Here is a 107,492-nt window from a genome sequence, read left to right as displayed (position 1 = left end):
AGCAGAACCAACACTTCCCCCTCCCCTGGAGTAGGTGTCTGCCCGGTGAGCAGGCTTGTCAGTTCTGGCCCCCCCCAGAGTGTGGTCAGGCTTCTCTTAGACTTATAAAGTTCCACCCACAGGCACAAACAGGAAGTTGACCTGTATTGCACCAAAGGGTCCCTCCCTCCATGGCACCCAAGGCGGCCTGTGGGAGGGCAGACGGTGATGTCTACAGGTATCTGGGTCATATCTGCAGCCTGAGTACTTGGGCAGCAGGAGCCCTTTGAGTTGAGTCTCTTCTGAGACCCATCCCCAGTGAAGGGATGGAGGACCAAAGCTGCCCCCTTACAGCCAAGTGGGTTAGTGAATCTGAGGACAAGGCTGCAGATCCAGTTGGACTCTACTGGGCCAGGCTGTGCCTCAGCTCTCAGGAAGATTCCAGTTGGGCACAGGCTGAGTACTGGTTCTAGCCCAGGCAATTCGCCTCAATCCACTTTGGCGGGGTACAGAAACTGACTCCTAGGGACCATACATAGGACCCAGGGATTAACTGCTACTTTTTGGGCTCCAGGGGCTCCTGAAATACTTTGGGCTAATTTTCACGTGAGGGGTTTAAGACAGGTGTGTAATGGAATGTGTGTGTGTGTAGGGGTGGGGCTGGGGGATCATTAGCTTCCCCTCCCCCCTACCATTCTGGTTTGCTCTGTGGGCTAGGAGGGTGGGGTAAGACAGGCAAGTGTGTATCTATCCCCCTATCCCCAATTCATAGACCTCAGAAAAGTCTCCTATTGGAAATCCCTGAAAGATTTCCTGAGCACAGAAGACCAGAATGTGGAACCCACATCCTTATAGGTAGGATTGACCTGGTAGTGTGCATCTGGAAGGCATGGCTGACGTTCAGTGTTATAGACCCTGGATGAGGCCTAGACCAGCCAGCGGCTGGTAATGATTACTGCAGGATTAGGAGGGCTGGCTCCAGCCAGTCTGGGAGAGACCCCCAAGAAGGGAGGCCCTGGAGGAGGTCCCCCTTCCCTCCCCCCAGAGAACAGCTTTGTTCCAGGGTCTGTTTCAGGAAACAATTGTAGTCACAGTTCTCACACACAACAGACCAGAGACCCCAAACCATTCCGCAGGGTTCCAGACCTCCCTCTTAGGTTGACAGGGAATGCTTGATAAAGCAGCCTTGCTTCCAGGAAGCAGGACACCCCCCTCCCCCACCGCCCCACCTCAAATACTCTCCTTAACAAAAGGCTTCTCCCCAGCCTCCTTAGAACATCTTTCATTCTCACTACTCTTGCAGGCAAATCTAAAGGGAAACAGACTTTAGAATATCAGAGGAAGTGACATGGGAAAGTGTTATCATTTACCAATATTTCTGACATGGTCTCTTTCTGCATAAGTTATTTTTATTTTATGATCTCCTTCAGAGTTTCTTAAAAACAAGGAGTCCTGCAACCTCCAGAATCAGAAATGCCTGTGTGTCAGGAATGGGGGAAGAGTAGGGCCTAGGTTCTGCATTTTTAAACAAGAGACCGAGTTCTAACACACACTAACATAAGAGAAACCCGGAGAGGGTACAAGGAGAGGGAAATGGAAGTGGGTGGGGAGCAGATAAGAATATGCTGAGCCTGAATCCACAATGAGCGAGGCCCTGAGTGACTCATGTCACAGAGGGACAGCTGGTCAGGAAAGGTCTTAGGCATGGGGCCCAGTGACCCACACCTCTGCCAGGGATCACATGGAGATCCTCAGGGAAGACAGGGATAAAGAAGCACCATCCTATCTTCCCTAGGACATGAAGAGGTATAAGGGTGTGCATGCACGCAAATCCTGCTTTCTTGGGAGCACACAGCTCAGATGGAGTTGGGGAGGGGGCTTATCCACTCCCAATTCAAAAAGTGAGAGGTAAATTCAGTTCAAGGAAAATCCAGTTAAAGACTAGGGAGACACCTGGTGGTCAAATAAGAAAAAGCAGAGTAACAAAGGCAATGGAAAAAAATATATATATTTTTTTCTTTTTTTCAGTAAAACTGGAAAAGCCTCTACAAAAAGTCATGATTGCATCCACTCCAGCAGTCCGAAGCAGCATACCATGGAATGAGTGTCTAGGTGGCAGGCACTCTGGGCTCACAGTGCCCTTCCATGGCTCTCTTCCAGGCTTCCACCTTTGTAGCTAGCCCTGGTGTTATATACAAGGGTGAAGCACCTAGATCAGATGGTAGTAAGCACCACTTCAGGGGAGGCTTCAGAGTGGCGGGTAGAGGAGTTTGGTGTCCACCATGTCACCCCTTGGCTCTGAAAGCCTGGGCTGGAGTTTTGGCAAGAAGTTCCCCTATTCCCCTACAGGTTCAGGGAGCCTGACCCCCCTGCTTTGACCTCACCTTGCTCGTTCTCACCTCAGGGCCTCTGTATTTACTTTTCCCTCTGCCTGGATTCCTCTTTCTCCACATGTTCACATGGCTCAATCCTAGTTCTTTAAAGGTCCCAGCTCAAATGTCCTCTGCTCAGAGATACCTTTTCAAATCTTACTCTAAACTAGCCTGTAAGCACTATCACATTACTGTATTTTTCTCCTTTAGAGCATATATTCACTATTGAGAACTATGTTTTTTGTGTGTTTGCACACTGCTTGTCTCTTCTACCAGGTTACAGGTTCCATGGAAGCAGGGACCTCATCTGTCTTGTCAGTGCTGTATTCCCAGAATCTAGAACCAAGCCCAGCACATAGTAGGTTCTCAAATATTTGCTAAATTGAATTCTCTCGCAATGAAACCATTCCCTATGCTAGGCCCCTCAGACTGAGACAGGGGCCCATAGCTCCCAACTACAGGACAGAGGCAGCCCTAGCAGAGGACTGACAGCCTCTACCCCAGACTGTCCTGCTAGGCTTGTTTCAGTGTCCAGCTCTGCAGTGTCTTCACCTTGAAGGCTTGGAGAGGTCTGGCTGGTTGGGGTTGCGGGCCTGGTTGGAACAAGTCTCAGAGATCTGGGGCATAGCCCCCTTTTTGCCAGAAGAGGGCTTTTTGGCCACTAGTCCATTGTCATCCTTGATCTTCTTGAGCCGGGCCTTGCTCTTTGGTGGTATGGAGAAGGTGAGAGAACTCTTGTTGAATTCAAGTGGGAAGACACCTACATCTCCATCAAAGCGGTTCTTGGACACCTGCAGATACCGTTTCCCTGGCCCAGTTACCAGTTTCCTGTCCTGCAGGATCAGAACGTTGTCTGCTTCCTGGCTTGCCTGGGAGATAAGGGGCAGAAGGAAGAAGGAGCAAGAAGATATATCAGAGGAGCGTAAAGGAAGGCTGAGCGTGCAGGAATAGCAAGAATGTGGAAAGGAAAAGTACTTCCCCTGTCACCAAAGCTCTCCGAACTACTGACCAAAATGCTGGGGTCACTTGAGTATTTTAGTTCCCTGACAATCCTGTTGCTGTCCCAGATTGTGTACATGCTGTTCCCTCTGCTGCTAACACATCTGGCTCCTTGGATCGCCACCTCACTCAACCTGAGCTCCTTACATTTAGGTCCCAGTCTAAATGTCTCACTTCCCTGGAGAGAACATTCTTGATCCCCATAAATAAGAAAGGCACCAGCATCTTTCTACTTCTGTCATTCTTTCCCCCAGTTCCATGTCCGTTTCATCATGGCACATAGTTTACGTTCCTTGCCCTGCCTTCCTTGTGCCCAGCCCAGGCCTGGCACGTAGTAGGCATTCACTCAGTGTGCCATGGAAGCTCCAGGATGCTAGGCTGATCCTGCTGCCCAGAGGGCCCTCCCACTTACTTGCTTATTTCATACCTATTGTTAGCCAAAACCCAACCCAACCTTTGTTGACACCTCTTCTAAGAAGTCTCCCCAGATGTCCCAGGCTGACTCAGATGGCTTTTCTCCCCAAATACGTGTGCTGCCTATCATAGTTCTTAGTATTATCATGAAAGTGCAACTCACTCAGTCATGTCCGACTCTTTGCCACCCCATGGACTATACAGTCCATGGAATTCTCCAGGCCAGAATACTGGAGTAGGTAGCCTTTCCCTTCTCTAGGGCATCTGCCCAACCTAGGGATTGAGCCCAGGTCTCCCACGTTGCAGGCGGATTCTTTACCAGCAGAGCCACAAGGGAAGCCCCAAGTATTATCATATTGAGTTGTAATCACTGTCTCCTTTTTTTTGTGCTGTGCTACATGGCATGTGGGATCTTAGTTCCCTGACCAGGTCTCCAACCCTCGCTCCTTGCATTGGAAGCACAGTCTTCACCACTGCACTGTCAGAATACATAGCACATATATTCTTCATGTCATGACTCCAGAGGCAGCTGCCTCCTGCCTGTTCCAGATGGGTAGTCAAAATGATTTAAGGCTGAATGAGGGCTGTCCCTGGTCATACCTGCCCCCTCTACTCTCCATGGCTTGAGATCCTCTAAAGTCCACTTACTTTGGCTGAGCCAAAAATGGATGCTGTCTGTAGTTCTTTATCATCATCCTCTTTTCGGGGGTGAATGACCAGTGTTACATGGCAGCTACTGTCTGTTGCAAACTTCCGAAAGGCCCCGACAATGTAGTCTTGAGCTGCAATCCTGCCCAACAGAGCAAAGAGGTTATCAGACACACAAGGACAAGAATGAACACATACTCCTGATACGTTCACATCTTACCACAACATCACTCTACTTCCCTTTACCCAAGGACTCACACTTAAATCCCTGTCCACACTTACCACTGTCATACCGCACACCTCTATAAAGACAGAAATACATATAGAGAGGTATGTGCCTGCACATATGTCAGAAAACAAGCGTACAGTGTTTACCCAGAGGCCAGCTGCCTGAGAAGATGTGTGTTTAAGCGGGTTACAGCTAGACAAGAGGAGGATGTCACCTGTCTGTGGACAGCTGCTCATGACCCATCATGAACTGCAGATTGTCGATGACCACATGACAAATGTCGTAAACATAGACTGCATGTTGCATTGTGTCTATTACAGTCCTGGGAAGAGGAAGAGACAATGAATTCAAGAGTCAGTTACAAGTAATCTCTAGACCACGGCAGTCTGAAGACTCTGTTGGGAGTCTGTTCTCCTGCCCTCCTGTTCTTTGAAAGCCCCAGGCCTGGAAACCTCACCTGATGCTCTGTTGCCCATGAAAAGTCATGAAATAGAGGGGCAAGTCCTCAAAGCGGTCAGCCCACTCATCGTATTTGTCCAGTTGCTCTTCCAGTCGTCCCACAGCGAACTGTGTCAGCATGACACGGGCTAGTCTCACGTTGCTGATCTCAAAGCTACCCCACAGTGTGTTCACTCCTTGGGTACACAAATCCAGGGCATACTCACTGATGAATGTTGTCTTTCCACTGCCTGTTGGCCCTGCACAGGGGTTGAACACAGACCTGGGTGAGGAAGTAAAGCCCTAACCTTGAAACCAAGATCCACAAGAAGCTTCAAAGTTGGGAGGGGAAGGCTCCTCTTAAACATTTACTATGGCCCAAACCCACATGCTTTAGTCATCTAATCCTCTGCCCCCAAACCCACCCAAGCAGTAAGTTTCCAAAGGGTTACCTGTGAACACTGTCAGCTCGCCCTTCCGATGTCCCTTCAAAAGACGATTGAGGTCTGGGAAGCGGCTCCAGCGAACACCAGCTGCCTGCTCCACGTTTGACAGTTCTCCTAGCACCTCCTCCCGAAGCTGCCGGAAAGACACGATAGACTTGTGCCAGGCGGGCAGGGCAGTACGCAGAATACGAGAAAGATTTAAGCCTTGGTTCAGAGCCTCCAGGGGAGAGGGCTGCTTGTCCCCAGGCCGCACCAAGGAGCATCGTTTGGGGTTCAGTTTTCGGGCAAACAACTTGGCAGCTTCCCAGGACCGAAGGTCATTCCCCAGCCAGAGCACAACCCGTCGGAACTGTTCGAGGTAAGGAAGCAGGGCAGGGGGTAAGCAGGCTGTGCCTCGGGGTAGGGCTAGAGTGGGCAGCCCTGTGGACTGGTTCAAGGCCAGACTGTCCAGCTCACGACTTGTCAATACCACTTCAACATCTCGTCGACTGATCAGTGGTAACCCAAACAGATTGTGGTAGGCACCAGGCCGGGGAATGGTGGTCTCCATATACTGCACCCCATCGCCCTGGGTTTCGGCCCCTAGTAGCTTCAGGCCTCGCAATCCCAAACCTCCAGGGGAGAACCAAGGGAAGACAAGCCTGCGAGCAGGCCGCAGATAGCGCACGCTGAAACGCTTAAGTGTGTCATCTGTCACTTTGGTGAGGCCAAACATCATGCGAGCTAGCTGGGCTTCCTCCGACTCAGGCAGCTCCCAGAGAGGTATGGCTCGGTCCCAGATCCTCCGGACCTCCTCACTGTCCTCAGCTTCTGGGGCCTCACTGAGTAGGACCCCTTCTCTGGCCCCACCCCCTTGCCCCTCCACGCTGGCCTGAAAGTCTTCCCAGCTCCCCTCTGCTAGGGTGGTCATGCAGAGAAAGCGGCCAGTGGTCTTGTCAATGAAGAGGCTGAAGGAAGCTGCACCAGTCTGGTGCTTGAGCTTTGAGGCCCCCACAAAGGGACTCGGTGCCCGCAGGCAGCTGTGTCCATCCTGGAAGGGGATCCCACGGGCCCGCAAATACTGGCGGATTTCAGTTGTGGTTACAGGCAGCACTGGTGCCTCCAAGGCGGGAAGAGCCTCCTTCCTGTACCGTCTGCGAGGAGGGCCGGGGGCCAAGCTTCGGGGCAGGCCTCTCCGTCCCATCCACGCCCCACGCAGGGGCAGCAGGATGCGGAGGGGGTACCCGCTTCGGAGGAGGACCCACATTCCTACTCAAACGGAGGAAGTTACTGCTTGAAATGCCTTAGCCTGGTTCAGGTGCCTTCACTACTAGGTCATACCTTAGGGACCCTGCACGCAGCTCTCTTCTCCCTCTGAATCCTCTTCAGCCCCTCTACATTGCTACCTCACATCCACGCCAGAGGACGTTTTCACGTCCGCGTTCCTCTGGCCGGTCCCTCCACAGCTACCTCACCTTTGCCACCTTCCGCGCTTCCCCTTCCTGACGCGGTGTCTCTCGATCATCTCCTCGCCACTACCGCCCCTCCACTGCCCCTCTTCGTCGTCCTCATCTCTGCAGCCGTCTGTGTCCCTTCCGTGGTCCCTCGCCTCTGGGTCCCCTCCTAAAGGACCGCTCCACCGCTCCTCTCAAGGGGACTCCAGGCGACTACAGTGTCGCTCCGCCGCTCCCGCCGAGGAGCGCCCGTCGTGCCTCCGCCGGGTGGCTTCCTCGGCTCCACGGCTAGGAGCTCCGCCGCTCCTGACCCCAGCCCCCGGGTCACCACTCTCGTCTAACCCCTGTCGCCTGCAACATGGGTCACACGCGAGCCACTAGCCGTGACTTCGGAAGCAAAACTGCCGCCTTGCAAGTGTCCCCGGAAGCGGAAGCCTCTGGTTCGTCCCGCCTCCACTCCGCGAGACCCTGCTTGGCGACTGGAGAGCTGTGGCCATGACTGCCCGCGGGACCGCGAGCCGCTTCCTGACGAGTGTCCTGCACAACGGGCTGGGTCGCTACGTGCAGCAGCTGCAGCGGCTCAGCTTTAGCCTCAGCCGTGACGCGCCCTCGTCCCGCGGCGCCAGGTGAGCCGAGGAAGGGCGCGGGGATGCGACTCCAGCCGCTGTCGCCCCGGGTCAGGGGTCACCTTGCTCACCCATCTCGGGTCCCTCAGGGAGTTCGTGGAACGGGAGGTGACCGACTTCGCCCGCCGGAATCCCGGGGTCGTCATATATGTGAACCCGCGGCCGTGCTGTGTGCCGAGAGTAGTGGCCGAATACCGTGAGTGGTGCCGGGCGAGGGCTAGAGGGCGGCGTCGGAGGGGGGTTCGGCCCGTTTGCCTGCCGCTCGTCTGACCCCTGCTTCGCTTCTGTTATCCCCATCTCCCTTCGACCAGTTAATGGGGCTGTGCGCGAGGAGAGCCTCAATTGCAAGTCGGTCGAGGAGATCGCCACGCTGGTGCAGAAGCTGGCCGACCAGTCGGGTTTGGATGTGATCCGCATCCGCAAGCCCTTCCACACGGACAGTCCTAGCATCCAGGGTCAGTGGCACCCCTTCACCAACAAACCGACAGCACTGGGCGGGCTGCGCCCTCGAGAGGTCCAGAATCCTGCCCCGACCCAGCGGCCAGCACAATGAAGACCAACTCCATACCCACAGTTTGGACTTTTACTCCAGCAGAGGTGGTTCCTGCTCCTGGTTTGCTTCACGGGAGACAGATGAAGCCCACCAATGGGTACTTTTGCTTGGGATAAAGAAGAGCTGCCTGTCTCTTTTGATGTCCACCGTGAGGGGCAGGGACTGTGAGTCTCCTCATTCTTAGCCAGTTGACATCCTGAAACCTGAGAATCTTCAGAGATTTGACTTGGTCTTCATTTCTTAAATCCAAATCAATAATAGTGATCTCAAATCACAGTGAGGGCTTTCAAGGCTGGCTTCTGAGGAATTCCTTTTGGCCTGTTTCTGTAGCCAGTGACCAAGAGAGTCTGCTGTGAGCCTGGCATTGGGCTAGGCCCTTTATATCTATGTGAATGTTTGTGTGCAGATTAGAAAACTGAAGTTAATAAATTTGCCAAGGTCACACTTGAAGTCTGCTTCAAAATATGTGCATTTTAAAACTGTAACACCATTTTTTGACTATCCTAAAACCAGAAGCAAAATGAATAATAACTCTTCAGGATGGTGTAGTATCAAAGGCCATATGATTAATCTAGGCTTAACCCTTGGAAAGAGTGATTCTCAGACCATCTGATTAAAAGGCAGCATCTTCTAGACCTAGGGAGGGGAGGAGATGATGAGAAAAAGAGCCAGGAGGTAAAAACCTAGAAACTTTTGTATGAATTCTTGAATTATCATTAATTTTGTCATCCCCTTATCACCACGATCAGTAAATAGTGATCATTTTAAAAAGCCTGTGTGCCTGCTCAGGACTATCAGGATGGAAGCTGAGGATCCCAACTTCTGCAAAATTAAAAAAATAATTTATTTGTGGCTGTGTCGGGTCCTCATCGCTGCACACTGGCTTTCTCTAGTTGTGCACAGCCTTCTCGTTGCGGCGGCTTCTCTTGTTGTGAAGCACAGACTCCAGCGCACATGGGCTTCAGTAGTTGTGGTGAACAGCTCAGTAGTTGTATTCCTGGGCTCTAGAGCACAGGCTCAGTAGCTGTGACGCATGGGCTTAGATGCTTATGGGATCTTCCCGGACCATGTCTCTTGCATTGGCAGCCAAATTCTTTACCACTGGGCCACTAGGGAAGCCCTGAAAATGGTTTTATGGAAAGCAAAGCCCACCCTGAAGCATCTTTATCATAAGCTTAGAAGCCTGTCTCCTGGTGATCAGGGGAAGACCAGCCTAGACCAAGCAGACCACTCATAGTAGCTGTGGGGAAAAGGGTATTTATTAACCAACAGTAGGGGGAGGAGCTGAGCCCAGCCTCCCCACTCTGTCACATGCCTGTCCCGCCTACCTGCGTGGTGAGCGGTGGCATTTCTAAAGAAGTGTAGCCAGTTTACAATAAATACATTCATTGTGGGGTAGAGGAAGGAGAGGTTGGGTGAAGGGCAGTAAAAATCCGTGGGATTCCACGTTCTCAGCTACAAAAATAACAGTCATCCTCACCCGAGGGAAATGGGGGAGCTCAGTCAGGTTTTGATTGTCCCATGTGGGCCTGGAGACTTCAGAGGCCCCTGGACCCTGAAAGTGCCCCGGTGAGGTAGGACAGGGGTGGGAGCTAAGCATCCAGACTCCCAGCCTCTGCCCTTTGCATAGTTCCGAGAACGGGCATCAGTGCCAGGTGAGACATCAGATCTCTCCTCCTCCTGCTCTGATCTAGGGGCAGCAAATGCTTGGTCCCCAAAAGGGAGGCTGGCTCATTGAGTGCAGTGTTGGTCACCCGTCCTAAGGAAGTGTCTGCAAGGACAGCTAAATGGGAGACAGGTCTCCCTCTGAAATGTTCATGGACCAAATCCGACAGACACAGGTTCGATGCAGCAAGGGGAGGCTCAGAAGGTGCATGTGAATGGAAATGTAAGCACATGTGCGTGAGGAAGACCATGCCCGGAGCTGTCTCTGGCACTCCTGAGAGTGACCAGGGAGTAGGGAGGCTGACTCACAAGGGCTACACGTTAGGGGAGAAGAGGGAAGGATGCAGTAGTCTTACCTTCCCAGGCTGGCCTGTTGCCAAGCTCTTGTCAAAGAGGTCATCACATGGGGCTGGGACTACAGGAAGACTAGATAGGATGGGAGGTGGCAATTGAGAGGGTACCCAAAGTCCAGAAGAAGGGATGAAACGCAGGAATGCACCAGGAGGTGGGGGTGGGGCCCTGCAGCCCAGCTGATAGGCATTCTTCCATGTGTGCACGTGAATGCACGCAGGGCTCAGGTGGCTCTGGTGGCTGGCAGAGGTCTGGTTTGTTTTCAGGACCATCCAGCACAGAGGGCCAGGCAGAGGGTGGTGACCTTGAGGCCACCTGGACCTGCAGAGCCCTGCCTGGGAGAAAGAGGAAGGGTGTAAGCAGACAAATGGGGCAGGAAGATGGCATCCTCTCCTCCCAAGTGCTTAGGTTAAAAAGGAAGAGGAGTGGGGGCTAGGACTGCAGAGCCTGAGGGGCACCTACCTCTGAGGAGCACCGGTTGACCTGGGCTGCTCACAGATGGGTCTGTGGAGAGACTGAGAAGGGGGCTTTGGCTGGGCCTGATGCTGGCCAGCCCTACAGGGACATCACAATGTTGGGAGAAAGGCCTGGAGTTGCGGGGATGAGGGTAAGGTGTCCGTTGGGGAGGCAGCGGCCCAGCCTGGTACAGGCAGGCTGGTTTGGAAGAGCATTTGTCCTGGGAGGCTGGGCTCAGACAGAGCTCTCATCCAGGTGCTCTACGAGCTGTGTGTGCTTCCTCTTCTCCAGGATGCGGCTGAGCTCCTCGGTGAAGGAGCAGGGCCCCGCTGGCACTCCATTGTTGCTCTGCCTCAGGAGCACGTAGCTGTTGCCATTCATCCTGCGCAGCCGGCTGGGCAGCGTCACCAGCCCATTGGTCAGCTCAGTTGGTGGTGGTGGGGGGGGTGGCGGCGGCGGGGCTGGGGTTCCCTCTCCGGGGATGATCTGGAGGCAGCCACCCTCTAAGCCCCCAGCCCGTTCCCCATCATCACCGTCATCATCCTCTCCAGGACACTGGCCTGAGACTGTCTGCAGCTGCACAGCAGAGCCCCCTGCCCGGCCGGCCCGACCCAGTGAGTATTTTCGACGGTGCCCTCGTCCACCTCCCCGAAGACAGGCCACGTAGAAGAGGGAGGAAGCCAGGATGAGGCAGAGGCCACCAAGTGCAGCAATGGCTAACACGTAGAGCAGCCGCACATCCGGTGCCAGCTGTGCCCCAGGCATGGCAGGGGCTTGTGGAGCAGGGGCTGGAGTGGCTGGTCGCACCGTGAGGCTGTAGGAGGCCAGCAGGGTGCGGAGGCCGTTCTCTTCAGCATAGCAGCCGTAGTTGCCGCTGTGCTCAGGCTGCGTGTCTGTTACCAGCAGCCCATCCACACCCACGCGGTAGCCATCCTGCCCATCGCTCAGGCCCATGCTCCCGTTGAGCAGCCACAAGGCCCGGGCCAGGTTGGATGGCTGGTCACAGGGCAATAGGACATCATCACCCCGGAGCACAGAACGGGTCTTCAGTGGTGGTGGTGGCCCTGGAGGGAGCAAGGGACAGGAGAACGTGGTCAGTGCCTGCTTATCCTGGGACGCACTGGAGATGGCAAGCCAGGTGGTTCACTGTTAGATCCCCAGCACCACGCACAGAATCTAGAATTGCAGGACTAAGCCCTCTGTGCTCATGCTCCCACGCAAGGTTCAGTGGGCCCATCTCACTGGTTTCAGTTCCTGACATCTACCAGTGATTCCTCATCTCTGCCTCCAACAAAGAGTTTTCTACTGAGCGTAGACTTGACTTTCTTCTACGTGCCGTACATCTCTTGGACATGTCACAGGAACTGAGGCCAAAAGCTCCCTCTTAGACTACACTGGGTATTTTTCTTGAATTGTCATCACTGTGTATGGCACCACCAGCCATTTCCCAGAAACCTGAGTTTCCCTTGTCTCCTTCTCCCCTTCACCTTTGTATCTAACCCTCACTAAGATTCTGCTTCCAGAATCTTTCTCAGACCTGTTCACGTCTCTCCTTCCCCAGCTGCTGGCCCTCACCTAATCCATTCTTTATGCAGCAGTGGGGTGACCTTTTAAAAACACTAAGCTGATGATGCCATCCCCCTGCCTCAGCACAGTCTTGCCCATCTCTCCAGCCTCTTCTCTTGTTCAAACACCAAGCTTGCTCTTCCCTCTACTTGGGTGTCATCCCCTTCCTCATGCCCTGTATTAGCCAGGTTAACTTGGAGGAGAAAGCATAACAGTGAACAAAAGCTCAGATTCCAGTTAGCCTGCTTGGGGTTAGGCTCAAATTCTCAAAGAACTGATCGATTTTGGGTAGTTTACTTATTCTCTCTGTTACTCGGAGAGATTGCCCCTCATGGAGATGGTAATAATGGCACCTTTCTCATAGGAATGCTCTGAGAACAAACGAAATGCATGTGTTTGATCAGTGCTTGCCACATGGTAAATCCTCGGTACATATTAGCTATGATTATTATGATTATTGCTCTTGCTTCAGATATCAGCTCAGTCATCTGATCTTCCTTGGGGAAGAACCTATTATCTCTCAAATCCTTTAGTTGTAATTATTTCTTTTGTATCAAAAAAAGCCAAAGAAAAGAATTGTAATTTATTGTGGGATCATTTAATTGCCTGTGCACATACTTGGCTGTAAGCTCCAGAAATGAGGAAAAACTTCACATCTTGAACCTGTTTGCTTATTTATAACTTTTCGTTTTGCAACAAATGTTTGTTGAATACTTACTCTGTGCCGGGTCATTCTCAGTGAAAGCACAGACAGAGTCATTCAGATATATATATGCACATACGGATGGCATCAGATGGTAAAGATGACAGACTATGTTGCCAGACCCACACACGACCATGATGGCACTTACCTGTGTCCCTGTTGCCCTCGCAGCCTCGGTTTCCTCTCTCCATGTCCTGTATGAGTGCTGTCCTGGAGACAGAGGATTGGGATTCAAGAACAAGGGGAACTGGGCTGTAGTTTGCCCAGTGGAAGGGTCAGTAAAGCTGTTACTAACAACTGGACCCTACTCCCCGCAGCTGGCAGGCCCTCCTTCACCCCTTAGGCCCTGATCCCCGGGGCAAATGGGACCCTTGAGCGCCGCCCCCCCCCCCCCCCGACTCCCATGCCTCTCACCTGCTACTTTGGGACCTGTTGGCTATGGTGGTGGTCACCATGCAGGCATGGGTGCTGGGGTCCCAGCCACAGTAGGGGTCCCGGGCCAGGATGCAGTCATAGCAGGAGCGGTAGCGGGAGCAGCTGGACAGTGGTAGCTGGATGATGCCACTTGGGGCCCCCACGTAGAGGCTATGCTAGGAGTCAGAGAGAACAGCTGGTTGGCAGCACCTCACTCCCACTTACAGACACACACACACACACAGAGCCAGTGGCCAGCCTCCCACCTCCCTCTGTCTACTCTGGCAAGACCAGAATATTGAGGGTCATGAGTCAGGGGCTACCTGCATCGGAGAGATGACCAGGTTCTCCACAGACTGGGGCTCCTTTAACACCTGTGTCTCTTCAATAATGTGCATCCCAGAGCCCAGGACCACAGCCTTGTGGATCCAGCCATCAGCTGGTATGGGAATGGCAGAAGGTCAGACTCCAGTGGAATCTACTCTCAGCCCCCTGCAATAAATAGCCTAACGGGAACCGCTTGGAGTCCTGAGGTCAGGGACAAGGATTCAGCCAGTAGCAGTGGGTTCTCCCGAGATTGGAAACTCCAAACTAGTCATGGCAAGAATTATTGGATTTAGAAGCATTAGTGACCAGGGTCAAATGTCATTGTGGTTGGTGACAGGAGTCAGCAGTCACCAAGAGCTAGTGGTCCTTGGGGACCAGTAGTGATTGTTCACTGAAGAATCAACATCAGTGGTCACCAGGGTTTTGTGATCAGGGTCCTCCAGGGGACTGGACGTCAATAGGGATCAAGGACTCAGGCCAGCAGTCACCAAAGGGCTCAGGCCAGGGGTCAGAAGCACCTGTGCCCAGAAAGAGCAGGTCATAGGTGGGTCCGGCAGGTGTGCTGACAGGTGTCCCCGTGAGGTGTGTGTAGCGCACACTGCGCTTGAGCAGCAGGGGCCGTCCGCGTGTGGGCACCACAGGCCGAGCCATCAGTGGGTGTAACTTCACAAAGTCCAGAACCAGAGATGGCAAGTCCTGGGATGAGTTGTAGCCTCGGCTTCGCAGTGAATCTGTAATGCACTGTGGTGGGGGATAGGGTGGTGAATCTTAGAATTCTACCACTGGCCCACCCTCCCCACAAGGTTAGACCTCCTCCCCATCTTAGGGGTCCTGTCTAATCAGCACTGACCCCAGGCCTCAGCACTCACCGAGCCAGGCCGGGGCTCTGGCACCCCACCCTCGTAGCGGCCCCAGCGCCGGACACCATCCTGGTATTCCATGTAGGGGCCTGCGAAGACAGCCTGCACCTCGGCCAGGTCATAGCGGCATATGGCTGAGGCCTCGAGGGTCTTCCTAAGGATGGGATGGAGGGGAGGAGGCTGAGTCACACCGAAAGGAGCCTGCCTACCTGCCCAGCCTGGAGCCCCCCGTCGCCCTGACCAATGCCAGCTCCAAGTCCACAGGCCCTCTCCTGAGTGGCAGCAGACCCCTGGACGTGCCTGAAGTTCTCCGTCTGCAGCTGGCTTCCCCCCAGGGGGTCCTATCTCATCTCCCCTGACCTCTGCTCCAGTCCCTATGTTGTCCCCATCCCTCGCCTTCCCGCCATCCCTGAACTGACCACTGTGTGGTCAGCGTGAAGGCCGCATAGAAGTGTGTGTGTGCTGAGGTGTCAGCTTGCAGGCTGCAGACACTGCGCAGCGTCTCATACTGTGGGATGTGGCAGATGAGGCGTGCCTTCAAAAAGGAGGTCCACTTCTTCTGCAAGATCTTCTTCCCTCCCAGGTCTCCCTGGGGGGGCAGTGGGCAGGGGGTCAGTGGCCAGGGTCAGAGATTCAGCCTCTACACCCTTGCCCTGACCTCAGTCCTCCTCACCTTGCACACCCGGGCCACACGGGCCACGCGGTGACCGCTGCGGCTCTGAGCAAAGCTGCCTGCACCCTCCTCAGCAGCACGCTCCGTGAAGAAGTAGTAAACTTTGTCGTCGTCACCCACGGCACTGGCCTGGCTCTCCCGCACCAGGACGGAGAACACAAACTCAGCATCTGTGGGTCAGGTGGCTTCTGAGATAGTTTGGGGATCTCCACCCACTGCCCCCACCCTCACCGCACCGCCCTTATTCAACCACACCCAGGAAGAGACAGGCTCACCTGGGGATTTGGGGATGGGATGATGGTCAACTGCCCAAGGGAGTACGGATGCAGAAACAGTCCCCTGCCCCCCATCACCCTGGGCCTCATCCTCCTAACCATTGAGCCAGTGCATTGGTGCCTCCTCTGTCCTCAGGGAGTGTGGGTGCCGGCTCCGGCGGATGTCAGGGATGCTCCGGAATTCATACCGAGTGGCTGTGTAGAGGCCTCCATCTGAGGCATGAACATGCCCAGCGTGAGAGACACATCACACACAAGACACATAATACTACATGGGTGGCAAGTTCTAGCAATGAGATCCATGTCTCACAGCATGCCTGTGGTTGAGGGGCCTGTGTGGAGAGGAGAGCATGCTTACCAATGATGAGGCCAGTGAAGCCGCGGGCTGGGTCGTAAGGACACTTCTCTTTCCCCTCCTCGAAGCTGGTTGGCAAGGTGAAGGCCTCAGCATCCTGGGGGAGGAAGGGCCCAAAGTCAGTGATCCTGAGGACAACAGGGGTTGTCGCCGAAGGTCAGACGGGTCCAGAGTCAGGAAGCAGGGGCGGCAGTCAGGGCAGGGGCAAACACACTCACAATGGCTGCACAGAGAGGCTGGAAGGCGTGAGTCCCACATGTGTAGAGGTGGGTGGCATTGAGCCGCTGCAGGAATCGCACATGGTTGAAGCACTCGGTCTGTGGGATAGATGAGGGCTGTGAGCCCCGGGCCTCCTTAGAGACCGCTTCCATTAGGCCAGCTCTGTGGTCTGGCTCTTGCCCCCACCCACAGGACAAACGGTTCCTTCTAAGATCCTGGTGGGTATTCTCACTGCTCAGGACACAGACTGTTCCCAGGAACTTGCTGTCCTTTGGTCTCCCAGGGGCATGACTGCTCTTCCCTTCGCTAGCTCAGCTTACCTGACACACTTGGCTGGCTTCTCCTGCATCTTCTGTAGTCCCCTAGTCTGGGGGCTCCAAGGGCTCTCACCATCTGAAGATGCTTCTCTCTTGCATCTTCACAGCACCGTCCGCCAGTCATGGAGCTCCCACACCCACTTCAGGGTGCCATTACCAAACCTACCCCCCAGGTTCCAGCCATTGCTCCACCTGCTAGCCCACAGACATGTCGAACTCATGCTGTCAGAAACCAGGCTCATCCCCTCCTCCGTCCTGTGCATCTTCTCCCTTAAACCTGTTCTTCCAGTCTTTCCCACCTCACTTCATCCGTCCATCCTATTACTCAGTCCAGAAACCAGGCGTCATCTTTGCTGCTTCCCATTCCCTCACCCCCACATTCAGTCTCTCCGTGATTAAGTCTTTATCCTACACGTCCCATGACTTGGTCCACTTCCCCTCCACTGCCACCACCCTAGTCCACATTATCACCGTCATCTCTTCCCTGGGCAGCCACAGCGACCACCTGACAGCTCCCCCACCTCTCTGCCTGTCTTTACAAAAGCTGTTTATTGATTCAGTGAATGAGGAATACATGCACACGGTGTAAAATTCAAAAGGTACAAAGGGATATGTTGTAAACAGCCTCCTTTTTTATCCTGTTGCCTTCAAAGGAGACTGCTGTTACCATTGTCTGGATTTTCCTTTCAGAGAGATTCTACCAGTCAGCACCCTCTTGCAACCCACTTTCCAAGGCATATTTTAAAAATGTAAACCAGATCATGTCACTGCTGTATTTAAAACCCTCTGTGACTCACCAGAGTCCTGAACATAGGGCCCCACATGCTCCTGGCCCTACATGACAGAGCCCTGCCCCTTCCTCTGGCCTCATTCACCCTCCTGCAGCCAGTGGCCTTCTCTGCCTATCAAATGCCCTAAGCCGATGCCCTCTTGACTTCTTTGCCTTGTTAATGATTCCTCCTCCTGTCTGTTACCCAGGGTTTGAGTCCATGCAGGCCTCTATGTCTTTACCCCACTCTCACCAGGTGCAGACTTTGGCATCCAGCCCTCCTCTCCACCAGCTTGCTCAGGCCTGCCTCCTCTGACCCATATGATGCCCCCCACCTCCGCACTACCTTTCTTCCCTCCAGACTCACTCTATTTTAATTCATTTAGTGCCTGAGACCAGATAAGTATTCTTAAAATAGTGTTTCCCCAAGACGTTTCCATTAAAAAGGGGGGATCGGGGAGGGGGAGTTCTGTGGTCAAATGAATAGAAAACCACAGGTAAAAGCTACCTTTACTGGAGACACCTCAAAGCCTTAAGGGTATCGCTGTGCATTGTAGGATTGAGCATACAGCATTTTCCAAACTCATCTAACTATTAAACATCTCTCTTGAAAATTATTGCTTCTCAGAACATGCTTTGGGAAATGTTCTTCTAAAGTCAAAGAATGATCCGGGACCAGCAGTGTGTCAGCTTCATCTGGAAGCTCATTAGAATCGCAGAATCGCAGGCCTTTCCCCAGACCTTCTGAGTTAGCATCCGCATTTATAATACACCCAGGTGATTCGAGTGCATGTTAAAGTTTGAAAGTCTCTAAAATATCAAATGGTGAGGGTACTACTGTCAGAATAAAATCCAAACCCCCAGCTGGGTGTTAACAGCCCTCCATAAATTGGGCTCCATATGCTTCAGCAGCTCCATTTTCCACCCATGTTACACTTAGAGACATCCTTTGATGAAATCTTCTGGAGACGCCTTTAAGTGCCGCAGACCCACTAAGTCAGAATCCCCCAGCTTGTGGGCCTTGGGGTATTTTTAAAAAGCTCTCCAGGTTCTTCCCTGGCAGTCCAGTGGTTAAGACTTTGTCCTTCCACTGCAGGGGGTGCCAGTTCGATCCCTGATTGGGGAACTAAGATTCCGATATGCCACGCCACAAAAAAATAAAAACTGTGTAAAAAGCTCTCCAGATAAATCTGTTAGATAGCCAGATATAGGACCCCTGCAGACATTCTGTTCTTTAGCTAGAAAGGGCTGACACTTCACTAGAGAGTGTCAGTTTCTCAGTCATGTCCAGTGTCCAACTCTTTGCAACCCCATGGATTGTAGCCCACCAGGCTCCTCTGTCCATGGGATTCTCCAGGCAAGAGTACTGGAGTGGGTTGCCATGCCCTTCTCCAGGGGATCTTCCTGACCCAGGGATTGAACCCAGGTCTCCCGCATTAAGGATAGACACTTTACTGTCTGAGCCACCAAGGAACCCTGACACTTCACTAATACCTATGGAAAAGTGGGTATTTGAGCTATTCCTTGACCAAAGCCTCATTTTTCTCATTGAAAGTGGAGGATAACACCATTTCCTAGGATCATTTTAGAATGAAATTAGATAATAGCTAAGTCAGCACTTACTAGAGATTACCTATTGTTATCATGATTATTATTTGGGAGCCCAGAGGAGATTAAGATAATATCCAAAACCACACTAGTAGGTCACCAGATGTTTGCATTACAAGTATCGCTCCCAGGCCGGCCCCTCCAGTGGCACTCACAGTGTCTATTGTGGTTGCTGCAACTGACTGGCTGATCTGTTTCTCCATCTGTGTCCCCACCAACTGTGATAGCCCCCACTGAAGAGAAAAAGGAAAGGAGTTGGGAACAGGGCGGATCACATACCTGGTTGTTTTTCCCTTTTTGATGACATTTGCTTTGCATCTCTGGAGAGGCCTCCCAGCGAATCTGGAGGGGGTGGTAAAGGAAATAGGCTGATGCATAGAACCCAATGCCTTTGCCTCTCCCCATTACCTGTGGGACAAGGTGATAGGGCCCCAGGGTGAGGAAAGTGTCAGAAGGAGCATTGGATGTAAAGGAGACCTGGGCCAGGAAAGGCAGTGCTGTCTGACCAGGGGGTTAACAGAGGACTGACAGGGTTTCCAGGAAGTTGAGGTCCTACGATGCTGAATGAAGCTGGATACCCTCTGGGCGGTCTATGCTCCAGGGGCTGACCTCTTTGTGAGTCCCATCTCCTATGTCTTGCGCATTGAGAGAGAACAGGGCACCTCGGGCTCCCACCAGCAGCCTTGCGGAGGCCTCCTCCAGCAGCAGTGTTGAGTAGTTCTGGGCTTGGCCCTTGAAGTGCCGGGTCCCAGAGAGCTCTGGGGAGAGCAGGATCTGTGAGCCCAGCCCTGGGACTGCCTGCCTCCCCACCTCCAGCCCCCGGCTCCTGCTGCCTTTCGAGGTTGGGGCTGTCAAACCTTCGTAGGGGATGGTCATCCGTGGGGTGGCATCTAGTTCTCTGGATGGTCTCCGCAGTGAGGGTCCAGGGACTGCAGTTGCTGTGAGGAAGCTCAGGAGGAAGGGCCAGAGCCTCCCCCACATCTTCCTGGGGAGGCCCAGACCAACAAGACTCCCAAAGGGAGCCAGGGCCAGAGGTTGGGGGATGATGGGAAGAATAGTCACAGGGTATTAAGGTCCAGGGAGGTTGCTTAGAAGGTCAGAGGTCATGGGGCCAGGGAGGGTCCTGGAATCGGGAAGACATGGAATCACATGATTGTGCGGCCATGGAATCCCAGGTAAGAGGTCAAGAAGAGGGGTGGATTCCAGACTGCCTCTCGGCATCAGTTACAAATTCCATGGTGGGGTCACACAGGGGTTGTAGATCACTGGTGGGGTCACCCTGCCCCAAAAGCAGGGCTAGTTCTGGTTCACTGAGGTCTGTTTTCTGAAGAAAAGAAAAAACAAACAGAAAAAAGTCCTTTCTTTTGTGTGTAGATGGAAAGTAGATAGCATTCCCCTCTGAGTTCAGGTGGTATCAAAGCGAGGAGGCCCAGCATCTACAAAACTCCCACAAGAGGATGAACCCCGTCATTCTGTCCTCCTTGCTGTTCAGATGCAGGAAGCTGGGTGGAGCTTGCCCACTTTACAAGACCCTAGACTCCCTTCAACCCAAATCTCAGGTGACAGCCGTTCTGTAACCTAGTCAGAAGCTAAGCTAGGCCTCCATCTTGGTAGAGCCCAGGTTCTCAGGAAGAATGCCTTCTCCCAGCAGTGAGACCCAACTCGGGCAGCAGCTGCCCCTCCGCCTGCGGGGGTGCCTTATGCAGGAAGGCCTGGGCAGAGATGCTTAATGGGCCTTTGTTTATTTTGTCCTATTTTCCCTTTGTTTTTTCTTTTCCCTGGCCTGAAAGCTCCCTCTGGAATTTCTCTTTAATTAGATACTTCTCCTCCTCAGCATTCCTCTCCAAGGGGGTGCACATCTCTGCCCTGCCCATGCGAGTCTGTACTGTATCCTCTGGCTAAGCATCCACACATGCCCCTACCTGCAAACAGGAACTCACAGGCACCAAGGTGGGTATCTGCCCCCTCTTCCCTCCCCCACTCTCAGCAGTGCAGTTGTCATACCTGAACAGGAAGCTCGAGCGTGCAAGGTCACTTAACTGAGGCATGAGCAACAAGGAAAAGGTGAACGATAGGGTCCCTGAGACCTTGGCCACCTCCCTTGGTACATCTTGGAGACTGTTACCACACCTGGACCCTCCCTCATGGCAACCAGATGGGGATGGGATTGGGATAGGTGGTAGGTCTGATCTGACCCCTGAACTTCAGGTCTGATCTCTGAAGTTCCTTGGTTGGGCTAGGTGTGGAGAAAACCTGACTCACCCAATCTCATGAGACAAAGCCAGAAGCGCCACTGGCCTCTCCCTTTCCTTCCAGGTCAAATATTAACTAGGTGGCCTTGAAGAGAGGGCAGGGACTGGGAATTGGCCAGGGGGAAAACCGGAATTTGGAGGGTTTTTTCAAGAGGTAAAGGTCACTACTGTTCTGGAGCAGAGCCCAAAAATGGAGAATGGCGTATGAGTAGACTGAAGAGGCTCCCTGGACCACAGGAGGGGCATCGGATCCTGGTCTGGGGGCTGGGGCAGCAAGAGGCCCCAGGCAAACCGCCCAGGCCCCATCTCTCACTGTGGAGGCACACCTATTTACCTTTGGGGCCTCCTATTTGCTTAGTGCAGAAGTGGGGCAGGGGCGGGGGGAGCCCTAAGGCTAGGAGGGATCAGTCTCTAGGATTGGGCAAGAGGAATACACCCCAGGTCAGAGGAACCACTCAGAGCGTGGTGCCTGGCACACTGACAGAGGTTTAAATGAGTCACGTGTGTCCAGAGGAGGGAGATGTGCATGCACATAGATACACACACATACATATTCATAGGAGGGCTATGAGCACACATACACATGAAGAGTCAGCCACACACATTCACAGTGAGGTCTGCACACATATGTTTACCTAAAGGGCCTGCCACCTGTCTATACATATTTACATGTAAAGTTGTATTCACATGCCCATTCAATTAGCAAGGCACCCAGTCTCAGGGATTAACAAAGAGGGTTATACACCCAGACATGTCCCTATGGAAGACTGTACACCTATTCACAGGAGGGTCCTGCCCCTGTAGGGACACGCACACAATCCCACGGATACAGTGAGTCAGGCACCATCATGTCCACAAAAGGATCAACTACATTTATATGCACACAGTCCTCAAACACACAATTACATCTACACAGAGACAAGCATATGTACACATAGGGGTCCAGTTCTCACGGCAGGCTTGGAGGCTATCAGTATCCACTGAGGGTGAGATGTAGAGCAGAACCCTGCCTCCCTTCCCCAAAGTCCTAATTCTAAGCCCAGAATCCAAGTTTGTGTTTGTGAGTGTGTGTGTGTAAAGAGGAGGGAAGTTTCTGATCTCAGATGCTCAAATAGGATGCGTGCATGGGTCAAGGCCAGTCTTGCAAGGGATGGAGGGGCTACATAACCCAGGCAGGAGGAGGCCCCTTGATGTAGCAAAGTAAAGATGCAATGGAACAGGTAACTTAACCCACCTCTACTGCAGTTCTAGATATGGAATTTGGGCTGGGAGCACTCAGCCTGCATTTAACCTGTTGGGCAGGAGGGTGGGGCTAAATGGGGCGGGGGGACGTGCGGAGCTGCCATCCCCTTCCCCCAGTGACCACAAGGCTTCAAGGTCTCCAGTCCACATCCCGCACACTATCTCAGGTTCCAAAGCTTGCGATCCTCCCCCAGGGCCGGCCCCCTGAACTCTGACCACCTTCCCGCTATTAGATCTTGGGGTGGAGGGAACTGAGGAGGGTAGCCAACAGGATCAGTGTAGGATAGGCAGGCTGTCAACCTTCATCCCAGATGTCCACCCGCCTAGTGTAGGCGGTATCCCTCTCTGCCCAGTAGGATGATGGTCTCTCCTGGCCTGAGAGCCCCTCCCCCGCTACCCTCGCCTTCCTTCATCCTGGACAGTTTGCGGTTCTCTCCTCTCCTCAGATCTAACCTCAGTCTCTCCTGCTGCAGCTCGAGGACGAGCTCTCCTTCGATCCCGCCAGACGCCAGGAGACGTGACCCAGATCCCGGGGAGCACTGTTCACCACGCGGGCCCCCGCCCCACTCCAGATCCCGACTCTGCGGTGGCAGGTCTGCGACCAGCGCCGCCCGAGGCCTGGCCCGCGCCCCTCTAGAGCTTTTATGCGGGACTAGGGGACTTGGCGGTGAGAAAGGCCTGGCCGAGCCTGGAAGGTTTAACAGACGTAGGGAAGGCCTGGCCTGGCCCCCGCCCCCCGGCGCAGGCCCTGCCGCTGCCCGCACTCCACGCCTGTCTCACCTTTGCTCGCAGATCCCCGGCCATGCAGACGGCGATGCGCGGCTCCGCGGCCCCACAGCACCAGCTGCGGGAGGAAGGGGCCGCGGCCGGAGGCGGGGCTGGTGGAGGCGGAGCCGGGGGTGGAGCAGGGGCCTGGAAGGCGGGGCCAGGGAGGCGGGGCCAGCAGGGAAGGGTGCGGGGAAAGGCGCTCTCTGCTTTCGCATCCCCACCCTATACTATAGGTCAAGGCTCACACAGTGCCCTCGGGCGTCTGGCGTGTCCCGCCCCCTAGGGCCGCGCCCCCTGGTGGTGGTTTCATCACCCTGTGCGCTTTGTAAGGACTTATCCCACCTTCCTACCCCTCAGACCTAGGACCCCTTGGGCTTGCTTTCTCCGGGGGATGTGCACACCTGTCCTCTGGCAACTCTCCGAAGACCCTCTGGCCAGTCCTCTAATGCGGAGCTCACTTTTTGCGCTCCTGCTACCTGCTTCTGCTCTCTGCCTAGGGCGGAGGGGCAGAGTAGGTGGACACCAAGTGCTGGGGCAGCTCTCAACCCAGATGAGGGTCTTGATTCCTAGCTCAAGTGTCTCCAGCCGCCTGCCCTTTCAGCTTGAGGTCTGAGGGGGTCAGTCTTGAAGGGATGAATAAAAATTTGACCGGAAGTGCATAAAAGACAAATGCTGTTTTTCTGATTAAAGAAGCCACAAACATTTGCACTTGTCCACTCAGACCAACTCTTAGATGTAACTGGGGTCTACCTCCTCAGGGACTGGGTCACTCAGACACCTGTGTTCCCTTCCAGTTCATGTTGAATATCTTTCTTACTCCAGATCTTACAGTGAGCTCCTCCTAGGCGAGCAAATATCCCTCCCTTTCTAGACTTGATCACCTTACCCAGAAGCAATCTAAGAAGCCTCCTAAGAATCAACTCTCCAGCTCCGTATTCAACTAGGGTAGTCCTCCCATGCACCCTGGCCCCGCAATTTCCCCTCAACTCGGGTCATGCTTCCTTCCCAACACCTATTAAATCTCCCTCTAGGGTTTAAAATCAGACCTGAGCTCTAGCCACAACCTGGTCTGATCCTCCCTCTCTCATTTGTGACAGTACTGATATGGTCTAAGAATAAGACCAAAATGATGAGAGCCACAGGGTCATAGGTAACTGAGCCTCACATGTGCCTAGGAATCTGAACTCTGGAGGAGCAGGGAGTAGGGGAACAGGCAGATGGGCACTGGCCTAACAGAGGGTCAACAAGATTGAAGTAGCTGTCATTATTTAACTGAAGGGACCCTGGAAAAGACATGTCATCCCTTTTCTCAGAATTCCCCAAAGCTCAGTTTGGCACTTCATCACATACAGTCTGTAGTTTGTGCGGCTGTGAGACTGCATGTCGCTAGACAGCAGGGCCCACGTCCCACTTCCACCACCCCCAGCACTCCGTAAATAGGATGTGTGTGTATGTGGAAGGGGAGGTAGCTGGGAAGAAATGTTTACATTCAAGTGTACACAGGGAATTCCCTGGCAGTCCAGTGGGTAGGACTTTGCACTTCTACTGCAGCGTGGCACAGATTCAATCCCCAGTTGGGGAATTAAGATTCTGTAAGCCTCGTGGTGCAGCCAAAAATTAAAGTGTACACAAACTTTTACAAAGAGTGTCCAACTGAATATTTTTCCTTGTAGTTTCATTCCACCCTGATGGATTATCAGGCCTATTTATTAGATGGGAAAACAGGCTCTAAGGCGTTAAGTGACTTGCCTTGAAATCAGGACTGGAAAAGCCTGAGAAGAGGGAAGCAGGGTGGAGAACTGTCTGAGCAAAGGTAGAGAAGAGAGAAGCAGTGTAAACCTAAAGAATTGTCTGAGCAAAGGCAGAAATATGCAAGCTTGTGCACAGATGAGTGTTGGGGGAGTGGGCAGAAGGGAAGGGGCATGAAAGAGAAAAGTGAGTTTCATTTGGTAAGATGGTTCCTAGTAGGAAAAAGAAGGGAAAAGTCAGCAAGTAATTCAGAAAAGAACACAGAAAAAAATCTTGAAAGAGCTGATGGATTGAGTAAGTGCAAGCTGGGAAGACCAGGAGACACATAGCTATGAAAAGTAAATCTGCAGTCCTTGTGGGAAAGTGAGCTGGGGATAGCGGAGGGAGGGCAGGAAGACTACCACCTTATGGTAAAGACAGCAGAGAAATTAAAGGGCAGGGGCCCAGGGGGCTAAGGGACATAGCTCCTCATGTTCACATAGAACTCAGTGCTGATTTAGGTACCTCAGGTGGTGGCAAGTAGGCCAACATGGTTTGGTGGTCAGTTCAGCATTTAACTCACCTACACTCTCCATGAGGCAAGCCTTTCTCCTCTAAGGTGCTCTGATGACTCAGAATCTTACACATTTTCAAATAAACAGAATGTATAAATCACAATGCTGAATTCTAGCAAGGAACTTGCTAAACTGTAGCTGGGCAGTTACTTCACTCTCTCTGATAATATAGATTCAGACCAAATCCATTTCTCTCTGCTGTCCTCCCACTTCAATCTCTGAACCTCCCAATCTCTGAACTTAATGTGTGACAGGAATTAATGGAACTTTCTATAGGAAGCCCTTTTGATTGATAGTACTCCTCTCTGCAAATCAAGTTGATAAAATATGAATGAGGGGATAGTGACAATGGGAGAGACAAGAAATCAAACCAAGAAATTAACCTCAACTTAGCCATGAATCTGAATCTGGGGACACAAGGTCATTCTTTGTGCGGATTCTTACCCTTTAAGTCACTACCCTGGCAGCTTCATAGCTTCCTTCATAGCTTCATAGGGTGGCTATGAGAGGACCCCACTTGAAAAGATTCTAGTGTAGTTCACACAGAACACAAATGTGGGTCTTGTTGTTGCTAGGTTATTCTCCCCAACTCGGCTGTAAATAAGTGGCAGAGGCCAGTGCTGGTTGTCCTCAGCCACCTATACACCAGTGTTTGGCTCCAGGATTTGCACAGACCAAGTTACTCACTGTAGCAGGGGTCCTGGGTGAAGGTATGAAAGCCTGAAACTTGAGCACAGGTTCCCTAAGACAACTCTGGCCTAGTCAAGTTGTCCTGCTTCTCTGTTCCCTGTGGCAGCACTTCTGTTCCTGTCTTGCCATCTCCACCTCTAGTTTGCCAGCACTCTCCCTTGAGGTGGCGTGACCTTTATTTTGTATGTGCATACAGCTCTGGCGCTTCTTCAGCAGACACTGTCACCAGTGTAACGATGTAGTCTCACTATTCCAGTGCCTCAGGAGCCTGTTTTGCCTGTTGCTTTTCCTTCCAGCCGGTCGTCCTGGGAGTCAAACCCGAAGCTGGGCCTTCTGGTTTGCCCTCTCTTGATTCCAGCCTGGCGAATGGTTAGCAAGGAAAAGGGAGTTATCAGGACATGTCCACATAGGATGGAAAATCATCACCCACCACCCCGTCCTCAGCTTTAGCATGCTGAGTTTAGGGGGAGGGGGAAAATCACAATTTTTTGCCAGCAGGGACAAAGCAGGACAGAGCAGCTTCTGGAGCTCCCTGTATCAGAATAGAGAACACATACACTGTAATTTTAAGAGATATGGTTTGCTCAGACGACAGTGAACCCCAAAATACTAAGATCAATTTTAATTATCTGAGAAAAGCCTCAGATTAAAACTAAATAATAACAGCTATCATTTATTGAAGTTCTTGCTTTATGCTAGACACTTGGCTAAGCACTTTTCACTCCACTAGCTTACTTAGCGCTCACTAATCCTGAGGTAGACACTAACAGATGAAGAAACTCAAGCTCAGAAAAGTAACTTGCCAAAGATCACATGGCTGATATTGTGAATCTGGGATCTGAGGTCAGGACTAAGGTCAAGGTCAAGTTCAAGGCGCTTATCTTGGGCAAGGCTGTGCTGCCTGCCTCCCAGTTAAGTACTTGAGGCAGTGTCTCTGTTTTTGCCTAGGCTGTGGCTCCCCACCCCAGCTGGAGAAAAGTGCTCACAGATGGTCAGTTCAGTTCAGTCGTATCCAACTCTTTGCGACCCCATGGACTGCGGCATACCAGGCTTCCCTGTCCATCACTAACTCCCAAAGCTTACTCAAACTCATGTCCAATGAGTTGGTGATGCTATCCAACAATCTCATCCTCTGTTGTCCCCTTCTCCTTTCACCTTCAATCTTTCCCAGCATCCGTGTCTTTTCCAATGAGTCAGTTCTTCGCATCAGGTGGCCAAAGTATTGGGAGTTTCAGCTTCAGCCTCAGTCTTTCCAATGAATATTCAGGACTGATTTTCTTTAGGATCAACTGGTTTGACAGGTGGTCCGTTTCCTCTTAATCAGCCCATCAGAAGAGAGAAGGAAATACTGGCATGGTTCTGGAACCCGAGGCCTCTGGCAATCATGCCTAGTCCTTCTGTGAGCTTGGGAGAACAGTTTCTCCTGTGAGGTCGGCTCAGCCCATGTCTCCCTTCGGCTGGCACGAAAAAAGTTAAAGTGAAAGTTGCTCAGTCGTGTCTGATTCTTTGCGACCCCATGGCCAGAATACTGGAGTGGGTAGCCTTTCCCTTCTCCAGGAGATCTTCCTAACCCAGGGATCAAACCTAGGTCTCCTGCACTGCAGGTGGATTCTTTACCAGCTGAGCCACAAGGGAAGCCCTCAGCTGGCATATCCAGAGCTATATATCTGCCTGGCAGGTTGGAGGTGGTCCTAAGTTCTGCCTCTACTCTGCATGGCTTCCCCTTTTTTTGCCCTGAGCTCCAGAAAAAGGAAGCCAGGCCAAAGGTATTCTTTTCCAGTCCTATTTGCCTAATAAAAGAAAATACCTTCACCTGGATTTCAGAAGGTAAGTTTCATGAGAGATCTTTGTGTTGTTCACCACTGAATCTTAAAAACAGTGCCTGACATGCAGTAGTAATACAGGTGTTGAATGCTTGTACTGAATGAGGTGATGTAAGAAAGAGGTGATCACATTTCCAATGGCAGAGTATACAGCAAATTATTAACTGGGTATGTAACAGTGAACTGTGTACAACTATGGGCTCAACATGGTTCCTTTCCAGAAAGAGGAAATATCAAACTAAAAAACTGACTGAAGAATCCAATCCAAGAGGAAAAAATAGGTTTAAAAACTAGGTGGGGCAAGGGAAGAAACTGGACGTCCCAGATACTTAACCATCCCCACTCCCAAACAAATATTACCAAACACGTGTTCAAACTGAGAAAAAGCCATTTTAATAGCAGACACATACATTCATAGGACTTTAAACAAGACGTAGTATAAAATCTGTTTAAAAAAAAAAAGGGAAGAAAAAGGAAATCTGCATTTACCTGTAAACTTCCTAAAAGCTGGTGGATTACCTGGCTCACAGGACTGCCCAGGGAAAACAAATGCACACATAATGAGGTGCACCGACACTGTTGATGAGTAAGAAATAGCCGCAGATCACACGCTACACGCCCAAGCCACCTGTACTCCAACGTGCCTTCTAAAGAGACAAGCCAGAATGGTCCTCCTCTAATTCTCCAACTCAGTCACTTGCTAATGGGTCACCTCTTCAATTTTTAATTTCAAAATTACTCTTGGTTTAAAGACTCCACACATTATTACTGGCCCATCCCCACCAACTATACTTATTTTGACAGAAATAAAAATGCAAATACTCCAACTGAGCCAGGATGACAACGCACCATTTTCTTCTACGTCCGGGGAGATTTTTGTGAAGTCAAAAGCAAGCTGTTACTTGTATTTAAAAACAAAAACAAAATGCCAACCTTCTAAAAGGTGACAAAGGCACCACTGCCATCAGGAGAGAAACAGAAAATGTACAAATATGACTTTACTGCTACATAGATGCATTTTGTGCATGGAAAGCCTCTTCACTTAACATGATATAACCAACAGAATTATACTTTAGGATAACAAGAAAAGCAGTTTAGATAAGGCAAACAGTTACACACAAAAGCATAAACACTTGCAAGTACCTTAATTTTCAGCTTGCAATAAGGGCAATAAGTTTGACATACAGATCCAGAAAATTAGACAAGGTGATTTTTGACACAGTAATATTGCCAAACACACCACCACTCAGTGCAAGCTTTGTTTGCCAAGTCCAAAAAGTGACCTGACATTCTCTGTGCAACAAACATATTCCCCCCCCACTACCATCCCATTCACAGGGCAACAGCAGCAGGAGGGAGACAAAGCATGGGGACTCAGAGGGTGAAGGATAATACTTGATTTCGGAGAAAAACCATGGGCTACTTGTGCTAAAGACTCACAAAAATTTCTGAGAGCCCCAATGAAAATACTGTTGGAATATGACCTGGAGACTAAGGATATCTACCAAGCCATAAATATAACGGTTCAAACTGATGTTTGGCCATTTATTTTAAAGGGACAGATGAACTTTTTTTCCAATGGAGAGAGACAATTAAAAATAGAGACTTTTCTTATTGGAACTCCTAAATAAAACGTATCAAAGTGGTTTTAAATTTGATGAGCAGTTATCTGCTGAAACTGCAATACAAAAGGGTCACTTTAAAAAAAAAACACCTGAATAACCCACTCGTTCCCCCTTTCAATGTACACGATTAGAAAATATTTACACACTGTAATTACAAGCAATATAAGCAGTATTTTATACTTTGAGATATTGTACACTTTACACAATGCAAAATGAGAAAAATATGAACACTTATAAAATTACACACAAATAATGTATATCTACAAAATATTAAATTACAGAGAGTGAAAGCCCCCACTGTTGGGCAGATAGATGCCAGAGTTTCAAGCTTCTGTCAATATAACTCTTTGTATCTATCTCATTAACCATAAGTGGCATTTTCTAACAATACCCTTGAGAGGTAGTATCAAGATAATAATATTCTTACCAGTAAACGCAACACAGAATAAAACTTTTGTTGGTCTGACTCTTGAAGCCTCATTCAGTCAGGGTTCTTAGGGACTAGATTAACTTAGTCTTCCCTATAAAATCTCTAACTGCTCAATGTTTGACATGGGCTCAAAAGTTACTATTTTAAATGAAAATTTAAGATAAAATGCTTTTTACTGCTAAGCCTCAATTAGAGGTAGAAAGCTATTTTTCAAAATTTATTTTCTCCTCTCTCAAACTATAAACATCAAGTCCAAATCCCTTCCCCTTCATCCTTCTCCCACAACTGGAGGCAACAGAGTGCTCAAGAGAGCAGTGTCATCCAAGTCAATATTGAAAGAAAGAAACACAAAGCTGGCATCATCTTTCAGGAAACCAACCCTCCTAAAGGGACACTCAGTCAACAAAAGAATTCTTCAGTTAGCTAGTAAGAGTCTATTACTACCGAAGGCTTCAAAAGGGCCCTGGGCTTAAGACTAGCATGTGCATTTCTCCTAACCCTCCACCATTGAAACCAAAGGATGGCTTTCCAGTGTTTAAGAATTTAGAGCAGCTGTGGTTTTCAAGTGCAACAAATTTAAAATACAAGCACGCACATACATACATACATACACACGCGTGCATAGCGTACCAAAGAATAAATGTTATTCAGGTCTCTGCTAAGGTTATATCCTCATGAAAGTAAAAGTTTTTGGAAACCTGTTCAGACCTTTAGCTTTTACAATACAGACTTCTGTAATATGGCTACGAAGGGCCAGAATTCTAAGATTTAGCCAAGATGCTAAGATTTAACCAGTATTAAAAAATATATAAACGCATGTAAAATAAATCCAAAACAAACAGCAGATGTATGTTTTGGAATAAAAACAAAGCCACTATTTTATAGCTTAAACTCTTCCCCTTAAGGGGATCTGACAAGGTACCAAACTTCTGTTTCTCAACTGTTTAAATGTATTTTAAAAACCCAACAGATTTATAATCTTGAATAGTGAAGAAAAATGCATGGATTAAAACACCCCAGTGGTTTTACAAGAGTAACAGAAAAGATTTATCCTTTCAATTATTAAACTCAGTTTTAAGCTTTCCCCTTTGAGTCATAAAATAACTAAAAAGGAAAATTAAATCAAACTGGAACTTGATCTTGGTTTCCAGGTCCAGCTTTTCAAGTTGGTCCAAGCCCTTTCTTACATACTTCCTGTGATTATCCAAGTGCTGCAAATATAATCCAAAAAAAAAAAAAAAGATAACAGGCTTACAATTTAACAAGAGTAAACAAGGGAAGGTTAGATATGCAACTGTCAGCTGCTTCTACCTCTCCCCTCTCAAGGAATTCTTCTCTTTTAAAAGGCCAGTTGCTGTAATTAATCAGATTATATTTCATATCTGCTTCAGAAATGGCAATTTCTTCATTACCAGCTTCATTATAGATACTCAAGTAGCACGTCTGCTGCACATGTTCTTAGCTTTCCATTGGATTCTGTAGTATTCCTTTAGGAAAGGCTCTTACTGAATTTCTCTTAGTTCATAATTTTTTTGCTGCAACTCCTGTTAAGAATCTGGTACCCAAAAGTCATGAAGTTGCCCCTAGAAAAGGAAAGGGAAGGAAAAAAACAGGATAAAGGAAAATCAGATTATGAATTAATCCATATAAAACCACTAATCACCAGACAATGGGCTTTGATAATGAAATTAATAAAATGTTGACATAGTACATTTCTCTGATAATTTATCGTAATCAGATTCAAGTTTCACATTTTATAGTCTAACAATTTAAACTAAGTATAAATTAGTACAAGATGTTTTCCTCAGCAACACACACAGGTGGAGGGATGTATTTAGAAAGATTAATGAAAACGTTAAGCTGATTAACAGTTTTGGTATTAAATTTTTTTGTTTTAATGCTACATCAGCAAAAAAGGCTGGCCTAAAAGAAGTCTATGGAGATTAGTAACTAAAACAAGAACAACAAAACATTAACATAATATTTCTCGAAGACTTCTGTGTTCCTGTTACTTTGATACAATCCATTTATTACTGTAGTTGGTCTGTAAATTAACAGGATGGTAAACTTAATAGCAAGTGTTTAAACAATGCCCTTCTTATGGAAAGTATCCTTAGATATAATACCAAAACCCTAAGTGACAAAAGAAAAAAAAAAACAAAACTGGACTTCATCATAATGAAAAACTTCTTTGAATAACATCATCAAAACAATGAAAGACAACACAGAGAATGGAAGAAAATATTGGCAAATTATGTACCTCATGGGGGAATTTATATTTAGAACATATGGAGAATTCTCACAGTTAAAAAATGGACAAAGGATTTGAATAGAGACTTCTTCAAAGAAAATGTATGAATGGCCAACAAACACATAAAAAGATGCTCAGCATCGGGGAAATGCAAATTAAAATCACAATGACATTCCTTGTCCCTATGTCTATATCTGAAAAACAGATAATAACAAATGTTGGCAAGAATGTGGAAAAACTGGAAACCTCAAATATTCTGGTGGGAATGTAAAACAGTGCAGCCACTTTACCTATACACAAATGTTCACGGAAGCAGTATTCACAACAGCCAGGAAGTGGAAACAATTCATAATAAGCAGATATATAAAAGTAAATATATAAATCTACTAAGTAGATATATAAAATATGATATATGCATATAGTGGAATATTATTTGGCAATACAAAGGATATACAACATGCCAAACATGCATTAACTTAACATTATGTTATGTAAAAGAAGCCAGTCATAAAAGACTACATCATATATGATTCCATTTGTATGAAATATAAAGAATAGGCAAACCTACTTAGACAGAAAGTGGATTAGTGGTAGCCTAGGGCTTGCAGGGAGTGGGGATGGGAGTGCAGGTGCTTGGGGAATGAGGAGTGACTGCTAATGGGTATGAGTGTCACTTTTTGGAGTGATAGATGTACTAAACTGTGGTGATGATTGAACTGTGCATATACTAAAAAAACACTGTATACTTTAATTGGGTGAAATGTATGACATGTGAATTTTATCTCAATAAAGATATTAAGAAATACTCCACATGAAATAAACACCATTGGATGCAATGTAACATTTTAAAATTGGGTCAACCACCTTTGAAAATAAATTAATGAATATAAGAACAAACAAAAATTTTAAAAACATACATAAAGGAGTATATTGGAATTTTCAGTTTATCTTAACGTATCTAGAAGTAAGTATTTGTCATGTCTTTTTAGAAGACTATGAAGAAATAACATCATCAAACCAGTCAATCCCAAAGGAAATCAATTCTGAATATTCACTGGAAGGACTGATGCTGAAGCTGAAGCTCCAATACTTTGGCCACTTGATGCAAAGAGCCAACTCATGGAAAAGAACCAGATGCTGGGCAAGATTGAAGGCAGGAGGAGAAGGGGACAACAGAGGATGAGATGGTTGGATGGCATCACCGACTAAATGGACATTAAGTTTGAGCAAACTCTGGGAAATGGTGATGGACACGGAAGCCTGGTGTGCTGCAGTCCATGGGGTTGCAAAGAGTCAGAAACGACTGACTGAACAACAACAAACTGAGAACAAATAAAACTGTTTAATAAAATGACACCTGAGTAGGCCGACAGTTCTGTATTATTTCCTGCCATTTTCCATGTATCCTGGCAACCAAGTCTTTTACCTTAAAAATACAAAGAAGGGGAAAAGAGATCAGATCAAAACAATTTAAGACTTGACACAAAAGACCTGATAATTGTGACAGACCCACCCCCAACAACTCAATGTAGTTTCTATCAAGAAAGAAGAAACTCCTCAACTTCTAGAGGGGTTTTCAAGTCACAGTGATTAACTAAGACCGTTCTTCATCATTATGTCTAAGATACTGAATGCTTAGGACTCCATTTTCACATTAGTTAACTAAAGATCATCCAAAAAAACATATTTTCTGCCTTTAAGACACCTATTTTCAACTCGCTGGCTTCTGAACACCCAACAGGAAAGCTGAAGAGTAGGCTTTCCACTCTTACAGGACCCAAGGCTTTGGTTGTTCCTTGCCTTTCAAGTTCTATTTGATTCAAGGTCACAAAAGAGGGTTGTTATTTGTTCCTTTTCAATTGAGTGTTAAGTCTCTCTAGGATTCTGCAAAGTATAGATGACTCGTAAACAATGTGGGGGGGGGTTAGCGGTGCCAAGTCCCTGCACCAGAGAAAACCCTACTGCTATCTCTGCCTCAAAAACAAAGAAAGTGATAAATAATGACTCACTCAAGAGCAGGAAGCTGAGATAGTTTGGAAAGAATCCGTGGCTGAAGGTAGACTGCACAAAGAATCCTCTTTACATATAGATGCCTGATGCATTCCTACATTTGGGGCTCTAGTAAGTCTTTGTATGAAACTCAAACTTTCCTACCACACTAGAGGATTCTCAATTAGTTCTTGGACATAACAGCCTGACAAAATATTTGTATATATTTATGTATGTCTATTTTGGGCTGTGCCATGCAGTATGTGGGATCTCAGTTTTCTGACAAGGGATTGACCTCGTGCCCCCTGAAGTGGAAGTGTGGAGTCTTAACCACTGGACTGCCAGGGAAGTCCCAGCAAAATATTTTAAAAGGGTCAGGAATTTTAGAGTTGCTTTAAGTTTATAAAGTAAACTGTAAGGTCTGCTTTTTTCTCCATTTGCAGTTTGGCAGATTCAGTTTCTCCAAAACAATCAGCACCTTTTCTACTAGAGGCTTGTGGAGAGGCATGCAATTCATTCACTTCAGCAGGACCGCCCCCGAAGCAATTTCCATAGATCTCCGTGTCACTCTCCACTCTAAGTAAGAGGAGCCCTGGCACCAGTCTACACCCAGCCTCTTGACTTTAAGAAACAAACAACTTGGGGGTGGTCCCCTGTAGCATGTCTGTCAGCAGTAGCCACCACCACCAAGTTCTACGGGCCAGTAACTAGTCGATGTTCAAAAGAATGTGTTTCTGAAACTGGTTTTCACTCTAAGCCAAAGAGCTATCTCCTACCTGCATTTGAAAATCCACAATCTAATACAATTTTGTTAGTTGCTCCTTTTGGTATTTAACTTACATCTATTAAACAAATACAGATACTAAATCTACATAGGCATTGTTGAAATGACTTTATAGCTAATTACAAACCTGAAATCTCACTTAAGACTATCTAAACAAATGGCAAGAAAGAATCACCCCTACACTGCAAAAGCTAAAGGATGATTAAGAATAAAAAAAAAAATCCTTAGAAGAAAATGTTTTAAAAATAGTGGTGTTTATGTTTCAGGAAAAATTGTCAAATTGTTTTATTAATACTAAAGTTGCTTTCCTAACTCCATATTCTTATATTCAGCTTTTCTTTTCAGCTTCTTGTCTTAAATGTTTTGCTTTGAGATTTTTCCCTTTCACTTTCAATCTAGCTAGAAGTACTTAGACGAACCTAATTTGTTATTAAACGAGAAAGTCTTATTTCTAATGCTATATGTTCTTAAAAAAGAGGCTTATAGGCTTCTCTTACTCAAATATTAACAAAGCCAAGGATAAACAAACAATGAAACTATTAGGAAAAAGGCATACTTACCTTGGTTCTATAAAACAGTCTTGCATCTTCCCTAATATCACACTTAACGTGCTTTTCCAAAGCCCCACAGAGGTGCACAAAATGTTTCTGTGTAAAACAAATACAAAGGATGAAAACAATTTTAAAGCATTACAAATGAGCAAAGAAGAGATTATGTAGCTAGAACTGACAATCATTTAAAAAAAAATCTACCTTAGCAATTTCTGATACTAACTGTCCAACACAGAAGCAGTCATATGAGTAAAATGTAGTGACTGCTGCAATAATCAGTTACAGCTTATTGCTAGCTTTTTGCATTAAGACACATTAATGAAAACTAGCCCCAGAGTTCAGACTATGATGTAGTGCCCAGAAATGTAAGTCCTTCTGTTAACACGATCTCTAATGAAATATTCAAGTAACAGCTGACCTATTTTCTCTATGAACAAAACAATGTTTACTAATAGTTCTTTGAAAAATTAAGTGGCCTAAGTTTTAGAAGTATACAGTTCCAAAGAGTCACACTCGTATACATACTAAGGTGAGAATGTAAATGGACATTTTTGAGGAGGGAAATATGATAATAATCATTTTACAATAATTAAAATTTGAAAACTTTATAAATTTTGATTCAGCATTTCTACTTCTAGGAATTTACCCTATAGAAATGCTTCCAAAGGTTCATGTTAGTATTGTGTGTAATCACAGAAACAGGAATGTTCATCAGTAAAGATTTTGGAATACTATAGTTTAATTACACAGAAGTGCTAAGTAATTTACAGTGGAGGAGAAAAGACAATTTGCAAATAATGTGAATAGCATGACAGCATTTTTAAAAAAGTAATTATGTTAGGATATCCATAAATTATGGAGAAATTTACAGGAGGGCACTGGATTATAAAGTCTTTCACTTTCTACCTTACATGGTTTTATAGTAATTGAGTTTTAACGTAATAATTGTTTTCTAATCAGAAAAAATAATTAAAAAATTTAAAGACCATATATAAGAACAGATAGATGACTGCATGCATGCTAAGCTGCTTCAGTTGCGTCCAACTCTTTGCGATCCTATGGACTGTAGCTTGCCAGGCTCGTCTGTTCATGGGATTCTCCAGGCAAGATACTGGAGTGGGTTGCTCTGCCCTCCTCCAGGGGATATTCCTGATCCTGGGATGGAACCCATGTCTCTTCTGTCTCCTGCATTGGCAGGCACGTTCTTTACCACTAGGGCCACTAGGGAAGCCCCACAGATGATTATATTAGGTTCCAATCAGGAGAGCAAACACAGTTCTATGCACAACAGTGTTTATAAAAACACAGGAAGCAGTCTTGTGTCCTTTTTGATCATGTCTAAGGAGATACAAAATTTTAAACAGGGGTTGGATTACCTAAAGTGTGAAACATGGGAGTATTAAACAAGAATTTTCCCCACAAATAAGGAACATGATAGTACTGGAAGAATAAACTAATTCAAAATGAAAATCTTAACATGAGGAGATAATTTAGGAATGTAGATCTCGAGTAGCCTGACTTACCATCAGTTTAATTTTGAAGGCAAACATTATTTTTAAAGAAAAAAGGAAATGGAGTGGGAGCAGAGATGGGAAGAATGGAGCTAAGAGCTAGCTCATTTAGTATTTGGTGATTTTGATATTAATGTATTACACTACTGCCAAGTTATCACGGTTAAGTTCCACTCCAATAAACAGAACAAACATCTCTAGACGAATAATTGTCAACAATATGGCTAGAATCCCTGGTTGAGGAACTAAGATTCTGCAAGTCGTATAGCAAGGCAAGAAAAAAAAAATGTTGAGTTTGGACTTCCCTGGTGGTCCAGCAGTTAAGAATCCGCCTGCCAATACTGGGGACGCAGGTTGGCCCAGGAACATTCCACATGCCATGGGGCAACTCAGCCTGTGAACCACAACTACTAAAGCCCACACATTCTATAGAGACTGTGTGCCCTAACTATGGAGCCTGCAAGTTGCAACTATGAAGCCCACATACCCTAGGGCCTGTGCCCCATAACAAGAGAAGTCACCGCAATGAGAAGCCCACACACTCCAATGAGAGAGTAGCTCCTGCTTGCTGCAACTGGAGAAAGCCTGCACAGCAATGAAGACTCAGTGCAGACAACAACAAAAGAAGGCTGCAAGGTTACCATCACTTCTCCCTTTCCAGTGTACAGTTATTTCGACAGTGAATCCAAAGTGAATTTGATAAGTTATTATATTTTCTCCTATATAAAAAATGATCATTATTCCATCAATAGTGACATTTATTAAAAATAAAAAGGATGAAAAAATACCTACCCGTTGTCCAGAAGAAAAGGAGTGAGAACAACTAACCTCACCGATTAAATGAAGAAGAATGTAGGTCAGGTAATATGCCTGGTAGAGAAATGAATAAAGTCAACACCCATGGATGAAATTAGCTAGAGTACATGTCATCCCAGTTTAAACAAACATTAGGGAAGTTGCCCAGGAAGGACTGGATTTGCTAAAGTTAACTGGACTGGTAAGTAAGCAAAAGTCAAGCATTTATCCCAGGTTTCTGATTTCTAATTCAAGTTCATTCCTTTTACCACCTCATGACTGCCCTAGTAAAGGGCTATGAAAAATACTCACAGTATTAAATTACCAACAATCCTTTTATTTCAATCTTCAAGTTAACTGAAGGATTTTTATGACAGCAATAAACAAAAATATCATTCACCATATAACTATGCTACAATGTATCTAGTCTCTAAATTCAGAAATGTCTATGGTTAGGAAGCTATCACAGGTTGTGCTCAAATGTACTCTTTTGAGATGATCTAGCCCTGGATACCTGCTTTTCAAGTTCCAAATGAAGACTATCATCAATAGTGCTGTTTGGTTGTTCAGCTCTTTTCTTCAAGACCATTTTCTTCAACAAATCTGAAGGCTTCATTTGCACAAGATAGCGATGTAAGACTGATATCTATCAAAGGAAAGAGGAGACAATGAAACATATTAGGCAATACACTTACTCTTTCTTAGGCATGTTTTCAGTGTCCTCTGTTCATTTTGTCTTTTCTAATTTAGTTTCTTAAAGTTCAGTGATATTCATTTATTCTTTACTTAAAAGTTCCCAACCAAGGGACTTCCTTGGCAGTCAGTGGTTAAAAACTACACACTACCAATGTAGGGGGCACAGGTTTGATCCCTAGTCAGGGAAGATTCTGCATGCCACGTGGTACAACCAAAAAAACCAAGTCTCCAACTGACCCACCAAGGTTTATGTGTCTTTTATATACTGTTAAACTTCATTGTAATAAAATGAGAGGGGGAAAAAGAGTCAACTGCTTAAAAGGGATCTTAATTTTTTTGGTTGTACTTTGAGGCTTGTAGGATCTTAGTTCCCCAATCAGGGATTGAACCCAGGCCCTGGCAGTGAAAGTGCCAAGTGCTAACCACTGAACCACCAGGAAATTCCCTAAAAGGGATATTAAATTTAAGATTTAGTACTTTTAATTGAAGATGAAAACTTAAGGAGGAGACCAAATTGCATTACCAAAGAGGTCAAAGGGAATACTTTTTATGAAAAATTATTCAAAAGTCAGCAAAGTTGAATCTTCATCCTTGTGAGTAGAAGTCACTGAATTTTGGAAAGAATTCTCTTTTGATGGCAGTAATATCACTGAAAGGACTGAGAGCTATTTCTAATTACCTTGGTGGCTCAGGTGTGGTCCCCCCATAAATCTAGAATCAAATCTACTTCAACTCTACTAATATAGAAACAGCTGTCCTCTTCAATCTCTCTGTCCCACAGCACCCTGAGCATACTTCTGTCACTGCTCTTGCTACACTGTACCACAATGGTTGCTTAACTGTTTCAACCACTACAGTTTGTTTTCAAGGCCAGAATCTTTATCTCCACTTTATTTATTTTTACTCTGTAGGACGTGACAGATTATCTTATACTGCACTGCAATTCAAACAAGAACACTACATCTAGATCGGATTCTATGTTTCAAATTCAACTACAAATAGCCTCACTAGTGCTACTGATGTTTGTAAAAAGCCTTCAGGACTTCTCAGAATGGGTTTTCTATAGGACATGTTTATATATGCACATATACACATAATATGTTCACTACTGAACCAAGTACTTAAACGGCAACCACATTTAAGCTCTATAATTTAAAGAGCTATAATTTAAAAATATAAACACAGGATATAATTAACATTTAATAGTTTAGTAATTTCTAATCTCGTGATAAAATTGCTAACGTTGACAAGGTGAAATAAATAATTCACATTTATATAGCATATTTTTATTTTCCCAGCACTTTTTATAAATTAATTCATCTAATTGTCCACAACCATCCTATGTGGTAGATGGTGTGATACTGTCTCCATTTCACAGATAAAGAAACTGGGTCTTATTGGTTAAATACCATGCAAAAGATTACATGAACAGTATTTGGCCTAAGAGTTAAGCCCTAACTGCAGGACTTTTGACATAGGATCCATCATTTTTTTCTATACGTCTCTCCCATTTATTAAAAGAAAATAAAAGTGCTATTTATACCTGCAGATTATTCACATTAGGGATATCTTCACGTTTTTCATCCAAAAGCTTTGAAATAATCACTAGGCTGAGGCACTGTCTCAGTTGCCTGAAATTAGAATTTTTAGGATGCATTTAATCAATATTGTTTAAGAAGCAAATGAATGAGCCAAAAGAAGTTCTTCTAATTTGCAACACAGCTAATGTTTCAAGAGAAGGCTATATAAGAATATATAAACTTCATTAGAATAGTAACATTTCCATGTAAAATATTTGTACACAAAGTTAAAGTTGTCTGAAGTGCAGGAAAACCATTGACAGCCTTTATTTTTGACCCTGACGATTTACTGTTAGAAAATCTATTTTATTGCTGGAATTCCTTTTTATTAAAGCAAAAAAAAAAAAAAAAAGCGAATTGATTCATTTTTGTGGTATATGCCATCTATATTAAGTTATCAGATAAGCTAAAGCTAAAATTAACAATCAAGACTATTACAAAGTGATCTGAGCTGAAAATCAGAATCAGGCTGTCAATGCCTTTTCTTATAATATCAAATGAAAGACTCTGATCTAACATTCAAGAAATGATGAAAGGAAATAAAGGACCTAAAAGCATTTCATTAATGTAAACATATATCATTCTAATGTTTCATTCTCACTTTTCAATACCTTCCACGTGATGTCCAATTAGGGACCAGCTGTACCAACCAGAGAAGGTTGTGGGGATGAGTGGAGAGTTCGTTTATGGCCAGAGAGAGTTCAGGCACCTGAAAACAAACCGTGAGCACAATTTTTCACCTAAGTTAGTGGAATCAAGTATCTAACAGATCATCAATGTCCCTTCTTGACTTAAGATTACAAAAAGAGCACACAGATTCAGTTTTATCTTAAACTCTAGAGTAAACTGAATCAATACATTTATCAGAACTTTATTTAACTTTTGTGTTTTGTGCTACATCATATCTACACTGATTTTAAGTCCTTCAAAGAATAATCTAAATACACCATTGTGTATATGTACCACAGCTTTCTTATCCATTCATCTGCTGATGGACATCTAGGATGCTTCCATGTCGTAAAGTTAAAAGAAAAAAAATCTAAATACAAACACCAGTTTCCAAAGGTATATAATAAGAGTTGCACAATACATGTTCCTGAACAGGAATTTTTTGAATTTAGGAATCCTCAAGTTTAAATACTATTTCAGTATTCAAAATAATCCCTTAGCAAGAGTTGGGAAGATCCCCTGGAGAAGGAAATGGCAACCCACTCCAGTATTTTTGCCTGGGAAATCCCATGGAGAGAAGAACCTGGTGGGCTACAGTGAATGGGGTTCCAAAGAGCCAGACACGACTGGCCAACCGAATTTAAAAAAAAAAAAAGGAAAGGAAATATAGGATAGGGTAAGAGATAAGACTGATTGTGTGCTGTGCTAAGTCGCTGCAGTCATGTCCAACTCTGTGCAACCCAATGGACTATAGCCCACCAGGTTCCTGTGTCCATGGGATTCTCCAGGCAAGATACTGGAGTGGGTTGCCATGGCCTCCTCCAGGGGCTCTTCCCAACCCAGGGATCAAACCTATGTCTCTTATGTCTCCTGCATTGGCAGGCAGGTTCTTTATCACTAGTGCCACCTAGGAAGCTGAAAATTGATTACATTTTGATAATTGCTGAAGCTGGGTGATAAGTACTTAGGGGTTCATTAAACTGTTTCCCCTACTTTAGCACATTTGACATTTTCTACCAAAAAAAGGTTGAAAAACATAATTTTAAAAAACCTAACAAAAATTATACATGTTTACCCTCAATGGCCACAGAAATTTAACTCAAATTTTGTATGTATGATTCACTCTACCACTTCATTTAGGGCTCTGTTCAAAGGTTACTTCAGAAAGGCCTTCTCTAACTGCCTCATACCAAATAGCAGAGGATCCCTGCCTTGTCCTGCTTTATTGTAATTTGTAGCATTTACTATAACTTAATATGATATTATAATCTACATTTACACTGTTTATAACCTAGCCCTTTGACTAAAAAGTGTGGGGAGAGCAAGGGTTTTATCTTCACACAGCTTTGTCTCTAGCACCTGTATTAATAATACTTGGCTCACAGTTAATCCCCAATAAACATAACACATTTTTTGTTGAATTAATGGCTTCAGTTTTATTAAGATTCAGTTTCATGAATTAAATATAGTTCCAGCAAAGACAGTCCTTTCCTCAGTTAAGTTTTCATCTGCTGAAGATCTCAACTTAGGTTAGAAACTGTCAATTCTGCATACACTATGAAAGTCAAACTGTGACGCTATACAAAAAACAATACTAAAGTTTTAAGTAATGTTACCTTTGTGTTCCAATCTCTGATGTTTTTCATCAGGTTTATTAAGAGGCTCTGAAAGTCCACTAGAGGAATCTGTTTCAATTCTTTTTCCAAACTCATTTTAAACAACATTAAGATCAGTAACATTATTTCACGATCCTGGTAACCTTCTGGATGTATTGATGTACACAAGCCTAGAAACTTTGACACAGATCAGAGACAAAACAACTTAAGGAAATATATTCTGCTTGAAGAGTTTACAGTATAAAAACTTTTTGACAAAAAATGCAAATGGGAACTACACAGAAACCAAACCATCAGCTGTCTAGGAAAAGGCAAAAAACATTAATGTTAATAGTTGAATTGCTAAGTATTTTCTTCTCCATTTTTAATTTTCAAGATTTTAACAGTTCAATATCACGAATGATTCGATTCAGTCACTAAAGATTTTTAACACTTATTAATTCTTGGTCACTAAGGTATACTGTAAATAACAATTTTTCTTTGTATATTCTAATTCTAGAAAATTATTATTTTCAAAAATACTAGTTTCAAAAAGCTTCTTGGTAAAGGTATTCCTAGAACTAATTTAATCACATAATGCTGATTTAAAGTTCCCTTTTGCTCGTAATATTAAAACAAAAATAAAAACAGCAAAATCAAGTTTTAATACAAAGAATATTGCTAAGGAATTTCAGACACTAGAAATGCCATGGTAAAACACTAGTGATTTTGTTTGAAAATCGCTAAGCAAAAAACTAAATGGTTCCAGCTCTGTGCTAAAGACATACAAAACAGTTTTTTTCCTACCTTAACCACATTTAAAATGTTGGTTTCAGGGAGAGAAGAAAAAATTGGCTTGTAAGATGAATCTTCATTTTCTTTCACCCCCAATGTCATCTGTGTTTCAGAACTATAGAAAAGTGAATAAAGAAGTGAGAAATTAGGAATAAAATTCTGAGAAGCACTGAACAACAAAAATTTTATTGAGGTATAATTACATACGATAAAATAAATATACACATTTAAAACTTTGATGAATATGTATATACTAGTGTAACCACCATCCCAACCAAGAAATAGAACATTTCTATTACTTCCCAGAGTCCTTGTCAGATCTGAGTTAATCAGCTATCTCCTACTCCAGGTATATTTGATTTCCATCTCTACACATTAGTTTTCCCTCAAACAGCTGCTTTTATAAAGCAATCTCCCTGTTGCTCTTGGTGTCTGAGAGCTATGTAGAAGGTGGCTCTGACTACAAAGAACTCAAAATGCCAGTGGCCCAATAAAACTGCCACAGCAATATAAACAATTCTAAGCATTTCAATTTTGGTTGAAGAAATCAGTGAAGGTTCATGGTAGAGAGAGAAATGAACCTAGCCTTCAAAATATAGGTAATATTTTATTTAATTTTTTTGAATAAATAACCCTTTCATATGGTTAAAAAAAGGCTGAGAGATATGAAGGCACAGTGTGCTGAAGAGAATGGTCCTTGCAGTCTAGGGCCTCAGCGGCTCATTCCCCTTCCCGTGGACAATCACTACGAGCTTCAGCCCTTCCTCCCGTAGGTGTTTTATATACATACAAGAGTAAATATGAATGCACCTCTCCCCAGTGCTTTAATACTTGTATCTTAGAGATACTCCTATAACTACATGTGCAGAACCTTCTTATTTCTTAAAATGTCTGAGTAGCTGTAGTGACTATCAGATGAAGTACTATATATTAAGCCCCCAGAACCATGTCTGGCACACAGTAAAAATATGTAAGTATTGGTAGCTCCACTCAAATGAACAGTGCTTCAGGAAGTGAGACAGATAAGATCTTGGTAAGCAGACACTGAGGATGGAGGTGAGGGACTTGCATGAGGAAGATCCAATGCAACAATGGCTAATATGAAGAAAGAGCAAGAGAATCAATTTGGTTAGAACAAAAGGGTGAACAAAATAGAAAACAGGTCAGAGTCAATTGTAGAGTCTTAAATACAGGTATAAAGGTTTAAAAGTGGAGAAGAAAATTTTCATAAAAGGAATCCTCTAACAGTGAAAAGAAGAAGTATATTGGAGGTGGGAAGCTTCCAGGAGGAAGATTTTTGCCACGCTAGACATGAGAGGAGGATCTGAATAAGGCTGATGCTAGGAATGAAAAGCAAAGAATAGCCGTGAGATAGGTACAGGTGCAGGAAGAGAACACAGAGATGTAACACAGCGATGGAATGTAGAATAGAAAGAGGTTAGAACTAAGTCTGTATATCCTGCAGACTAATGCTAAAGAACTGTTACTTGAATCCTTTAATGTCTTACTCTCCTATCTGAATATTTACTCTAACAACCTTCAAATCTACTATTTGGATGCATATTTGTGAGTATGCATACACATAACAGCAAAAATAGATAGGTTGCACATGAGTCCTAGTAAAGAAGAGTGAGTTGTGGTCATATCTCAATAGGATTTAGTCTTGTACTCCATGCTGTTTAAACAGGTATTTCATTATGCTTCACTCATTCCTTCACCAGCTCACTCTTGCTCATCTGTGTTCATCTTTGCCTACCACTATACAGCAACAGTAACTTACAGCCACCACCTCCTGGCTGCAGTCACCAAACCTGACTGAGGCAACTCGTCAGTTGGTAAATAATCAATCAGAAAAACTATTACTGGCATTTATTATGTCTTAATGAAATCATTATATCTTTACTTCACTATTTCCACTATAGTACCTGTTCACTACAGTGAAGAGAAAAAATTCAAATCTGTTGCATACATACAAAATCACCACATACTACTCAGTTCATTAAATGTTAAATAATAAAATAGTATTAACTTTCTAAATATAGGTATTTGAGTATTTTGGTCTTTTGGGGGAGGAAATATTGGAGCTTTTGAATGCTCTGAGAAAGCATTATGTTTCCTATTTAAAGTGATAGAATACAGTCTTCATGTGAAAATTTGCTATCTAACGTATTTTCAGATACAGGTTACATCTAAGCAACAAGGAGGAATCCTGTATGTGGTGGAAAGAGATGGAGGGATGAAGATTTTGGTTCTAGATATATCAAATAACAAAATTTGTATTTTTAAAAAAAGTAAAGGTGAGTGCATTTTCATAGTTTAAGAACTGTTTTTCCTTTTTTATTTACTTCCTTTGTCCATTTTTCTAATAGTTATTGAACTTTTTCTTATTAATTTGAAATTAAGCCTTTATTCATGACCAGAATTCCATTCATAGTTGATGATTACACAATGCAGGGGTTGGAGCACCCACCCGCCACAAAGTCTAAAATCCTTGTATTAGGTATAACTGGCCCTGTATATATCTGCAGATTCAATCAACTGATGATTGTATAGTACTGCAGACTCTTCAACAACCTGGTCTGAAATGCGCAGGTCTACTTAAAAGTGGGTTTTTAAAAATAGTAAGTAATATAGTACTATTATGATATACATATTCTCCCCTCCACCCCTCAATTTTGACTTTTGTTTATGGTGATTACTGTCATAGAGATTTTTCTTTAAAAAAGTGGTCAAATATGTTAAATATCTCCTTTTATGGATTTTGCATATTCAAACAAAATCATCTTCCCTTCTTCTAGGATTATTAAAAAAAGTTCTTCTATTACTCTGTGATTTCATTATACACATTTAAATCTTTATCAGTTTGAAGTATGGAAAGATTTCTTTTCCTAGAAATCCACCTCATTCCCAAATAATGGGTAATACAGATACTGAATAGCTCACTCTTTCCTCATTTTTTGAAACACTACCTTTAGCATTTACCAAGTATTTGTTTCTTTTCCGGGCTTATTTTCTTCCACTGATGGAGCTTTGAATCTCTATACCTGTCCCATGTTATTATCTGCTAAGGTCAATCCTGCCTCATAACTTCTCAAAACTTTCCTGGGTATTATTTTTTCTATATGACTTTAGAATCACTTGTAGAGTCCCAATTCCCCTTGTCCCCACAAAAACCTGATTGGCATTTCTTTAATTTTGCTGGAGTATAGTTGATTTACAGGGTTGTGTAAGTTTTAATTTTTATTTAGGATCTCATCAAGTTCAGTGTACCTTAGGGGGAGCTCTAACGTATTTATGATGAATTTTCCTACTATTCTTTTTTCTTCTTTAATAATTTTACATACACATACACAACTTCTATTTAAGCTTATTCCTGGGTATTTAGCATATTTTTCTTACTATTGTAAATTAAGTGTATCTTTTAGTTTCATTGCTTTTCAATAGACTCTTAGGCTTCTATATATACATTAAATCACCTTTTCTGCAAACAATGAATCTTTCACCATTTCCAATCTTTGTATCTTTTTTTTCTTATCTAATTATTTTGACTTATTGTGTTTGAGCTTTCCTCTTCCCAGGCTTCAAGGCTGAATTCTTTCTTTCTTTTGGTTTCTGCCCTCTAAGGTTGGTCCAGAGGTTTGTGTAAGCTTCTTAGAGGGTGAGATCTTGCTGAGTTTTGGTTTGTTTTGTTTCTCCTCTGATGGGCAAGGCTGAGTGAGGGGGTAATCCTGTCTGCTGATGATTGGGTTTGTATATTTGTTTTGTTTGTTGTTTAGATGAGGTGTCCTGCACATCTATTGGTGCTATTGGTGGTAGGGTGATGCCGGGTCTTGTATTCCAATGGTTCCCTTTGTGTGAGTTCTCACTATTTGATACCTCCTAGGGTTAGTTCTCTGGTAGTCTAGGGTCTTGGAGTCAGTGCTCCCACTCCGAAGCCTCAGGGCTTGATCTAGAGTTTTGCGTGGGGGCCTATATATTCTTTTCCACTGGTCAGGTACTGCTGTCTGCTCTCAATTGGTGTTTGGCATGCACTTCAGTGCATGGAGAATAGAGAAAGTGTTTGTATGAAGATTCGGTAGTTCAGAATTTTTCCAAGGGGAGCTGATGGATAAAGTTCCTTTTCTTCTTATAGACCATGGACTCCACTACACGGAAGAGCCTTGCTGGCATGGGCAAGCAGCTAGGCTTGCAGCTCCTTCAGCTCCCACCATATCTTCCCTTCAGACTCTCCAAGTCCTGGGCCTCTCCGTATATTTTACTTGATGAGGTCAGATACAAAAATGATCCGGTAGATGGAACCACGTGAAGAGCTTCTCTCTGTAGGCAGCCCTGTCCTGCAGCCGAGGGTGTGCCTTCAGGCCGGCCCACAGGACGGCGGCTAGGGTGGGGCTGGGGGTGAGGACTGGGGGTGAGCCAGAGGTGACCAAGCCTGAAGGAACTGAGGTGACTGAGGCGGCAGTAGCTGCTCATGGCCTAATTGTTTTGGCCAGTAATCCCCAAATAGTTGTAAATAACAACGGGCAGTCTCATTAAAAAAAAAAAAATTTTTTTTAATTTAAAAATGTTTCCATTTTTTCCCTGTTAAATATGATGATGGCATTTAGATTTAGATGTTAACAATGTCTCTCATTCAAGATCCATTTCAACTTTGAGAGATTTTTAAAAAACCAAGAATGAATACTGAATTTATCAAATGAATATTAACTATTGTTATATAAATCATTTAAAAGATAATTTTGGAGTTAATAGTGAAAAGAACACTTACACTAGATTGTCTTCATTAAAGTCTGGCTGAAGATTCTCCAGAGGAAATAAAGATCTAAAATCAATTCCCATATTGAAAAACACAGCAGCTATATCAGACAATGATGGAATCCAGGGCCAAATTGGTGAATCACTGAAGGTATCTATTTAACAGAAGAAAATATTTTATCCCAAATCTTGGGTTCACAAACCCTCAGTTGTAAGATGATAGTTTGCATGTGAAACATGGATTATTACCATGATTTCATAGAAATGGTAGCTGGTAATAAATTAAGTATATAGTCATCTAGAATAATCATATAGGAATTATAGATTTTCAATTAAATATGAAGGAAATGACATTTATGAACAAAATATCTGTGAGTGATGGATGATAAAAAGGTGTAACATGGGAGGAACATTTTGAGAAGACTGGAAAACAACAACAGTAAGAACAGTAAAAAAAACCAAATACTGCTAACACAAAGATTTTATCATGTACACTGTCTATGTAGTCCCAAGTCTTACAGGTAAATCATAATGCTTGTTTCATTAAAAGGGATCCCAAAGGTTAGAATGCAACTGTTATACTCTTATGGTGGATACTTTCAATCTTTTCAGGCATAATCAGTACAATACTGTTGCTCACCAAAAAGCCATCCAAGTCAATTGGCTAATTAAACAATTTCTCTTTACCCAGCACAGCAGGCCATGACTTGGTAAAAATTATGTAAGGGCTGCCACTTGTAAGATCTTATATCCCTTTTCTCAATGCAACTAGAAAAATGCACTCTCTTATTAGTTTCATTTTATTATTAAAGACTTTATATTAAAAAAATAATTTTTATTCTATATTTCCAAATATCCTAATGTTTAGTAATATGAAAGAGATCATGCAAAAGCAACCAAAAATTCATGCTACTAATCACAGTAAATTTGTATACTCACCATTTCTTATTGTTATTTCCATTAATGTACTTAGAATCTGCATAGATACAATACAGTCTGTATGAACTGACATCATCTGTTAAAAGTAGTAAAGAGTATTGAGAGAGAAGAAAGAGCAAAGAGGGTCAGAGAGATTAACATACTCCACCCAACATAAAATATGAGTTGGAATTTAAATACAGAGCTGATTCATAAGTCAGAGCCCTTTCCATTCTAACACGCTTTTTCTTTTTTTACAACTTTCATTTATAATTAGATAAATATCATATTTAAAATGATCAAAAGTACATTTCTAGTTCATATCATACCATGAAACCAAAAGACCATAAAGGAGAAGGCTACTAAGCTGTTTGTCACATCACGGGCAAAAATCAAATCACGAACTAGTAAAAAATATTTTACAAATATACAAATTAATATGTCAATGTGAATTTTTAAAAGCTACTCAATATCACTAATAATCAAATAAACGCAAAAAAAAAAAAAGATATCATTAGTTGACTTCAGGATTGGTAAAAATCAGGAGTTGTGATAATAGTGTTCACAAGACTACTAAGGAAAGAGGTAGTATGCCCAATGTGAGTGTGATTTGGTAAAAACTGTAAAGTCTATTTGGCAATGTTTATGCAAAGTCATTGTCCTTATACTTTGATCTACTCAGGCTTTTTTATGTACAAAAATTAACATACGGAAGCATATCATTAGTGTAATTTCTACAAGACAACTTTTGGGAATAAAATCTCAAGTTTAACAGACATTAAAAAAATCACAACATATCAAGTTATTTTAAAATGGTTTTGTAGAGGAAAACATATCGTGCTTCTATTTCTTTTGTTTTGGAACCATAGATTATAATAATGAATAAATTTAAATCTATGTAAGGATGAATAGCCTAAACTCTGGTTTCAGTCAGGCATATAACATATGTCATTTCAAAATCAACCTATGTGAAAAAAAAAAGTCTCTGCTATGATGTTTGAGTCATCATTACACTCTGCCAGCAGGGGCAGAATCATTCAAAGGCCTGGCTACAGGACAAGTTCTAGATAAACAACCTTTTTGTAGGGGGTGATGAACTTAAAGGTGGGCAATACAGTGAAAGTGAAAGCTCTCAGTTGTGTCTGACTCTGCAACCCCTTGGAATTCTCCAGGCCAGAATACAGGAGTGGGTAGCCATTCCCTTCTCCAGAGGATCTTCTTAACCCAGGTCTCCCACATGAGCCACCAGGAAAGCCTGGCGGCAATACAGAACTTGGAGATAAATAAGTAGAGATATATATACATAAAACAATCTAATGTCTGTCAATTAAGATTGGGTTAAATCAATCAATCATGATATAGCACTACAAAGGAATACTTATAAAGTGATTAAGAAGAATGATAACATGTCTATATCAAGATGAAAATAAATCAATAATTTATAGTTATCTGAAGAAAAAAAAGTTATAAAACAGCTCATATTCTGTTCACATTTTCTGGACAACTACATTTAGACACATGATAAAATCATGAAGAGGCAAACATTTCAATTAACAATTCAATTTCAAACTACTAGGATTATAGGATTAAAGTGAATTCTGACTCATTTTCTGGGGGGAAAAAAATACATATATATAAGTTGGTAAGTCTCTCCATCATGAAAAACGGACTTGGAATTAAAAAGAAATGAGACAAAGTGTCTTACATGGAAAAAAGCACTTAACAAATGGTTATTAGTTTGCTTTTCAAAGAATAAATATGAAGAGTATAAAAAACTGCTTACATGAAGGTATGTTTGTATGTCATTATTAGGGTTTTAAAGGCTATAATGATGGACCCACATCAACATGATGAAAACACAGATGAATGCAAAGTCTTACTTGTAAGTTTAAGAAAAAATATATTACACAGAGAATAATGGAGTCCTGGCATGACAACAAATGAGGTTCTGAATTGTCATAAATATCTGGGGGCAGGGGTTGATGGGTAGAGTCTTGCTGGAAACTGCTGACAATAAAGATCTTATATGGAGCCCTTGTTCATTCATTGGGGAGAACAAATTAACAATTTAGGAGTGAAAGTAACAAGCTAAAGGTCATTCAGGAGGGTGACCGGTAAAGGGACTTGAGAATATTTAGTGTGGGAAGTGATGAGTCATGACAGTTGTTTAAATAACTGAAGGACTGTTAGATGAGGTATATTGTGGGGAGCTATAGAAAAGATAATTAGTATTACTAGATAAAAATTATTTGGAGGCAAATTTTGATTTAATTAGGATTGTTAAGAAAAAAAAATTACTGGAATCCAAGAAGTGAGCAACTAAGCACAGGAAGCAAATGTTCCTGCTCCATAGTCTGTCCCACCTGTTATTCTCTCTGCCTAGAATGCTCTTCTCTCCTCTCATTTATCATTTGACATATCTATTAATATAAATGTACACACACACATTTATGGTCTGTCTCCTCTATACTAGAACATGGGTTTCAAGAAATCAGAAAGTTTTTTTATTACTGTTCTCTCCAGTACCTGGCACAGTTGGCACTCAAATATGCCAGCTATATGAAAAATGAATGAGAAACTATACTGGAGTATCTAGTTCTTGCCAAATATGAGATTTTTTGAAATGCAATCTTAGAAGTCCAAAATAGAAACTGCATGTTTCCCCTACTTCTCGCTTCATACATTTAGTAGTTCTCTGATACCACTGATACTTATAAAATTACCATGTAGATACCACAAAATTAAGGTAATTATTTAAGTGGATTTAAAAGTTAAATATGGAACTTCCCTGGTGGTATGAGTGAAGTTGCTCAGTCATGTCCCATTCTTTGCAACCCCATGGACTGTAGCCCACCAGGCTCCTTCATCCATGGGATTCTCCCGGCAAGAGTACTAGAGTGGGTTGCCATTTCCTTCTCCAGGGGATGTTCCTGACCCAGGGATCGAACCCGGGTCTCCCGTATAGTAGGCAGATGCTTTACCGTCTGAGCTACCAGGGAAGTAGTGGATAAGAATCTGCCTACCAATGCAGGAGACAAGGGTCCGATCCCTAGTCCAGCAAGATTCCACACACCATGGAGCAACTAAGCCTGTGCACCACAACTACTGAGCCTGTGTTCCAGACCCTGGGACTCACAAATACTGAAGCCTGTGCACCCTAGAGCCTGTGCCCCTCAAAAAGAGAAGCCACAGCAATGAGAAGCCCTCGTACTCCAACGAAGAGTAGCCCCCATTCACCACAACTAGAGAAAGCCTGCACAGCAACAAAGAACTAGTGCAGCCAAAAATAAAATAAATTTAAAAGTTCAATATGAACAGGGATGAGAATACTCGGGTGGATTTGCACCTCCCCAAATATGAATGGGGGAATATTAACATACAATTCAAATCCTAACAATGTATGGAGCTGCTGGCACAAAAATAGGGGGAATAGGTAGGAGAAAAACTTCAGGTACATAAGCATTAGAAGACCTTTTCTAAAGCAAACTACAATAGTGATTTACCAGTGTGATGAAATGTCTTAGGCACAACTAGCATACTGCCTATCCTGCACACTGTCTACATTGGCATTTCTCTGGCAAACATTTTCCTTAAATTTGTATTTATTGGCTGCACTGGGTCTTCGTTGCTGCATGCAGACTTTCTCTAGTTGTGGCAAGCAACGGCTACTCTTTGTTGTGGTGCTTGGATTTCGTTGGCTTCTCTTGTTGCAGAGCACAGGCTCTAGGAACTTGGGCTTCAGTATTTGCACCACACCTGGGCTCAGTAGCTGAGGCGTGCAGGCTCTAGGGCATATGGGCTTCAGCAGTTGTGGCACATGGGTTTAGCTGCTCTGCAGCATGTGCAATCTTCCCAGACCAGGGATCAGAACCCGTGTTCCCTGCATTGGCAGGTGGATTCTTATCGACTGTACCACCCGGGAAGTGCTGGTAACCTCTTTATGCCAGTTTTTAACCCACTAAAATCATGGGTTTGATATGCTAGATTTTTTTTCTTTAGCAATATGCAAATAAGATTACATTTTAAAAGTTTACTTTTGACTGAAAAGTATAGAGAGAGACAGTATCTCAAAAACATTTCTCTTACCCGAAATAACCACTTCAACACAGGTACAGGACACTGGACATAGTGATAAGCCGAGGTAAGGAAGCCTTGTGTTGTCAAAAAAATTTGATCTGTTTTTCCTGATCTGAAAAAACACAGTGAAATCAATATGACTGCTACATTCATGGCAAGAAACGTGTACCACATTTGACATAATCAGGGAAATGAACAAGCAAACCATTGCAGTCCGTGGAGGTGGACTCTGCCCTAATGTGGATAGGTTACTCATTAAAAAAATTCAATCAATGGCCTCAAGCTGAACCAACCTGGTGGCCTGGCTCCAGATTTATCTGGTGGATGAATCTACATTAGCTGGCAGTGTTAAAGAGCCTATCAAGTCTCAGAACACTGTCCACTTTTGCCAGCCTGGGTTTGTACTTCTAAAAAGCTCAGCACCAGAATTAGTGCTCTCTCTCTCTGGGTCTGAACTATCACACACTGAGAGAAATTAGACTAGTCTGGGTATTGTGGTAGAGACTGTTAGTTGCCTATTCTGCCATCTATTCATGTCTTTCCTCTTGGTAAATGAACTCTGGGGTTTTTAGCTGGGCACACTGGCTGCCTGAAATAAAAATCACTCCCAGGCTTCCTTGCAAAGCTGGGTGTGGCCATGCTGACTAAGTTCTACCCAACTATCCCTAAGTTGAAGTGTTATGTGGGGCTTCTGGGAATTTAAATGTAAAGGCTGGAGCTCCAGTAGCACCTGAAGCAACCAAGTGCTAAAGATGGTGAAGAAGAAAGACTATATTTCTTGAGTAAGCTCTTGTTATTTTGACAGTCATTGTTATTAGATATTGATCTTAATCCTAACTAGTAGAGGCATGAGATATGCCAAACAACTATCTTACACTGCTTCCTATAATAATAAACACAAAGAGCAATAGTAATAAGAGGACTAAGAAACAGGACAAGTCATAATAGAAATTAACCTTTCAGAAGAATTGCATCAAGTCAGTAATCTTTTAATTCTTATACAGGAAAAAGTAAAATGTCTATTTTCCTACTTACTTAAGAATAAGCTTTTCTACAGCACTTTGTCCGATAAAACCAGAGTCTCTTAAATCCAAAGTATACTGACTGAAAATTTTTCCAGAATTAAGGAAATTAAATATTTCTTCGCCTGGGTGATGATCAGGAATAGCATCAATTGTAATTGAAAATTTCTTTAGAAATTCTCTGGGAAAAAAGAAAAAAAAGAAGTTATTGAATACTGAACAGTTATACTGCATATAGTTTTGTATTTAAAGACTGAGTGCAAAAAACCCTTATCTTAGGACCACTATTAACCCTAGATTAGAAGGCGAACATGAGAACACATGTTCTGCTCCTCCCACTTTTTGCTAGTAGTTAATACTGCAAAGCCACTAAACGTGTCTGTGCAAAAAGAAAAACTAGGAAAGACAAAGAAATGTAACTTGGCCTTAACATTTGCCTTTCAAGTCCACCCCAGATGGATTAAGAACCCACCATATATTATTCATAAAGTAAACCACCACCAATGTTCCATTTATTTTATGAAAAACAGAATTTTTAAATGTATTTTTAATAGAGTGTATTTATGAAAAACAGAGTGCTTTTTTTCCTCCGAATGATTTATTTATCTAGTTTTATTGAGGTATAATAGACATACAGCATGGTGTAAGTTTAAAATATACAGCATAAAGATGTGACTTACATATATCTGGAAATGATGATCACAAGTTTAGTGAACATCCATCATCTTATACTGGTATAAAATTAAAGAAATAGGAAAAAAATTTTTTTCTTGTGATAAGAACTCTTAGGATTTACTCTTCTTTCAACTTTCACTACAACATACAACAGTGTTAACTTTATTTCTCACGTTGTACATTACAACCCTAGTACTTATTTATCTTATAATTGGAAGTTTGTACCTTGTGATCACCTTCATCCAATCCATCCTTCCTCTGAACCCTCTGCCTCTGGTAACCACAAATCTGATCTTTTTCTGTGGTTTGTTTTGAAGTAAAACTGACCTACAACACTGTTAGTTCCTGTTAACACAACATAGTGACTTTGTACTTCTATACATTTCAAAATGATCACCATGACAAGTCTAGTTATGATGTACCACCATTTACAGCTATTTACTAATTCCCCACATACTTGTGCTCTTCTAAGAGGCCATCTTCATCATCAGTACTGTCGTGATCACCAATTCTGATTGGGGATTTAATCCCTCGGCCCTGCCTGATGTCTTCCTGTAGTTGCTTTTGCAGTTCATCTAGCCTGAGAATCAAAAGAATGTTATAATAAACGGCTTAACCTAAAAATAAAAAATCTTTAGTTTATGTCTAAAAGCAGTACCTACAAAAACTCATTAAAAGACTTGACTATTTCTTTATAGCTAGGACTTCAAGAGGGCTTCCTGGATGGCTCAGCGGGTAAAGAATCCGCTTGCCAATGCAGGAGACACAACAGATGAGAGTTCAATCCTGGGTCAGGAAGATTCCCTGTAGAAGGAAATGGCAACCTGGGGAGTCCAGTATTCTCGCCTGGGAAATTCCATGGACAAGGAGCCTGATGGGCTACAGTGCATGGGGTCAAAAAGAGTTGGACACAACTAAGCACACGTCGCTGAGGGTCGGACACGACTGGGTGACTTCACTTTCAATTTTCACTTTCATGCATTGAAGGAGGAAATGGCACACCCACACAGAATTTCAAGAATGATGTCCAAACCCATTTAGAGAAGGGGGAAGAAAAAAAATCACAAAGAATGAAAACTACTGACTTGATTACCCCTTCTAATCTTTAATGCTCCTCTGACTTCCAGTTAACTAGGCTTTCAGGAAGCTGTAGTCTTTACCATTGTCACTGTCATTATCACAACACTCAACACTTACTAAGCAGCTACTATGACACTGTCCTAAGGACTTTATTAACTCTTAACCCTCACAACAACCCCAAGAGATAGTTTATTATTATCCATTTTATACAACAAGGAAACAGATATAGAAAAGCTAACTTGCTCAAGCTCACAATATAAAGGAGCTGGGATCCAACTAGAGAGTCTAGTTCTGGAGTCCTTGCACAGATTGCTTGCCAAGATTAAGTTATTTTAACCAAGGTCCTTATTCCTAGCTCCAGCCCCACAGTACATGAGTAAACACACTGCTTTATCACTACAGGAGTCATTAGATCAAACCAGAATCTCTCCCCTTGGTCTGTGAATGTTCAGTTTTAAATAAGAAACTTCAGATTTGACCTCAGAAATCATGAAACTTCAAAAGAATTTTACAGTAGACAGGAATTCCCCGGCGGTCCAGTGACTACAAATCCATGCTTCCACTGTAGGAGGCACCAATTCGACCTCTGGTTGGGGAACTAAGATCCTACATGCTGTGTAATGTGCACCACTCCCTCATCGAAAGACTTTTACAGTAGAGACAAATTTATTTCTCTGTTAAATTCAGAAAGGGGAATATTTCTTACTTACTAATTGTCTGTAATTCCTCTACTTAGCTACTTGGAGACACATATATACCAACTTCAGGCCAGTTGAGGTTTTAGTGAAGTTCTCTGAGTTAGTTTTAAGGACAGTCTTTGAATTAATAAGGAATATTATTTTTTCCCTCTAATAAGCAAAAGCAGTTTGCAACTAGTTACATAAATTTCACTAGGATTATTATAATTTTCAAACTTTTTGATTTCTGTGTATGTGTGGGTGGTGATGGGGTATCAGTCATAATTCTAAACTTCTTCCTCAAAAGAGTAACTTGATGTGAAAACGCCCTGTCTAGTTATACTGGTTTCAAAACTTGGACTAGGTGGGCATACAAACATTTAACAAGTATGAAGGTGCTGCTTCATACCTGTTTGGATGGCTATCATTAAAAAAATCAGAAAAACCAAGTGTTAGTGAGTACGTGGGGAAAACGGAAACCTATGTGCACTTGCAGGAATACACAATGGTATAGCCACTATGGATGACAGTATACCAATTCCTCAAAAAATTATTCATAGAATTACCAGTGATCCAGAAATTCCACTTCTAGATACATATGCAAAAGAACTTAAAGTGGGGACTTGACGAGAGAATTTGTACACCCATGCTGATAGCAGAAAAATTTACAGTAGTCAAAAAAAAAGAAGCATCCCAAATGTGTCAATCAACAGATAAATGGATAAACAAAATGAAGTATATACATACAATGGAGTATTATTCAGCTTTAAAAAGGAAGGAAATTCTGACACATGCTACAACATGGATAAACCTTGAAGACCTTACACCAAATACAACAAGCCAGTCATTAAAGGACAAATACTGTATGATCCCATTTACATGAGGTACCTAGAACAGTCAATTTCATAGTAAAAGAAAGAGATATGGCTGCCAGGAGCTAGAGGCAAGGAGAGAATAGAGTTACTGTTTAATGGGTATACAATTTCAGTTAGGGAAAATGAAAAAAAGAAAAGTTCTGGAGATGCATGGTGGTGACGGTTGTACAACAATGCAAATGAGTGCTAGGTAATGCCTGTGAAGTATTTAAAAATAATTGAAATGGTCAGTTTTATGTGATATATTTTTGGTCACACACACACACAAAAAACAAAAAATCTTTTCTACCCATGCTTTGGATCAAGAATTTTAGCTACCAGATACTAGCTGCGGTAAGCAGAAAGGAATTCATACTACTAATTGATACAGTATACAATAAAAACCAGTATCTTCCAATTTAGCCTGTAAACAAGAACACCTTATTTTTAACACAAATGACAGTGAAACTATAATAGCACTAGCACAAAATACCTGCTAATTTCTCTATTTTTTTTTTTTAAGGTAAATTAAAAGCCAGTCATACGAACAGTACGTTAAATTTAGCAAGACAGTCATGATGCTAACCTACCTGTGTGTGTCTTCCATCTCCTTCACTAGACGCTCTAAAGTATTTGTATAAGTCCCACTATGAGCATGTTCCTAAAATAAAAAGAAAATTTAGGAATACTTCATAACATATCTTAGCAGAAAAATTGGGATGTTTTAAGTTACTCAGAAACTAAAAAACAATTTCTTTTTCAATAACCTGGGCCAGGAGGATATATATTTTTTTAAAATAATTTTCACCATCATGCTTTAAATTGAGAATTTTGTAGTGCAGTCAATTTGATTTTACCATCTATTAGGAAAGGGCACTACTTATAAAAACCCTGCTAGTCTTAGGAACTGACTGCCAACACCCAAGGGCTCCATGGCTACCCTGTCTTTATTTTTAAATTCTATTTTACTGGAATTAAACTACTAATTTTTAGGTGTTACTATGAAACAGTAACACCTTCCCCACCAAATTTTACACACATATGAAAATTTAATTCCGCTTATTCCCAAGATAGCATGAAGCACTTCATAAATAAAATTGCACACCACAATTAACAACATTTCTACACTCTACCTTCATTTACAGCAGTGGTCTCCAAAGCAGGGGGTGTGCAAGGTGATCCATTGGGGTGCAGGAAGAAAATAATAGAACTTCTATTTATATGGAACTTCTATAGAAACTCCAGTAGAACTTACTCTATATTAACTTCTATATAACTTCTATAGAAAAATACTTTTTCTTCTTCCTTTCATATTGTTTTTTTAATATCTTTAGAAAGTACACAGTAGTATAGTAGTACATGTATATAATCTATAAGTATACATATATATTGGGCTACATGCTCTAAATTTGTTTTACTAATAAAAGTGTGTCTGATCAAAGAAGTTTGGAGACCACTGATTTACAGTTATAAAGCTAAAAATGTGGGAAACCCATTCACCAAAAAAGAACTATACTGCTTTCAGTCTGAGTTGTACCAAACACTGAATCTTAAAGTAAGTTCTAATAGATCTATCGCTCTTTCACTAGTCAATCCATTTTTCTCTCTTCAAGTAAAGATAGATGTCGTAGAACTACTTACTGTATAGTCTGATGACTGAGATCTAAGCCCTTTAGAAAGAGCCGGAGGCTTTCCTGTAGCTGTAGGAGTCTGATTGAAGTTCAAAGCCATTATTTCTTCCAGTGATTTTAATGTTTCCTCTTCCTCATCACTCTCTAGGTTATAACCTAAACTTTCTTCATCACTATCAAAATCACCCCTTAGTTTCCTTTTCAGTGCACTGCTACCTGCATTAGAATTTCCTGAACTCTCTTTATCTGAAGGGGCTTTATCTGAAGGTGCTGATGGGCTTGGAATACATGGCACAACTTCCAAAGCAGCTGGGGGGGACTTTGTAGGAGTGCCATATTCTGAACGTAAAGATCCCTCAGAAATTTTCCCTGAAGATATGTTAGAATCAGCCTTATTAGTCTTTGCTTTGTGTTCCTTGTGTTTGGAGGACTCTGTAGAATGCCCAGAACACTCTTTAGGTGAAGAACGCTCTTTATCTTTTTTAGGAACTGGAAGAGTGCAATTTTTAGCATTTAATGGAACCCGAGAGGAACCAGCACTTGGAACATGGGAAAGCAAAGGTAGAAGTTTTGTCTCCTGCGATGCCACAGAGCTAGCAGTTTTATTTTTCTGAAGGTTGCTAGCTTTTTTAACTGCAGACTTTTCCTGAGGTAAAGATAAGTGGGGTTTCGGTATCTTAGTCTCTTTGGTACTTGCCACACGGTTTTGGTCACTACCACGGATCTGGTGCCCAGAATTTGTAGGTGTCAAGCCTGCAGAGGAGCAATCAGCTTCTTCACTTGGGTCCTTGGATATATCTTCCAAGCGCAATACATCACCAGGTGTCTTCAGTGCAATATGTTTTATAAATTTTTCTTTCTGATGTGGTCCATCGGGACGCTTCTCAAGGAAGGACTCTTTTGCTTTTGGCATTATAGATTCTCTTGTGCTTTTCAGATCTGAGTCCACAGAGTTCCTTTTTCTTTTGTCAGGGAATTTATTCTGCTTAGAGCCTGCTAAAATTTAATTTTTGCCAGATTAGTGAAAATATACTTTTCTATCTTATTAAAGTTTATTCAAAGAGTGTCTAGAACACCCTGACAAAGTATTTAAATTCTAAAAGCTTAGGCTGAGATTATCACATATGGAATGAGGAAAAAGTTAATAATATTTCTTTGACATACTCATGTCAAAGAAATTTAGTCCAAAGCGAATGACAAATGCTCATTTTCACTCAAAAGCTATTAAAAGTTTATTATCTAAATAGAATTAAAAAATAAATAAATAAATAGAATTAAAGGTGTTACTTGCCAAAACACTAAAAAGCTGTGTATCTGTATCAAGGAAAGGTAACTTCTCAATTAAAAAAACTTCCTGTAAGTATTTTCCCCTACTATTAAATTGTTTATTCTTCCCCATTTATCCCTCTAAGCCTCAGCTGTGTAGCTCCCAAAATAATATGCTGGAGTGTTAACTCCCAGAACCTCAGACTATGACCTAAATTAGAAACAGGGTTTTTATAGGGGCAATCAAATTAAAATGAGGTCATTAGGGTGAGTCCTAATCCGATATAACAGGTGTCCTTATAAAAAGGGGCAATTTGGACATGGAGAAAGACATGCACAGGGAAGATAATGTGAAGACACATACAAAGAAGATGCCATGTGACCGGAGTGATGCACCTGCAAATCAAGGAATGCCAAGAACTGTAGATAAACACAAGAAGCTGGAAGAAGGAAGGAAGGATTCTTCTCCTAGAGTTATTGAGAGCATGGCCCTGCTGATAACCTTAGTTGGGGAATTCTAGCTTCCAGAATCATGAGACAATAAATTTTTGTTGTTTTAAGCCATCTAGTTTTAGATACTTTGTATGGTAGCTCTAGAAAACTAATACAACTTGACTCCATGTTAGGAACTCCATCCAGAAGCACTTTAATTTTAAACACCACATATACATGAATTAATCAGTTTTTTTTTTTAAATTTCCGTGTTTAAAAATGTGATGTTTCATTAATTCACTCTGAAAAATTCACTATTTATATAATTAGTACTCTCAAAATCAAATTTCCTTAAACCAAGTTTCTACACATGGACAGATATCCCCACATCTCAAGTTGGATTTAAAAAACAAAAAAACTCAAGAGTTAAGCAATTATTTGGATAAGCTTATCAATACACAGTCTGGAAAATCAATATGTAAGAATTAAAAATTAATTAATAATCAAATGTTCCAGGACTTCCTTGGCAGTCCAAGTGGTTAATAATCTGCCTGCCAATGCAGGGGACGTGCGTTTGATCCCTGTTCTGGGAAGATTCCACGTGCTGTGGAGTAACTAAGTCTGTGTGCTACAACTACTGAGCCCAGCTGCCACACCTACTGCCCCTGTGCCATAAAGCCTGTGTTCCACAAAAGAAACCACTGCAATGAGAAGCCCAAGCACTACAATTGAAGAGTACCCCTCACTCGTTGCCAACTAGAGAAAAGCCTGTGCATAGCAATGAAGACCCAGTGCAGCCATAAATATACAATTTATATAAAACAAACAAACAAACAAACCCAGGGGAACTTCCCTGGTAGTCCAATGGCTAAGACTGTGCTCCCAATGCAGGTGGCCTGGGTTCAATCCCTGGTCAAGGAACTAGATCCCACATCCTACAACTCAGACCCAGTACAGCTAAGAAATTAAAACAAAAATAAACTCAATCCCCAAGAGCTCTTGTCTGCATTCTTCTACAGATATTTTCTATTAGCTGATAAATCATCCTATGCTCTCAGTTTTCTGGGGTTAAATGTCTTAAAATGACAGGGATCCTTTATAGGGCAGGATGACAAATCAAATAACCAAGAAAAGAGAAGACTTGGAGAAGACAAGTCTTCATGATTCTTTGTGTGTCTCCTGTACAATCTGTAGGTTGATGCTTTACAACATTTCAAATACCTATTAATATAGAAAATATTCAGATAAGACAAGGACTGAGTTTGTAAAAAGAAAAAAAGGAAAAATCCAAATGCTCAATAGAAGATTGGCTATTACTAAATAATATAATAGAATAAATTAGGGAGGGATTAAGTTGATTCTCAGAATTCAACCACAGGACAGGACTCTGGAAGATCAATAAGCTAAATGTCTACCCTACTAATATTGCTGAAGTCCCTGAACTTGTATGTGATTAATGAATGTGTGATTATGTGTATCATCACAACTGTTAAGTGTAGTAACAATAATATAAATATAGCATAACATCTGGATTAATATCTATTCACATTTTAGGGAATATGTGAAGAACCAACTCATTGGAAAAGACCCTGATGCTGGGAAAGACTGAGAGCAGGAGGAGAAGGGGGCTATAGAGGATGGGATTATGTGTATCATCACAACTGTTGAGTATAACAATAATATAAATATAGCATAACATCTGGATTAATTAATATCTATTCACATTTTAGGGAATACCCACATGTGATGTGAAGAACCAACTCATTGGAAAAGACCCTGATGCTGGGAAAGACTGAGAGCAGGAGGAGAAGGGGGCTACACAGGATGGGATGGTTGCATGGCATCATTAACTCAACGGACAGGAGTTTAAGCAAACTCTGGGAGATAGTGAAGAACAAGGAAGCCTGGTGTGCTGCAGTCCATGGAGTTGTAAAGAACTGGACATGACTTAGTGGCTGAACAACCACAAATTCACTATCAGATAAACATGCTTCACGTTGTCTAGAAAAAAAAAAATCTCCTTATGCTCTTTATAGTCTGCTGCTGCTGCTAAGTCACTTCAGTCGTGTGCGACTCTGTGCGAGCCCATAGACGGCAGCCCAGCAGGCCTGGGATTCTCCAGGCAAGAACACTGGAGTGGGTCTATTGATATTCAATTGAAGTATAAATGTATATTAAGATTATTATACCATAATTATTAATGGGGATTATGGAAATAAAAATATAAGTGAAACCAATCATCTTAAACCTGCCTCTGAAAATAGAAAGAACCTTTTTCAAGTGGTTTTCAAGAAGTGCAGTATATGGGATTATATAAAAGGAAACCACTTCAGTCACCACTAGTGAAATCTGCAAACCCATGAACTGAAGAGAACTGCTATCTTAGTCATTATCAGAGAAAAAAATGCTGAACAGCTTGTTGCCAACACCATTACCAGTGGCCCCTTATACTAGCAGAGCTAGTGTAAAGATATCTTGTTTTTCCCTTCAACAAATATGTTACACAGTGAGTACATGAGCAATCTCATGGCTGAGAACTTATTGTTCTTTTACTGTAATGTCAAAATCCACTAAAATGTGATCACTAAAACCAAAAATGTAAAAATTAAAACAAACAAACAACACAGATCACTTGGTCAAAATGCAATACACCTCTAGAACGTACAGAAAACAGAGTTTTACATGAAACCAGAAGGAGGAGTCAAAACTGTCTCTTTGTACCTGTTTTTTCATCTCTAAAAGCAAGGACATGAATCAAATGATAATTCACAAAGCACACAGTAAGTGCTCAGTAAATGTTGGCTATTATCAGTACGTCCAATGTATCTTACTGATTGTGGAAATCTGTAAAGCCCACTTTTCAAAGTCTGCAGTCACAGCAGGAAAAACGAGATATACCAGATTATTATTAACAGCGGGCATTTTTGGTGGCCTTTTTCTATGTTATATAAACTTTTGTGGTGGTTGAATTTCACAGGGTTTTATCTTCTAGTTAAAAAGAATACTTTAAGAATTACTGAATTAACAGTAGCTGTTTGTTATGTATTTTATCAACAGATACTGAAAGTATAAACCAATATCATATAGGTATCCTTGAATTTGATAATAAAAGGGATCTTTATATTTGAAATATTAAGAAACATTGTCTTGAACCATAAGTTTCACACTTAAACAAAGCATCTGCAATATCAAGACCTCAGTCCATAATTCAAGAATATAAGATTATGGTTCTTAATGTAGCCAAAGATTCAGAAGTAGAACACTGAATTCCAATATGAGAAACACATTATAAGGAACTGTTGAAGAAGGCAGAGAAAAGTCAAGACAACTACTGTTTACACATACTGAATTCAAGAACTGTTCCTTCTGAATATAACTTTCCCAAACTTTAACCTGAGACACCCAATTTACCTCTAGCAAGGAAACTGTACATTTAAACAAAGTAAAAACCAGTGCCATTAATAGGCAAATTTATTTAGAATTCTTAAATTTATTTTGATTCTACCTGAAGTAGGTCCCCATGAATCAGAACAAGATCTTTTTCTTGAGAGATGTCCATTTTCCTATTAGCAAAATGAGAAAAAATTAATTAGGAGTTGAGAGCAGTCAGGAATGTGAACTTTCTTTCATTATATTTAAACAAAGACTTCTAGACTGACTAAAGCAAGCATCGAATTTGGAGGTAAATCCAAACTTCTACAGCAAAGTATTTTAAACTCAAGTCTTTCCTGAAAACTGAAGTACCTCTGTATTATATGTAAAAATGTCAATTTTCACAATGTAAATTTAGAAATTTTTATTAATAGCTCAAAATTAATACTAGAGCACTGTACTATTTATTTTAATAAAGACATAGCCTAATATTTGCCAATCAAATGGGTACAATTCCCTCTTCAATACTTCTGTTTAGGTACTAATGCACCACCAAACATTGAAATCTTATGAAAATGAACCAAACATTACTACATCTATTGATCATTAGCAAATCTCACTGGTAAAGGCACCAAAGTCCTTGTAAGTAAACCCGTGAGTTTACAAATACATTTCCAGCTATTCACTCTTAGAATGTCATAGTTTGGTTTATTTTTGTCCATCTGGTTTTAAAACCACAGCATCTTATATTAACATAGCACTTTGTTATCTCATCTTCCTTTAGTTGTTCAATATGTACAGAAGCTCTTTCAAACAGGTATACTTAACAACTTGACTTTCCAGTGGAGAGGGACAGTTTTTACGGTAATCTAAGTTTGGTCTATTCTCAAAAGAGACATCTGATGAGCTTAAGACATATTTGAATAGTTTTCTAAGACGTCATCATTTTGTAGGTTTTCCAGGGCCCGTACTTAATTATTTAAGACATACATAACATAAACCAGTGATTCTCAAACTTCAGGGCAGCCTAATTTAAAAATGACTGTACTTACCTTAGAAAAAAAAATGCTTATTTTCCTGATTAAGGAACATCTTTGTTCCTGGTCTGAAAAAATTAAGGGCAGAAAACATTGCTTTACATCAGCCATCAGAAATGTTTTGATGGACAGTTAGAGGAAACTTAATGAAACTAGCTTCTGTATCAGTATTTCCCTAACAAAAGGCACTGTATTGTTATCAAACATTTTTATATTTAGTATTCTAAATATGATAAAACAGTAGCAAGCTAATTTAGCATTTATTGCACATACCAGGTTTGAAAGATTACTGTTTCCAGCTGTGACATCATTCTGTTTACTCAGTTCCTGCCTTGGTTTGCATTTCCTTTCTATACTAGAAGATTTTAAAGAAAGATTGCTTGCTTCTGAGAAAGAATTTTCTGAGTTGATTCTCTGCTCCATTTGCTCCCTTCTCAATCTCTTTAGTTCTCTTTCTCTGCAGTAAGAAGCTAGAGATAACTGGAACTTAGCTCCCAGTGGGCTTTCTCCTGGGTGGTGCCTGGATAGGCTGCTCCTGCTGCTAAGACTTCGGGAGCTGTTCTTGAAGATGTCAGCTTCTGTCACCGTGGCCTGCTTCTTAGAATCTGCACTGATCCTGCCTCGATTGCCATCATTCTTCTCCCTGCTATTTTCATGAATGAAATGTGACTTCCTTCCCTCTGGAGACTGATGTTTTTTCTTGGTCTCTTTTGACAAGAGATATGAAGGAGGAACGTATTTTGTAACTGCCTTTGAATATTTGGTGTCCAGTGACACACAAGGCTGACGTGACTCATGTACACCACGGTCTCTATGGTGCTCTTTAACACCTTTTATGAATGCCTCTAAGACAGGGCTCTTTTCTGATGGCACTCTTTTGGGTTTAGAACTTTTTGGTGAGGATAGTTTCCTTTCAAACTGCTCTGTCCCACTGATGGACAATCCACTTTCTCCATATTTGATGTTCGATTTTTGTGGAGAATCCAACATACGTCTATCTGAATAGCCAATTAAAACAAATGCACATTGTATGTTATTAAAAATAGCACAAACTATTACACTTGTATAAATATTATAATTAACACTTAAAATATTAAGCTATCACAAATGTTTTCAAATTTATATTTAAATAATGATACACATTTTATGGGGGGTAGAATCAAGACATGATTTTAAAGCCTTACTTTCATAAAACTCTCTTCCGCATCATGTAAGTTCTCCATGGCTCTATTTATGAAGTTACTTTAATCCAGAATCAAAATAGTATACTTAATGAACATTATTGACTTGAATATTTTAAATGTAAGAAACCATAACAGCAAAGTTTCTTCATGATTTTAGAACTTGTTTATCTTTGTAAACAACACTGTATCTTCTTTATATTTTCAATTTTGAACACCATATTTCATCAAATTAGTAAGTTAAGAGTAGATTTAAAAATCAACTCCATCTCCCTCCCCAAAAGATCCCGCAAAAAATGCATGAATAGTATACATACCTTGTTTTGAAGCTGGTTTGAAGAAATCTATAATTGACTGTTTCCTGAAAATAAAAGCATAACTAATATGGGATCACATTGGCAAATATTAAAACTTCAATAATTCAGATTAAGTTGAGAATACTAGTAGATTTACAGACTAGAGGCTGAATTTCACTATCTGGCTTAATCATGTTCTGACAATATTGCTTTACTAAGCTGATTATAAAAAAATTTTTTTTTTAATATAGTTCACCAGTTCCTGTAGGAGTAAATTTATAAAAGCAAAACTGAAGTTTATATACTTCATAGTACAAAAATGATAAGACTGGAGTGTGGATCTAAGGAATCGGTAGACAGCTTTTTAGGACTGAAAGGCTTGCTGCTATGTGGGAGAATAAAAGAACCTGAAGGGATCTGATCCTATTCCTTGAAATCTCCAGTGACAGGTACAAAATTTGTTCTAGAGATGTTTGCTGAATGAATAATGGAGATTATAAAAACCCATTAAAACTTGAGCAGACTCTTAAGAAGAGTAGATGGTAGAACGGCAAACATGGTTGATTTTGCTGGTTTGGAGAGGCAGCTAAAGAGTGTGCTGAGCAGAAGGCAGAAAAAGATCTAAGCTTATACTACATTCTTTATACACTACAGTGGGATGTTAATCTAATAGCAAAAATTGGAATGAGGAGTGTTTCAAAGTCTTAATTTACCAAGAATTCTTAAGATATTTACAAAATCAATGTGTTGCCCAGGAAAAAGAACAAAACAGAGAAAAAGACGTTAAGGAGTAAAGAATAACAAAAATCAAACTTTTTAATTTTTAAGGATTTCTGCACTCTACAATGAACACAGTGAAGTAGGACCATATTACTAGAATTTGTATTCTGATTTATGTATTTAGTTTCCAACTGCACAGAGCGGTGTTACTACTAAGTAGAACAAAAAAGTCACCTTTCTGGCAAATTTTACTAAAATTTCTTCGTTTTAGCTGAAAGAAAATAAGTGGTAGACAAGTTCCCCTAAACATTTATCCACTATGAGATTGGACTGCTCAGAGAAAACTTGAACAATGGAAGTCCCTGAAGCTTATGCTGCTTTTACATCTTGCACTCTTTACTGGCCACATCAGAATAGCGATGCCCATCTTTAAGGGGGTACTGAGAGTCTACAATGTTTGTTTGAGATATTAATAGAAAAGCTAAGCAGCCCTGAAATGAATGAGTGACACGCTAAGGGAGAATCTATGCATTTTTTCCCTCACGAAATAAATTACATCAGAGTAAAGAAATACTACAGGTTTTGCAAAGGGGAGAAGGATAATATCTTGCTATTGGTTGAGTAAAGGGAGGTGAGAATGGACTAAAAAGCAGCTAATTAACTCAAAGCAAGGTAATACTGAATGTTTTTAAATTACTAAAAGTAACACTGTATCTCTTGCCTAAAGTATTACATCTTTTTGTTCATTACCCCTGGGAGAAAAATGGCTTTGGGTATAACACACAAGAAACCTGTAAAATAACCATGAATGTAACTTTCAAGAAGTAACAATCCCCTAAATTCAAATGCACAGAAAGGTCCATTATTTACTTATAACTAGTTAAACAAAATCATGTGTAACAGCACACAAACCCTCATCTGAAACTTTTGGGAACCAATGTGTTTTAGAATTCTGAATTTATTGTATTTTAGAAAGGCGGTAACTTGGATGCATTATGGAAAGCCCCCAGTGGGGTCTGAGACTGCACTCTGTAAGGAAATACGTAAATGTTTTTCCAGCAGAACTTAGACTCACACTTAAAGAGATGACCAACTATAGCCTTCCTCTAGTTCTGGTCAGGTCTGGCTGCCAAGTTAGATGTGGTGCCAAACTTACTAGAAACTTTAGGTTTTAGTAACTTTCTGGCTTTCAGAATTAAGATAAGGGATTGTGGACCTGTACCACAAGATCAGAAGATAAATTTACTGTTAAACTAATATTACAAGTTTTCAAACTTAAAATAAAAAAGACAGTACCCAAGTTCGAAGAGAATTTAAACATGTTTTATTGTCAGAGAATGTCATTTGATGAAATTCTCCATCTTTTTACATAGCTCCAACAAAATCTTTACAAGAAAACCTGGCCTCTTGGAGAGAAAACACAACACACTCCTAATCTGCATGTTCTTTAAATTTAGATTTATCGCGTGTACTAGACTTTAAAGCAATTCATCAAAGTTGTTTCCGTCATCACATCTTACATAATTTCACCCACAATATAGAAAATGCTTATACCATTCAACCACTAGGATGAGGAGAACCGACAATGCAGAGAAAACCACTTAAGTATGCATTTAGCAGTTAGGGCCCAGAGTCCAGCTAAAATAAAGGACAAAAATTACATTCTACCTAAGGCGGTTGGTTCGAAGCCATCCAGGTTGTGGTCACTAGACCGAGAACACCGTCCCAACTACCGAAAACGAGACTCGAGCTCCCAGCAGTCCCCGCGTGGAGGCGGGGCAGGGGTTTGCCAGGCCCCGGACGCGGAGGCCTGAGCTCGCGGAGGATGGCGGGAACTGGAAGAGCAACCGTCCGCAGACCTCCCTCATACCCTTGCCCCCGCGACCCGGCCCCTTCTCAAGCCCTCTGCACGGTACCTGTCCCCAGGCCTCTCTGTTTTCTTTCCCGCTGCAGCAGGGACGGTACTACCGGGTCTCAGATGGCAGCGCGGGGGCGACGACCCCGGGGCTGGGGATGAGGGGAAACCTGGCCTAGCGGGCATGCAGCGCCTTGTCATGTCGGCGCCGCTGGCGACGGCGGCATGAGCTGTAGCTGGAGAAGTTGGATGCGTGGTTGCCGTCTTGCTGCTGGGACTCGGGGATGCTGTCGGAGCAGAGGTGGGCGGCACCCCCTTCCCTCTTCATGGCGGTTCTCTCTCTTCGGAAGTGACTCCGGTGTGAGCGGGAAGGAACCTGAGGACCCACAGGGGGCGGGTCTTACTTGAAGTGACGCGTTCTTATTGGCCGGCACGGGGGTCATTCCAATAGTGGTGCAATAGAGAGCCGTAGCTTCTCAAGAGAAGGCAGGGTTTCGGGGGAGGGGGTGGGGAGGAGGGGAGGAACACTGCCCCCCCACCCGTCACGTGCACGGGGTGGGGGGGTGGGGCGCCTCGGCGGTCGGGCCGCGTCCGCTTTGGCGGGCATGTGGGGGCCGGAAGGCGCGGGATGCCAAGGGCGCTGCGGTAGCTGGCGATACCCGTCTTGAGGAAGGCGAGGGGCAAGATTTGCTGAAGCAAACCCGAGCCCAGCAGCTTCCCCCAATGAAGATTGCCAATAGTTGGGCTTCTTGTGTCACACAATTGTGCCTCAGAAATCCCCAGCTGTTCATTACATCGTTCTCTTAACATCTTAGGCCGAAGTGTGCTGATGCTGTCACCATTTCCTCAGTAGTCGGCACAACCCAATGTGAAGACTTGTTCATTGTGTGAGGGTTCTTGTTGAATGCTGGAGTGGCTCCTCTCTCTCTCTCTTTTTTTAAAAGAAGGAAAAAAACCTCATTGAAATAAAGACTTTTTATTACACAAACGCATTTTGTTTCTCAGTTGCTGTAATGAGTTATCCGTAAAGTCTCTGGAGCCAGATTCCGTGGAGATTTTTGAAAGGAACATAAGGTCAGCTTTCAATTACTCATGTTAAGTGTGGACTGCATAGATTAGTGAAAAGTGCCAGCAGTCTCCCATCCTTTGTAAGGGGTTTGTGCTTTGGAGGCTGTTAGCTAGGGTTTTCCCTACAAACTGAGAGGCTGGTCTGAGTGGCTCTGAGCTTCAGTTTCCACATCTATAAAATGGGCATTCTACTTTTCTGGGCAATTGCTTATAAAAATGATAAGCCAGGCAAAGTGCACAGCTCAGAGACTCTCATGTAGTAAGTACTGTGTGAATTAATGTTCTCTTGCCATTGTTCTTTAAACAGACTGTTTAACTTACTATAAAATCTTCCAGAGATGAGTCTGATATTGTTATAACTATTAACCAAAATATCAGTCTTAATGATGTTCAAGCCATAACTGTCAGGCCTGTTCAATCAATTGGATGGAACAAAATCTTAAATGACAATGAAGAATTTAGACAGGCATTTCAAGTTTATTGTACTGAGATTTAACTGCTTCTGTAGCTAAGCATGCCTAACTGGCCTGAAGTTCACCTCCTTCCCTCACCTGTTTTAGCCCTCAGGAGAAAGAATTAATGAGGAATAAAGTGGCCAACAGGGAGGGCAAAGTGGAGGGTAGAAGGTAAACTGAACATACAGGTCTCTCATTCATCCCCAAAGTATATATACACGGATACTAGGTAGTAGGGATGTAGGAAAGGAGCTACTGAAATAAGGGGCATTTTTCTGCTCCCAGTATCTGAGAAGTTACTATACCTAGCATTGTTTCTTAGATAAAAAAGAATATAATAGATGCTCAAAATGTGTTGGATGGTTAGTGACATATATTTATTAAGGGTTTTTACACATTATTTGCAACCTCTTGTATAACTGTGTTCTGAATGTTACGACACTAGCAAGTTCCTATTTCTGTAACTGCACATCTATAAAACATTTAATCGGATTCGTTTCATTGCATGCTCAGTCCGTAAAAAAGAGTAATGCATAAAAGCACGTTCTGCATGATCAATTAGTTGCTTTTCTTGGATTATAGTATTTGAATCATCCAGCTTCCAAGGTATCGCTTTAAAGGCTGTACTTATGCTACCAAACAATAGTTTTCGAATTTTCTTAATCTGAGCAACAGATTATGGAGTTAAGTGAGGCAAGAAATCCCTTGATCAATAAATGGAGATGGAGTCATAATAAAAACATAATTTTAAAAATCTCTTCTTAACAGGGAAGTAGTTATCTAAATCCTCAAATAAGCATCAAGGCTCTTCTTTGTTTAAACTGTGTTTGATGCAGATTTAGGTTGCAGGATGAAATATGCTCTACATATCAACCAGAACATCTGGGAGCTTCTGAAGCTCTTCCCCACTCCTGTAAATAGTGTTAGTCTTATATGTGTTTTTAATCCCTTCTCTTACTTTGAATTTGTGTAGGTATATATCTCTATCTCTATGTACATAAATGGCCTGGAAGCTGTACTAAGTGAAAGATGTTGCCGGTGAGGAGACCAGGGTAGAGAAAAATGGCTGGGGCGAGAGGATGATGAATAAAGTAGACAGGGCTGAATTAGAGACTTAAAACCTCAGCCAAGATTGGAAAAGTAAATGAAGAAATGAAGGCCAATGACCTTAAAAGACTAGTTTAAGATTTCTGTGGATGAGGAAACAAAGACCACAGGAAGGGAGTGGCTTCTAGGCATGAGGGTTCTATGGGGTACTCAGCACAATTTAGCACCCTGTATTGTTAAAGACAATAGAGGAGCACAGACCTTGGCCTTGATGAGAAGGGACGGGTCAGTCAGTCACAGAAACAATGTTACGTGCAAAACAGATCAAATCTGCTGGGAGAGTCAAGCCCAGCGTGGGAATCCTGAAAGGAGTGACAGTATAGCTGATGCCAGAGATACAAACAGTCACAAAAAGAGAAAACAATTTAGGGAGATGGGCTCATGAAGTACCTTTGCAGGCAGGGACTCTGAGAACAAAAGGTCAGTAAGTTACACAGAATGTTACTAACAAGCTGGGAACTCTTGATTCTACAGTAATGACACAGTTTTGCTCTAACATTGCTACACTCCGGAAGAAACCCCAAGGCTCTTATTGGAGGGTGCTCCAGGGTAGACTGAGAGACAAAGATGGGTTTGCTGCAGAACTGCCTGCTGGTGGCCAAGAATGTGTGTGTGGAGGAGAGGGTAGAGGGTGACCTGGGAAAGGGGATAAGGAGCAGACTCTGAAAAACAGGAAATAATTAACTTGAAAGCCTGACTGAAAAAGACCACGTGATGATCTGAAGGAGGGAAGGCAACCTCCAGCCTCTCAAGATCTGCACGAATCACTTTGCAAATAGATGCCGAACTCAAAACTGCCCAACAAGTGCTTCAAAAAAGCACTGTGCTCAGTCACTCGGTCGTGTCCGACTCTTTGTGGCCCCATGGACTATAGCCCACCAGGCTCCTCTGTCCATGGGATTTTCCAGGCCAGAATACTGAAGTGGGGGTGCCATTTCCTATTTCAGGGGATCTACCTGACCCACTAGCTTGGTTTTAAAGGGCTGCTGGGAAAAAATCAAATGTAATATGATATCATGTCATGTCCTGAAACTTAAACTTCCTGAGAGTTAATTAGAAAAACTGCAGAAGCAGATCTAATGTTAAGGAAAGTTTCTTGTTATTTCATTACAGAATGGTGCAAGATACTATTTCCCACGCTTTAGAACATGAGTAACATATTTGTAATTTTTGACATACCTGAATGTTTCCTATATTAATATTTATCTAATATTTTTCTGTAAATCACTTTTTTTTTAATGTATGCTATACTTGAAGTTTTATTAAGAGGCTAAATCTCCTGTTAAATGGTTTTTCCACAATTTAAAAAAAAAATTAGGGAATTCCCTGGCAGTTCAGTGGTTAGGAATCCGAACTTTCATTGCCAAGGGCCCAGGTTCAGTCCTTGGTTGGGGAGCTAAGATCCCACAAGCTGCATGGCATGGCCAAAAAATTAACAACAACAAAACACAGGAATTTAAAAATCCACAGGACAACCAGTTAAATTTGAATTACTTCTAAATCACTTTTTAAATGTAAACATTTATTTTAGAAGAAAACTTAAAAATCATTCTCCAGCTTAGGACTAACTTTCCAAATGAAAGCTAATTCTAAAAACTAATAAATAATAACCAGAAAAAAGTCTCTATGTTTTATCTAGAGACATCTTGTTTACTAGTTTGGGAGGCATAGTTATCATTCATCTTATCTGAAAAATAAGAGACTGTAAATATTGGTTTGGAACTCCAGCCTGAATCAGGTATTTTTCACACTGGGTGAGCCACTCATTAGAGGGTTTTGAAATTGATGTAATGAGTCACAGGCCACATGAAAAAAGACAATGGAATAGAGAGTGCATACAGTGTATGAGTATGTGTTTTTTCACAAGACTTATTTCAGTTGCACGTATGTATTTTATATGGCAATGATGTAAAAGGTATTTCTGTGGCCCTACTGTGGGCAGTAGTGGAAACTTGTGAAAGTTGTTGCTGTAATCTGTATTCATATTTCACACTTCTGTGTATTAGTGAAATAGAACAGCAGAAGCTGCTTGGAGGGCAAAAGATAGGCTTTCTTTTGTCACTGCTGCTGGTGGGGAGGGTGGAGAGACATAACTCGGGCTCCCCTTATGCCCTTTTAAGACCATATTTTCCAGGAGTGCGGGAGGCTTGAAGAGGAAGGCAGACTGTCTTTTCAAAGGAGAGTGCCTTTACCCTTCCCAGGCTATAAGAACTTCAAGATGGGGAGGAGTGGCTCAAGTGGCCCTATCAGATCCCTCCTTGTCTTCAGTAATCTTGAGACTGTGAGGAAGAAATAGGAGGAAAGGGAAAATGATACAAAAGAGGTAGAAGGACCTTATATACCTTGTCCAACTCATCTCTCATGTGAAACCCTACCACCCTGCAAAGAAGAGAGTCTCTTTGAGGATAATACATCTGATCTCATACTTTTGCAATGCTCTTCCCAGAATTCAACACGCCTGTGATGACCTGTAAGACCTTTCTTTATTGGGTTATGACTTGCCTCTTCAGAGGCATTCTGCCACCACTGTTCCTTAAGCTGTAAACTTGCACAGCACCAAAGTACTGAACCCTCTATGCCAGGCATGACAAGATGGCCTCCTGAAGGAGCCATCTTTCATCACCTTCTTTTTAAACTTCCAAAGAGCTCTTTTGTAAAAGTATGGGGCAACATTGAAAAATCAAGAGATTTCACACAAAATTCTAGATTTCTGGCTCCAAGAAGTACAAAGAGGGGTCTCATATTTCTGTCTACAGAGCTTAGATAGGTACGTGAATCATGTCAGTTCAAGGCCACCAAAGCCTGCTTGGCCACACAACATGGATGCTGAGGTAGCAATAAAATGGAGTAATTTAGCTGAACTCTCAACACTTGTGATGGCTTCCCAGGTGGCTCAGTGGTAAAGAATCTGCATGCCAATGCAGGAGATACTGGAGACGTGAGTTTGATCCCTGGGTCCAGAAGATCCCCTGGAGGAAGAATGGCAACCCTCTCCAGTATTCTTGTCTGGAGAATCCCATGGACTGGGAGCCTGGTAGACTATAGTCCTTGGAGTTGCAGAGTTGGACAGGACTGAGTACGCATGCACTCAACCCTTGTTAACAATATAAACTAGTATGGAACAATCTCTGAGATACCCTAAGTGAAAAATTGAGTTGCAGAACAGTGTATGCTACAGTGTATACATGTGCTATTGCTTGTATAAATAAAAAGAGTTATGTGTATGTATGTGCCAAGACTATCTCTGGAAGGATGCTGTGCTTTCCAAGTAACTTCCTAATGCAACATAGTATTCTACTCTATGCACTGGCCGGTAACTTAGTTAAGTTAGTTCCCTTACAGCCTTATATTACTGATGATGATGCAATTAACCTTTATACCTTTATACCTTTTATTCACCTTTGTGAACATAGAAGCATATCTCTATACATTGGGAAGGGAATTGCTGGGTCAAAGGACATGTATGTTTTCTATTTTGATAGACAGCAGTCATTGGTACTTTTGAGTGTCTAACCTGAGCATAGGTAAAGAAGCTCATAACAGCAGTTGCCTCTGGATAGAGGTTTTCCCCTATTTGTGAAAATTATTTTATGAAGTGCATATATTACTTTCCCAAAGAAACACATATCCCTATCTCTGCCTATCTATTTATCTATTATATCTATCATCTATCTATCATAAAATAAAAGGACCAATGGTTTTGGATGAAAAGTTACACTGTTACATTAATTGCTTTCCGTGAAGACTTCACCAGATGTCCTCCACTATTTCTATTAGCTTCTGTTCATTTCTCCTTCATTTCCCTTCCACTTGCCACTGACAGACACCCTTGTTCCTACTGCCTCTTTTGGAGGGCAATGTGGAGACCATTAAGTTACCTTCTCTGACCAGGGATTTGGTAGTAAAAACATTTGTGGTTGGCTTCTCAAACTCAAGGTGTCTTCAGTAGAACCTATTATCTTCCCTCCCTGACCTCCAGATTTAAGGTTCTCTCCTCCTGTATTTCTTATCTCAGTGGATGGTTTCATCATCTTCCCTCACCTGTCGCTGAAACCACAAACCTGGGAGTCCCACTAATCTCTCCCCTCTGTCACCCTCAGCTGCCACCTGTTATGTCATCAAATCAGTGATTTTGCCCTCTAAATATCACTTTGTCCTTTCTTAGCAAAAATAAAAAGGATGACAATGTAAAATATTTGAGCAGACATGAGGAAAACAGCGCTCTCATATATTGCTAGTGGGACTGTAAATTAATTTCGCCATAACCACACACACACACACACACACACACACACCCCACACACATATCTGATTCTTTTTAGAACAAAGATATAGGCAAATACAAAGAATAATATTACAACATATTCACCATTCTGAACTCACAACTATTAAACAATTTTAATCTTTTACTTCTCTTTCCTGGTTTTCCTTAGTTTTCCTTTATTTTTTATAAGTCTTTATTGAATTTCTTACGCATTGCTTCCATTGTGTATGTTCTGACTTTTTGGCCACAAGTCATGTGGGATCTTAGCTCCCCGACCAGTGATCGAACCCACACTCCCTGGATTGGAAGGTGGAGAGTCCCGACAACTGGACTGCCAAACAAGTTCCTGGTTTTCTTTAATTTCATAATAAAACATTGTATGTTTTAAAAACATATAACATTATTTATGGGAGTAGGTAAGTCTTTTTTTATTGAGACTCCAGTTTAATTCTCTTCTCTCCTACTCCTTTTCAAGTCTGCAAGCCTCATATTCCTCATGTGTTCAGTTCAGTTCAGTTCAGTTCAGTCGTTCAGTCTTGTCCGACTCTTTGCGACCCCATGAACCGCAGCACGCCAGGTCTCCCTGTCCATCACCAACTCCCGGAGTTTACTCAGACTCATGTCCATTGAGTTGGTGATGCCATCTAACCATCTCATCCTCTGTCGTCCCCTTCTCCTCCTGCCTTCAATCCTTCCCAACATCAGGGTCTTTTTTTTTTTTTTATGTAATCAAGTTTTATTAAAGTATAAAGGAGATAGAGAAAGATTCTGGCATAGACATCAGAAGGGGGCAGAAAGACTGCCCCCACCCCCTGCCCCAGCTAGTCTTTAGCAGGCACTTACATACCGACTAGCAGCCTGCTAATTAAACAAAGGAAATGTCTCAACTCTCAGAGAGTGGCACCAGGCCCGTCACCCACAACATGTGTCTTGAGATAACATTGGCACAAGGTGAGTCATCCTGGGCCTTAAATCGATTGACATGAATCTTGAAGAAAGGCAGATTTCCAAGCAAATGCTGCTGCTGCTGCTAAGTCGCTTCAGTCACGTCCAACTCTGTGCGACCCCATAGACGGCATCTCACCAGGCTCCCCCGTCCCTGGGATTCTCCAGGCAAGAACACTGGAGTGGGTTGCCATTTCCTTCTCCAACACGTGAAAGTGAAAAGTGAAAGTGAAGTCGCTCAGTTGTGTCCGACTCTTAGGGACCCCATGGACTGCAGCCTACCAGGCTCCTCCGTCCATTGGATTTTCCAGGCAAGAGTACTGGAGTGGGGTGCCATTGCCTTCTCCGATCAGGGTCTTTTCAAATGAGTCAGCTCTTTGCATCAGGTGGCCAAAATACTGGAGTTTCAGCTTCAACATCAGTCCTTCCAATGAACACCCAGGACTGATCTCCTTTAGAATGGACTGGTTGGATCTCCTTGCAGTCCAAGGGATTCTCAAGAGTCTTCTCCAACACCACAGTTCAAAAGCATCAATTCTTTGGCGCTCAGCTTTCTTTATACTTCAACTCTCACATCCATACATGACTACTGGAAAAACTACAGCCTTGACTAGATGGACCTTTGTTGGCAAAGTAACGTCTCTGCTTTTTAATATACTGTCTAGGTTGGTCATAACTTTCCTTCCAAGGAGTAAGCGTCTTTTAATTTCATGGCTGCAATCCCCATCTGCAGTGATTTTGGAGTCCAAAAAAATAAATAAAGTCAGCCACTGTTTCCCCTTCTATTTCCCATGAAGTGATGGGACCGGATGCCATGATCTTAGTTTTCGGAATGTTGAGCTTTAAGCCTACTTTTCCGCTCTCCTCTTTCACTTTCATCAAGAGGCTCTTTAGTTCTTCTTCACTTTCTGCCATAAGGGTGGTATCATCTGCATATCTGAGGTCATTGATATACATGTATTTATATCTAGTCATAAAAATATAGAGGATTCTTTTGTATATGTTTAAAAATATGTACATTTTATTTGTTTGCAGTTCATATTTGTCCATTACAAACAATATCTCATGGATATCTCTGTACATGTTTCTTTTTACCCACATGCAAGAATTTCTATGGGTTATATAATCAGAATGGAAATTGCTGGGTCATAGGGTATTTGCATTATCAAGTTTATTGTATGCTACCAAATTGCTTTCCATAAATGGCTGAATTAATTTACAGTCCCACTAGCAATATATGAAAGCACTGTTTTCCTCATGTCTGCTCAAATATTTGATATTGTCATCCCTTTTTTATTTTTGCTAATCTGAAGGGTGAAAATGATTTCTCACTGCTTTATTTTGCATTCTCTTAATTATTAGGTTGGATTTCTCTTCATAAATCTGGTAGTGGGGCATTAAGATTCTTTTGTTAGCTGCCTTTTCTATATTTCATCCACTTTATAAACTCATCTATTTTTCTTATTGTTTATAAAATTTTAAAATACATATTTTAAATACTCAAAAAATCCTTTCTATCCCCCCTGCTGCACCGCAATACAGGCCCTAATTGTCCTTTGCAAAGTATGTTGCAACAGCTTCCAGATTGGTCTTTCTGACTTGTATTTGCCCTTCTTCATTCCATCTTCCACACTGCAGCCTGAATCATCTTTCTAACAAGCACATCTGAGCAAGTCACTCCCAAATTCATTACAGATGGGGAAACGAAACAAAAACTAAAACATCACCATTCACAAAAGAATCACCAAACAAACCAATTTTAAAGGCTTACACTCTTTGGTATACTGTATAGGTACTCCATGATCCGATTCCTCTCTACCTGTGAGAGGCCATCACCCTGTTCTTCCCCATACATCTTACCCATTCAGAACAATTGGCCATTCTTTGAACACATCAGCCTCGCTCATGCTTCTTGGCTTTTGTGCACCCACCTGTACTGCAATCTTGTCCCCCTAGAAAAAACTTCTCTGACATCCCTAAAAAGACCTAGTTGCTCTTTGTTCAACTCTTATGTGCACTATGCATGCTGCCTTGCTTCAGTCATGTCCAACTCTTTGGGACCCAGGCTCCTCTGTCCATGGGATTCTCCAGGCAAGAATACTGGAGTGGGTTGCCGTGCCCTCCTCCAGGGACCTTCCCAATGCAGGGATCAAACTCATGTCTCTTACATCTCCTCATGGGCAGGTGGGTTCCTTACCACTAGCACCACCTGGGAAGCCCAAAAGAAGAGTGATTTTTTTCCAGGCCCCAGTTGCTTTAGACTTACCTGTAAGCTGGGAGCGTGTAGAGCAAAGCACCGAGCAGCATCTCACTCTCAGCAGCTCAACACAGCTTCTCTGCGCTCCGTGTCACAGTAACTCCACAATCCTCTTTATGACTTCACATTGAAATGATTTTTGTATGTATGTCTTCTCTCTAGACTGGAAGCTTTGATAGCACAGGGCTCTGTCTCTTGGTCTCAAGAGGCAGTGTATCAGAGTGGTTAGGAGTGTGGGCTCTGAAGCTAAACTGCCTGGGTTTGAATCTTAGCTCTTTACAGTTTGGGAAATTGCTTAGCTTCTCCATGTGTCAGATTCCTCATTTGTAAAGTAGGGATAATAATAGTACCTATCTCATCTGCTTTCATTAAATCAGTTAATAAAGTACTTATTAATAGCCAAAAGGTGGAAGCAAGTCAGGTGTTGACCTGAGTCTCCTGTATCTGCATTGCAGATTCTTGACCACAGAGCCACCAAGGAAACCCAAATAAATAAACAAAATGTGTATATATATATGTGTATATATATATATATATATACATACACTTATACATATATACATACATATACATATATATAAACACATACAATGGAATATTTTTCAGGCTTAAATAGGAAGGAAGAGCGCGCCCTGCGCGGCCCCGCTGCCACCACCGCCTCCCAGCAGGCCGCCAAGCTTTTCGGCCTGGAGCCCGGGCGAAAAGCTTGGCGGCCTAAAAAAAAAAAAAAAAAGAAACGAAAAAAAAATAAATAAATAAATAAATAGGAAGGAAATTTCTGACATGTGCTACAACTTGTATTAACCTTGAAGACTATGCTCAAACAAACCAGTCATGAAAGAACAAATACTGTATAATTCCAATTATATGAGGTATCTGTGATAGTCAAATTCATAAAGACAGTAAAATGATGGTTACCAAGGGGTACCAAGAGGGGAGAATGAAGAGTTCATGTTTAATGGATATAGATTCAGTTTGGGAAGATGAAAAGTCTAGAGATGGACGATGGTGACGATTGCACTCCTGTGGTCATGTATGGATGTGAGAGTTGGACTGTGAAGAAGGCTGAGCACTGAAGAATTGATGCTTTTGAACTGTGGTGTTGGAGAAGACTCCTGAGAGTCCCTTGGACTGCAAGGAGATCCAACCACTTCATTCTGAAGGAGATCAGCCCTGGGATTTCTTTGGAAGGAATGATGCTAAAGCTGAAACTCCAGTACTTTGGCCACCTCATGCGAAGAGTTGACTCATTGGAAAAGACTCTGATGCTGGGAGGGATTGGGGGCAAGAGGAGAAGGGGACGACAGAGGATGAGATGGTTGGATGGCATCACTGACTTGATGGACGTGAGTCTGAGTGAACTCCGGGAGTTGGTGATGGACAGGGAGACCTGGTGTGCTGCGATTCATGGAGTCACAAAGAGGTGGACACGACTGAGTGACTGATCTGATCTGATCTGATCTGATGAACATACTTCATGCTACAGAACTGTGCACTTAAAAATGGTTAGGGAATTTCTTGGTGGTGTAGTGGTTAGGACTCCATACTTTCATTGCTGAGGGTCTGAGTTTGATCCTTGGTTGATGAACCAAGATCCTGTATGCCTCACAGCCAAAAAAAAGAAGATTAAAATGGTAAATGTTATGTTATGTATACTTTGTTACAGTAAATGAAAAAAGTGCTTATAATGATGTCCAGTATATAGTGGGGGCTCAGTAAAGGTTAATTCTGATTCTGTTTGTTAACAACACATTATTAATAATCATTCATTATTCTCACTGTCCTGAGCTATTGTATCCTCAAGTGGGGCTAGCTCCTGCAGCTGGGTCAATTACCCGTCTGTTTCCTGTCCAACCCTAACTTCCTCTGATTTCCTGACACAAGGCCAGTTTCTCAGAAGGAGATTTCTAGGGCAAGAGGATATACTTGGTGTAGGAGCCTTGCTAGCCTAGGTGACACTTGGGTATCCCCCAACTAAAATTTCAGGAGTAACACCCACTGTGTACTTAATCCTGGTTTGAGTCTTGGTCAGTAGTGACCCCTGCTTCCTCCCTTCTTTTCCCAGTTCATCTATCCCAGGCACCTAGCTGCTGCTGCTGCTGCTAAGTTAGCTTCAGTCATGTCCAACTCTGTGCGACCCCATAGATGGCAGCCCACTAGGCTCCCCCGTCCCTAGGATTCTCTAGGCAAAAACACTGGAGTGGGTTGCCATTTCCTTCTCCAATGCATGAAAGTGAAAATGAAGTCACTCAGTCGTGTCTAGCTACCATACCAGAAATAACTGGAGGCATTATAAAAATGTGCTGTGCTGTGCTTAGTTGCTCAGTTGTGTCCAGCTCTTTGTGACTTCATGGGCTGCAGCCCACCAGGCTTCTCTGTCCATAGGGATTCTCCATGCAAGAATACTGGAGTGGGTTGTCATGCCCTCCTCCAGGGGATCTTCCCAACCAAGGGATCGAACCCAAGTCTCCTGTGTTGCAGATGAATTCTTCACTGACTGAACCACCAGGGAAGCCCATTAGAAAAATACAGCACATTAAATGAATCTGAAAATATTCTTTGCACTTTAAAAACCTGTGCTAATTCCGCTCTAGTACTCTCCAAGCCACTCACCAAACCCATACTTTCCCTCTTCTCTTCACCCATGAAACAGCTTCAGTCTGAGGTCTTAACCTGTGGTAAACCCAAAGCATCCGTTCCAAGATTCCTCCAAAATCCAGTTTCCCATGTTGGGGCCTCAAATAGTCTTTAGCATAATGTTCTTTCTCTGAACTCTTTGAAGCACAAAATTCTCACTTTGTGTTCTTATGACCAGAACAGAAACAAAACTTTTCTGAGTAGATTGAAGCAGCTTTGTTTTTCTTTTTTAGAGCATAACCTAGAAATGCGAAGCCTGATTTTCTAGAGGCCCTTGAAGTGCTGCTGGCTTAGATCACAAATGAAAAATTCAGATGTAGACAGGTGTAAAAGTCAAGCACTCAGCCTGGGGGATTCTGGGTGGCTCCAATTCAGCAGAGCAAATGGCAAAACAACAGGTGTCCACAGATGTACTGACCCACAAGGCACTCATACTCAAAGCTCGCCTTGAGATTGAATTCTCTCATTGAAATCTGCCCCCTCAGTCTGACCCCCATCACCCTCTGCAGGGCTCTGGAAATTATGCATTCTGCTGGCCTTATGTTACAGGTACCAGGAGGTTGTGTGTGACTCACCCAGGATTAGCGGGCTTTAGGACTCAAAGTTCTGACATTTTCAAGCTGTTTATTAGTCAGAGGACGTTGCAGCCTACCTACAGAGGTTGCATAATAATTAAAAACTATAGTTGGAACAAATGCTCACGGGTGACCACACAGGACAGAGACTTGCTGAATTGGAAACTCAATCTAGGGTCCTCAGAGCCTTAAAGAGTTGTCTTGAAATAAGACATCTGCAGGATGGGGAAGAAGGAATATGATGGAAAAAGAGAGTCAATATGACTTTCCCTAATTGGAGGATCAAAAACAGGGTTGGTAAACCTTGTAAATCAGGTATTCCACTTACTGTGTCTTAAGGTAGTCAGGAACTAGAGCCAGAAACTATTAAAGTAAAAACTTTATAAGCTTTGTACCACTCCACATCTGTTCTTATGGTTATTCTGTGTTTGTCTCTTGGTATGATAATGTGCAAGCATGCTCAGTTGCTCAGTCATGTCCAACTCTTTGTGACCTCACAGACTGTAACCTGCTAGGCTCCTCTGTCCATGGAATTTTCAGACAATAATACTAGAATGGCTTGCCATTTCCTACACCAGGGGATCTTACACACGCATACGGTGGGAGGGAACAGTTCACCCAAGAAAAAACTGAGCTGAGCAGCAGCAATTTCATGTGTGAACAAAAGTTGCATATAGCAACTCTGTCTGTAATAGAAAACTGGAAATAACCCAAGGGTCCATCAAGAGGGGATTGTTAAATATAGAGCAGCTTTACCATGGAATACGATTCAGCTATTAAAAAGAATGGAGAGGACAAATGTGCTGATATACAAAGATGCCTGAGATATGTTAAGTGAAAAAAGCAAAGCGATAACAGTATACATAGGAGAAGGCGATGGCACCCAACTCCACTACTCTTGCCTAGAAAATCCCATGGATGGAGGAGCCTGGTGCGCTGCAGTCTATGGGGTCGCTAAGAGTCGGACACGACTGAGCGACTTCCCTTTCACTTTTCACCTTCATGCATTGGAGAAGGAAATGGCAGCCCACTCCAGTGTTCTTGCCTGGAGAATCCCAGGGACGGGGGAGCCTGGTGGGCTGCCATCTATGGGGTCACACAGAGTCGGATACAACTGAAGCGACTTACCAGCAGCAACAGTATACATACATAAAATCCCATTTCTATATGGTGTTTCCTTATAAGGTGAGGCATATAATATGTATCTGCACTCTCTTGTATGTATACAGACAGTGTCTGGAAGGAAATTAAAAAGTTAATTGTGCCACTTCCCACCTCTGGGATTGAGAATTTAGGAGAGGTATTGGGGAATTATTGCTTTCAACTTTGTAATTTTTATTCTGTTTGAAAGTTTAAAAAATATTTATAATTAAAAAAAATTTTTTTTAATCTTCTAAGGGTTTCAGCCAGGATAATTTCAGGATTTACAATTTTTGAAAAGCTGTCCTTCAGTTCTAATTTCAAATAGGAATGTGGACTTTAGTTTCCTGATTTCTTGTTCCTTCACCCAGGATGCTGGACAAAGCTGCAGTTGTTTTTTTTTTTATTTTTTGGTGGCCCCATGGCATGTGGGATCTTAGTTCCCCAACCAATGATCAAACCCACACCCCCTGCATTGGAAGTGTGGAATCTTAACCACTGGACCTGCCAGGGAAGTCCCCAAATTGCAGTTTGAATATATATTCTTTTCAAGCACATGTGGAATATTTATGACCACGTTCTAAGTCACAGCAGGATTCAACAATATGCCAAGGAAATGATAGCATATAAACAACATTCGCTGTCTACAATGCAATAAAATTATAAATCAGTTACAACAGTACCATATTTAAGCAATAGTTAAATAACCAAATCAAAATGTAGTCTCATTCTAAATTCTCTAACAGTGATAACATAAAAGAAAAACTTCTATTAATGAATTTTCTCTGGTTTTTACCCTCACCCTTAATCATGATGATATTCACTGCTCCTAAGTTGAACTATGCTGTGACTAAATGAACAAGTCAGTTTATTTGTTTCTATCTCATCTCGTCCCATAAAAATTTGAAAGAGGTTCAGTTGCTTGAACTCAATTCTGAATATGGAGGAACTTTCCTTGTCGTTGGTTGTAATGTTAATATATTAAAGCCATAAAATTCCTCCAAGATCCTAACCCATGGTGACAGGCATGTTGAAGGATCCTGTTTTCCTCTGGAGAGAAGCCCACAGCTGCCAGTCACAATAAACTTTAGATACTGACATGGACAGATGTCCAAGATATATCTTATGTGAAAAAGAAAAACCAGTTATAAGACAATGTGTATTATATGTAGTATTAGATGATCTAATGTGGAAACCAGGGGTATGCCTGGTGTGCCAAGGAAGCAAAAACAATTTTCAAAAGAATATATATTTAGTTTAAAGTACTGAAATAGTCATTAAAGGGAAAAGAACAGCTTTGATCTCCATATGCTTGTTTTACTGGTTAGTATTTTTATTTTGAATGAAACGTGGGTGGGGTAGGGGACATCATAGTAACCCTTTTCAGGATTAGGGTTGCCTAAGTTCTACTGATAAATCTGGCCATGATTTAATAATATGATTTTGTAAAAATTTACATATATAGTAGATGTTCATCTATGCAGAAAAAGCAATCTGGATAAATACACTTAAATACACCTCTAATTAAAAGTGGTTATCTCTGAAGGATAGAGTTTTAATTTCCACATTACAGATTTCTGGAACTTTTAACATTTTTTACAGTGAGTAGGAATTCTTTTGCAATCAGGAAATAATGAAAATTGAAAGAACAAAATAAAACAAATTCATTTTAGGCAGCAGGCAGTTAGGGCTTGTCTGGAAATATCACTCATTAATTGTGTGCTTGTGTAGTCTTACTACCCGGTTTCAGCTCTGGAGACATTGCCGCCAAGTTCAGCCACAGAATCTTTCCCACAGGCACAACCTGAAAGCCCACCCTTATGCACTGCAGTTTCCCGTGACATCTTTGTGACCTTCCACTGCCACCTCTGATCTCTGGCCACACTCTACTTGTCCCCCTGTCTAGCTTGGCTCAGTGGGAATTCATCTAACTGTTAAGAATCCCAATCTGTTTTTCTCTTTTCCAGCTTGGCTCAATCCCCCGGGATTGACATTACTGCAGACCTTCTAATGGAACCTTACTTCTTTTTCCTAGGTAAATAGGCCTTCTGGCCATTTTTGTGCATGATTCATAACTTTATGTAAATGTTCAGGCAAGCTGGATGAATGTAAATTGTGGACGTGATCCATTAAAGATATTGAGCACAATAAGTTCCTAAAGCTGCGCTTGAATGTGAAATGGTTGATACCAGGCAGAGGATGCTTGCCAGTTTCCTGACAGTCTAGGGATGAAGGATAAACCACTGCAAGAGAAGAGCAAGACAAGAGGTGGCTAGTTGGCAGTGAGGAGAGAACAGTTTGGGGAGGTGAGGATACTGAGTGGTGGTGAGGGGTTTTGACAGACGAGAGATTTCTCTGGGTGGAGAATTCATCAGGGTCTGAGCTTCCTGAAGACAAAGGCTATTACGGCCACCTGGGATTTACTGGGCTTTAGCTAATCCTGGGCTTGGAGACACACAGATTACCTGTCTGGCCTATTTCTGGGTGTGTCATACAGAGAACAAAACCCAGTAAAAGAGATGGGAGAGTAGAACTCCTTTGAGGTGGAAGGGTCCTTCTCCAAGGTGAAGCAGATGGCAAGTCACAGTAGGTAGGTCTTGCTTGATGGATAGCCAGCCACACAAAGACAGAGGCTCTGAGAAAGACTGGAGAAGGAAAGAAAGGGGACAGAAGCAGGCCAGTGAGCACTTCCAGTATTAGAAACGAGTCAACAGCCAGGCCCAGACACCAAACCTGGAGACACCTGTATGATTCTTTCTTTTAATTAAAAAAAAAAATTCTGGCTGTGCTCAGTCTTTGTTGTGGTGCATGGGCCTTCTCTAGCTGCAGTGCGCGGGTCTCTTGTTGAGGTGGCTTCTCTTCTTTTGGAATACGAACTCGGGAGCTCATAGGCTCAGTAGTTGCCGGGGTTTGGTGGGATCTTAGTTCCGCGACCAGAGATCGAACCCACATCCCCTGTACTGGAAGGTGAATTCTTAACCATCGAACCACCAGGGAAGTCCAACACCTGTATGATTCTTAACTATTGTGTGACTTCCCTAGTGTGGTATTTATGTTTTTCCGTGTCAGTTTCTATGGTGAAGAGCTATAAACCAGTAGCAGTAAAACAGCAAAAGCTTTAAAATGAAGTGGGTTTGTCTTTAGGGGCAGCAAGGATGTGGGGAGCTGGGGAGGCTGGCAAAGGTACCACCCCAAAGAGACAAAAGCCTGCTGGTCTCCTGGGTCCACTGTAAGATGGTGGAGAAAACCCAGACCTAACATTAAGCTTGTGCAAAGGAGGCCTTTAATTTTTTTAAAAAAGGCTTTCCCTGTGGGATTTTCTTGCCTCTACCCCATTTTACTTATCCCTCTATTGTGGCACTTATTTCACACTTCATAGGAGGAAATAACTTGCCCTGTGACTATTTGCTTTTATACACTTAGCTAGAATGAAAACATGTCTCACATGTTCCTATTTTATCAAGAGCCTTATATAGAACTGAGCATGTATCAGAGGCTCAATATATATATATATTCATTTTGTGAATTAAAAATCAGATCAGATCAGATCAGATCAGTTGCTCAGTTGTGTCCGACTCTTTGCGACCCCATGAATCGCAGCACACCAGGCCTCCCTGTCCATCACTAACTCCCAGAGTTCACCCAGACTCACGTCCATCGAATCAGTATGCCATCGAGCCATCTCATCCTCTGTCATCCCCTTCTCCTCTTGCCCCTAATCCCTCCCAGCATCAGAGTCTTTTCCAATGAGTCAACTCTTCGAATGAGGTGGCCAAAGTACTGGAGTTTCAGCTTTAGCATCATTCCTTCCAAAGAAATCCCAGGGCTGATCTCCTTCAGAATGGACTGGTTGGATCTCCTTGCAGTCCTTTTATACAGATATATAATGCATAAGTGTGTCCTTTTCGTTTACTATTTTTCTTTGTCTTTGCCCTCCCCCTCTTCTCATAGCCTCATGCATGTGTGCATGCTAAGTTGATTCAGTCGTGTCCAACCCTATGGACTGCAGCCCGCCAGGCTCCACTGTCCATGGGATTCTCCAGGCAAGAATACTGGAGTGGGTTGCCATGCCCTCCTCCAGGGGATCTTCCCAACTCAGCGATAGAATCTGAGTCTCTTATGCCTCCTGCATTGGCAGGCAGGTTCTTCACCACTAGCACCACCTGGGAAACCCCATATTTTTATGACCATATATTAATATTAGAACACACACACATACATGTCTTTTTGTGTCTGTCAATTGATGTTTTACAAACATTTAATTATGTCATTTGAAAAATTTTCTTTCCCTTGGTTTTCTTCCTCAACAATATCTCTTAGAAATCTACCAAGTAAACTTCTATAGGATGATCTTGTTATTTTTAATAGCTGCATAGTAGTATAGGTGTGGCTTTGTGATAATTCATCCAAGGTGCGGCTGTGCTAGAGACCTCAGCTTTCCTGAGTTGATTGCTCACATCTCTTCCCAGTTTGGAGTTCAGTGACACTAGGCTGGCCGCTTGAGATTGGGCAAGGTGGGATTACTTACGTGATAGGAACATGCAAAAGCTACAAATTAGGGCTTTTTCCAGTGGTTTTTTAACTAGCAAATTACTGATCTCTATGAATGGGTTTTAGTTTGTTTCTAGTTTGTTTTTTGTTTTTTGTTTTTTCTAGGGTGGAGGTGTAGTGAGCCAGTACAAACAAACAGTGCTGACACACAAACACGTACATACACGCATACATATGTGTGTACATACTTGTATCTCCTTATGTACTGGTATTTTTACTTCTGTGGGATATAGGAGTAGAATTGATGGATCAAGGGAATACACATTTTCAGTTTCAAAAGATGTTGCCAGATTATAAAGGATGGTAGAAATTTCTACCAACAGTGTAAAAACTGTGCATCCCTGCTAGCAATGGAAATTAGCCTCATTTTGATTTTTGCTCGTTTGAAAGGTATAAAATGATATCTCATTGTACTTTAATTTGCACCTTTTTGAATACTAATAATTTTGAGCTTTTTTTCCTAAGCATATTGACTATTTAAATGTGCTCTTTTGTGGCATGCTTCCTAATAGCTTTTGCTCATATTTCTTCTGGGTTATTTGTCTCCCTCTTGTCCATTTACAAAACCTTTTTGCTTATTGTTGTTTTTATTTATCTTTCTGTCCTATACATTGTATTTTCCCCTAAATCTATTTTTTGTCTTTTGACTTTATTTTGTCTATTACCATACAAATTTTTTATAGTCACAAGGGAAAATATATTTATATTTTCTTTTATGGCTTCTGGATTCTAGTCTTGGTTTACCAAGCCCCCTGAACTCTCACCCCTATATTGAACATGCAGTCTCCTAAATTTTCAAGATGGTTATTGTCTTATTTTTTAATTTGTTTTTAATCTATATGGTGTTTATATTTGTATGTGGTATAAAATAGGAGTCCAGTCTTATCTTCTTCCAGATGGAAGTTGTCTTGGCACCATTTATTAAATAACCCATCCTTTTTCATGGAGTTGAAACACCAACTATATCATACGGTAAATTCTCATATATATACACTTGGCCTATTTCTGGGTTCTCTATTTTATTCCAATGGTACATTTATCTATTTCCATGCCAATACTGAATTGATTTAATTACAGTAGTTTTATAGTACACTCTGACATCTGGTAAGACAGATCTCATCCTTTTTCTTTTCCATGTTTTTATTTGCCAATCTAAAGCATTTATTCTTCTATGTAACTTTAAGATCATTTTATTCAGTTTTCTCCCAAATCAAAACTTTATTATCTAATTACAATTGGATCAAATGTGTACATTAATTTCGGAAAAAATGACATTTTAATCAATATTCTTTCCAAAGATATTTACTGAGTACCTACTTTGTGACAAGCTCTGGAGATATAGCACTGGAGAAGACAGATGGCTTTTGCTCTGAGTTTAGGTTTTTTTTTTTTCTTTAAATAAATAAACAGCCCAGAAATTCCATGCTCCTACCCAACAGAAATGAGTGCTAAAATCCACCAAAATACATACACAAGAATACTCATGCAACAAAAAGAAAAAACAAGCAAGCAAAAAAAAAACAAAAAAAAAACTCATGGCAGCTTTATGTATAATAGAAAAAAACCTAGAAGTAACACCAATGTTTTTTCAGTAGAATGGATACATAATGCAGAGGAATCTTAGAGATACTATTGTGCATAAGGAGATGAACACAAAAGAGTACATACTCTATGGTCCCATTAATATGAAGTCCCAAAACAGGTAAAGCTTATCCTGAGATAGAGCAGAACATGGCTACTGTTAGAGGATATTGACAATGAGGGGGGCACAAGGGAAACTTCTGGGGTGATCTGACTATTGATGACATGAATACGTATATACTTTTATCAAGCCATGTATTATGCACCATCCACTGTACTGTTTTTAAGTCCTCCTTCGATTAAAACCAAATAAATAAAAGGGAAATTCATCCTCATGGAAATGCCTTCCTCCCTTTGAGGTGCCTAGGGTGAGCAACCATCTGCCCATTCCCAGCTTCTGCCTTCTCCGTCGCTGAAAAACTGAGTTTTCTAGTACTTTTTCGGCTTGGCTATTGCAGTCTTGAAGTGCCTGCAGCTGCTGTCAACTTCATGATTTTCCATCTCCCTCCCCCCTTTTAAAAAATATGTTTAAAAAAAATCTCTTGATGGAATACAGTACAGTATTGTGGAAAAGCAGCAGACCTGGACCAGCTCAAAGCAGCCAGCTCGAACTCCCTCTCCCCTACTGGTCAATAAGAAACCCTGGATTTTTGTGCCTTACCCCCAAAAGAGTTATAAAGTTCAGTAAGTGCCTGGAAAGCAGGCAAGACTCTGCGATGCAATCTGGATCACCCATTACCAATTTGCTTTGCTCACCCACCGTAGTGGCTGGGCCTTATGCTTCCTAGGGGAAAATGAGCAGTTTGAATGCCTGCCCCCTCCTCCCTTCTCCCATCTCACCCACTCTCCTCCCTTTGTTCTCGATGAATGGTTCCCTGGTGTGGGGGTGCTTGTATTTGTGGCTCTTCGGGGAGAAAACTTTGAGCCCCACTTGGGGTTTCACACGTAACCCCAAGATTGTCAGCATCGGATGCAGCCTGCAGCGGTTACAACAGGCGGATTACCATGCAGCGCTGCTGAGCTGCCGTTTGTGCCATTTTCTATTTCCGCCCTCTAGGGCAGTGACTCACTGCTTTCCAGTTCAATGTGGGGACACGTCCCACAGTGTTGACTGTCTGATGCTCCTGGAGGACATTCCTAACCCACCACTCACCAAGTTATTAGAAATCTAACTCCGAAATCACTAATCCCCAAATAACCTCTATTCTCTCTACCGCTGGCTTCCTTGCTTTGATTTTATGCACAGTAGTTCTAAACTCAAGGCCAAAAATTCTACCCCATGCGGAGCCACTTTCAAAGGAGAACCAATATGCTAAGACTAGAGGGGGATTTGAATAGCGGCTAATTGTCAGTTTGTCTAGTGAAGAAAGCTTCCTCTCTCCCCTGAGCGGGCTGGTTATTTGTTAAAATTTGCTGGGGTTTTGGAGCACCTCGCTGTCAGGGGCAGCTCAAACTCAGCAGTTTTAATTATTAATCAGGTCAAAGGCTGACGACAATTTTTCTTCTCTTCAGGGGAGGGTCTGGAAAGTTCAAAGGAGGGGCTGTCCCAGCCCTTGTCCTATGATGGGTGGAAAAGAGGGACGAGGGAAGTGATTCATGCCAGAAGGGTCTGAGTTCTTAATGGTTCTTTGCCCTAGACAGACTGTGTCAGAAAGTTGCTTAATCTCCCTCTGGATTGATTTTTAAGTGTATCTAGGTCTTTATATTACACTTTCTGTGGGTGGTGGTGGGTGGGTGGGTGGTGGTGGGTGGGTGGGTTGTGGCCTTCTGACTTAAACAAATTCCAGACTTGATACACATGTGAAAGTGTGTCCTGTCGTACCTGTGCAAGCTGGAGTGCAGAAAAGGTGGCTAGCTTCTTCAAAGGTGTCCGTGTGGGGGCATCAGTTCACGGGGCGGGGGTGGCGAGGGGCATCAGTTCACGGGGCGGGGGTGGCGAGGGCTCCTTTCTGCTTCAGCGGTCTCTGGAAAAGGCACCGGGCTTTTTCCAGTTTGGGTTTGTAGCATTTCCAGATAGGCTTCCTCTATTCCTGCCCTGCCTCCCACGCTTCTCTCCTGGTCTCTGTGGATCTGGTTTCTCTTTTTGGCCTGAGACCTCAGCTTGACAAGATCCAGAAAGGTCTCTTTGCGGTCTGCCTTTCCCTCAGCCATTCTACAGGATTCCAACAGGCCCCGCCTCCCGCCCCTGTTGCTAGGCAGATTCCCCTGTTGCTAGGCCACAACTGCTGCTTCCCAGCCTCAAGAAGAGGCACAAATGCCCGGTGACCCCCTCAACAGTCTCCCCACCTAGCCACACGCTTGACAAAACAAGTCAATCTTAAACACCTGCTATATGTGAACACCCGTGCCCAGCGTGGAGCAGTTCCAAATGCGGGAAGAGGTGGCAAGCTCAGGGCTGGCAGAGATAGGGGTGACCAGTCATCCTGGGGGTGGTGATCAGACTGTCTTCTGGGAAGCGTCTTACAGGATGGCCACTAACTTGAAGACTTTTCCCTGGTCCAGGGTCTGACCCTTAGCGTTACAGGTTCAGAAAACTCATTTTGTGTGCAACTAAAAACAGATCCTTGTCCTGGTAGCAAAAGCATATTAATCAGGCTTGAAAGACTGATGTCTAAAATGAGAATGTGAATTTATTAATTTGTAATGAGAAGTCTGTCACATGGAACTAGGATGCTCCTGCAGGCACCATGGTCTCTCTAAGGAGGCAGACTTTTCTCAAAATGATAGTGTCACTGAAGGATTTTGGAGACTTGATGTGGAGCACCATTTTTGCCTAAGAAAGGGAGTGTATTTATCTCTCTCTCTCTCTCTCTCTCTTTTTTTGCTATGCTGTGCAGCATGCAGGATCTTAGTTCCCCAGCCAGGGATTGAACCCATGCTCCCTGCCTTGGGAGTGTGGAGTTTTAACCACTGGACTGCTTGGGAAGTGCCTATTTATATCTATTTTTACCATCCTTACTATATGCCTGGCAAAATGCCTCATGTTTATAGATGTAATTCTACTAATTCTTCACATCAGCCATGAGAGGGAGCTACAAACACTCATTCCCATTTCACAGAAAGAAAGCAGTTCAGATTAGATTGCTTACCTAAGGTCATCAAGCTAATAAGTGACAAATCCAGGGTTGGTACTCAAGGCCCATGGTGGGACTAATAGATCTCAGCTCCCTGGCAATCTTGAGATGACAAATTAGGTTGGGGGCAAGTTGGATAATGGATACTGAGGTGCTGATGAATCAGCCAGATGGAAATTTCCTTTAAGTGATGGGACCTTTGAAGTGGAGCTCTGCTGAGCCTAGATCTTGAGATGAAAATTAGAGGCACCATCCAACATATGCTTCACCCCTTCTGGAAGCATTCTGAGGGAATAGCTTCTACATTCTTATTGGTAGTGGATAAGTGTGTTTTTAACTCCGCTGTAGTGATAGAAAGCAGGAAGGTCACCCAGGACTGGGTAGGCATCTGAATGGGGTAGGACAGGGCACCCGAGGGGCTTCCCAGGTGGCGCTAGTGGTAAAGAACCCATCTGCCAATCCAGGAGACATAAGAGACCTGGGTTTGATCCCTGGGTCAGGAAGATCCCCTAGAGAAGGGAATGGCAACCCATTCCAGTGTTCTTGCCTGGAGAATCCCATGGACAGAGGACCCTGGTGGGCTAAAGTCCATGGGGTTGCAAAGAGTTGGACACGACTGAAGTCACTTAGCATGCACAGGCATCTGAGGGAGTTGCCAGGGTTAGAAGCTCAAAGGGGAAATGTTCCTGGGAGAGTATTTTCATCACCATCTTGCCAGTTGGCTATTAACACAAGAGGCCCAGCATCTGAGCATACCAAGAGACCAAGGTCTCAACTCCAAGGACAGGCAGAAGCAGCCTTGGGGAGAAGGTAGTATTCACAGAACTCCCTGGAAGGGACAATCTGGAGCCTGTCTAAGAAGAAGGGGACAGAGAAGTGCAGTGCCTTCCTTGTCCAGGGGCCTGGTCAAGAGCCCCTATTAATAGTCAGGGCAAACATGAAGACAGCCCTGATCTGGGAGACAAATCAAGACAGAGCTTGAAGCTGTGTGGCCAAAAAAAAAAAAAAAGAGAGAGACAGAGAGATAGAAAGAGAACAGACAGGGGTCCTGAGTGGCAGTTTCTGAAAGCAACTAAGGGCTCTATCAGGCATGGCCATCCCCTCTATTTCTGTTAACCTCTGGCTCTGGCTAACTGTGAGCATCTTTGTTCTGTATCCAAGCCTTAAAGAACTGAGGAGTGAAGGGCAGGAGGTGTGGGTTTCCCACAAGCTGTAGCTTTTCTAGCCTCCTTTCTCCCCCATCTTGCTTACTCACATATTCTTACAACAAACTTTCCTGAGTCTAGACTTGAGTCTTTCTGGGAGAAGGAATCTGTGCTCCACAAGCTGTCTGTTTCTCTGCTTTTGTAATTTACTTTTTTGGCTTCCCCCCCAGTTTCCTAGTGAAGTACTTTTTGAACAATCTCAGCCTTGTCTGGACGCCTGAGATTTGCCCGCATTGGGGCCAAGAGAGTCAAGGGGTTCCAGGGCCCCTGGAAATTTAGCATGGTGAGCCAGCAGCTGTCTCAGCTGGATTTGCAGGAAACAGCTGGTGGAGCCGGGGCAGAGAGAGGTGAAACCTCGAGAGAGGAAGAGATTGAGTAAGGGAGAGAGATGGGAGCAGCTGCAGTCACTAAGCCTTCCTGCCTGGACTCCTCCATCACAGAGGCCAGCCCAGCTCTAAGGCTCCCCAGCCTGGCTTTACTCGAAAAGAAACAAACAAGTTAAAGTGATGCCCTGGGGACTATAAACAGCGGGCATGGCCAGTATCTGACAGGGAATCGGACAAGGGCTCTTAACCTTAGAGCACGGGGTCTGTTCACCTGCAAATCTTAAGGACAGCTGGGGTGTGATTCATCCAGAGGGGGATTATGCCCCAGACACTAGACCGGGACTGTTTGGGGATGAGATCCAATCAGGGCACATGGCATTCAACTGAAACAGAGGAGAATTGGAGGAATTTGGGCCTCTTCTGTTAGTTTAGTAAACTGAGAGTCTCTTAGAGATTTGTGCATGATGTTGGCCTGTGCCTTATTGGAGGCCCTTCTCAACTCCCACCTCCCTTATTTGGCAAACGATGATTTTTTTCCTTAAAGACTTGATATTATGTAATAACCAAGGAAAGGCAATAATTTCCCCGCTTTATTGCTGGCTGGCCTTTGGGAAGGAATGGCTGGAGTTGGGAAGATCCCAGGGTCACTCTGAAACTTTTGAGAGAGGATACCTTCTCATGACCCACTAATATATTGCAGACTCAGGCTTGGTTCCTGGGCAGCAGAGGTTAAATTGAAATCTTGATTCTCTTGGTAACTTGATGGCTTAGTTTAGGCCTCGGGTTGCTGTTCCATGAACTGCCTTGAAATTTAATCACCCAAATTTATTTCCTAGAGTGTTTTTCAGCATCTCCTCCTCTAGGCCCATTAGTCACCATCCCGTGACCTGACAGAGTGATTATTAAAGACCCTGTGGTTCCTTTTCACTAGATTTAGGGGTGTTGGTAACTCTGGAGGCAAGTTCTAACTTGAGTCACAGTTGGGTGGACTTTCCCACAACTGGTTGTGAATCTTCCCTGAGGGCGCTCTCAGGGCCTGGGAGAATAACACTGTGGACCTTCTGTTCTTCCTTAAAAACCAGTGAGATGGTTCCTGGGTTCTTCTTGGACTGGTGTTCTTGGGCTGAGGGTTATATTATCTTTTGCCCCTGGGCACGTCACAGACATTTCTTAGCTTCAACCTCCCTTTTGGTGAAATGGAGGCAATGCACATTACAAAAAAAAAAGGAGTGTTGAGCCCAGCACAAAGGCTTGCAACCTATGTTAGCGCCCTTGCCATCTAGCTGGGACAAGGCTCAGGCCTTCTGTTGGGACTCTTGGAAGAAAAATTTTATCAATCTGACTTTGAAGCCTTCTCAGAAACTGTTGTTTCAAGGGTAGGTGAAATTTTATCTGTTCCCCTCCCTCAACCTGATCCTCTAAAGTAGGAGTTGCAAACTTAGATGATTACAATTGGCAGGCAGGTAATATTCCCTGGTAGCTCAGATGGTAAAGAATATGCCTGCAATGCAGGAGACTGGCGTTCGATCCCTGGGTCAGGAAGATCCCCCAGAGAAGGAAATGACATCCCACTCCAATATTCTTGCCTGGGAAATCCCATGGACAGAGGACCCTGGCGGGCTATAGTCCATGGGGTCACAAAGAGTTGGACACGACTGAGCGACTGAGCACACACACAATATAAATACATAGCAATCTGTCTGAGCATGGGGGCCACAGGAGGGCCTGAGCCCTGCAAAGATAAGATGCTATCTCTCTGCTGGAAACAGTGAAAATGGGGCCCCAGTATGATCTTCTATTTTTTAAAGAGAAGCCAGATATCAGACTTTTGGGGAGAAAAGTCTCAAATTTTAAATGCATTCAATCAGTTGAAACATTTTAAAAGTGGGATGAATGAAATACTGTATAGCTTCCACTGGTAAAGTTCCACCCCTTGCCCTTGGCAGGTTCTGGAGGGAGTGCTCTCCCTTCCCCCAAGACTGGGCCTCCCTATTGCCTCTTGGTTGACCTCTGGAGGCATCTACCAGGGCCTGCTCCTCTCCTGCAGACATGTTGGACCAGTTAAAGGTTATTCTGTAGAAACCTCCACCAACAAGTCAAAAGATGAGTTTCCTGCTCTTAATAGATAATTTTTATTGGTTTTGCAATAAACGTATGAAATAGAAACAATAGCAATAAACCAGCTCAACAAGAAATCGAAAGGCACAGGCCCCCAAAGCCCTTCCCGCCTCTTCTTAATGAGTCTCTAATTTATAGACTGACTAGCAGGCCCACTTTTCTTTTTCCAAGCTTTGCAAACTTTTCCATCTCGGGGGCTGGCGTGCTCTGGGGGCTTTTGCACTGGTTTCCTAGGAGCTGCTGCAATGGAGGCCAGGACATAGATGGCCCACACAGGAGGGGGGTGCACAGCTTTGGGGTTTGGGGTTCTGGACCCAGCCCTGTTTCCTGTGTCTCTGACGGTCTTTCCCCTTTTAAATTTCATATTTATCGATGAGGGGCAGAAAGAGAGTAATCAGGATAAAAACTCATGCTGAAATGACTGAAGTCCACGATTTAACTTTTGGAGAGCCAAGTGACGAAGGGGTAGGCACCGAAGCATCCAGAGGCTGGGGAAGGGGTTTGCCCACGTCTTCTTCCCCCCCACCCCCCACGGCCCTCCGTCTGCTAAGCAGTGCCAAGGGGTGAGGTGGGGGTGAACTTGGTGTCTTTGTGACACTGATGAGACCTCCTGGCTATTGTTCTCAGTGGCAACTCAAGCAGCGAGCTGGAGGCCCTGGGTCCCTGCCAGCGGGTATTTACTTGTGGGGTTGCTGGCAGTGTCAGATGAGTGATAGCTAGAGTCAGAAGGGCTTCGTGCTCTGTTGGAACATTTCCCCTGAGGCCTGCAGCCCAAAGAATAGGTTATCTGTGTTCCCCATCACGCCTCCAAGAGAGAGCGCAGGCCTCCTCAGAGCTTATGGCTCCTCAGGGCTCACGCCTCCACAGTGAAAGGGAGAAACAAGACCGAATGGGTGTCCCTACACATTTCTTGGGGAGCTGGGTGACCCTGGGGTCTGCTTAGCGAGGAGCCTGGTAGACTTCAGCAGGAGGGCAGGAAGGCCTTCGCTGTGGAGGTGTGTGCTTTTGTGCCCTCGGCCAGTTTGGTGCTCCCACACTCCCTTCCTGCCCGGGGTGAGGAAGGAGGGGAGGAGGGTGCCTCTCCCAGGAATTCACAGCCCCGAAAGGGCCTCCGACTTCTCCAGAGCCTGCTCTTGGCCACTCTCCTCCTGCTCACTGCATGTCCCTCTCCTCAGCGGGCTTGGGGGAAGAGACCGCTGACTTTGCAACCCACCGCCCCTGAAAGTCCCCATCTATGGTGTGCTGTTATGCTTCGAGGACACAGGACTGTGAACTCGAAATTGTCTCGCCTTTGTCACCTCCTGGCAGGTCTTTAGAGCTCGGGGAAACAGCCGAGCGGTACAAATCGCCCCGGCGTGGTAAAGCCCCCCTTACTCCTGATGGGCTGCCTGACTCATATCCGTTTCCCTGGCAAAAAATAAGTTTTTGTTATTGCTGGCTTGGCAGAAGCACGGAAGAGTGCGCGAGGATCTACTGCCCCATGCATCACTGGCCAAATTGCCTGAGAAATCCCAGCTCTAGAACTTTTCATCGTTGGCTGTGATGTACGGAGCAGAACGGCGGCTCCATTTCCCCCGCGTGGGGCTTAGCAGCACTGGCACTTAGCAGACCTGCTCTGCTTGCAACTCCCAGCAAATGGGGCCTCTCTTTCCCTTCTCCTCCTCTTGGCCCTGATCCCCACCCCCTCTTTATCTTTCCCATCCCCCGGTCTGCTCATCAACCCCCTCCCTGCCTCTACCCAGCAGAGCCATAGCTGGAGAATCAGGAGGAGGCCCACAATGTCATTTCCCCATCACTCTGCAGACAGTTCCACACTAATGTTCTTTTAATGCTGTGATGCTGCACTAATTAATAAGCATCCTGCACAGAGGCCTCGCCTCGCCTCTCCTCCCCTCTCCTCCTCTTCCCTCCCCACCCCTCCCCACCAGCCTTCCAGAAGGCCTCGTGACATCCTGGCAACTGGCAGCCGAGAAAGGATTTCTCTCCTCTACCTGGGCTGCCTGATATTGCTATGAGAGATAACTGTATACGAACCAATAATCTAGCCTGACAATCCAATTTACTGACCAATAGCGCACAATCCACCATGTCATCGGCTGTGGGGAGGCCCATAAATTAGTTCCTAGTAATTTATTCTGATCAATAGAATGGGCAAAGTCACTTGTCTCTTTAATCAAAGGCCCTCTCAGAGATGTCAGGACAGGCAGCTGCGTGGGAGGCAGCAAGTCTCTGTGAGCAACTGGGCGGTGGGTGCTCGGCCCTACACCCCGAGCCCTGGCTTCCAGGATCCAGCAGAAGGCTTCTGAAACAGGGCTGGTGTCAGAGGGACCCACGGTCCAAGCTGCCTACGGTTCCTTTGGCCTCCCCAGCCACAGAACGTTGGCTGCAAAGGAAGTTAAGGGCAGAGGTGGCCAGGGTGGTAGTGAACAAAAGATAGACTTGAGGGGACTACACTGAAGCCCAAGGATGTCTTATCTCTTCTAAATATTCAGAGTCTTCCTCTCCAGGTCACAGAAGCCCCGCCAGCACTTGTGCTAGGGTCTCTGTAAAGAGGAGGTCCATAGCGTGGTGGACCAGAGCCAGGTTGCCTGGCTTTGAATGGCGATGCTGCCATTTCCTAGGTGTGGAGCCCTAGGAAAGCTGCTTATGTCTCTGTGACTTGGTTTCCTCTGCTGTAAAGTGGGGCTAATAATAATGCCTGCCTCATAGGGTTATTAAGAAGATTCAATAAATATATTATACACAGAAAATGAGTATTAAAGTAAATCAGCAAATTAATATGTAAAACATTTAGTGCCTGACACATAGTAAGTGCTGTACAGAGTGCTTGTTAAACAAATACAGAGAGATCAAGGGAAAATGTTGATGTGATTCTCTCTGAAGATGTGCCAAATCCTTGAGATGCTCTGCTGCTTGAAAACTTCTGCTCATTCCTACTCACCTTCACCTCTTGTCCTCCTTGTCCAGGATAAACAAAGGAAGAGTCTATTGATGCTATCTCTTTGAAATGTCAGAGAAATTCTAACGGCCTCTGTGCAAGGGTCTCCCCCCTTCTCTGGACCCTTGGGCGGAGCCAGTGCATTGGCCTTGAGGAAAGACGCTGACTTTGCCTTAGAGAAAATGAGCCTATTTTTAGGCAGCAAGGAGGGAAAGGAAGCCCTGTTATCTCTGTTGGCTGTGGGGCCTGGCACATGAGGCGGCATTTACTGACATGAGCAAGATAAACAAGCAAAGACACAGAGCCATGGTGTGAGGGGCTGTCCTTTTGGGTTCCAGGCCCAGCCCTACCGGTCACTGGTTGTGGAACTTGGGCAAAGTCACTTCATGTTTCTGAACCTAATTCTGTACCTGAGACATGAAGGGGTTGGACAGGGTGATCTTGGAAGTCACTCCCGGCTCTGATACTCTGAAGTGCTGTGTGGTCAGTGAAGGTGTCTGTTGGCTTCTCTTTGACTTCCTCAGCCCTACACTCCCCACAGTAACAAGCTGAAAGGTTCTGAAACCAAGAGCCAGCAGCATGAGAAGGTCCAGGATATCTCAGGATATTATAATTACTAAATGGATGTCATTGATAGAACAGGGAAGGTGATGAGAGCCAACTCACTGAGGAGAGGGGCTCCTGGGCCTCTGATGCCAGCTGTGACTAGTTTCCTGAATGTGCAAGAGGCCAGGGGCCTGTCTTCTGTCATCAAGGTCAAAGCTAGGACTTCTGATTCTAGAGAACTTCTGGGGCCTCCTTTCTTCTAACCTCCACCCCTCAGGGCTACCTCAAGGTAGGGAACCTATTAAAAGCATAGCTTCATTAAGGCACGGGGCTTCCCAGGTGGCACAGTGGTAAAGAATCCACTTGCCAATGCAGGAGATGCAGGAAACACAGGTTTGATCCCTGGTTTGTGAAGATTCTCTGGAGAAGGGAAAATAAATGCTTAGGGAATGTCAGTTCATGGTGGCGATGCCATCCTTTTCCTCCACAGCTCCAGTACAAAGTGTGAAGACGTGACCCTGACTCCTGGGGTTGCTGTCCGAGAGGAAGACACAACCTTTCCCCAGGGACCCCCCTCCTGAAGGAAGAGATTCCACTATTCTTGCCTGGGAAGCCCCATGGACAGAGGAGCCCAGTGGGCTATAGTTTATGGGGTCACAAAGAGTCAGACACGATTGAGTGCACTCTCTCACAGAGACACAAAAAAGGAAACTGAGGCAAAATCCACTCAAAATTCCAAGCTCCAGTGACTGTCCCTGTGTCCCCATCCTGGCCTCCCACTTCCCCACAACTGAGCCCTGACATGTGCTCACCTCTGATGGTGTGTCCATCAGAGGTGAGCTGGAGGGCTGGGGTACAGCAGTCATTGGGGTGATGGGGCCAGGTTGGAGGCCTGAGGCCAGCCCAGGGTGGCTGCATGGCAGGTGCACACAGTTTCTGGTGAGCAGGAATCTGGCACCCTCTGCTGACCCCGCGGCGGGAGACAGCTGGTCAACCAGGCTGGGGCTGCAGTTACCCGGAGGGGGTGGGGTGGGGTCCAGGACCAAGCGGCAGCTTACCAGTCAAAAGAGCAGCTCCTCTCTCTGAATAGATCATTTTTATTGGTTTTGCAATAAGCTTATGAGACAGGAACAATCGCAATAAACAAACTGAACAAGAAATCGAAAAGATGGGCCCCGAAAGCTGTTACTGAGCCCTCCTCACCTTCTCTTAATGAGTCTCTAATTTATAACAAACTCATCAGCCTTGTACCTCCAGGGTTCCCTGACGCCAGGCTGGGAACCCACGCCTCCGCCTTGTGGGTGTATGATCAGTCATCCCAGGTGACTGAGACCTGGCTCCCGAAGGAAGAATTGGTCTAGGAGAATCCTGGGACAGGCCTGGAGCTTCAGTCACGGCTACCTCCGGGAAGAACTGGAAGGCGTGGGCCTCCCCCATCACTTACCAGACCTCTTCAGAATGGATGGGGCTAGCCGGCAAGGGTCCGCCTCCTTCAAGCTTCTTCTACAACCCTCTTCCCATCCTTAGGCTACAGATTCAGACCCAGGTACTACGTCTGCTTCAGAATGCCAGATGAGGGCTTGTTTTTGGAGGCTGGGGTAGCTGGGAGTTTCTGAACCCCTGGACTGTATGCTCCTCAGATACGACTGAAGTGCCTTATGGGGGCTGGGTTTCCTCCTCAAAATGAAAGCATAACTTAGGGAAGAGCTGTGTCTCACGCCCTCCCTCCCAGTAGGCTCTCAGTGAGGGGGTTGCTCTCCGTCAGACTGGGCTTCCATGAGCCAGGGCTGAATCTCTTCCGTCAGGAGGGGAGTCCCTGGGGAAAGGTTGTCTTCCCATCGGACAGCAACCCCAGGAGTCAGGGTCACGTCTTCACACCTTGTACTGGGGCTGCGGAGGAAAAGGATGGCATCTCCACCACCCACCGACAGTCCCTTAAGCATTTATTTTTCTCCAGTCCCTTTTGTCACCAGGTGACCCTGAAGCCTTTTCCCAAGGCAGCTTCCTATTCTTCTGCCTGTCCCTGGCTTGAGGTACCTGTTAGCCCCACTGTATTTCCTGGTGCTGTGCATGGGGCACGGCACCCAGGGTTCAGACCTATTTTTTCTGCTCAGGATGATCCCCATTAGGTAGAGAGCTCTCTCCATGGGAGACCAAGTGCGGCCAGGAGGTGTCTGCAATCCTAGGGGTGGCCACAAGATGTCAGTGTGAGGCCATGGAAATGGTTCCCATCCTGGGGCTGAACTCAAAAGGAAGGATAACAGGTTAACACAGCTTGGAGGGGGTGTGTGTATGTTGGGGTGCGGCAGGGCAGTGGTGTTCCTTGCTAGTCACCCCTGTTCTTCTTTCTCTGTCCCCTCTGTAGGTCCCAACCCTTGCCCTACCATTCCACACTTCCTCAAACTCATGCCAGTGCTCCATCTCTTTCGGCTCTGCCCCCTCTCATTTGCATTCAGGAGAGTGGGTCCTGCAGTTCCCTGACCTCCAGCTCTGGGGAGGATGTGGACCTACTGTCCCTGCTGCAGGCACTCCTGTTGGGGGGAGCAGCCGGTGGGTGTGTGGTCCTGTGTGTTACCTGGTGTGGCTTCAGGCCACTGGGCGCTTGAAAGCCTGGGTGTGCTTGCTTGGGGGCTGCCTCTGTGTGTGGGTGTTTGTATGTGTGTGACTCCATAAGGATTTGTATCTGCCACAAACAGAAGTTCGGAACTGGAAAGGTATCTTAGAAATCACCCAGTTCAGCCTCTGATTTTATAGATGAGGAAATAGAGACCCAAAGAGAACAAACCCTTCCCCTAGGCCATGCAGTGAGTTTGGCTAGGCTGTGCCCGGAACCCAAGTCTCCCGCCTTCCAGCCCAGTGTGTGCAGGGTGGGGGGCGGCGGTTCCTATCTGGGTGTGTCTCCAGGGCTGTGCGTTTGGTCGTCTTCTGTCTTAGTGATTTACTTCCAACGCGTCCTGAGAAGCTCCCCCCAATTGACTGTCAGCCAGCAAGGTTCTAAACAGACTCAGAAGGTGAAGTGAAGAAGGAATGGAATGGAAAGGAAGAAAGGCGAGGCAGAGCTGTGTGCTTGTGTTGGGTGTGGGTATCCTTGCGCTTCATGGTGGCAGCGCGTGGATGTCAGTGGGTAGGTGTGTCTGCCTCTCAGTATGTCAACATGAGGGTCTGTGTCACAGCCCCTGACTCTGGTGTGTAGGTTTGAGTCGTGTGTGTGTGTATGCACGTGCTAGGACCTGTGTGAGTGGCCTCTGGGAGTCAAGGCCTCTTGGGGAGGTGTTGGTGCTGTGGGCTGGATAGTACGTGAGTGATGGTGTGTGCCAGCCACTGGCGTGTGTGTCAGTGACTCCGGCGTGTGCATCCGTCAGTGGCTGCGTGAGTGACTGTGCATGTCAGTGAGGACAAGAGTGTGTGCGTGAAAGAGAGGCTGCCCCCCTTCTCCACCTCCTTGCCCCCCCACCCGACTGTCTCACATGGCCCCTAGGGTTTCTGTGTCCCCACCCCAGCAGCAGCAAAATCCTTTATCGGTTGAGGCAGCAGCCCCCGTGTCGGGATTTCAAGGTTCCTGTCGGTTCCATCCATCTTCCGGGGCCTCCTGGTATTAGCATTGATCTACAGGGGAAATGGAGAGCGCGGCTGGGTTATTACGCACCCACCCGCCTTCCCTGGGCCGTGATTGAGTGCACACAGAGAATTTTTGAAACATGGCCACCCTAACTTATTCTGTCTTCCTGCCAATAGCATGGCGTGGGTCCAAATTACGGGTCGATACCAGCTGATCTTTTTATGTTAAACTGTGATGAAGTCGCTTCTGTGCGGAGATGGGATTAGACCCTGGGCCCTCTTTTAACGGAGAACTTTTGGGGTGGAAAAGGAGGAATTGGAAAGTGGACAAGGGGAGTGGTCGGCAGGCATAATGGAGGTGGGGAGCTGAGGGCAGGCAGTATGTGCCGGGCGTGCCTGCAGGGCCGTCAGAGCTGACTGCACTGGCCCCCTGCCTCCCGTTCCAGCCTAGTTTCTCCCCTTGTGACCGTCACCGCACTGGGAACCTCCAGGCCCCCCCCATCAGACCTTCCATGGTCAGCCAGTCTGGCCCTCGTGAGGCCCCTCCCTGCTCCCCTCCAAGGATAGAATTCCATTTCCCTCCAGCCCCCTCTGCACCCCCCTCCACACACCTGCACCATCAAACGGGTTTGTCTTTAACCTCCAAACAGGGAACTTTAATTAAAGAGACAGTGACCCCTTTTATGAGTGTGGTCGAGTTGGGTTTCAGGGCCCTTGTCACTAGCGGCTCACATAACGCTAACAAAAGCTTGCAGGCCCCAAGAGGAGCCGGTCTCCCTCGTAGATATTACAGCAGGGGCACAGGGTGGGGATGGGGGGCATGGAGAAGGGGGAGGCACCCCAGTGGTAGCCTAGGTGAAGCGGTCACTGGGTTCGAGGTTGGAGGAGGGGCCTGGGCTGAGGGCATAGACTTTCTGCACAGTACCCTTGGGGCATGACTCCTATCCCTCCAACCATCCGGATCCAGAATGCGTTGGGTGGGTTGGTGGCAACTTCCTTAATGGTTAGGTGCGTGAAAATGTCAGGGGTTCTCATCCTGTTTGCCTGTTGGCTTGTATTATAAAATTGGAAGTAATTTCCAGGAGGAATAGATTAGATAAAACTTACTCTAAGAACAGTCAGATTTTTTTACTCACATATTCAAAGGCAAAGTGATTTTATGATAAAATGTAATTGCTAATAAGTATAATAACAATACTCAACATATGGCATGAAACACAAATTCTGTCCTGAATCTGGAAGTGCAAACACTACACAATACACACTGCTCGGAAGGGAGCTGTCCATCCACTGCAAGAGCTAAATCCAGGCCCCTCTGTGCTTCCTGCTCTCCCTCCCCCACCTCCATCTCCCTTAAAGGTCCCAAAGTGGACAACTATTGGGTTAGTGTTAGGAGTTTGAAGGGCCCTTATCTTACATCTAATCACCTCTTAACTGTTGATTTTTAACTAAGGGCTTCTCTAGGTCCTATAAGAGATGTTTGCTTGCCCTTTGATCTAGTTCTTTGATATCCTTTGTGAATTCTTTAAGCTGGTGAGGGCTGCCAGATCTGCCACACTTATTCATTCAACAAACATCAGGGGCTGTTGAAAGGGACCTGGGGAGTAATTAATTATTTCCTAAACGGTGGGTTTGTCCTAAGTGAGGTACGTTCCCACTAACTAGGGACTAAGTTGTCAATGATCTGCATAGGGAATTAGCCACCTAAATGGTAAGCTAAGGTTGCCTCTACTGGCAACTAGGGTTGAGCCTAAACCAGCAAATTTGTGGAGGTGGCACTTAAGGCCAAAACAGAATGAAGGGGTTCCTCAGTGCCCCCTCAATTCTGTTGCCATACATGGGCTCCTGACTCTTCCTGGTGACACATGCTCTTGCCATGTGGGGACACTTAGGTTAGATGTAGGGACACCTGTGAGAAGACCCACACCCAGGGAGGCGAGCTCACAGACCAACAGAGAATCGCGATGGTATCCTGGATCTACTCACTCGTACCCGTGGGCCTTCCCCGGGGCACACACCTACCCATGTGAGCAGCCTGTGTGTGTGTGTGTGTGTGTGTGTGTGTGTGCCTGGAGTGCACGCACCCACAGAGAGAGGTCATAGCCCCTTCCCTCCTCCCCGGGGGTAGAGATCTGGAGGCCGGAGGTCTTGGGGAGTAATTGGTTTTGGCGTTTCCTACCTCTGCTGCCCCGGGAAGCTTTCTCTGTTTCATCTTCAGCCTGATCAATCCCCAGTCATGTGCCTTTCCACATGGGCGCCCCCGACCCCCCAACTCCCTACGCTCTTGGAAACTTCGTTAGTGCCATTAATCTGCTGACCCAGGCAAATCACCACCTCTTCCTGTAACCCAGCCTCTCAAGCCGACCACCCCCCAGGATCTGCTAAGTACCCCCTCCCAGGGTCGGCTCATGCTCTCTTTATCCTGCTGCTCCGGTTTACCCCTCTTTGTATGAAGGCCTCCCCAAACCTATCACCCCCAATGTGGAATCCTCCTTCCTCCTCATTTCTGTCTGTGTACTCACCAGTTTCCAAGTATTTCCCCAAGTGTGAATACCAGCACTTAGCCCATGTGCCTGCAGCCTAGTGGTGGAGGCTGTGGTCAGGCTCTGGTCTTGGGAACCCCACAAGGAACCGTATTGAGGGCTGACCGTGTTCCAGCCATGATGCTGGGCACTTTACACTTGTAAATCATTTAATCTTCACAACCCAAGGGGCAGGCATTATTCCCCCCATTTTAAAGAGGAGGAAAAGTGAGGGTTGAGAGTTATCACTTGTTAACAAGTAGCAGGGCCAAGATTGGGACCCAGGTCTGTCTGCCTCTAAGACCATGTTCTTTCAGCCATCAGGAAGGGAGGGGACCCCCATCATTGAGCTAGGTTCCAGGTATCCCTCCTAGAAATTTCCTAGGACGAGACCCTGACACGAGGTTTGTCCTTCTTTTTGCCTCTGCTGGAGCTAGGTCTTGAGGTTGGGGTGAATGTAAGTTTGCACATATCCCCTTTTCCTCTCAGCCTAGAAAGGACCCCTGGTGCCCAGTCCCTTGTTGGGAGCCCCTGGCTGTACCCTATGCCTGGGGTGCACCCCTCTCAGCTGGCTCCAGGCTAATAGAAGAAGGGCCAGCTCCTTCCGTGGCCTCCGTGGCTGATGTGCTGGGCCCATTGTCCAGGCTGGAACAAAGCCTGCGGATTTAAGCTGAGTGACCAGGCGGCTCTGCGGAGCAGAAAAGACCGCCCCCCTCGAAGCTGGGCCCAGCCGGGGGCAGGAGGAGGACCCGAGAGAAAGGGGACAGGGAATCTTTGAAAGTAACTAATTAAAGGGCCTTTGCTTGCCCCCTCCCCCTGGGCGCCTAATCTCTCTGGGGCAGCGGCCAGACAATGTGCCCCTCCACCCTGCCCCCCTCACCCGAGGTTTAAAACAAGAGACAACTTGAAGTTAATGAGCGCCACCTGACGGGGGTCCCCTAATGAGAGGGGGCCGCTGGGCAGCTCACACATTCTCTGGTTCCATGAATAGCTCCCTCCACCCCCTGAGTTTTATTCATCTCGGGCCAGGGGCAGGGGGCAGAAAGGAAGGGGGCTATGGGCCTGGAGCACGTGGACTGTGGTGCAGTACGGGAGAGACCCCCAACCCCCACCCCCCGGCTCCTCGCTGTGCCAACTCCGAGGCTGAGCCCTACCAGGCTGTGGTCTGAGACCTGGGAGGCCCAAAGCCTGGCCGGGTGGCTCAGGGCCTGTCTGCTCCGTGGGCCCTCTGTCATTGTGTTGGCTGCTGGCTTCTCCCAACAGGGCTTGGAGGCAGAGGAGGGCTGCTTGTAGTGGGGACTGGGGTTAGGAGTCAGGGAAGTGGGACCGAAAGGCCCTCTTGCACTCAGGGCAGTCTCTACCCTCTCCACCGCATCTGCATCACTGCCCAGTCCTGGTCTGATCTCTGATTCCTTGTCTCTGGTTCCTATCTCGCCACCCCTGAAGCTCCTCTCTGACACCCCATCTCCTGCTTCTACAGGTCTCTGCCGTTTCCTTGTCACCGATGGTGGCTCCTCTCTGAGTCGGAGAGAGGAGTCGTCTGCTCCCAGACGGGGTGGACAGCTTGTCAGCCTCAGGAGCCAGGCCCAGCCCTTGGAGAATGTGCCTGGGTTATGCCTCTGTGACTGTGAAACAGCCTAGGGAATTGGAAAGTGTGGAAACCATTTTGGGAGACTGGAAGAAGTGGCAAATGACCCCAACTCATTGCACCATGCTGCCACCTGCCCCAGATAATT

The 107,492-nt window shown here is 43.9% G+C and overlaps 4 protein-coding genes across 10 annotated transcripts; 1 reads left to right on the top strand and 3 right to left on the bottom strand.

The window, feature by feature from the left end:
* Nucleotides 1-1,967: 1,967 nt before the first annotated feature.
* Nucleotides 1,968-6,771, bottom strand: TWNK (twinkle mtDNA helicase). Its single transcript, XM_061403159.1, has 5 exons — nucleotides 5,532-6,771; nucleotides 5,099-5,339; nucleotides 4,856-4,963; nucleotides 4,413-4,554; nucleotides 1,968-3,220 (listed from the first exon to the last, which is right to left on the bottom strand). Exons 1-5 carry the CDS (start codon nucleotides 6,769-6,771, stop codon nucleotides 2,900-2,902), a joined length of 2,052 nt encoding a protein of 683 aa, XP_061259143.1. The 3' UTR covers nucleotides 1,968-2,899.
* Nucleotides 6,772-7,453: 682 nt separating this feature from the next.
* Nucleotides 7,454-8,587, top strand: MRPL43 (mitochondrial ribosomal protein L43). The gene is made up of 3 exons (XM_061403172.1): nucleotides 7,454-7,584; nucleotides 7,674-7,780; nucleotides 7,896-8,587. Exons 1-3 carry the CDS (start codon nucleotides 7,454-7,456, stop codon nucleotides 8,135-8,137), a joined length of 480 nt encoding a protein of 159 aa, XP_061259156.1. The 3' UTR covers nucleotides 8,138-8,587.
* A 791-nt stretch (nucleotides 8,588-9,378) lies between these two features.
* Nucleotides 9,379-23,078, bottom strand: SEMA4G (semaphorin 4G). 2 transcript variants are annotated; one of them, XM_061403157.1, is made up of 16 exons: nucleotides 22,970-23,078; nucleotides 19,553-20,019; nucleotides 19,305-19,453; nucleotides 18,975-19,037; nucleotides 16,001-16,099; nucleotides 15,786-15,879; nucleotides 15,527-15,640; nucleotides 15,153-15,322; nucleotides 14,899-15,068; nucleotides 14,489-14,633; nucleotides 14,138-14,360; nucleotides 13,616-13,731; nucleotides 13,293-13,468; nucleotides 13,027-13,130; nucleotides 10,616-11,673; nucleotides 9,379-10,488 (listed from the first exon to the last, which is right to left on the bottom strand). In XM_061403157.1, exons 2-15 carry the CDS (start codon nucleotides 19,674-19,676, stop codon nucleotides 10,844-10,846), a joined length of 2,577 nt encoding a protein of 858 aa, XP_061259141.1. In that variant the 5' UTR covers nucleotides 19,677-20,019; nucleotides 22,970-23,078; the 3' UTR covers nucleotides 9,379-10,488; nucleotides 10,616-10,843. The 2 variants fall into 2 exon arrangements, with proteins under 2 accessions (XP_061259141.1, XP_061259142.1); XM_061403158.1 differs by having other exon boundaries at nucleotides 13,027-13,088.
* Nucleotides 23,079-28,143: 5,065 nt separating this feature from the next.
* On the bottom strand, nucleotides 28,144-82,574 carry SLF2 (SMC5-SMC6 complex localization factor 2). 6 transcript variants are annotated; one of them, XM_061403151.1, is made up of 20 exons: nucleotides 82,526-82,574; nucleotides 66,336-66,379; nucleotides 65,111-65,835; nucleotides 63,934-63,991; nucleotides 58,741-59,726; nucleotides 57,690-57,760; nucleotides 54,946-55,068; nucleotides 53,827-53,994; nucleotides 52,801-52,903; nucleotides 48,736-48,811; nucleotides 47,810-47,951; nucleotides 43,057-43,159; nucleotides 42,271-42,447; nucleotides 40,597-40,694; nucleotides 39,949-40,036; nucleotides 38,224-38,355; nucleotides 37,707-37,784; nucleotides 35,413-35,499; nucleotides 33,437-33,505; nucleotides 28,144-31,411 (listed from the first exon to the last, which is right to left on the bottom strand). In XM_061403151.1, the coding sequence occupies exons 3-20, from the start codon at nucleotides 65,825-65,827 to the stop codon at nucleotides 31,376-31,378; spliced, it is 3,312 nt and encodes a 1,103-aa protein (XP_061259135.1). In that variant the 5' UTR covers nucleotides 65,828-65,835; nucleotides 66,336-66,379; nucleotides 82,526-82,574; the 3' UTR covers nucleotides 28,144-31,375. The 6 variants fall into 6 exon arrangements, 5 of the variants coding, with proteins under 5 accessions (XP_061259135.1, XP_061259134.1, XP_061259133.1 ...); XM_061403150.1 differs by lacking the exon at nucleotides 82,526-82,574 and adding an exon at nucleotides 68,951-69,367 and having other exon boundaries at nucleotides 58,741-59,723; XM_061403149.1 differs by lacking the exon at nucleotides 82,526-82,574 and adding an exon at nucleotides 68,951-69,366.
* Nucleotides 82,575-107,492: the final 24,918 nt, after the last annotated feature.

The sequence above is a fragment of the Bos javanicus genome, chromosome 26, assembly GCF_032452875.1.
Source record: "Bos javanicus breed banteng chromosome 26, ARS-OSU_banteng_1.0, whole genome shotgun sequence".
Lineage (NCBI taxonomy): Eukaryota > Metazoa > Chordata > Mammalia > Artiodactyla > Bovidae > Bos > Bos javanicus.
This window is presented reverse-complemented; position numbering and strand designations above follow the sequence as displayed.

Bases quoted from the DNA above. Each gene is read 5' to 3' on its own strand.
- TWNK (XM_061403159.1), bottom strand. From the start codon at position 6,771: ATGTGGGTCCTCCTCCGAAGCGGGTACCCCCTCCGCATCCTGCTGCCC. The intron at 5,340-5,531 runs GTAACCCTTTGG...ACCCCTGTGCAG, and splicing joins CGAGCTGACAGTGTTCACAG to GGCCAACAGGCAGTGGAAAG. The intron at 3,221-4,412 runs GTAAGTGGACTT...CTTATCTCCCAG, and splicing joins CCATTTTTGGCTCAGCCAAA to GCAAGCCAGGAAGCAGACAA.
- MRPL43 (XM_061403172.1), top strand. From the start codon at position 7,454: ATGACTGCCCGCGGGACCGCGAGCCGCTTCCTGACGAGTGTCCTGCAC. The intron at 7,585-7,673 runs GTGAGCCGAGGA...CGGGTCCCTCAG, and splicing joins CCCTCGTCCCGCGGCGCCAG to GGAGTTCGTGGAACGGGAGG. The intron at 7,781-7,895 runs GTGAGTGGTGCC...CCCTTCGACCAG, and splicing joins GAGAGTAGTGGCCGAATACC to TTAATGGGGCTGTGCGCGAG.
- SEMA4G (XM_061403157.1), bottom strand. From the start codon at position 19,676: ATGTGGGGGAGGCTCTGGCCCTTCCTCCTGAGCTTCCTCACAGCAACT. The intron at 13,732-14,137 runs GTGCTTCTGACC...TTCCCATACCAG, and splicing joins CCTGCTCTTTCTGGGCACAG to CTGATGGCTGGATCCACAAG. The intron at 11,674-13,026 runs GTAAGTGCCATC...TGCTCCCTCCAG, and splicing joins CGAGGGCAACAGGGACACAG to GGCCACCACCACCACTGAAG.
- SLF2 (XM_061403149.1), bottom strand. From the start codon at position 69,090: ATGACAAGGCGCTGCATGCCCGCTAGGCCAGGTTTCCCCTCATCCCCA. The intron at 63,992-65,110 runs GTATGTGCAATA...TTTTGCTAATAG, and splicing joins ACAGTAATCTTTCAAACCTG to GAAAATGGACATCTCTCAAG. The intron at 48,812-52,800 runs GTAAGAGAAATG...TACTTTTAACAG, and splicing joins TGTTGAAGTGGTTATTTCGG to ATGATGTCAGTTCATACAGA.